This window comes from Pristis pectinata, chromosome 34 (genome assembly GCF_009764475.1).
Source record: "Pristis pectinata isolate sPriPec2 chromosome 34, sPriPec2.1.pri, whole genome shotgun sequence".
In the NCBI taxonomy this organism is placed as follows: domain Eukaryota; kingdom Metazoa; phylum Chordata; class Chondrichthyes; order Rhinopristiformes; family Pristidae; genus Pristis; species Pristis pectinata.
This window is the reverse complement of record NC_067438.1, coordinates 492,523-626,872: the sequence shown is the minus strand read 5'-3', so window position 1 is coordinate 626,872 and position 134,350 is coordinate 492,523. Positions and strand designations below refer to the sequence as shown.

General features: G+C 47.0%; 2 protein-coding genes and 1 long non-coding RNA gene across 4 annotated transcripts; 2 read left to right on the top strand and 1 right to left on the bottom strand.

The window, feature by feature from the left end:
• Positions 1 to 36,296: 36,296 nt before the first annotated feature.
• On the bottom strand, positions 36,297 to 67,398 carry daxx (death-domain associated protein). Of its 2 annotated transcripts, none has more exons than XM_052043438.1 (6): positions 66,995 to 67,398; positions 61,565 to 62,444; positions 59,575 to 59,988; positions 54,661 to 55,561; positions 52,516 to 52,696; positions 36,297 to 43,168 (listed from the first exon to the last, which is right to left on the bottom strand). In XM_052043438.1, the coding sequence occupies exons 1-6, from the start codon at positions 67,268 to 67,270 to the stop codon at positions 43,109 to 43,111; spliced, it is 2,712 nt and encodes a 903-aa protein (XP_051899398.1). In that variant the 5' UTR covers positions 67,271 to 67,398; the 3' UTR covers positions 36,297 to 43,108. The 2 variants fall into 2 exon arrangements, with proteins under 2 accessions (XP_051899398.1, XP_051899399.1); XM_052043439.1 differs by having other exon boundaries at positions 52,531 to 52,696.
• Positions 67,399 to 67,605: 207 nt separating this feature from the next.
• On the top strand, positions 67,606 to 86,697 carry LOC127585790 (60S ribosomal protein L5-like). The gene is given in 10 exon segments (XM_052043489.1): positions 67,606 to 67,610; positions 69,957 to 70,081; positions 72,389 to 72,457; positions 72,903 to 73,018; positions 73,330 to 73,464; positions 74,432 to 74,634; positions 77,039 to 77,155; positions 77,157 to 77,205; positions 77,979 to 78,067; positions 86,529 to 86,697. Coding segments are annotated over 10 exon segments (1,077 nt in total).
• A 4,427-nt stretch (positions 86,698 to 91,124) lies between these two features.
• LOC127585783 (uncharacterized) lies at positions 91,125 to 92,025 on the top strand. The gene is made up of 3 exons (XR_007958598.1): positions 91,125 to 91,222; positions 91,442 to 91,591; positions 91,981 to 92,025. It is a non-coding gene; the product is annotated as an uncharacterized LOC127585783 (long non-coding RNA).
• The last annotated feature ends 42,325 nt before the right edge of the window (positions 92,026 to 134,350 follow it).

The window sequence follows — 134,350 nt, the reverse complement described above, 5'->3', positions numbered from 1 at the left end:
GAGGAAGGGTACCATTACCCTCATCTACAAGCAGAAGGAGGAGAGGGAGGACATCAGGAATTGGAGACCCATCTCACTGTTGAATGTGGATTATAAGATCCTGTCCAAGGCCATCGCCAACAGGGTCAAGTCTGCTCTGGGACAGGTGATCCACCTGGACCAAACCTGTGCTGTACCTGGCAGGAAGATCTTTGACAGCCTCGTGCTGCTCAGAGATACTATCGTCTACGTGCAGGACAGAGGGGTGGACGCCTGCCTGGTCAGCTTGGACCAGGAGAAGGCCTTCAACAGGGTATCACACACGTACATGTTGGACGTGCTCTCCAAAATGGGCTTTGGGGAGGGAATCAGGAATTGGATCCAACTACTCTACACAGACATCCATAGCGCAGTCCAAATCAATGGGTGGGAAACAGACAGCTTCCCCATCAAGTCTGGAGTCAGGCAGGACTGCTCTCTCTCCCCTGTCTTGTTCGTGTGCTGTATAGAACCCTTTGCCGAATCCATCAGGAAGGACGAGAGCATCAGAGGGGTGACGTTGCCAGGCAGTGGGGGCACCCAGGTGAAAACCTCCCTGTACATGGACGATGTCGCCGTCTTCTGCTCAGACCCGAGGTCAGTCGGCAGATTGATCAGCATCTGCGACCGGTTTGAGTTGGCATCAGGGACCAGAGTCAACCGCGCGAAGAGCGAGGCCATGCTCTTCGGCAACTGGCCCGACCGAACCATTGTCCCCGTCACCGTCAGGCCTGACTATCTGAAGGTGCTGGGGATCTGGTTCGGAGGGGCCGGGGTGTGCAACAAAAATTGGCGGGAGCGGATTGGGAAGGTGAAGCAGAAACTGGGACTGTGGGAACAGCGCTCCCTATCGATAACTGGGAAGAACCTGGTCATCAGGTGTGAGGTGCTCTCAGGGCTGCTGTACTTGGTACAGGTGTGGCCTGTTCCTCGCTCATCCGGCTTGGAAATCACCTGGGCCCTTTTCTGGTTCGTCTGGGGATCCAAGATGAAGCGGGTCCGACGGGTCACCATGCACAAGTCCCTGGACAATGGGAGTAAAGGTGTCCCCAATGTCGCCCTCATGCTGATGACCACCTTCGTCTGTGGCTGCATCAGGCTCTGCGTGGAACCCAAGTACGTGGGCAGCAAGTGTCACTACGTACCGAGGTTCTACCTGTCCCGGCTGTTGCTAAGGATGGGCCTGGCCCCGTGGCCACACGGCGTCCCAGTCAGCTGGACGTTGCCGCATTACCTGTCCTTCATGGAAAAGTTCTTCCGGACCAATCCCTTGGACCATAAGTCCATCAGGAAGTGGTCAGCACGGAACATCCTGCAGACACTGCAGGAGAAGGACTCGATGGACACCGTGGGGTGGTTCCCTGAGCAGACTGTCCAGACCATCTGGCAGAATGCCTCATGGCCAGAACTCACCAACAAGCACCAAGACCTCGCTTGGCTGGCGGTGAGAGGGGCCCTCCCAGTCAGATCCTTCCTGCACGGTTGGGGCATCACCCCCAGCGCGCGCTGCCCCCAGGAGGACTGCGCTGGGGACGAGACGGTCGCCCACCTCTTTGCGGGCTGTGGGTTTGCGAGGAGGGTGTGGCGAAAGATGCAAGGATCCTTGTCACGTTTCATCCCCAGCAGCAGCGTAACAGAGGATTCTCTGATCTATGGGCTGTTCCCGGGGACACACACAGAGACGGACATCAACTGCTGCTGGAAGGTCATCAACTCGGTGAAAGACGCCCTTTGGTCTGCCCGAAAATTGTTGGTCTCCCAGCACTGTGAGATGTCCGTAGGGGAATGCTGCCGGCTGGCACATTCCAGGCTGCAGGAGTACGTGCTGAGGGACGCACTGAAGCTGGGTGCAGCCAGCGCGAGGGCTCGGTGGGGAAGGACGACAGTTTTAGGGTTCTTCTGCCACTGAAGAGGGAGGTGCAGGGTCAGGCGAGGAAGCCGCTCAAATGTTGTAAATATGGTATTGGGGTATCCCCTCAGGGAGCCACATGAGTGGCATTGGTGCTGTGTTTTTTATATATAAAAAGGTAACACTAAGAATTAAACTGTACACGAATGTAAAGGTTTGAACAATTTTATTATTGTATATAGTTTCTTTTATTATGAATGAAGTTTATTTTGAATAAAAAAAAGGGAGGGGAGAAGAGAGAATGTCTGTGGTGGGTGGGGTCTTTGATTATGCTTTACTGAGGGAGTGAGAAGTATAGACAGAGTCCATGGAGGGGAGGCTGGTTTCTGTGATGTGCTGAGCTGTGTCCACCACTCTCTGCAGTTTCTTGTGTTCCCAGGCAGAGCAGTTGCCATACCAAGCTTTGATGCATCCAGAAGCTATGGTGCATCAATAAAAATTGGTGAGGGTCAACAAGGACATTCCAAATTTCTTGGAAGTAGAGGCGCTGGTGAGCTTTCTTGGTTGTGGTGTCTAAGTGGTTGGACCAGGACAGGCTATTGGTCTCTGAAGAACTTGAAGCTCTCAACCCTCTCGACCTCAGCACTGTTGATGTAGACAGTCAATTGGACAGATCCAAGTTGGGTAATTAGCTCCAAAATTGGCATATGATAGGAGTAAAGGGTTGTTTTTAATTTCAGAATCAGCTTTATTATCACTGATGTGAAATTTGTTGTTTTGTGGCAGCAGGACAGTGCAAGACATAAAGACATAAAAATTGCTATAAGTTACAAAACAAAATAAATAGTGCAAAAGAGGAATAACGAGGTAGTGTTCATGGGTTCATGGACCATTCAGAAATCTGATGGTGGAGAGGAGGAAGCTGTTCCTGAAATGTTGAGTGTGGGTCTTCAGGCTCCTGTACCTCCTCTCCGATGATAGTAACGTGAAGAGTGCACGTCCTGGATGGTGAGGGTCCTTAGTAATGGATGCCGCCTTCTTGAGGCACTGCCTCTTGAAGATGTTCTCGATGGCGGGGAGGGTTGTGTTCGTAATGGGGCTGGCTGAGCCTACAACCCTCTGCAGCCTCTTTCGATCCTGCACATTGGAGTCTCCATACCAGGCAGTGATGCAACCAGTCAGAATGCTCTCCACCGTACATCTGCAGAAATTTGCAAGAGTCTTTGGTGACATACCAAATCTCCTCAAACTCCTAATGAAGTAGAGCTACTGGTGCGCCTTCTTCATGGTTGCATCAATGTGTTGGGCCCAAGATAGATCCTCTGAGATGTTGGCGCCGAGGAACTTGAAGCTGCTCACCCTTTCCACCACTGAACTCTCAATGAAGACTGATGTGTGTTCTCCCAACATCCCCTTCCTGAAGTCCACAATCAATTCCTTGTTCTTGCTGACATTGAGTGCGAGGTTGTTGTTGAGCTTGTAGGAAGGGCCAGTGCTCATGAGTATAGATTGCATAAGTTTAGAAGGATGTCAGATAACAGGAGCCATCCCTTTTTACACTCTTCACCTCTTAGTATGTATAATATAATATCCATCTGGTGTGAACATGATGTGTGAATTGCTTTGTGTACATTTTTTTGATTTATGGTAGCACAACTCTCACATGCAGTGTTTGAATTTGCATCCAAAGGGATCTGGCAATAAACATGGATTACATAAATATGTAAGGCTCACAGCTCCAGAGATCCAGGTTTGATCCTGACCTTGAGTAGTCATAGAATTGAACAGTGCAGAAGTGGGTCCTTTCAGCCCAATTCATTCATGCTGCCCATGATGCCCATCCACACTACCCATCTGACTGCATTATTCCTGTATCCATTTACCGCTTTCCTATCTGAGTATGTGTCAAAATGCCTTTTAAACATCAGCAAAACCACATTCATCATATCTGCCTCTACCACCTCTGGCAGCTTGTTCCAGATAACCACCACCCTCTATGTGAAGAACATCCCTCAGATCTCCCCTCTCACCTTAAATCTATGCCCTTTAGTTTTAGTCTCACTTACCCTAGGAAAAAAAGTCTGACCATCTACCCTATCTATGCTCCTCATAATTTTATAAACCAGTATAAACTCACCCCTCAGCCTCCTACATTCCAGTGAGTATAAACCCAGTTTATCCAATCTCTCCTTATAACTATAGCCCTCCATTCCGGGCAACATCCTGGTGAACCTCTTCTGCACTTGCTTGCTACCACATCCTCCCTGTACTGTGGCGACCAGATCTGTACACAATACTCCAAGTACAGTCTAACCAATGTCTTGCACAGCTGTAAAATGACATTCCAATTCTTATATTCAGTGCCTCAGTCTGTGAAGGCAAGCATACCAAATGCTTTCTTCACTACCCTATTCACCAGTATCGCCATCTTCAGCGAGCTATGGACTTGCACCCACATCAAGACTCTTAAGGTCCCTGCCATTTAGAATCAGAATCAGGTTTATTATCACCGTCTTATATGATGTGAAATTTGTTGTTTTGCGGCAGCAGTACAGTGCAAGACATAAAATTACTATAAATTACAAAATAAATAGTGCAAAAAAAGGACTAGTGAGGTAGTGTTCTGGTGATGGAGGGGAAGAAGCTGTTCCTGAATTGTTGAGTGTGGGTCTTCAGGCTCCTGCATCTCCTCCCTGATGGTAGTAACGAGAAGAGGGCACGTCCCAGATGGTGAAGGTCCTTAATTATCCTATTCTCTATGTCCAGAATTTGACTCCCTGAAGAGTACATTATCTCACATTTGGATTAAATTGCATTTTCCACCATTCTGCCAAACTTTTCAGCTGATCTATGTAGCACCATATCCTTAGTCAACCTTCTTTCCTATCTATGACTCTAATTTTTGTGTTCTCTACAAATATATATATAAGGTCCCAGCACTGATTCATGCAATATACCAGCTGTTACAGACTTCCAGTCAGAGAAACACCTGTCCACCACTATTCTCTGCCTCCTATCACTAAACCAGTTTTGGATCCAGTCTGCTAACATGCCTTGGATTCCTTGCACCATATCTGGATCAGTGTATCATATGGGATCTTGTCAAAAACCTTACTGAAGTCCATGTAAACCTGTCTCCCTCTCTGCCTTCATCAATTTTAGTTACCTCATCAAAAAAGTTCAATCAGATTTATGAGACAGGATCTCCCCTGCACAAATCCATTCTGACTCCTAATCAGTTCTGCCTTTCCAAGTGAACATAAATCCTGTCTCTCAGAATCTTCTCTAACAACTTCCCTACCAGTAATGTCAGGGTCACCAGCCTGTAGTTTCCAGGTGTATCCCCATTGCCTGTTCTCCCTGCGACTGCATGGGTTTCCTCCGGGTGCCCTGGCTTCTTCCCACATCCTAAGGATGTACTGGTAGGTTAATTGGCTGCTAGAAGTTACCCCTAGCGTAGGTGGGTGGCAGAAGAATCAAACAGGAGTTATGGGTATACATGAGAGAGAATAGGTTGCAGAGGGACAAGAAAATAAGGAGAGGGGTTTGGGACATGGTTCTCCCTGGGAGCCGACATCGTCCAAATGGCCTCCTGTGTCATTATAAGAATGTACAGTACATGTGATCCTGGGATATCATTGATGAGAATTAGAGAGGAATTTCCCAGATTTTTTTTATATTTCATTTTTGATTATAACCTTTGTTATAATGAATATGTAGATGGGGGTGAGATAAGGTGCAAGGTTAGATGGAGAAGTGGTGTGGACAGGGATCACGCTGTACCCCTATCCACACCACTGTATTATGAAGACCATAATCAAGCAGAGTTTGTGGAGAGAGAAGCAGAGTTAATTTTTCCATTGATGACTTTGCATTGGAACTAGGAAAGTTAGAGATAAATGTTTTAATCTGCTGGTAAAGGGAAGAAGATTTCCACTGATGTTTGCTTTTGTGTACATGAACTGAATGAGATTTTGGGAATTAGCCAAATGTTAAAATAGACAGTTTTTAGTGGCAGGAAGACTGGAATTTACAAATTATTGAGAGCCGGGAATTATTCCAAATTATGATTACTTAAAAAGGGTAGAAAAGTAATTCACCAAACAGAGTAAGTGAAAAAAAAGTTATAAATAAATAGACTTTAGAAGACAAGTAACATTTTTGGATTAACATTTACTTTTGCTGTTTTAGCTGTTTTGTCAAAACTTACAATAACACATAATAGCAGCAGCGCTCATGAAACAATCGAACTTAAATGCATTTCTTCAGAGCCTGTCACCAGATTTGAATGGATGAAAGGCAATATCACTGCAGTGGCTATTTATAAACTGTCCAGTGACAATTCCAGCTTATATATTCCTGATGCTGTTTATGATGATTGTGGAGATTTTACCTGCATTGCAAGAAATAATGGCCACGTTGAACAAGCAACATTCAAGTTAGTTGTTGACGGTGAGTTTCATTATCTGTTTATTTAATGACCAGCATTGGTTCCTGTTACATATCCTTCTGTAGTACTTCAAACTACTGGGTGACTAGGCAACCTGATAGAATGCCAGACATTAAGCTCTTATTGTTGTTCAAATCCAGTGCAAATGATTTTAGAAGTTCTTTGCAAAGCACAATGAAAGTGCTTGGCTTGGATTGGGGTAGGATAAGGATCTGGATCTTTATTTATTCGTGCTTATGATGGGAATGTTCCTGAAAATTCTGGCTCTTATTGTCCATGCCTAGTCATAAAATCATCAAAACAAATCAGGCCCCCCCCCCCCCCAACCTTCCTACAAGCGTACAAGCTTCTTTTGTCTGCTTCCCAGTTCTGACAAAAGGTCTTCAGCTTGAAAAGTTAACTCTATTTCTCTTACCACAGTTGTGACCTTACCTGCTGAGTATTTCCAGCATTTCTGATTTTCAAAAAAAAATTACAGCACAGAAAGAGGCCACTATGCTCACCGTGACCATACAGTCAAAATAGAACCATCCAGACTAATCTCATGATCCAACAGTAGATCCTGGCCTTGCAGGCCATGGCTCTAAGTAAATATCCAAATACTATTTACATGTGATGAGGGTTCCCCTAACTCTACTGTCCTATGAAGTAGTGGTTCCAGATCTATAATTACCTGCTGAGTGAAAAATCTTTTTCCTTATCTCCTATCTATAGAAGACTACAGGACTACAGTCCTATAGAACACTACAGCACAGTACAGACCCTTCGGCCCACAATGTTGTGCTGACATTTTATCCTGCTCTAAGATCTAGCTAACCCTTCCCTCCCACATAGCCCCCCCCATTTCTCTATCATTCATTTGTCTATCTAAGAGTCTCTTAAACATCCCTAATGTATCTGCCCCCACAACCTCTGCAGGCAGTGCGTTCCACTCGCCCACCTAATATTTCTACAAATTATTTTAAATTTATGTCCCAGGTTTCTGACCCTTTATGAACGGAAGTAGGTCATTCCTATTTATCTAGGCCCTTTGTAATTTTGTACACGGCAATTATGTCTCCCCTTGGTCTCCTAAACTGTGCAGGCAGTTAAAGGTGAAGTCTGGAGTTGCGAAGCCAGACTGGATAAAGGTGGCAGGCATTTGTGGACTGAAGGAACTAAGAGTACGCTCTACTGATACTACTACCAGATTTATTTAAAACTTTCCTGGAATAGATGCTCTGACGTTATAATTTACATTTTGCTGTCATAGAAACTAATTGTCAATACATTTTTCTTTAATTACCCAGTACATTTGCTTTCCTTGAAATTTTCATCGAATGATAGAATGCCGACAACACAGAAAGAGGCCCATTGTGTCCATGCCAGCTCTCTGGAGCCACTCTAGTTCCACCATCGGCCCCTTCTCTTTAGCTTAGCAAACTTTTCTCCACCATATATTTATCGAGTTTCCCCTTGGTCACAATGTTGATTGGCTACTGTAAATTTCCTCTTGTGTAGGTGGATGGCAGGAGAATTGGGTGTACAGAGAGTTGATAGGGGTGTGAGAGAAAAGTTAGATATAGGCTTGGAGTAGATGATTGTTTGCTGGTGGGTTGAAGGGCCTGTTCCATGGTGTATGACTCTGACAGGATGCCACATTGACTGCATTACTCTCATTAGCTCTATCTGTTGGTTAAATATGATTTGCCCTGGACAGATTCGTGCTGGCTTGCCTTAATTAATCCTGCCTGATCAATGTTTCTAAAAGCTTTCCCAGTTCTGAGGTTAAACTGACCGAACTGTGCTTGCCGGGTTTTTATTATTCCCCCTTTTTTTGAACACAAGCTCCTGTGATTTGTTCCTGACTTCTCTCAAAGTCCCAGGATGCATCCTATTTGGTCCTAATGACTTGTCTCCTTTAAGCTCAGCCAACTTTTCTCATATCTCTATGTTTTTGATTTCTATCACATCCAGTATCTCAACTATCTCCTCCTCCATGATTACTTTGGAAACATCCTCTTCCCTTGTGAAGACAAATGCATAGCACTCATTTAATATCTTAACTGTGTCCTCGGCATCCATGAGCATATTTCCATTTTTATCCTTAAGAGGCTTGGATTCCCATTTATGTTCTCAGTTAATCGTTTTTCATAAACTGTCTTTGCCTCTTAGTTTTCACATTCCTTCTGATTCTTTTGGAATCAGACTGTTCTTGCTGGTATTTACAACCTGACACTTGCCTTAAGCAGCCTTTTTTTCACTTTATCTTCCTCTGTATATCTTTCATCATCCAGGCCCGGAACCCAATTGCTCTGGAGAATTAACCTGTACACATTTTAGAAACTCTTCACCTCTCTTTAACACTGTTACCATCCCAAGTAAGATTGAGATAATTAAAGTCTCTCATTATAACTACCCTATATGTTTAGTGCTTCTCTATTATTTCCCTGCATATTTATTCCTCTATATCTCTCCCACTCGTTGATCTGCACAGTACACCCAGCAATGTAATCTACTCCTTCTGAGCTCCTTTGGCCCCTCTGTGACATCATCTGTCTTCAGCACGTTAATGGGACTATTTTAGACCTCCCAATAGTCAGCGGGATTTAGAGGAACAAATTTGTATAGAGATAGCAGACAGTTGCAAGAAAATTAAGGTTGTGATAGTAGGTGATTTTAACTTTCCACATATTGTCTGGGACTCCTATACTGTAAAGGGATTAGATGGAATAGCGTTTGTCAAATTTGTTCAGGAAAGTTTTCTTAATCAATATGTAGAGGTCCCAACTAGAGAGAGCGCAATACTGTATCTGCTTTTAGGGAATGAGACAGGGCTGAGATCACGTATTATTTTGGCTTTTCAATTCAAGAGGGTAGTAACTGGCAGGCAAGTTACTGCTAATGCTAGTGTAGTATTGATATTTATTTTATTCTTCAATTGTTTTAGGTATCCTTCCATATGAGTACAGGATAATAACAGTGGCCATTGTTGGTCTTGGCTGTATGCTGACATCAGTTAGTGCCTTCATGCTTTCAACGATGTTTCGATACACAGGTATAAGAGTGTTGTTGTGCATGTAATGCTGGGTACTTGCAGATGTTGAGTTTGCAGTGTCTATTCATAAACTAAAAAGCAAAAGCCAAGGTTGTTGTGCAGCTTGGTTTTGGTGTGGTGGAGCACAATTTTCCTCATGCTGACTTTTCCCCAAGGCAACAAATATAGATCAGGGACCTCTGTTTTGGGAATCCTGTACATTAGCTCTTACTAGAATGTAGGTCTATCTTACTAGATAGACCTACATTCATTCCTTTTAACAGGGAAACAGTTTTTTTGCTATTTAATCGCTGTTTACTCGATTCCATTGTCCTGCGTGTCAATGGACATTTCATACATATAGTAATGAAATTTTACACTGGAGAATTTCTTACACTGCTTTGAATTGTAGAATATGTTTCCACCTTAGTAATTTTTTCTCATGCTTTCTAATAAAATACAGAGACCACAGCCGTTTGTTAACTTTTTTTGGAAGAAAAGACATCTAGCCATCAGCCTCCCATTTCCTAGTTCACCCATCAAATCACTGCCAGGCCAGCATTACCATCCTGAACAGGCCACCGTAACTATCAAATCACTGCCAGGCCAGCATTACCAGCTTGAACAGGCCACCGTAACTATCAAATCACTGCCAGGCCAGCATTACCATCCTGAACAGGCCACCGTAACTATCAAATCACTGCCAGGCCAGCATTACCAGCTTGAACAGGCCACCGTAACTATCAAATCACTGCCAGGCCAGCATTACCAGCCTGAACAGGCCACTGTAACTATCAAATCACTGCCAGGCCAGCATTACCAGCTTGAACAGGCCACCGTAACTATCAAATCACTGCCAGGCCAGCATTACCAGCCTGAACAGGCCACTGTAACTATCAAATCATTACCATCCTGAACAGGCCACCATAACTATCAAGATTATATAGCTAATGCAACATTTTGATTGCAATTTTCAGAGAAGTGAACAGGGTGTCAGTCCCACTTCTTCAGCCACTAAGATGTCAAACCAGTAATCTTTAAGTGGACTGCTAGTGTTGTGTGTGGCAGTTAAAATATTCTTGAGCTTACGTAAGAGCTACCAGCCCATTCTTGGTTTCGCAGTGACATTGGTATCCTCCGCCCCGTTCCTTCAAACAAGGCTCCTCTGTAGTAAGGGTCCTATCTGGTGACTCCTGCTTGTTAAAAGTTTGCCTCCAGCCTTTTGCATTGGGTAGATGATACAAGCACATCACTGACTTTCCCCCTGTTCAGCTCCTGCCCAAATAGTGGTAATGACTGGTGGTAACTCAGAGGTGCTCTTGGAGTGGAGATGAATGTGATATGTGGGAAAACAGTGCAGAGGTATAATTATAATATTCTGTTTCGAGATCGACTGTACAAGAGCAAGCTTTATGCAGACCCAGGAGAGAATCTTAATTCACGTATTCAAAGGATCACTCCCTAAAAATTCTAGGAGGAAGGAATGTTCAGTTTTGCATTATCTCATCTTTGCTGTCTTAGATATTGTTCCATGGTTTTTGTTGGATAACCATGCGATACTGTTTGAGGAGCCACAGAGTCTCTTTATGTGAGCATCAATTACATAGGTTGACTTTAATTTGAGGCAGCTTAGTTGTGTGAGCAGTTTGTCAATAGCTTACAATTCAGTGTCCTTCGTACTCTTGCCCCTCTGGACATAATCTATTCTCTGTTTTTGTTTTCTAGATAAGAAAGTACAAAAATTCCTGATCATTCTTTGCCTGATATTCCTGATGGCATCACTACTTATGCTTCTACTCGCTACCATTTTCTGGATTGTAAAGGATGGTAATTGCCCCTGTATATATTTTCACTTATGGTGCTTCACTTTGAAATATGGCCTACAAAAGGAATTAAAATCAATATTAGATCCAAAGGGGGGGCATATAAAGTTGTTAGAAAAAACAGCAGCTGTGAGGGTTGAGAGCAGTTTAGATTTCAGCACAAAAAAGACAAAGTGTTTGATTAAGAGAGGAAAATTGTGAGTAAACCTGCAAGCAACATATAAGTGCACTGTAAAAGTTTCTGCAAGTAAACAAAAAGAAAGATTACGAGGATATATGTAGGTTGCTTACAGTCAGAAGTGGTAGAATTTTAATAGGGAACAAAGAAATGGCAAAGTCATTATAACTTTAGTTCTGTATTCATGGATGAGGATACAAATAACATTTGAAATAGGGTAGGGAACATAAGAAATAGGAGCAGGAGGTGGCCATCTGCCCCGTCGAGCCTGCTTCGCCATTCAATAAGATCATGGCTGATCTGGCTGTGGACTCAGATCCACCTACCTGCCTTTTGCCCACAACCCTTAATTCCCCTACTATGAAAAATCTATCTAACTGTGTCTTAAATATGTTTAATGAGGTAGCCTCTACTGCTTCCCTGGGCAGAGAATTCCACAGATTCACTAATCTCTGGGAAGAGCAGTTTCTCCTCATCTCTGTCCTAAATCTATTCCCCGAAACTTGAGGCCATGTCCCCTAGTTCTAGTCTCACCTACCAGTGGAAACAACCTTCCTGCCTCTATTTTATCTATCCCTTTCATATGTTTCTATAAGATCCCCTCTCATTCTTCTGAATTCCAGCGAGTATAGTCCCAGACAACTCGATCTCTCCTCATAGGCTAACCCCCTCATCTCCAGAATCAACCTGGTGAATCTCCTCTGCACCGCCTCCAAAGCCAGTATATCTTTTCTCAAGTAAGGAGACCAGAACTGCACGCAATACTCCAGGTGCGGCCTCACCAGCACTCCTGTACAGTTGCAGCATAACCTCCCTCCTCTTAAATTCAATTGCTCTAGCAATGAAGGCCAGCATTGCATCAACCTTCTTGATAACCTGGTGCACCTGCAAACCAACCTTTTGCGATTCATGCACAAGCACTCCCAAGTCCCTCTGCACATCAGCATGCTGCAATCTTTCTTCTATTTTTCCTTCCAAAGTGGATGACCTTGATTTACCAACATTGTACTCCATCTGCCAGACCCTTGCCCACTCACTTAGCCTATCTATATCTCTCTGCAGACTCTCTGCATCCTCTGAATAATTTGCTTTTCCACTCAGTGTCATCAGCAAACTTAGATACGCTACACTCGGTCCCCTCTTCCAAGTCGTTAATGTATATTGTGAACAGTTGCAGGCCCAGCACTGACCCCTGCGGCACCCTGCTCACCACTGATTGCCAACCAGAAAAACACCCATTTATCCCAACTCTCTGCCTTCTATTCGTTAACCAATCCTCTATCCGTGCTAATACCTTACCCCCAACTCCATGCATCCTTATCTTATGGATGAGTCTTTTATGCGGCACCTTATCAAACGCCTTCTGGAAATCCAAGTATACAACATCCACCTGTTCCCCTCTATCTACTGCCCTCATTATATCCTCAAAGAACTCCAATAAGTTTGTCAAACAGGATCTGCCCTTCCTGAATTCATGCTGTGTCTGCCTGATGGAACTATTTCTATCCAGATGTCTCGCTATTTCTTCCTTAATGACAGCTTCAGGCATTTTCCTGACTACAGATGTTAAGCTAACTGGCCTACAGTTACCTGTCCTTTGCCTACATCCTTTTTAAACAGTGGTGTGACATTCACTGTCTTCCACTCCGCTGGGACCTGCCCAGAGTCCAGAGAATTTTGGTAAATTATCACAAGCGCCTCTACTATAATTTCTGCCATTTTTTTTCTGTACCCTGGGATGCATCTCATCAGGACCAGGGGACTTGTCTACCTTTAGACCCACTAGTTTGCTCATCACTACCTCTTTAGTGACAGCGATTATATCAAGGTCCTCTCCTCCAATTACATCCATAAAATCTCTCTATGGCATGTTAGACGTGTCTTCCACCGTGAAGACCGACACAAAATAGTCGTTCAAGGCCTCAGCCATTTCCACTTTACCCAATATTAATTCCCGCTTCTCATTTTCCAAGAGTCCTATGTTCACTTTAGCCGCCCTTTTCTGCTCTATATAATTATTAAAACTTGTACTATCTTTTTATATTTTGTGCTAGTTTACTTTCATAATCTATCTTCCCTTTCCTTATTGCTTGCTTAGTGGTTCTTTGTTGCTTTTTAAAGTTTTCCCAATTTTCCAGTTTCCCACTACTCTTGGCGACTTTGTATGCAAGAGCTTTTAGCTTAATGCCTTCTTTTATTTCCTTCGTTATCCAAGGCCAGCTCTCCCCACCCTTACTCTCCTTGCTTTTGACTGGAATATATTTTTGATGAGCACCGTGAAAAATCTCTTTGAAAGTCTTCCACTGTTCCTCAGCTGTCCCACCATATAGCCTGTGTTCCCAGTCTGCGCGAGCCAGCTCCTCCCTCATCTCGTTGTAGTCTTCCTTGTTTAGGCATAATGCACTGGTTTTGGATCGAACTATTGCACCCTGCATTTGTGTCAGAAATTCATTCATATTATGGTCACTCTTTCCAAAAGGATCCCCAACTACAAGATTGTTATTTCCACCTGTCTCATTGCACAGGACCAGATCTAAGATAACATTTTCCCTTGTAGGTTCACTAACATGCTGTTCAAGAAAGCTGTCACGGATGCATTCTGTGAAGTCCTCAAGACTGCCTCGACCAACTAGGTTCACCCAATCTATGTGGAAGTTAAAGTCCCCCATGACAATGCTGCTCCATTCTCACATCAGATATTTCTTGGTTTATTGCCTGTGCCACTGTAATGTTATTATTCGGTGGCCTGTAGACAACTCCCGCCAGTGAATTTTTCCCTTTACTGTTCCTAATCTCTACCCAGATGGACTCAACATTCTGCTCCTTAGATCTTATATCATCTCTCACTATCGCCCTGATCTCATTCTTAATTAAGAGCGCTACCCCACCTCCCTTACCTTCCTGCCTAGCCTTCCGTATTACCTGATACCCTTGATATTTAATTCCCACTCATCTCCACCCTGCAACCACATTTCTGTAATGGGCACTAAATCATACCTCTTTGTACTGATTTGTGCCACAAGTTCACTAACCTTGTTTCGAATACTACAGGCATTCAGATAAAGTTCCCTTACACTCATTATCCTTTGGAATCCAGTAACCTTTGCGTCCTTTGTGTTGGACTTTTCTGTTCTCCACTCTTACTTTTCTCTTTTCTAACTTTTGTTCCGGTCTCTGCTTTGCTTCCCTCTGTCTTTCTGCATGGATTCCCATCCCCCTGCCATATTAGTTTAAACTCTCCCCAACAGCACCAGCAAACAATCCCCCAGGACATTGATCCCAGTCCCGCCCTGGTGTAGACCGTCTGGTTTGTACTGGTCCCATCTCTCCCAGAACCGGTTCCAATGCCCCAGGAATCTGAAACCCTCCCTCCTGCCCCACTGCTCAAGCCACATGTTCATCTGAACTGTGCTGCTGTTCCTACTCTGACCAGCACATGGCACAGGTAGTAATCCTGAGATTATTACCTTTAAGGTCCTACTTTTTAATCTAGCTCCCTAAATTTGGCTTGTAGGACCTCATTCTGCTTTTTTCCTATATTGTTGGTACCTACATGCACCACGACAACTGGCTGTTCACCCTCCCCTTCCAGAATGCCCTGCAGCTGCTCCGAGACATCCCTGACCCTTGCACCTGGGAGGCAACACACCAACCAGGAGTCCCGTTTGCGGCCTCAGAGGTTCCTGTCTATTCCCCTTACCATGGAATCCCCGACCATTATAGCTCTGCCACTCTCTTTCCTGCCCTCCTGTGCAGCAGAGCCACTCACGGTGCCATGATCCTGGCTTCCCCTGACGCCAAAAGCCCAATGAAAAGGAGAAGCTAAAGAGAATTTGCACTCGTGAAAAAATGGTACTGGAGAAGTTAATGGCACTGAAGGCTCATTGTGTGCAATTCTGGTCGCCCCATTACAGGAAGGAAGTGGAGGCTTTGGAAAGGGTGCACAAAAGGTTAGCCAGATTCTTCCTGAATTAGAGGATATGAGCTATAAAGAGAGATTGGACAAACTTGTTTTCTCTGGAGGGGAGACCCGTAGAAGTTTATAAAGTTATGACAAGCATAGATAGGGCAGACAGTAAGAATCTTTTTCCCAGGGTAGAAATGTCAAATAGTAGAGGGCATGCATTTAAGGTGAGAGGGGGAAAGTTTAAAGGAGATGTGCAGGGCAAGTTTTTTACACAGAGAGTGGTGGGTGCCTGGAACTGGCTGCCAGGAGTAGTGGTGAAAGCAGATACGATAGTGGCCTTTAAGAGGCTGTTAGATATGGATCATGTACAGGCAGAAAAGATTTAGTTTAATTCAGCATTGTGGGTCAAAGTACCTGTTCCTGTGCTGTACTGTTATATGTTCCATGTTAAATCCTCAGGGCCTGATTTTAAAAAAGGTAGCCATGGAAATACTGGATGCACTGGTTATCATTTTCCAATCTTCTCTATATTATGGATAAGTTCCTGCAAGTTGGAAAATGACAAATGCATTTGAAAAAGGAGAGAGAAAGAAAACAGTAAGGTACAGATTGGTTAGGCTAGCATCATTAGTAGGGAACATGCTGCAGTGTAAAGAATGTGGTCACAAGGTGCTTAGAAAATATCAATAGGATTAAACAAAGTCAAAATGGATTTATGAAACTAAAACATGTTCATCAAATCTACTGGAGTTTTTTAAGGATGTAACTGGTGGAATAAATAAAGAGGAAAATATGACTCCAGTAATTCCCATCTTCTGCAGGTTGGATTACTGAAGCAGTGTGTCTGCTGGTCTTCTCACTTATTTTCATGATTACACCAGTGGCAACAGTTATTGGAAAATTGACGGGCCGATGTCAGCGTTTTTGGTCGAATAGCTGTAAGTTTCATTTTGTAGGCATGTGTTGTGTCCATAATAGGTAGATTATCCTCTTTCTTATCTGAAGAAATATTTATAAAAGACTTTCCAAGTCTGGTTGTTTTCAATGCAGCCATCTCTCTTTTACATGAGATAATCACAGAATCATAGTAACATACAGCACAGAAGTAGGCCCTTACAGCCCACCGCGTCCATGCTGACCATGCTGATCCCATTTGCCCACGTCTCTCTACTCCGGTCCTATCCAAGTACCTGCCCAAATGCCTTTTATCTGTTGTAATAGTGTCTGCCTCCACTATCTCTGGCAGGTCATCCCACGTATTCATCACTCTCTTTGTGAAAAACTTACCTTCAGATCTGCTTTAAATTTCTCTCCGCTCACCTCAACCTGCGCTCTCTTGTTCAGCCAGACTCCCCTGTCCTGGGATAAAGATTCTGACAGGAACCTAGGAGGCTGAGGGATGACCTCATTAATGTCACCCCGCTGCCTCCTACATTCTAGTCTGAATAGACCCAGCCTATCCAATCTCTCCTTATAACTACAGCCCTCCAACCTCGGCAACATCCCAGCGAATCTCTTCCGCACTCTCTCTATTGCTGTCACCAACTGGTATCATCTATACCAGTTATTTTTTTGTACAAGTGTAAGTGTCAGGGCCTGTATCATTGTGCTAGGGAACTTTGTTTTCCATCTCATTCCTTTCCTCAGTGTGAATGAAAATAATTCTGATGTCACGTGCACCATAAAGTGGTGAAATGTTAGCAGCTGTGCTTGTGTGAAGAGATCAGTTTAACAAGGTAGTGGAATTGTTCTATAAATAAGTGCCAATACCAGACTGACAAGGAAGAATAAAAGCTTGTATTTATGCAGTGTCTTCAACATTCCCTTTCAGGATGTCCCAATGCTCTTTACAGCCATGAAGTGCATGCTGGAGTGTAGCCACTACTATGTTACAGAAAGTTTGCTCTGCAGGCTTTCACGATCAGCAATGTAATAATGATCAGATAATTAGCTTTTAGTGTTTGATGGATAAATGTTGGCACAAGGACAGAGAACGGTCTGTTCTCAACAGAATAATGCCATGGTATCTTTTACATCTAGTTAAGAAAGCAGACTACTTTCATCTAACTTCTCAACTGAAACATGGCACCTCTGACACTGCAATACTGCCTCAGTATAGCATTTAAGTGTCAGTGTCGATATTTGTGCTGAACTCTGAGCAGAGCTTAAAACTGGAACCATCCTTTCCTGAGTACTACTCAGTGATGTGAATGATTACCTGATCCATTTAGCCTCATTTATTCTGTTCGTTGTGTTCTGAAGGGCCAAGCATGCACAGATGGGAACAGATGTGGTATGGGCCACGTTGTGCTTGAACCCTCTCCTGTTATTCTTACAGATTAACCTGTTTCAGTCCAATTACAATATATGCTTGGTCTTTTGTAGGAGTGATTCCAGGTTTCTGCTGACTTATTGTGTGAAAAGTTCCTCATTTCCATCATGAATGACCTAGCTTGAATTTTCAGATTGTGTCCTTGTCCTGTATTCCCCAACCAGAAGAAATAATTTCTTTATATCTTCTTTTATCTTCCACCTGATTGCCCTTCGGGCATCTATACCTAAGGGAATATAAAACATTTATGCAATCTGTCCTTATAAATTTATCCTTCAAGTCCCAGCTTCTTTTTGGTGAGTCTACTGTAAGGCTCTGTCAACTGTGTGTCTCTATGAATCTGGCACACTTGGGACTTTGGCATAGAGTCATAGAGTTGTATAGCACAGAAATGGACCCTTTGGCCCACCATAGCCATGCTGACCTTCTTGCCCATCTACACGAATCCCATTTGCCTACATTCAGACCGCATCCTTCTATGCCTTACCTACTGAAATGTCTCTAAATGCCTTTTAAGCACAGTGATTGTATCTGATTCCACCGTCTCCTCAGGCAGCACGTTCCAGATTTCAACCACTCTGTGTTAAAAACACTTGCCCCTCAGATCCCCTTTAATTCTCTTCCTCCCACCTTAAGCAATGCCCTCTTGTTTCTGATGTTCCTACCTTGGGAAAAAGATTTTGTGCCTTTCATAATCTTATATACTTCTGTCAGGTCACCCCCCAGCCTCCTCCGCTCCAGAGAAAACAAGCCCAACCTATCCAATCTCTCCAACCCCAACAACATCCTGGTGAACCTGTTCTGCACACTATCCAGGACAATCGCATCCTTCCTGCAGTGTGGTGACCAGACTGCACAGAGTACTTCAAGCATGGCCTAAAGTTGCATGGTGACACTAGCCTGACAGGTTTCCAAACTGTCAGATGTTATTCCTATTAGTGCTCCACTACACTGTTAATTCACTTTTTACATTACACAGTAGCATAGTAAGTTTTCCAGTGAACCTGTATTTAAAGGAAAAGCAGGAAATGGGGCCCCAGTGCATTTCGAGGGAACACGGGAAATATCACTCAGTGAACCAGCTGACCCATCGAGAATTCCAAATAATTGGATAGTGGATTATTGGAGTTTTACAATAACATGGTTCCCCCCTTACCACTAATATATGTTTCCTGAAAGGCATTGTGCAGACTGGACCCGGTACTACAGACTGATGTTGTAGCTAGTGTGTAACCTTGCTTTGACTGTTCTGTCTATGGGACTTTGATGTTCCAGTGTCAGCATAAGAATTATGAGTCAGAATAAGGTATTTTGCCCCTTGAAACTGCTGGACCATTCAATAAGATCAGCTCCAGTTTCTTGCCTGTGACCCATGATCCTTCATTCCCCTTTTGAGCAAATATCTGCTGCCTCAGCCTTGAGAACATTCAGTGATTCAGCCTTCATTGCTATCCAGGGTAGAGAACTACAATGATTTACAACTCTCTGAGCGACAAAATTCCTCCTCCCTTATTCTGAACCAATGCCTAATAGTGTTAGATTCTTCCATAAAGGGGAACAGCATCTATCCTGTCAAACTGCATCGGATTCTTATGTTTCATTAAGATCCTTGTTCTAAACACCAGTAAGTATAGGTCCTGCAATTATTTTATTGGACATGTTTCACTGGTGACAGTATGAAGTATTTGGTTGCTGACCTGTGTCCAAATTCATTTGACTAAATAATAATCTGGGTGCACGTGAAGGTCATTTTTTACACAGCAGACAAGTGGTTTGTTGAGTGACTCATAGATTATTTACTGAAGTTTGTTAGCCTGTTCGCATACAATGAACTGACATTAGTATAAAAGTTGAATGTCATTATTATTCACTGACATTAAATACTCTTGTGTTTGACAGGGCTCCCAGTTCTGGTCGCCATGTTTGTGCATGTAACAGTCATCACCACAGTAATTCTGATTATGAAGAAGTATGAGAACAGTGGTGAGTGTACACAGGAGCCTCACTAATCATAGCAGAAAACTTTTTCTAACCTAGCCTTGTGGTCCATGTGCTGCAACAGTGGGAACTTCAGTGAAAAGATTTTCATGTAATCAGAGTTTGTACCCCATGTTGGAGAAGTGTACTTTTGCTAACTGGCTTTGCAGAACTGTTAGTCAGATCTAGTGACCAAACTACATAGTGTCAGTTCACTTTAACCTTAGTGTCTTGGGTTTGTCTCAATGTCATTGGCCAAAGAATTACCAATCTAGGGATCTGATTTGTGGAGGGTAAAACTGCAACAGAGGGAGCTTACTGTCAGGTGAGGTACATCAAGGCTATGAGAAAAGTGCTAACAACCCAGGGTAATGCTTTGGAGCAGTAATGAGAAATCCCGCTTCAGAATGTTTAATATTCTCAGTTTAAGCTTCTTCAGGAGAAATAATGCAGGAAAGCTGCTTAATAGTCCAAATAACTGTCATCCAGCAAGATTCTCAGTACTTTATTTTCACTTTGTGATGTGTGCAATGGCCTCTTTTGACATGGATTTTCCTTTGCTAATAGACATTTCAGAAATGAAGTGACAGTGTGCAGGGACAACTCTGGTTTAAGCTGTTTGTTCCCGCTGAAATTAGGGAATGGCATTGTGCATAAATGAACTGATCAACTTTAAGATCAAATGGCGCCAGACATGCATTGTGTCATGAACATAACTGGGGAGGTTGCCTTGTTATGACACAATATACAGTATATAGATTATTGTTCTAGCCTTGTGACTGCAGTTTCCATGTAGAATGTTCATAGGTGTGGATTTCTGTGTTTAGTGGAACCAAACAACAGCTTTGACATGGCAGGACTTTGCTCCATTTCACTGAGGTTATATGGCTGTATTGGAAGAGGAGCAGAGGAGGCCGCCTAATTTCTTCATTAATATTTATCCCTCAACTAGCAGCAAGAAATGAGCAGCTTATCTAGTTATTTATCTCACTGTAGTGTGTGAAACTTCAGCTGCACTAATAGCAGCCTATTGTGCATATATTCTCTGCATGAACTGACATGGCAAAGAAAGAATAAATAATTTGCATTTATATTTTGTCTTTCACAATCTCAAAATGCCCCAAATGACTATATGACCAATCTGGACTGCAAACTGCAGGGAAATGACAATAGGCTCAACCAAACCTGGGCTGCAATCAAAGTTTTCCTTCTGCTGGAAAGGTTTTCCTGAGGAGACTGAGCAAATGCTTTACGCTCTGGTATGGAATTCGAAATTTCCATCCTTTTCATCCATTTGTTTCACAGCACCTGCTTCAGTATAATTGAAAAGCAAATACTGAAAAGCAAAAATGTGCAGATGTTTTTACCTGCACTATCTCAATGCACTCTGTACTAACTCAATGTAACTGCACTGTGTAATGAATTGACCTGTACGATTGGTATGCAAGACAAGTTTTTCACTGTACCTCGGTACGTGACAATAATAAACCTCTAATAAAGCAATTCAAACTATTTTTGATTAATCCCTCTTTCCAGGTGTAGATTAATCCCCTCAGCAATTTTTCCCATTGAAGTTTGTAATCACATACTAAACAATATGTCTAATCTGTTGTCTTCTTCTTCAAGACTGTCAGTCTTCCTCTGATAGAAGACTTGCTTTTTTTAGTGCTACCTGAGCTCAATATTTCCATCTTGAGTTACAAATTCTAATGGATTTATTTCTGTTCTTTTTAGAGGAAGGATGTGCGTCTGAATGGCCTTTGATACATAGATTACTTGGTGCACTTGCCTCCCCCTTTATATTATGTATGATTGTCTTCATTTACAGTAAGTAATGGAAATGCCTGTGCAAAGCATAGATGATTAAAGGGGAACATTTTTAGATGTGGTACATTCAAACTAGTAAATTAGTGCTCAACATAAGGTAACAAACACAAATTCATTATTTATTTTCTCCTACCTTGTTTACAATGCTCCTCCATAATACGTCTTTTCTCATCAAAGAGCAAGCAGGAGGCTTACTGATAAACCTAAGTTATTAGCATTCAAAGTCACTCATTTCAAAGGCATCAAGGCCAAATGTAGTGTTCCCATTGCCATCCTAGGTGAAGTCAAATATCTCAGCCTATAGAGCAGTGGTTAAATTTGGGATGTAACCTTGGGGCATGGTTAGGTACTAATCAGACAGTAAGTCCACCCATAAACTGAGGAACTACTTGTGTTTATCCTTAATGATGTTTTCCCTAATGCTCCTTTTATCAATGCTGAAGACTTTTGTCTTTCCTTACCTTTATTTGAGCATCTTAGTTAATTTTTTTCCTGCCCTCTTCAATATAATTTATTTATTAATGGCTTACATAGCATTGAAGTGTAGAAGTCTCTAACACGGCAGTGTGCTCTTGTTGAAGGTCCAGAACTAGTCCTGCTTACATAGCCTTTATTTATCTTAAACATTTCTTCACTTTTTCCCTCTTGAAACGATTGCCTGATGTCTCATAATTAAATCAATTCTCCTAACTCCCACTGCCTTGCTCTCTAATGATCATTTTCATTTGAAGAAGTCCCATCATTACTCACAAGTTAGAGGAACTAGATTGTGCTCACATATCATGCTTCCCAGCTGCTGTATCAGGAGGTCTGTTCTTCCATAATGCAGAGCAGAGTGAATGGCTATGAGACCTCAGGCAGTGCAACCTGAGGCTCTGGTCCTGGCCCCACCATTGCTGACAGCCTTTGACACTTGAAATGGATTAGAATAAAAATTGAAGTAAAATATTATAAATGTACTTAAAAACACCTTACACCACTGTTTATTAAGTAAAACCAAACATATACGGTGAAACACAGGATAAACAAAACACGCAGCTAAATTTTCTAACTTTATAAACTTCATTCTAAAGTGCATCCGACCTCTGTCTAGCAGGTTCTGGAACCATTACTGGGCCCGGTTGTGAACCATTACTGGGCCTGGTTGTGAGCCCAGAGGCAGTGTAGGAGGTTAGATGCTCCAGCGGATTCGAAGTTGAAGACATGCTGACTTGGATGGGCAGTGATTTTTTTTTCAAAATCTTTCAAAACTCCCCAAATTCTGGGAGGGTATGAGACGATTGGAAACAGCCAATGTAACTTTTTCAAAAAGGGAGGAAGACAGAAGGCAGGGAAATAAAGGCCAGTCAGTTTAACATCTATTGTTGGAAAGATACCAGAGCCAGTAATCAAATAACTCATCATTTAGGAAAGCTGAGTATAATCAAACCTAGGCCCTGGCTTTATGAATGGTAAATCATATTTGACAAACTTGCTCAAATTCTTCAAAGATGTGACAAGGAGATTTGATGGAGGGGAAGCCATAGATGTGTATTTAGATTTCCAAAAGCCATTTTAGATGGTGCCATAGAGGGGGTTGGTGCATAAATTAAGTGCCCAGGAAGTATGTTAGCATGGAGTGAAAACTGGCCGTCACAAAGAGTTGGAATAATTGGAACCATTTCAGACTGGAGAGATGTAACTAGTGGAGCACCCTGGGGGCTGGTTCTTGGCCCTCAGTTGTTTACAATTTACATTAATAATGCGGAGAAGGGAATGAAATGTAAGGTTTCCAAGTTTGCTGATGATATGAAAATACGTGGAAGGGCATGTTGTTATGAGGATGTTGTGATTCTGTAATGGGATATAGATAGAACATAGAACAGTACAGCCCAGGAACAGGCTCTTTGGCTCACCATGTTGCCAATCCAAACTAATCTTGTACCAGGTGTCCCTGCACCTCAGCTCACCCCGCCTGCCCTCACCTCACCCCGCCTGCGCCTCACCTCACCCCGCCTGCCCCCACCTCACCCCACCTGCCCCCACCTCACCCCGCCTGCCCTCATCTCACCCCGCCTGCCCTCATCTCACCCCGCCTGCCCTCACCTCACCCCGCCCGCCCCCACCTCACCCCGCCTGCACCTCACCTCACCCCGCCTGCCCCCACCTCACCCCGCCTGCACCTCAGCTCACCCCGCCTGCCCTCATCTCACCCCGCCCGCCCTCAGCTCACCCCGCCCGCCCTCACCTCATCCCGCCCGCCCCCAGCTCACCCCGCCTGCACCTCACCTCACCCCGCCTGCCCCCACCTCACCCCGCCTGCACCTCACCTCACCCCGCCTGCCCCCAGCTCACCCCGCCTGCCCCCACTTCACCCCGCCTGCCCTCACCTCACCCCGCCTGCCCCCACCTCACCCCGCCTGCCCTCAGCTCACCCCGCCTGCCCCCACCTCACCCCGCCTGCCCCCACCTCACCCCGCCTGCACCTCACCTCACCCCGCCTGCCCTCACCTTACCCCGCCCGCCCTCAGCTCACCACGCCTGCCCTCACCTCACCCCACCTGCACCTCACCTCACCCCGCCTGCCCTCACCTCACCCCACCTGCACTTCAGCTCACCCCGCCTGCACCTCACCTTACCCCGCCCGCCCTCAGCTCACCCCGCCTGCCCCCACCTCACCCCACCTGCCCCCACCTCACCCCGCCTGCACCTCAGCTCACCCCGCCTGCCCTCACCTCACCCCGCCTGCCCCCACCTCACCCCGCCTGCCCTTTCTGATGTACACTTTTCATTGTTGTTGCTCATGGGCCTGAGCTCTAATCCCAGTGAATCGTGCAAGGACCTGTGTCTGTTTCTGTCTGTCACCACACCTCTGGGCCATGGATGTCAAAAACCACATGAGCCTGCTGGTTCCAGTGCTGTGAAATAAAAACAGAAAATAGTCAGCAGGTCAGGCAGCATCTGTGAGAGAGAAACAATTACTGTTTCAGGCTGATGAAATGGTTATAGGGTACTACATACAGCACTACTAATGAAACGTTGCCAGCCTGAAACTTTAACTCCACACTTCCCTTTCTACAGGTGCTCCTGAACTGCCGAATATTTACTGCATCCCTTGTTTTTATTTCAGGTATACAGCATCTGCAGTTTTTTGCTTGTTGATTTTTAGTTCCAGTGTTGGGAATATCACTTACGGACAGTGATGACTGGAACAGGATGATGTAAACGATAAGGGAAGGGGGAGCAGTAAACCTACCTACCCTTTGGTTGCACTATCATCAGGATATCAAGGCTGGACTTCCTTGTCCCTCAGTCCCCTCATTCTCCCAACACCCCAGAGACTACCAGGGCTCTGTTTAATATGTTCATTATCTGTAGAAGTCTGATTTCTACTTGAGACTTACTCTGTGGTGACTTTCCTTTGGGAGAACCCTTGGCAATGCAAGTGGTACCATGCATGGTGGATGGGAAAAGCTAATGGACTGGGTATATTTCATAATACTGCTGGCTAGCTGCTCAAGTATGACGTCAGAGTTCTCAGCATGTACGGACAGCTAGTCAATGTTATTGTACTTTTAGTATTGTAGTGTGATCATCTGAAGATACAAACACCTAGATTTCTTTGTAATGAGCTATATTTATCTACTGCAGAACATTGTTGGATCTTAAGATACAGGATTCCCAAGTTTTTACGTAGCAAAGCAGAACTGATTGTGGATGAATTCCTGAAATGGAATGTGCGATATGCTGGTTGAAATATGAACTGTCCTGTTTCACCTCTAAGAAATGCAGTCACATAAGCCATAAACCAACGCCTCTGAATGTGTCTGGTTATGGCAAAGAGAAACTGGACCCAGTGCAGGAGAAACACTGGTTCAGGCCGTCAAGTGTGACAGAACATAGAACAGTACAGGCCCTTCGGCCCACCATGTTATGCCGACCTACATATATTCCATGATCAATCTAACCCTTCCCTCCTACACAGCCCAAACCCTCCATTTTACTTACTTCCATGTGCCTATTGTATCAGCCTCTACCGCCATCCCCGGCAGTGCGTTCCAGGCACCCACCTCTCTCTGTGTAAAAAAAACCTACCTCTGACATCTCCCCTGAACATTCCTCCTCTGACCCTAAATGGATGTCCTCTGTCATTGGCCATTGCTGCCCTGGGGAAAAGGTGCTGGCTGTCCACTCTATCTATGCCTCTCATAATCTTATACACCTCTAGTAAGTTGCCTCTCATCCCGTGTCGCTCCAAAGAGAAAAGCCCTAGCTCACTCAACCTTTCCTCACAAGACATGTTCTCTAATCCAAGAGCATCCTGGTAAATCTCCTCTGCACCCTCTCTAAAGCGTCCATATCCTTCCTATAATGAGGCGACCAGAACTGAACACAATACTCCAAGTGTGGTCCAACCAGAGTTCTATAGAGCGTCAATATTACCTCGTGGCTCTTGAACTCAATACCCCGACTAATGAAGGTCAACACACCATACGCCTCCTTAACCACCCTATCAATGTATGGCAACTTTGAGGGATCTATGGATTTGGATCCCAAGATCCTTCTGTTCCTCCACACTGCTAAGAATCCTGCCATTAACCTTGTACTCTGCCTTCAAGTTCATTCTTCCAAAGTGAATCACTTCACACTTTTCCGAATTGAACTAAATAGTCAGGATATCAAGGGATATGGGGATAAGGCCGGTAATTGGGATTAGAATAGTTTTTTTTCTTCCCCCATTCCCCATTTCTCATTTCTATTTCCCCTTCCTTGGAGCAGACTCGATGGGCCGAATGGCCTGCTTCTGCTCCCTTGTCTTGTGATCTTGTGAACTCCATCTGCCACTTCTCCAACCAATTCTGAATCCTGTCTATATCGCATTGTAACCTACGACAACCTTCTACACTATCCACAATACCTCCAACCTTCGTGTCATCTGCAAACTTACTAACCCATCCCTCGACTTCCTCATTTATAAAAATTACAAACAGCAGGGGTCCCAGAACAGATCCCTGTGGAACACCACTGGTCACGGACCTCCAGACAGAATACTCTCCATCTACTACCATCCTTCAGGGGTATGGAAGGTGTGAGGGGACCAGGGGTGTGTGTAATTTGACCACTAGCATCTGTTGTGGGGTTGTTGTTGTAACACTGCAGACTGGAATCGAAAGAGGAGTCAGGAGGAACCATAGAACAGTACAGCACAGAAAACAGGCCATTTGGCCCTTCTAGTCTGTGCTGAAACTTTATTCCGCTAGCCCAATTGACCTGCATCCAGTCCATAATCCAACAATCATCCACTACCACTCTCTGTCTTCTCCCACACAGCCAATTTTGAATCCAGGTTACAACCTCTCCTAGTGTCTGAACCTTCTGAACTAACCTCCCATGTGGGACCTTGTCAAAGGCCTTACTAAAGTCCATGTAGACAACAGCCACAGCCTTTCCTTCATCTACTTTCTTGGTAACCTCCTTGAAAAACTCTACAAGATTTGTTAAACACGATCTACCACGCACAAAGCCATGCTGACTATCCTTAATCAGCCCTTGGCTGTCCAAATACTTGTATATCCGATCTCTCAGAACACCTTCCAATAATTTACCCACTACTGATGTCAGGCTCACTGGCCTGTAATTACCTGGTTTACTTTTAGAGCCTTTTTTAAACAACAGAACAACATGAGCTACCCTCCAGTCCTCCAGCACCACACCCATGGCTAAGGACATTTTAAATATATGTGCCAGGCCCCCTGCAATTTCTACACTAGTCTCTCTCAAAGTCCGAGGAAATACCCTGTCAGGCCTGGGGGATTTATCTACCTTTATTCACTGTAAGGCAGCAAGCACCTCCTCCTCTTTAATCTCTATATGTTCCATGACACTACTGCTTGTTTCCCTTCCTTCCATATACACTATGCCCATTTCCTGAGTAAATACTGATGAAAAAAAACTGTTTAAGACCTCCCCCATCTCCTGAGGAATGGGCTTTGGGACCGTCACAGTTTATGGTGAGTCTTTTTTTAAAAGGTGATGAATTCAATGGATTAGATGCAATGACCCTAATGCCAATCTATACATTTTCCTTCCACACATAAATTCTGCTGGCATCCCTCTATATTGTATTTATAAATAACTTATGTACTTAATTTGAACCATGATTACCTTAGTAGGTAAAGATTGTTTTTAATCTGTATGCAGAAAATCCAGATGTTGTGGGGGAGCCGAAGCCTCCAGGACGAGTGGAGGTTGCTGCTGTCTCCACCACTGCTGTGAATGGCACCTCTGGCAGTCCCATTCATCTCACTTTACCCGTCACACCTTCAGCCGGCACATGGACCACTGCCCCTGCCACAACCGATGACGTATCCGGTATTACCGCCCCGGCCACTGCTGTTGAGACCACTCCTACCACCCTGACCAGTACCAGGACGCACACTTTCACCACCATCACCACCTGTAGAAACACTCACGAGGAGCCAGCGCAGCCATCCACCTCCATACCAGTAGTAATGGCAGAGCAAGAGGAAGAAGCCGTCGCAGGAAGGCCACGGAGACGTTGGCGTGGACCTGGAGAAGGTGCAAGGAAAGCAGCTCAGGATTTTATGGCCCTGATGTCTGGCGATGAATCCTCCAGGACAGAGGAGGCTGAGATGGTGGCATTTGCAGACTTGCTTGCTGACATCCAGGCTGCCATGGCAGACATGCAGGCTTCCTTTCATGGCGACTTACACAACTTGCACAGAAATATGCAGTCAAACTTGGTAGATTTGGAATCCAAAATTCAGACTGGGTTTACAGGACTGCGGTGTGTATTACAGAACGGCATAGCAGAGCATCTGACAGCTCTGCGGGCTGGCTTAGACAAGATTCAGGATGCCCTGTGCGTGGGCTTGTCAGGTATAAGGGTTGCTATTCACATCGGTCTCAACCAGGGAGATTCAAGTATTCAAAAATTACACACAACGGTGCTGGAGGGTTTAGCCCAGATCAGTGAAGAGGCTGACTCTGTAGTCAGCCTCCTCACTGAAGTGGTGGAGAATCAGAGCCCCTCACAGTCCAGTCGGACAGAAGCCTTTGAGAATAAAAGTGGCATTAGAGAAGATGGGGACACAGTAACTAACAGGGCTGCACCTTCCATGCGCACTGGCTTCTCCATGGACGTGCCATCCCATATCTCCTCCTCTAAACAGTGCAAAACACCACTGGTGCCCACACGGAAAAGTTCACGAACAAGAAAAAGAAACATGAGTCGATATAAATGGTAGCCACAATTTATTAATAAAGCTCTATTTTTTCTCAATGTGCTGGCTTGCATTCATTATTTAGCAGCACTGTTATGTGTACTTGAACACCTCGCTGGTGAGTGGGATTGGATACAACTTGAGTTGCTATGCATGGGGCTTGCTTTCTGCACGTTGGCAGACAGTGGTTTGGAATGCCGCGCAGTGCAGCTTGAGGAAATGGTCCTTCTTCTTGGACCATTGCTCATGGAAGATCTGAAGTGGTATTAACCCATGCCCTCTGAAGATGACGGAAACACTGTCACATTTACTAATCATATGTACTTTAACTCTCAGGTTTGTCTGCCCCGTGGTAATTGCCCAGTGATCCTGATCATTAAAGCACAGTCATTTGTATCATTCAGCAGCCAACCCTACTGTAGCACAAACACCCACACTGAAATTTTGTCTCTGCTTCTCAGAAGTTTATCATTGGCAATGTCGAGTTATCAATTTAACAAAATTGAACACTACAATATTGAACGTTGTGAGGTGTATTCCAAAGATAACAGCCATGGATACTCACACTTCCTGCAGCTCAGACCTGTTTTTGTTCTTAAATATCTTCAGAGCTTTTTTCTAAAGGAAAATGTCATGGAATCCCAAACTGTTCCTGCTAAGGCTCTGTTGTAAGAATCCAGTCCTGTCTGGAAGTCATCAACTCCAAGGAAACATCAGCTCTGATTTTCAAGAACTCTCCCTCAAAGTAAGGTCAGCATGCACAGCCATCCGGAATGCTGACCACCACCTTGTATTACTGTGGTACATGTGGTGAAAGTGGGGCTGGGGAGAGAGTTCCAGGATTTACACCTTAATGATGAAGGACACAATAGATTTCCAAGTCAGGGTGCTGAGCAATGTAGGGGAAGTGCAAGAGCTGAGGCCCTGTAGAGGTGGTGGCTTTGAGGTGCTATTGGAGTGGCTGAAGCAGTAGATGCCGTGCATTTATAGATGGTGCTTTGATAGCCAGTTCTCCACTTAACACCCATGCAAATCTCCCTGAATCCTAGTGCAAGACCTTCCTTCCTGTTGTTGTTTCATACTGCTCACAGTGCCCACAATAGCGATGACTTCAAGTGATGTTGTACCAAGAGGGCCAGTTTCAGGCTATGGTTGACTCACAGTAGAGCAGAGCCTGGGTGTTGTCATTCATATCGCATGCTGTACAGGACTTCCTGGTCTGTTGTGGTCATACTGGTGATATAATTCCCATTATTTTAAAAAACATTAAAGGTAAATGTGCCAGTCTATTTCCATGGAAGGGGAGCAACAAACGAGTGTCCTTGTCCACTCTCCCGTCTCAACATTCACCACTAGTTTGACTATATTTTGGAAGTAATATTACATTTAAATCACTTTTGCAAAAGAGAATGGTTAAGTGACACCAAAAACCAAAGTAGAATAAAAAGTCAACTTGTTAAAACTTAAGTTACTTGCTGTCCTGAATGGCTTTTCTTTCCTTTTGTAGAAAAGATAATTGAAATAATAATCGAATGTCAACAGGTAAGTATTACTTTTCAAACTTCTGTTGTTAAGTATTTACTGTATTCCTACATGCCACTTTCCCAGGTTGGAAGCGTTCTGTTTCTGTATTATATAGGACTGATGGTTTTAATGGGCTTATGTTGATTGAAAAATTATATTAATCTCTCATTATTCAAAAGCACCTTTTTAATAACACTACATGTTATTCCCCATGTACCAAGTTCCACAATGGGCCAATTGATGGTAGGAGGCATTCAGCCAGTGTGGATGTTTCTGGGAGAGTCCTGATGCAGGCTCCCGATCCAAAACATCGGCAATTCCTTTCCTCCACAGATGCTGCTCGACTTGCTGAGCTCCAGATTTCAGCAGTCTCGTGTTTACTCAGTGGGCAGATACAATGGCAGAGACAAGGTTTTCAAGTTTGTCTTCCTGTTTTAAATCTCCTTTGTGTATTTCCACCACCCTGCACAGAGTAACTACCAGGAAGATGAGGAGGAAAGTGAGGGCGAAGGAGCTGAGCCAGCCATGGCCTGAATCAGATTTAAACTGACAGGAATGGCTCAAAACACCGGCATAGTCATGCAAGTGGCTTCCTGGCTCAAAACACCGGCATAGTCATGCAAGTGGCTTCCTGGCTCAAAACACCGGCATAGTCATGCAAGTGGCTTCCTGGCTCAAAACACCGGCATAGTCATGCAAGTGGCTTCCTGGCTCAAAACACCGGCATAGTCATGCAAGTGGCTTCCTGGCTTCTTTTACAAGAGGATTCCGTTTGAAAGTGCAACCTTCATCCTAGTGTCTGTTACTGTGGCCAGAATGCATCTAAAATGTGGGGGGAAGAGCTGTTGCTTGTGAAAGGACCAAGGGCACCCATGCTGGTGAGATCATCACCATCTGTCTGGCAGCACTAACGCTGCACTGCTTTAGGAGCCTGTTGTAATGCTGCTTGTGGAATTAACCAGAATATAGCAATCTGCTCCTAGTTCACTAGGATGTCTCTTTGTGTTACATTATCATTTGTTTGATTTCCAACACAATCTGCAAGATGAACAATCTGAATGTTTGTGAATGGAACATTTTGGCAGCTTACCAGTCAGGTTATGATTTACCATCAATCAACAATTCTATTTTAAAATTATTCTTCTTTTGTCCAAACCAGCAGTAATAACCTGCATTTATATAGCAGCTTTGATGCAGTGCACCATCCCAAGGTACTTCAAACTCCTGATATAAAATAAATGGTGACCACGAGAAGGCACTTGGTCAAAGCAGCAGGCTATCGGGTGAGGAGAGAGATGCAAAAAGGTTTCAGAATGGAATTCTGGAGTTTAGAACCTTAGCCAGCGTCAGTGGAGCAGTTAAATTTGGTGTTGAACAAGAGGCCAGCAGTGGAAGAGAGTGGAGGACCAGGGTGGAGCAGGGTAAAGGGACAGGGAAGGTCAGGTGTTAGTGAGCACAGAAGGGTGAACAAGATTGTGGCAAAGTTAAGAAAGGGACAACGGTTTCAGATGAGCTAAGTTTACAGAGAACAGAAGTACATCAGTAGTTGTTACATACATAGAACATGCACAGAACAGTACAGCACCAGACAAGGTGAGCTGAAGTAATGCAGTGCTGGGGACTGCCTCCAGCTCCAGAGGCCCTGAGCTGGGAGTTCCCTCCCATCCTCCTAACTACCATCATCAGTCTCCCTCTATGATGTCTTTCCAGCCAGGCACTGCTAGAGGGACCATCATCTTTCATGGGCAGGAATACATGCTAGTCTTCTGCCAAGGAGTAGAGGAGCAGGGCAGGACAGGACAGCAGGGGTTCCTGGAGTGGAGCCTCTCAGTGCAGAAGTGTGGCACTCCAGGATCCCGTGGATCCCTTTGCCCAGTGTACTGGCTGCCTGACCAAGACGGACTCATTTGTCCAGACAGATGGTACGTTTATTAATGTGCTGCAGCTTCTGGCTGATGTTGAGCTACCACTAGCAACTCTCCAGTGTCCTACAGTTAACCTAAATTAATCCAGGCCTGCACTCTGCATGTGCATCAATGGGTCTGTTACTCCAGAGGTCTGTGCTGGCTGTACACAGGTGTTAATCCAAGCCTGCCTGTATCTATATTTACCCCCTCAGGTCCCATAACCCCTGCCACCGTTGTTCCCAAGTGTTGTCCAGCACAGGTGCAGCAATCCTATCCAATTCTCACCAAAGCACAATGTGACACTGGATGCAATTCTGACCATTTGTGGGTCATCGCCAGGGAGCCAGAAGTGGAACTGGGGCAGTTACCAAAGTCAGAACTCAAGTCAGTCCAAGTGGGTCCATAGTGGTATCACTCCATTTGTTACCAATGCACCTTGTGGTGTCCTGGAGATGTCCACTGACCTTTCTGCTGTTTAATCATTTAATGTCGTGAGCAGCAAGCTAGGGTAAAATACAAGTCCCCATGTACACACCCAGAGCACGTGGGTGTTGTAGGGATAGCTGTCTGCATCAGTGACGGGGGATTAACTGCTGCAGTCCAGTGATTGGCATCACACCATCTGTTTTATCAAGCTTGAAATGAGATTGGTTTATCAGAGAATGAAGAGGTTCCTTCTCAAACAGTGCCCCCAGCTTTGTACACAGGGTACACATGTATATACATCAAATAACTCAATGTAAAAACTGTACTTGTACTCAACTTTGTTCCAGTCTTCTGCAGTTAAACTTCATTTCACTGAATAGATATTTGACAAAGTACTGAACCTGCTAGAAATTTGGAGGTGGAGAGTTGTGAGCTCAGAGACTGTGGGTGGTTTCAGAGGAACACATGGAGAGGTGAGGATTTTAAAGTGCCATTATGGGCCTGAACCACTGAAGGGCACAGAGATGACAGAGTTCCCATGTTGGCCCTTGGGATTAAGGAAGCCTTGCTTCCATTCCGGGTCTGACGTGACTGATGAAGCCAGTGAGAGACCCACAGACCCTTCCACAGGTGGGTTGAGAATGATGTGCTCATACTGATACAGAGCTTCTGTACTTCAGTGCATGGACTAAAGGTTCTCTGTGCCATCCCTCATGTTCCCCCACTTGTTGATGAGCCAGAGGTTGCCTGTAACATTAGAAATTAGACATGAGGTTGTGGCTGACCTGACAGTGACATCAAATCTGTATTCATGTCTACACCCAGTCACCTTTCACCCCTTGTTTATCAAGTAGCTATCTAGAGTCAGATAGCACAGAAACAGGCCCTTTGGCCCACCACATTCATGCTGACCAAATACCTACCCATACTAATCCCATTTACCAGTGCTTGGTCCACTGCCTTCGATGCTTTGGTGTTTCAAGTGTTTGTCTAGATACTTTCAGTGTTGTGAGAGTCTCTGCCTCCACCAGCCCTTGGGCAGTGCACTCTAGATTCCACCAGATTCACAGGTCCCCTCTAGACACATCCCTATACACCCATGTCCTGTACTTTTAGATACAGTGGCATGCAAAAGTTTGGGCACCCCTGGTCAAAATTTCTGTTACTATCAATAGTTGAGTAGAAGATGAACTGATCACCAAAAGTCATAAAGTTAAAGATGAAACATTCTTTTCAACATTTTAAGCAAGATTAGTGTATTATTTTTGTTTTGTACAATTTTAGAGTGAAAAAAGGAAAGGAGCACCAGGCAAAGGTTTGGGTACCCCAAGAGATTTGAGCTCTCAGATAACTTTTACCAAGGTCTCAGACCTTCATCAGCTTGTTAGGGCTATGGCTTGTTCAGTCATCATTAGGAAAGGCCAGGTGATGCAAATTTCAAACCTTTATAAATACTCTGACTCCTCAAACCTTGTCCCAACAATCAGCAGCCATGGGCTCCTCTAAGCAGCTGCCTAACACTCTGAAAATTAAAATAAATGATGCCCACAAAGCAGGAGAAGGCTATAAGAAGATAGCAAAGCGTTTTCAGGTAGTTGTTTCCTCAGTTCGTAATGTAATTAAGAAATGGCAGTTAACAGGAACGGTGGAGGTCAAGTTGAGGTCTGGAAGACCAAGAAAACTTTGAGACAACTGCTCGTAGGATTGCTAGAAAGGCAAATCAGAACCCCCGTTTGACTGCAAAAGACCCTCAGGAAGATTTAGCAGACTCTGGCGTGGCAGTGCACTGTTCTACTGTGCAGCGACACCTGCACAAATATCACCTTCATAGAAGAGTCATTAGAAGAAAACCTTTCCTGTATCCTCACCACAAAATTCAGTGTCAGAAGTTTGCAAAAGAACATCTAAACAAGCCTGATGCATTTTAGAAACAAGTCCTGTGGACTGATGAAGTTAAAATAGAATTTTTTGGCTGCAATGAGCAAAGGTATGTTTGGAGAAAAAAGGGTGCAGAATTTCCTGAAAAGAACACCTCTCCAACTGTTAAGCACGGGGGTGGATCGGTCATGCTTTGGGCTTGTGTTGCAGCCAGTGGCAGGGGGAACATTTCACTGGTAGAGGGAAGAATGAATTCAATTAAATACCAGCAAATTCTGAAAGCAAACATCACACCATCTGTAAAAAAAAAAGCTGAAGATGAAAAGAGGATGGCTTCTACAACAGGATAACGATCCTAAACACACCTCAAAATCCACAATGGACAACCTCAAGAGGCACAAGCTGAAGGTTTTGCCATGGCCCTCACAGTCCCACGACCTAAACATAATTGAAAATCTGTGGATAGACCTCAAAAGAGCAGTGCATGCAAGACAGCCCAAGCATCTCACAGAACTAGAAGCCTTTTTCAAGGAAGAATGGGCAAAAATCCCCCAAACAAGAATTGGAAGACTCTTAGCTGGCTACAGAAAGAGTTTACAAGCTGTGATACTTGCCAAAGGCGGTGTTACTAAGTACTGACCATGCAGGGTGCCCAAACTTTTGCTTTGGGCCCTTTTCCTTTTCTGTTATTTTGAAACTGTAAAAGGTGGAAATAAAAAGTAATCTTGCTTAAAATATTAAAGAAATGTGTCATCTTTAACTTTATGCCTTTTGGAAATCAGGTCATCTTTTACTCGCTTAGCTATTCACATTAACAGAAATTTTGACCAGGGTGCCCAAACTTTTTCATGCCACTGTACCTCTACAAGAGAGGAAAGTTTCCTATATCTAGGACACCCAGATCCCTCTGCAGCTCAGGACTTACTAGCTAGATTATTAATTTGCTTTTTCTATTTTTCCTCTTATACTGGGCAATTTTACATTTTCCCACGTTATCTGCCACTCACTTAACCCATTCAGATCCTTTTGAATTCCTCATAGCTTCAAATAAAAGACATGCCTTCTCTACGTTCATCCAAGTTCTAGAGTGAAACTGTAAAAGTTGAGGCCCAAGAACCAATCTATGTGGTACATCACTCATTACACACAGCCAACCATAAAAATATCTAATGCAATGTTAACCAAATGCCATCTGGAAATCAAAGTGTAACACAATCATTGCTTCCCCTTTCTCTACAGCACAGTACTACAGTCAGGATGTTGCATTTCTTGCTGGTGATTTCAGGAACATCATTGAATATTTTTCTGTCTCTGCCTGGCAAACTCCTACCATGACAGAGCTCAGAATAGTGCTCATTTTTATTAGCCTGGGGTTGGGCATGCAAGTGATGTGGCCTGGCTAACAGAGCCAACTGATGAGGGCCTCAGTGTTGGTGGTGTTGGCCTGGGAGTTGGTTTCCTTACTGGAGGATTTTGCAAAGATGGTGGTGCCTCCCTAAAGCTCTGAGATGCCTGCATTAGGTTCTAGGTCTCAGAAACATGGAGGAAGGCAGGGATCACTGCTGCCCAGTAGTAAACCCTGGGTTTTGTACCAGGCTTGAGGACTTGATCTGCGAATTGTTTTCTTCAGTCAAAAGCTTTGCTGGAAGAAATGGCAAATCTCATCATTGATGTCCAACTTTCAGGGAGGGTCTCAGCGTGGAACTTTACTGTATCTATATCAAATAAAGCACTGCAGTACTCACCCCTCTGCAGTACAACATCTTTTTATCATTGTTTGGGCCAAGGCTCGAACAAGATCTAAGAATTGAAAGAAAGGAATCATGGAAAAAAAAGTTTTGAAGAGTAGGTAGCTCCATAAATACTGTCTGTTGTGAACAAATCTAACCATTCACCAGTTCAAAACAACAGAAGGGGTGAAGAAAACATGGTTTAGAAACACCCATGACATTTAAGACAGATTTGCTTGTTCAAAAAAGTACCTTTAATGACAGTAAATCAACAATTGTCCATAAGACAGCAATCAAAAAGTAATTTTTGAATAAAAACTTGTGTGTTTTACACCTTGAGGTAAACATTTAATTCCCATTTCTTATAGGGTTTCCCAATTCTCAGCGCTGAACTCTGTACTGGGTTCCGTAACCCAAAACATTGCCCTCTATCCAGCTGGGATCATCCTGAGTCGTCAGGTTCTGCTGCTCCTCCACTCAGATATGACATATTGTACACTCTCCACTCCTGCTTTGAGTTCCAACCCCCACTGCAGTACGGCACCATCCCACCAGCAGACTTGAGAAACCTGGGATTTACTTAGAGGTTTCCTTGCAGCTAGACAGGAACAGTTCATGGTAGTGGCTCACCATTTCTCTGAGGGCAGTTGGGGACTACTTCAAGCCACACTTTGTATTTTAAAGTCAGCTCCTCAAGGTGAACTATGTGAACAGGAGAGAGCTCCAAAATTATCTGACCTGTATGTTTCTGCACCATCTATACAGTTGTTCAGTGATCCAAGAGAGACTTGAGCAGCAATGGGAGACAGAGTCGTTAATGAAGTATGCTGTGCGAGAAAGATGCGACCTCTCTTCCTGAAAAAATACAACGCCTAGAAATGCAAAGAACAGGAGCCCAACAACCCGAGTTTAGGCCACGGGCCACTCATGACAATGAAATGGGTCTTGCTTTCAGGTGTTGGGAGGTGGGAATGGGTGGGCAGGCAGATATGGGCAGAGATCAGGGGAAGTAGGAACATCAGGCAGAACTGGCAGCTCCTTGTCACCATTACATCCCTTTTCTCATTAAATGTTTTTAATGATTATAAAAACCAAACACCCAAATGTCACAGGTAAAAGCATGAAGTTCTAGACATCAGTGTATGTTACAGTGGCTCATTGTGAACTATTGCAGCCTCCCCATCACTGGGTCATCAGGGCCCAGGGTCCCTAGACACCGGGGGGTCACCAGAGACCAGGCTGGCCCCACCCCAGGACCCCAGAGAAGAGTTCTCCTAGTGAAAAACTCCGTTTGGCTATGAACCGACATCAAATGACCTGACACATCAGCTCCCATTCGACCTGTGCTCCAGCAGCCATTAACCTAGTCTTCTACCCAGAACTGTTATTTAGCAGATCCAAGCTCAAAGCTGAGAAAATCTTCATTTTCATACAGTGGCACCAACCTCATTTTACAGCTGATGTTGAACTTTGGTTGGACTGTTTCTGTCACAGTGTACAGCACATGGCAACCAGTTTACACACAGCAAGGAAATGGGCCAAGATGGAATTTAATCCAGAGAAAATGTGAGTTGATGCATGGATATTAGGGTCGAAGGCAATACTGAGGAACAGAGGGACCTCGGTGTGTACAAGTCCAAAGATTTTTGAAGGTAGATAATTAGTCGGTTTTGAATACAAGAGCAGGGAGGTTACCTCAGCTGGGGTTGTGGTCACCACACTATAGGAATGATAAATGATAACCCTGGAGAGAGTGCAGAGGAGATTCACCAGGATGTGTTCTAGGATGGAGAGACTAGATCATTTTTCCCTGTGGATTGGAGATGGTAAAGAGGGCACGTGATTGAGATGTGTAAAATTTTGAGGGGCAGACCGTAGGTAACTAAGAGATTTGGGGGGGAGGGAATCTGAGGAGGACCTTTTTCACCCAGGATGATAAGTGCCTGGAATGCACTGCCTGAGGGGTTGGTGGAAGCAGAGTTGCTGAGCACTTGAATCCCTTAGGCAAAGAAGGGTATGAGCCAAGAGCTGGAAGATAGGATTGATATGAATGGGTGCCCACTGGCCGGTGTGGACATGGTGGGCTGAATGGCCTGTTTCCCTGCTGTATGACTATGATTCTGTGATCCCAACATCAATGAGATAATTGATGAGTTATATTTCTGATATTGGTCCCCGTTTAACTATTGGTTGAGGACTGTGGGAAGGATCCCCTGCTCTTTGTATGCTGATGGTATGATTGGTACAAAGAGTGGTTGGGAAGTGTGGCAATCCATGCTGCACTACTCCAACTGCTGCACAATTCAAATGGGGCTGATGTAGAGGGGCAATCTTTATCCTCAAACACTGCCCACCCTTAACCTGCCAATGGGTCTCACTGGGCTTAGAACCAGAAGCAGGCATTGACAGCCTACAGAAAATACTGGGAATACTCAGGTCAGTGAGCTGAGAAAATTAATGGTTTAGGTTGGTTACCACTCATCACCTAAATGCTGCAAAGGGGTGTCCTGAGATTGTGCATGGAGTCTGTGGGGATACAAAGCCATCCATTGGAAAATGGTGAGCAATTATTCTTAGTGCACACAGGGACCCCAGTGGGGGTCAGTGTGTGAGGCAAAGCAGACATGTTAAGTAATAGAGCAAGATGTCATGAAAATAGTGATAAGCATTGTATTTATATTTTAGAATTTTATGAATTGTATATTTTGAAATAAAGTTAGGAAAGCATATGGTTATAAAAAACAGAATACCATGGAAGCTGGAAGAGTGAAATAAAAGTAAGATATTGTAAGGAACTTGGTGGGTCAGGGAGGGTGACAATGTTCCAGGATGATGACCTTCCAGTCTTTGATAGTTTATTGAGTAGTTGGCAATTTTCTCTCATCCCAGATACTGTCTGATCTGCTGAGTTACACCAGCTTGTAGGAAGGACAATACCACATCAGCTCTGACCACAGAGGATCGAGGGCAGCAATTACACAGGGCTCCAGAGAGACCTCAGCTGGCACTGAAACTGTTGAGAGGCTATTACCCAAGGACCAGGATAAAAGGACATAACCATTTCTTCATTGAGTGCTGCAGGTTCTCTACACTGTGACTGTTCAGTGATCAACTCAGAGCTGAATAGATTTTGGGACACAGGGATTTGTGCAAGTGGTCAAACATCAGTCATGATCTGAACCAAGTGACAGAACAGAGTCATGGTCTCTTCCTATTTCTTAAGAGTTTAGACAAACATTAATGTTGTTTGTACCTTGCTGCAGTGATGCTGCCCATCAGTGTTCCCCAGACTGTAATTCGACAGGAGTTGGAGGCTGGTACAGGAGACAATGAGAATGTTGTACACCAGACTGTGCCCAAATGTGTCCAAAAACCTGACTCCAACACAGGCACACCCCAAATGAAATGTTAACCCAATGGCTGATGTCCTTGGTCACTGTACTATTAAAATGCACCTTTGCATGGAAGGATGTGAAAAGGAAGGTTGATATTTTCTGCAGGACAATAAAAGTTTAGGGGTTGTTATTTTTTCCCCAGGGGCTGGGAGGGGGACTAAGGGCTAAGGAGACAATATCATGTTGATGGGTACTGTTAGATCCTAGCCCTACAATCAGACCAGGCTGCCTTCTCTTATTGACCACATGGGCCAGAGGTTTGACAGTGCAGATTGTGTGGATAGGATAGGACAGAGTACAGGAGTTGCATTAAATGGTCTGGTACCTCACATACAGTGAAAAATTCTGGTCTCTGGATTAGAGGGGGAACGGCCACTGGGAATGGAGACAAAGATCTGCCCGAACAATCCAGACCAGAGGAGAATGCGCCCATGAGTGGAAAAAACAAGCAGCTTGAAATCACCAGAAGAGGGGTCTTCAAGATCCCACAGTTTCCCCACAACACCAGCATTAGTAAAATTCAGCAGGGAATTGAAGGCAAAGTACTTTACCCAGAGGGTGCTGGGACTATGGAACTCGTTCATCATCTACTCCCTGTGGGAATGAGAGATGCAGAGCTAGACAGGCTGATGAGATAGAACACACTGACAGAGTTAACCAAAGGGTGGAACTGTCTCATGGGGAAGACATCCCATTAGGGGCCTCAGGATAAACATTCTGAAACAGCTGTCCTTAGAATGCAAGTCAAAAAGATTGGGAAATGCATTAAAACAGGCCAGTGGTTTTGCTAAATCTACAAGGAAAAACACTAGATACTTGTCCTGGAGAGAAGGTTATACTGTAGGTGGCTGATTTAAACGTACAGGTTACGAGTGACTGGCTCAGCCCTGTCACCTGTATACTGTAGGTGGCTGGTTTACATGTACGGGTTACCGAGTGGCTCACTCAGCCCTGTAACCTGCTCTGCCATGCAATGCGGTTACAGCTGCTGACAAGTCCAACTCTGCATTCACACCATCACCTTTCACCCCTTGCTCGAAAATCTCACTCATTGCCTTAAAAATATTCAAAGACTATTCCCACCAAACTGAGTTAAAAACATTCACAACCTCAAAAATTTCGCCTCATCTATCTTAATAGGCAAGCAGTTGAACAGAAAATGCTGACCACCCCCGGGTCAGGCAGCATTGAGGCTGCAGTTCAAAGACCTTTCATCAGTCATCCCCACAAAGGGACCTGAACCTCAACTCCCCACAGATGCTGCCTGACCCAAGTGTTTCCAGCCTATTCTGCTTTATTTCAGGTTTCTAGCATCTGCAGCTTCCACAACTCATCCACATCCACTGACTCCTTGTTTCAGTCAAGACCCTCACTCTTCCAAACGCCAGTGGATACAAGCACCACTCATCTTATCCTGCCCATTCCCAGTGTTAGTTCAGTAAACCTTCTCCAAACTCCTAATATCCTTCCTTAAAGAGACCAGTACTCCATTTGAAGCCCCATCCATGCCCTACAATAGATGATAACATTTACCTAGTAGACTGTGCCTGCAACCATCCCTGGCCTAGTGGACAGAAAGCCTGTGGGGCTGATGCAGGTAGCTTGATGCATGTTGGAAGGGTACACCAGCAGAAAGTTCCACTGAACTGGAAAACCAGAAACAGGCATCCACTCAATACTGAAAACTCAAAAGGGCCCAATGCAAGACCAAAAACCACCTTTAAATTGGACTCAAAGCCACCAGCATCTATAAAAGACTTAAAACTTTATTGTGCACAGTCTAATCTTCAGATAGTCACTTGGGCAATTTTCTCAAATCCAACACACAAAGCACCATTGCCATTAAAGTGAATCTTCAGGGAGGAGACTGCAATACTGGACACATTGCTGGGGAGCAGGACCTGATGCAGAAACCATCACTGAAAACAGATTGCTCTAACAACAAGCTAGTTAACAGCATGGCCCTACTTTAATTGGAGAGACTAATTAGCCAATGAGAAAGACATTGAATGCACCTTCACTGAGAAATAAACAGGCACTCGATTCCCTTGCACGATGGACTTTAATCCTCACTCACAACCAGTGCTTGCCCATAGCTTCAGAGCTGCACCTCCTGTCACCACCCAAATCAGGTAATGGGATGCTATCAATGCCCTGCACTTTGGTGCCTTCAAACCAAATCTCCAGGAAAAGTTCACTTTATTCTGCTGCAGAAACAGAAGCAGGAATGAGAAAGGCAGCCAAGCCCTTTACAAGAACATCTGAACATCACTCACGTGTCCCACCAAGTTCTTACTTTGTCCAGAACACTTGGCGGAACTTGACCATAGTTCATCCAGTGTACGATCTGGATGTACTTCAACTATGAACAGGTGTCTGCTTCTCCTGCTGTTTACTGTGAACAAGCCCCTCCCCAACACTGTTGCCTCTCTGCAGCCAAACATTAGCCAGCAAGTCAGTGACAAATGAGTAAGTTAGTTTTGAGGCAAATAGCAGTGGACTTGGTGGGTGGCAAATCAAGTCTGAAGTCACTGCTTTGTGACCAGGAATTTGTTTTTTTTATTTGAAGTTTAATACAGAACTTTAGTACAGGAACCTCCATTTAAAAAGTGGAAACAGTAGAGGTCCTGGAAAAAGGAAAAGCAACTCCAAATCCAGCCCGAGGCAAGCAATGATACCAACATCTGAACACCCATCAACTGTGCATCTTATCCAGGCCAAGTGGTCAACTGTCTGGCCTTGCCCACTGCTTTAAAAGCACAAACTCTGATGAGCTGTGGGTCAGAGAGCAGCAAAGCTCCATTTGACAACCTGTGGAGAGGTAGGTGGAACCAAGACACTCGGACTGTCACTTGCTCCCAACAGACCCACAGGGTCCTGGGAACTGGAAGGGGACAGCCCTGCATGACAGGTCAGTGACGAGCCAAGACCAGCACGGCTCACACCTGGGCAAAGACCCTGTGGGATTTTCACCTCCCCAGGCAGGGCTTTCTGCAGGTGGCAGTGGGGAAGGAAGGTGACCCAGCAGATCCAAACCAAAATATTAAAAAGTGAAAAAGCTTCAAAATCTGAAGGTGCTTGTTAACACTTTCTTGGAAGTTATGCAGATTACTGTGAAGTTAGCTTTCACATCAGGGGAATCATCTTAAATGCCTTCTTGTTAATTCCACTGCACAGACCACTTCAGGTTTTTGGGAAGTTTGAGATAGTTGACAAGTTTTAGAGATTCCTTTTCTTTTTAAAAAGTTCTGCCACTTCATGATCTGAGAACATTGTTCATTTAAGTGGCATGCACCAAGTGGCAGCTAATTCATTTGTACACATTTTTAAAACAACCTTCTATCATAACACAGGACAGGCTGTCCATTTCTCCATCAACCCACACCCCCATCCCCTACTCCCCAGAGCAGTGGAGTGGGCATTAGGCCAATGGAGAAGAGAAAGGGGGAAAACCAGTCAGTAAAGCCCAGAGCAGTTAATCCAAGAGCCTTTGGCCCCAATCAGGACTCAACCCCAAATAAAAGAATAAAATTGTCAGCAGCATATGTCCTGCAATGCTTCAATTATTTGAGAGACAGGCAGCTACGCAAGCTTTCTCTGCTTCCTTGATGTACAGTGCTCCCTGCGATCCAGGGGAGTCGACCAGTTTCAGTCAGAGTCAGACAAGACAATGATTTCTTCAGGGTCACACTGGGTTGCCACATTCACCTGAAACACAAGGACAACAAGGTCAGAACAAGCTGCATGGCCCCATGAAACCCTGGCCCATTCATGCCTCCCCACTGGGCACAACCTCAGGACCTCAAAAACCACAGTGCTGCCTCAGCTCCAGGGACCTGGGTTTGATCCTGACCTCTGATATGTGTGGAATTTGAAAATTCTCTGTGAATGTGTGGGGTCCCTCCAGGTACCTTCCACACCTTAGAGATGTAGCAGTATGTTAATTAGCTACTGTACATTACCTCCAAGTCCAAGTTAATGACACAACCACACAAGTTGATGGGTGTCTGAGAGAGAACAAGCTGTAGGGCTGCAGGGAAAAGGGAGGGAGAAATGGGATTGCTCTGCTGGACCAGAATGAACTTAATGGGCCAAATTCCTGTTCCTGTCTCACAAGCAATGTCCTGCAACCCATCCTGGCCTCTGAAGTGTGGTCATTGGCAGGAAGTAATGGGTACCTTACCTCAATCTTCAGTGTGGTGGAACAAACAATAGCTTAAATAACTAAGCCACAGAAGGGAAGGAACAATGGTACTGAGTATACCAGTGCTGTGGGCTAACAAATCTCAACTTATTACCTTAAACTCCTGGTGAAATCCACTGTGCAGTCAGTTTTTGGAAAGTATGTGTAAAGAGCTTGTATGATCAAATAGCAAGTTTTAAGCCAGTTTTTTTTAAAATGTTCCACATGATCTGAGATTGGAGCATGGTATAGAGGCTCCAATGCACAGGACTGAAAGAGGCTGCAGAGGGTTGTAGCCTCAGCCAGCTCCATCACAGGCACAACCCTCCCGCCTTCGAGGACATCTTCAAGAGGCAGTGCCTCAAGGCGGGGGCTTCCATCACTAAGAACCCTCACCATCTGGGACATGCCCTCGTTACTACCATCAGGGAGGAGGTACAGGAGCCTGAAGACCCACACTCAACAATTTAGAAATAGCTTCTTCCCCTCAACCATCAGATTTCTGAACGGTCCATGGCCTCATTATTCCTATTTTTTGCACTATTTTTGTAATTTTATGTTTTGCACTGTACTGCTGCCACAAAACAACAAACTCGACAAAGTTAGTGATAATAAATCTGATTCTGAAACTGCTTGTGTGGCGCCAACAACAGCTATTTTGTTTTTAAGAACAATCTATTGTAACATAGGACAGGTGGTCCATCCCTGTAACCCCACCCCACCCGATCAGCTTCAACCCAAGGTCCTCAATGGCTAGAGAGATAAGATTTTAAATTTTCCAAAATTCCCTAAATTTGGAGAGTTTCATTATATTGGAAAATAGCAAATGCTACCCATTATTCAAAAAGGCAGTGAGACAGAACTGGAAACTACAGGCCAGATGGTTTATCCTTTGTCATGGGGAAAATGTTCAAGCTTTTATTAAAGCCATTCCAGCAGGGCAAAGTCAACATGGCTCTGTGAAAGGAAAATCATGTTTGACCAATTTATTGGAATGCTTGAAAGGGCAGTGGGGGGGATGTACTACACAAGATTTCAGTAGGCATTTGACAAGGTTCTGCATCAAAAATTATGGACAAATAAAATTTCAGAGGAGGTAACATTTGGTGTGGACAGCAAATCGAATGCATTCATGGGACTTTGACTAGTTGGAAAGGGTAACAAGTGGTGTGTCAGAGGAATCAGTGCAGAGGCCTCAACTTTCACCATTTGGATCATGGTTTGTTTGAAGGCCCAGTTCACTCACGGCAAATTAGGACGGCAAGTTGTGAAGCTGACACGAGGAGACAGAACAGAGAAGGGTTACAAGTGACCAAAGACATGGCAAATGAAGTATAGAATTGTCCATGTTAGCAAAATAAAAAGTACGTTAACTGAGTGTTGAGAGACTGCAAAGCTCCAAGATTGGAGCATGATGTGCAGAATAAAAACAAAATGCTGGAGATGCTCAACAGCTCAGGCCACGTCTGTGGAAGAGAATCCGAGCTAATGTCTCAGGTCAAAGACCCTTCATCAGAACTAGAACCGACACACTAAAGGCTAGTGTGCAGATACAGCAAGTACAGAGGCAAGTTAACAAAGTTCTCTCTTATAACTCAGGAAATTGAATACAACAATAGATTGTAGCTCAGTTACACAGGGTACTGGAGAGATCACATCTGGAGCAGTGTGTCCAGTACCAGATTCCACAAGGAAGGGCAGGCATTAATAGGTTGGAACAGTTTAAAGATTCTCATCGTTAGTTGACAGCAGCAGATCTCAACACTATTGTAGTGGAATAAAAATTCCCAGCAATGTACCAATGTTGGTCTCTATTGTGGCCACTAGTGTTTGAAGCAGTTTACAGAAGGTTTACAGACTAATACCAGGAATGCACAGAATGAAGAAAGCGTGGACAGGCTGGGCTTGTATCTGCTGCAGTTGTGAAGAGCAAGAGAAGTATTGAATGAAACAAGATTGAAGGGTGTTAACAGGGTGGGGCATGGAGAGGATACACAGGAGGCTGCAGATGTGGAATCCTCTGGCTCCTCCGCTGCTACGGGAGGCTAAGTGCAAACCAGGGAACAGCACCTCGTGCTGCTAACCGGTTGAATTCCTCCAGCATCCTGGGAAGGATGCAGTTTCTTGGAGAATCCAGAACTGGTTAAAAATAAGGAGTTGTCCATTTAAGACAGGCAAGTCAAAAATGAGTCTGAACACTTCCTCAGAGTGGTTGAAACTTTAAATATTTAAGGAATGGTGGACAGATTCCTGATAATCAATGGGGGAAAGTTATAAGGATAAAGAGGAATGAGGTTATAATGACATCAGCAGATCCTATGGCCTGAGTGGTCTCACCATGCTCCTCGTATGTTTTGATTAGTCAGGGCCAGGGGGCGGCATGCCTGAACTGCCCCAAAGTGGAAGTAACTACAACTCCTTAAGTTTTAAGATAGCTATAAATAAAGTATGACTTTATGAAGAGTATTAAATGGGGGCAGGGCAAATTACGAGAGCATTAGGAAGGAACTAGGGAGAGTTAATTGGGAACAGCTGTTTCTGGGCAAGTCCACATCTGATATGTGGAGGGTGTTTAAAGGCTGCACAGAGTGCAGGACAGGGATGTTCCAGTAAGGATGGATGGCAAGGTACGGGAACCTTGGATGACGAGAGAGGTGGTGAATATAGTCAAGAAGGAAAGGTGTAAGTAAGGTTTAGGAAGCTAAAATCAATAGAGCCCTTGAGGATTCTAAAGAAGCTGGCAAAGAACTCGAGGAGGGAATTACGAAAGCCATGGAAAGTCCTTGTCAAGTCAGATTAAACAGAACCCCAAGGCATTCTATACATAGATCAAGAACAAATAGGGAGAGGGTAGGACCACTCAAGGATAAATGAGGGAACATGTGCCTGGAGGTGGAGGATGTGGGTGAGGTCCTAAATGAGTACTTTGTGTCAGTATTTACCAAGGAGAAGGACATGGAGAATAGGGAGATCAGTGTGAATGTACTTATTTGCTAGGGCATTTTGAGATAAAGGAGGTAGTGTTGAGTTTCTTAAAGAACATTAAGGTGGATGTCCCCAGGGCCGGATGGGATATACCCTGTTATTGAGAAACAAGAGATGAGATTGCTGGGGCCTTGACCAAGATCTTTGTGTCCTCTCTAGCCTCAGGCGAGGTCCTGGAGGGCTGGCGAGTAGCTAATGTTGTTCTGTTATTCAGGAGGGGAATTAAGGATAATACTGGAAACTATAGACAGGCGAGTCTCACGGCTTGGGGATAGGATTTGAGCATTTGGAAAATCATGGCCTAATTAAGGACAGTTGGCAAGTCATGCCTTACTAACTTGATTGAGTTTTAGGAGGTGGTGACTAGGGTGATTGATGAAGGTAGAGCTGCAGATGTTGTCTACGTAGATTTTAGTAAGGTGTTGACAAGGTCCCTCATGGGAGGCTCAACCAGAAGACTGAGGTGGCTTTAGAGATTGTGGAAGCACTGCTGATAATTTGCCAGGAATCGATAAGACTCCAGCATGGTTCCGGAGGACTGGAGGGTCGCAAATGTAGTTCCGCTGTATAAGAAAGGTGGGAGGCAGCATAAAGGAAATTACAGACCTATTAGTCTGACATCAATGGTGGGAAAGTTATTAGGATCGATCCTCAAGGATGAGGTTATGGAATACCTAGAGGTGCAAGGCAAGATAGGTCCAAGCCATCATGGTTTCATGAAGGGAAGATCCTGCCTGACCAACCTTTTGGAGTTTTTTTTGAGGAAATCTCAGGTAGGGTGGATAAGAGAGAAGCTGTAAATGTTGTGTATTTAGACTTTCAAAAGGTCTTCGACAAGGTGCCGCACAAGAGGCTGATTAATAAGATGAGAGGTCATGGAATTACAGGTAGGATAGTATGGGTGGAGCATTGGCTGGTAGGCAGAAAGAAAAGGGTGGGAATAAAAGGATCCTGTTCTAGTTGGCTACTGGTTACTAATGGTGTTCCGCAACGGTCGGTGTTGGGGCCGCTTCTTTTTACTTTGTACATTAACTATTTGGATGATGGAGTAAATGGTTTTGTGGCTAAGTTTGCGGATGACACCAAGATAGGTGGAGGAGTAGGGAGCATTGAGGAGACAGGAAGGTTGCAGACAGACCTAGATAGTTTAGGAGAATGGGCAAGGGAATGGCAGAAGAGATTCAATGTTGAGAAGTGTGCCGTTGTACACTTCGGAAACAGAAATAAACGGGCAGATTATTATCTAGAAGGGGAGAAAATTCAAAGTACAGAAGTACAAAGGGACTCGGGGGTACTCGTGCAGGATACCCTAAAGGTTAACCACCAGGTCGGATCGGCAGTAAGGAAAATGAATGCCAACATAGCGTTCACTTCGAGAGGTATAGTGTATAAAAGTAGGGAGGTGTTGATGAGGCTGTACGGGGCACTAGTGAGGCCTCATTTGAAATACTGTGTGCAGTTTTGGGCCCCATATCTTAGGAAGGATGTGCTGATGTTGGAGAGGGTTCAGAGGAGATTTATGAGGATGATTCCCGGAATGAAAGGGCTTACATATGATGAGCATTTGTTGGCTCTTGGACTGTACTCACTGGAGTATAGAAGAATGAGAGGGGACCTCAGAAACATTTAGAATGTTGAAAGGACTGTACAGAGTAGATGTGGCCTTGGTGGGTGAGTACAGGACTAGAGGGCAGAGTGTTAGAATTAGAGGGTACAGGTTTAAAACAGAGTTGAGGAGAAATTTCTTTAGCCAGAGGGTAGTGAATTTACAGAATTCTTTGCCACATACAGCAGTGGAGGCCCAATCATTGGAGGTGTTTAAGGGGGAGATAGATAGTTCTCTAATTAGTCAAGGTATCAAGGGATATGGGGGTAAGACCAGAAACTGGGGCTAGAAAGGAATAGTTTTTTTTTGCTCATGGAGCTTTTTTTTTGCTCATGGACATTCCCCCATTTCTCATTTCTTTTTCTTTGGAGCAGACTCGATGGGCCGAATGGCCTACTTCTGCTCCCTTGTCTTGTGATGCATGGGATCCACAGTGAATCGGCTGTTTGGATTCAGAATTAGTTTGTCCGTAGGAGAAAGAGGGTAGTGGTTGATGGGACTTATTCTGGCTGGAGGTCTGTGACTTGTGGTGTTCCACAGGGTATCTGTACTGGGACCTCTGTTCATTGTGATATATAGCAAACACCTGGATGAAAATGTAGATGGGTGGGTTAGTAATTTCTCAGATGATACAAAGATGAGTGGCATTGTGGATAGTGTAGAAGATTGCCAAAGGATACAGCAGAATATAGATCAATTGCAGATATGGGCAGAAAAATGGCAGATGGAGTTTAATCCAGGCAAGTGTGAGGTGTTGCACTTTGGGAGATCAAATGTAACAGGACAGTATGCTGTTAATAGCAAGACCTTCAATAGTTTTGATTACAGAAGGATCTTCTTTGCTTAAATTTGAGGAAGTTTGGAGTCCATTTATTCAGTATTTCCATATGATATAAGCAGACCTTTGTCGAATCCCTTTCAGTAACCTTTGAATATAGAGGAGCGGAACTGACGACAATGTTTTTGTTTGAAGTTTTTAGCTTGTTTTTATTATTTTTTTTATTTGGAGGTTTTCTTTTCATATAAGTAAATTTCTTTTCAATTTTTTTTTGTATCATGCTCACTTAGCAAGAGAGTGGGAGGTCCAGATTATATACTTGTGAGTATATACAGTGGCATGCAAAAGTTTGGGCACCACTGGTCAAAATTTCTGTTACTGTGAATAGCTAAATGTGTAAAAGATGACCTGATTTCCAAAAGGCATAAAGTTAAAGATCACACATTTCTTTAATATTTTAAGCAAGATTACTTTTTATTTCCATCTTTTACAGTCTCAAAATAACAAAAAAAGAGAAGGGCCTGAAGCAAAAGTTTGGACACCCTGCATGGTCAGCACTTAGTAACACTGCCTTTGGCAAGTATCACAGCTTGTAAATGCTTTCTGTAGCCAGCTAAGAGTCTTTCAATTCTTGTTTGGGGGATTTTTGCCCATTCTTCCTTGCAAAAGGCTTCTAGTTCTGTGAGATGCTTGGGCTGTCTTGCATGCACTGCTCTTTTGAGGTCTATCCACAGATTTTCGATTATGTTTAGGTTGTGGGACTGTGAGGGCCATGGCAAAACCTTCAGCTTGTGCCTCTTGAGGTTGTCCATTGTGGATTTTGAGGTGTGTTTAGGATCGTTATCCTGTTGTAGAAGCTATTCTCTTTTCATCTTCAGCTCGCTTTTTTTTTAAAAACAGACGGTGTGATGTTTGCTTTCAGAATTTGCTGGTATTTAATTGAATTCATTCTTCCCTCTACCAGTGAAATGTTCCCCGTGCCACTGGCTGCAACACAAGCCCAAAGCATGATTGATCCACCCCCGTGCTTAACAGTTGGAGAGGTGTTCTTTTCATGAAATTCCACACCCTTTTTTCTCCAAAATTTCCTGCGTCCTCACCACAAAATTCAGCGTCAGAAGTTTGCAAAGGAACATCTAAACAATCCTGATGCATTTTGGAAATGTGTCCTGTGGACTGAAGTTAAAACAGAACTTTTTGGCTGCAATGAGCAAAGGTATGTTACTAAGTACTGATCATGCAGGGTGCCCAAACTTTTGCTTTGGGTCCTTTTCCTTTTTTCTTATTTTGAAACTGTAAAAGATGAAAATAAAAAGTAATCTTGCTTAAAATATTAAAGAAATGTGTGATCTTTAACTTTATGCCTTTTGGAAATCAGGTCATCTTTTAATCGCTTAGCTATTCACAGTAACAGAAATTTTGACCAGGGTGCCCAAACTTTTCCATGCCACTGTACATATATTAACTGTTATTATTATCCCGATCTCTTTGTACCATGTGTAGAATCATTAATGTTATGTATATTATTTGGAATTAATTTGAAATTCAATAAAAAGATTGAAAAAGGAAGGATCTTGGGGTCCAAGTCCATAGTTTCCTGAAAGTGGCTGCAAAGGTTGATAGGATGGTAAAGGCAGCATATGGCATGCTTGCCTTAATTAGTCAAGGCACCAAGTTCAGAGTCAGGAAGTTGTGTTGCAGCCTTATAAAGTTCTAGTTAGGCTGCATCTGGAGCATTGCATTCAATTCTGGTCGCCCTATTACAGGAAGGAGGCGTAAGATTTGGAGAGGGTGTGGAAGAGGTTTACCAGGATGCTGGCATAACTCTTGGGGTGCCACAGGAATCAGTACTGGGGCCTCAGCCATTTAACCTGCATTAATGATTTGCATGACAGGACTGAATGTACTGCAGCCAATTTTGCTGATGATACAAAGGTAGGTGGGTTTGCAAGTTGTAAGGAGGAACAAAGCCTGAACAGGGATTTAGATAGCTGGGTAAGAAGTTGGCAGCTAGAGTTTAATGTGAAAAAAAATGCAAGGTTGTCTACTTTGGAAGGAAACAGCAGCAAATTAATGGAGATCCTGCAGCCCTACTCTATAAAACAAAGTTAGTATGCAGGTGGACAGTAATTAGGATCAGACAGTAAATCAGTCTGTTCAATGATCAGACTGTCTCTGCTGTCCTACAGTCTAAAATTTAACCCTCACTGTGAACCACAAAGCCAATTTTGGTATCAACTGTAAGCCTCTTTATCAGACCCCTATATGTAAAGGCAAATCATTATTACCTACAATAGCTTAAGAAATTTTTGAAAACATATCGAGTTTCTGTCAAGCCCTTCTCCCAGTGTTACACATTTATCTTGTGACATGCTGTTGCAGAAAGGCCTTTACAGTGTTTTAAAGTTAATTTTTGTTAATAGTGCTCAGTTGTTGGTTTAATGAAATGTTAGTTTGAAGGAAGAGCAAGTACTCAGGTTAATTAAGGGAACGTTGGCCTTTATTGCAAGTGAGGGAGAGTATAAAAGTAGCAAAGTTTTGATGCAATGAGGGCACAGGTAAAACTGAGCCAGGGAGTACCAAGTGCACTTTTGGCCCCATATTTAATGACATTGGAGGTGGTGCAGGGAAGGTAGATTTCTGGGAGAAAGGCTTGACAAATGAAGAGGTTGGGCTTAGAGTGCACAAGAGTAAGAGGTTACCTTATTGAAATGCAAGATTTAAGGAGGAAATGGCAAGATGGTCCAAAATCTTCCCCCTGCTGGAGCTACCTGGAACTATGAGGCACAGTTGAGAATAAGAGGCCCATTTCAGACAATGAATTTCTTGGAATTCTCAACCCCAGAGAGCGAGAAGGCAAAGACTGTCAGACATATAAGCTGCAGGGGAGTCGAGGGCTATGGGGAGAGTGCAGGACAGGAGCTGAGGCCAAGATTCAGAGTGATCTTATTGAATGGAGCAGTAGGCACAAAGGGTTGATTGGCTCATGTCTGGTCCAGTTATTGAATGGAGAAGGAGGCTCGAAGGGTTGATTGGCTCAGGCCTGCTCCCATTACTTATGCTTGGGTGACAGAGCATTCTAAGCACAAGCCCAGAGACAGGCACCGCAGGGAGCAAAGAAACCAAAGCTTGCAACACAAACCCAACCTAACCTGCTCCAATGTAATCCCCACCAAGGATGGAACACAGGCAGCCTGAGAAAGTTCCAGGTATTGCAACAGTTTGCAAAAACGTGCCTGCTGTAGTCATTGCATGTATACATCCTCCAACATACACAGAATATGCTGGAGATACTCAGCAGCTCAGGCAGCAGCCCTGGAGAGAGAGAGAGAGAAAGTTAATGTTTCAGGGTTGATGAAATGCCGTGAAAGGTCTTCAACCCAAAACATTAACTCTCTCTGCAGATGCTGCCTGACCTGCTGAATACTGGCAGCATTGTTTCTCAGGTCTCACAGCATGAGCAAGGAGGAGAAAGGAAAGTGTAGTGAATGAAATTACTTTACCCTTTTGTGCCTTACAGGACTGGGCTGGGAGCTGGTGACCACACTGACGAGGGGAGAATCAGCCTGGGTAGAATCGACAGCAGGAAGTGGGCTCTTGACTCCTACAAGGGATGGTGCACAGTCTGTCAGCAGCTCCTCCGTCCCTTCATCAGACTCCATCAGTTCAATCACCTCCACGTTGCTGGTTTCCAATGTAGACAAAAACAAGATAATTAAATCAAACTTTGACACCACGTAGGAGGATACACTTTCACCAGTCTGACCAGCCTCGATCATATCACTACACCTCTGCTGTGCCATCCTAAACCACACCATCTGCATGCCCATCACCCATGCTCACTGACCCACCCTGGCACCACCCAACAAGCCAGGTTTACAAACACACTTTGCTTCCCACTCTCCTGCAGCCCTCCAACATCTGGAGTCACCTCCATCTGGCCGACTTCTGCTGCCCTCACAGTACAGGGAAGATGTAATCACACTGGAGCAGGAGAGACCAGTGCACTTGATGCCAAGACTGAAAAATGTCATGAGGACAGAATAGATAAGCTGGGGTTGTCCTCTTTGGAAACAGGGAAGCTGACAAGACCTCATCGTGCATAAAACTATTTTGGACCCAGATAGGAAGGATTCATTCCCAGAGGTCTCAAGAAAAAAAGGGTCACAGATTCAAAGTAACTGACAGGGATATTGGAGGGAAATGAAGAAAAAAGGTCACCATGTAAAGGATGGTAGAAGCAGAAGCACTTGTTACGTTCGACAGTAGCTGGAGCTGGTACATACAGGGCAGTGGACCTCAGCTGGGCTGGGCTGCCCTTGGGCAACATGAATGTAAAGGGTGGAATGGGCAAGTCAATGACCACTGCTCACCGTGCCAGTTCAAACCTCAAAATTCCTCCCCAAATTTTTCAGCTTCTTTTAAGTTACTTCTTAAAACCAAAGAGACCAAACCTTTGGCTCCTTCACCCAACCTGCTGGCTGCTTCATGCTGTTAATTTGTCTCTGCTCTACTTTGCTGTGAGCTGCCTTAGGATATTGCCCCATTTAAAGGTTTGACATAAAGCCAAGCGTTGTAGTACCGTTATACCCACTGCACCTGGAGAAAACAATTCAATAGGTGCAGACCATTAACAGATCAGTAACCCTTAGAAATCAATCAAGCATCAGACACCAGCAGTAGGGAAAGAAACTGGCCAGCAACGATTGGCAGACACAGGGTTAAGGGCAAAAGCAGCACAGATAGTCATCTGCCACTGCTTAACTGCAGTTTTCAAGGATCATTAGGCTTTTAGAGGTCATTTCATGTGGACATCCATCTGATCAGACTGGAGCAGAGGGCACACTCACATAGGCATCCCACATCTCAATAACTCACAAACACTGAATCATGTTGCAAGTTCAAATCCACCAGGAGACCACCGGGGAAAGATCCGAGCTAACACACAGCACCACCAGACCACTGGCCACCAGGGAAGCAGATTTTAAGAAGTCGTTAACACTGAGACCACACACAGAATTTGGTGCATGCAGAAGTTTATGAGACCCCTTATGTACAAAGGACATGGATTTTTAGGACTGAGGGAATGGAGTTAAGTGGCCAAATGGAGTGATGATCTTGGCTATCTTTTAGGGGAGTCTGGGGCATGATCTCAGGAAGAGAAGGAATTTCTAAACTATTTTTTACTTTAGAAACTATTTATACAGCATGGTAACAGGACCTTCCGGCCCAACGAGCCCGTGCTGCCCAATTACACCCACGTTAACCTACTAGACCGTACATCTTTGGAATGTGGGAGGAAACTGGAGCACCCGGAAGAAACCCACACAGTCACGGGGAGAACATACAAACTCCTTATAGACAGCGGCAGAATTGCACCCCAATCGCTGATGCTGTAATAGCGTTATGCTAACCACTACACTACTTATGCAGTTCCAAAGGAAGGCCAGCTAGACCTGCCATTTCCCAACCCCTTCCCTTGGGCTCTCGAGAAGCCCTTAGCCACAGAACCAACCATATTCATTTGTGCAAAATATTTTGAAGTGTTAACAGGGTGGTTTTTGGCTGCCTGATTTAGTGACAATAAATTTGCTGCAAATCAAAAGCAAAAGGTGTAAAATACAAACTTTAGCACAGCTTTTACTTACCAGTGTTCCTCATCTCCTCCTCGCTTGATTCTCTTTGCAACTGGTGAACCATCCAGAACAGAATCCCTCTCTTTTCCATTTACTGCAGTTAAACAAATTTCTGGACTCCGTCTATCAGTTTCCAACAAATTCTCTTTATCGATGACAGGCTTTTTGTCCAAGTTTGCATCATCGCTCACAGTCAAAGACTGTACCTCAGAACATGCCAAAGTTCCTATATCACAAGTACGTGCAGACAGACTGTTGACTACTTTTTGCTTATTAACTGAAATATCCTCCCATGCTTTAGAGGGTAGTATTGGCATCTCCAGTTTCTGCCCACTGGAGTCCGCTCGCTTTCTCTTAGCCTGCCTTGTTGGTTGTTCACCTTTCAACTCTTCACGATCAGTTGGTGCAGGGCTTGACCCTGCACTTTCAATCACTTCTCTTGTGGTGCAGATGGTGCTGACCTCTGCCCCCAACTGATCCTTTCCCTCAGCAGCAATGACAGGGCTCTTTGCATTGTCAAGCACAACATCTTGCTCCATAATATTGGCAGGCATGCTCTCACTGCTTGATCTGACTACTTCCTCGCCGCTTGACCCAACTGCTGTCCCCTCATTACTTGATCCAACTCCTTCCTCCACAGCGTCGACAGGCCCAATGACATCGTCACTCCCAGCTGTCTCTGCTGTGGGAGACTTACTTTCCAGGCTGCATGCTGGCTCTTGCAAGCTGGTGCAGGTAGGACTGCTCTCATTAATGGAGGCAGTGTCCCCTTCCAAAGGGCAGACTGTGCCCACCACCTCTCCTGCCTGGGCCTCTGCTGATTCAGATTCTTCTTCACTCTCATCTGACGATTGGGGGGAGTCTTCAGACTGAACCTCAGTCTCATCAACCTCACTGCCTTCTGCTTTCTCATCTGTGAAACAGTTGAGGGCGGCAATTAATTGAGGAACACAACCAGTATGGGTAAATAGGAAGCACTAGACTTTGTACGATACACGAAGCAGGCAACAAACTTAGAGGATTTTCTAACTTACACAATTTAGTCAAATATTTAATAAAACTCCAGAGTTCTGGTTATCCTGCTTTACGAAGGATGTCATTAAACTGGAGAGGGAACAAAAGAGATTTGAGAATGTTACTGGGACTGGAGGGCTTGGGTTGTGAGGAGAGGCTGGACAGGCTGGGGTTTATTCCACCTGGAGCACAGGAGGCAGAAGGGTGATCATAGAGGTTTAATTGGAATTGGTTTATTATTGTCACATGTACAGAGGTATAGTGAAAAGCTTGTCTTGCATACCATTCATACAGATCAATTCATTACAAAGTGCATCAAGGTCGTACAAAGTAAAACAGTACAGAATGCAGAATAAAGTGTAACAGCTACAGAGAAAGTGTAGTGCAGGCAGACAATCAGGTGCAAGGCCATAATGAGGTAGATTGAGAAGTTGAGAGTCCATTTTATCATACTAGGGGACTGTTCGATAGTCTTATAACAGCAGGATAGAAGCTGTCCTTGAGCCTGGTGGTACGTGCTTTCAGGTTTTTGTATCTTCTGCTTAATGGGAGAGAGGAGAAGAGTAAATGTCTAGGGTGGGTGGGATCTTCGATTATGCTGGTTGCTTTACTGAGACAGTGAGAAGTGTACACAGAATCCATGGAGGGGAGGCTGGTTTCCATGATGTTCTAAGCTGTATCCACAACTCTGCAGTTTCTTACAGTCACACACAAAACAAGTGCCATACATAAAATCATGAGGGGCATAGATAAAGTTAATAGCCAAAATGTTTTTCTCAAGGTAGGGAGTCTGAAACTAGAAGGCATGCATTTAAATTGAGTGGGGCAAGATTTGAAGGGGACCCAAGGGGAAACTTCTTCACACAGAAGGTAGAGAGTATATGGAACAAGCTGCAGAGGAAGTGGTAGAGGCAGGTACAATTACAATGTTTGGACAGCTACATGGATAGGAGAGGGATATAGGCTAAATTCAGGCAAATGGGACTAGCTTCCCTAGGCAACTTGGTCGCCAGGGATGAGTCGGGCCCAAGGATCTGCTTCCAAGCTGTATAGTTCCGAGGTGTCGTACTAAGGTTGCAATGATCGAGGGGGATAAAGAGAAAAAAGAAACAAGGAAGAAAAAAGGAAAGACAAGGAGAATTTCTGTGCTGTGTATCCCTCTGCCCAGGGATGAACAGATGATCAGGATGCTTGACATCCAGTACAAGGAAGGAATCTACTTGTACTTAACACAGCACAACAGTCCAAGGATCTACTACGCACAAGCCCCCAGCAGGCAGCAAGCACACACAATAGCTCTTTCAAGTCCTATTGTCTACTGAACTTCCGTGTAACCCAGCTTCCAGTTCATTCTGCTACTCAGAATTATCCATTACAAAGTGATATTTTATTCTGACACAAACTACAGACACCAACTTTATCACCACAGAGCTGAACCTCAGACTGTGGAAAGTCTCAAGAGCAGCACTGAATGATTTGGTGGATTTTCTCACATCCAATAGAGGTGTGCTTCTTGAACCAGTCTATCCTGAAATAGTGAGAATGGTACATGTTAAGTGCCCATTTAGTGTTTTTTTTGAAGAACCGAAACAAATGACAACTTCCCTACTCTATGGACTTAGCTCCAACTCCCAGCAATTAACAACAATTCTAAAAACAAACTTAACAGGGACAAAGTAGCAAATACTTAAGATATCTTTATTAGTCACACGTACACCAAAACACAGTGAAATGCATCGTGTCGAGTGTTCTGGGGACAGCTCACAAGTGTCGCCACGCTTCCGGCACCAACATAGCATGACTACCTAATGTCATGATTCTCATATACACAAGGTAACTCACATACTGACCCGTTAATAGGTGTGTTACAGCTTCTAGCCTGAGAACCAAGTACATCCACTGCTGAGGAAAAGCTGAAGTTACAGCAAGTATTGCTCAGATAACAGAACTTACTACTGAAACATCGATGGACTGAATGCAAGAGACGTCTCTGATTAACCACCATCCTCTATTCTAGTTTCACTCATGCTCTCAACTCGCTGTAGGACAACAAAGAACCTGTACTGTGCTGCAATGTTCTATGTTCTATATAAAAGCAATTAGATGGAAAGTAGAATTTAAAAATACCTCCATAGTAATGAAATTTCTTTAAGTGGTCAGAAACAAACAAAAACTCAAACACCCATCCATAACAGTATCAGGATAAACAAAGGTCTTGCAGAGATAGAAACAAGCAGTGAAGCAGTCAATGCTCGGATGTGCATGAAAACACCACAGCTGCAACATCTCCCTAATATGGAAGGCATGTTAGATCACATGAACATTGCAGAGAATAGGTATAAAACACATTTAATTACAATCCAAAGTCAGCACTGGGCATCTTTTTTGTGGCTTTAAACAGTGAATGTGGTCTTTATGGTTTTCCTTAACCCAAAGCACAGCTGCAGCAAGGAAGTTAAGCTTTGAGAAATCAAGATTTCTGCTTTACTTAACAAGAATCACCTCTTCAATAAACTTGGTCAGAGTGCAAACATTTCATTAATGCTTATTCCCATTCACTACAACTTCAGCAATGAAGCTGTGTCCACATGCAACAAAACCTAGACAATACCCACACCTGGACTAAGCGTAACCAAGCTGAGAGATGACCATTCACAATACTTTCTGGACAAGTCACAAATGCTATGGCCAGAGGTCATTGGGGAAGAGGGTTGTGAAGACTAGCTCATCTCCAAATTCTTTAACCCTTTCCTCTGATGCTTCCAATGAAAGGTTAACATTCACGTAATATTTACCCCCAAGCAATAAATACCATCAACAGCTCCCCCAACATTCCATGTCTTTACTATTACCAAAGCTCCCCACCATCAATGCCCTGGGAGGTTTACCAATGGATACTCAGCTGCACCAACCACATAAATACCATCACTATAATAGGTCAGAGGTGGGCTATCCTACAGCAAGCAACTCACAATTCCCAAAGTCTTTCCACCATCTACAAAGTGGAATTCTTTTCACTTGCCTAGATGCAGCTCCAACAACACAAGCAGCTCCATACCATCTAGAACAAAGCAGGTGTTGGCACACTATCCACTACCCTAAACATTCATTCCCTTTACACTTGGCACACAATGAATACAGTGCTCACCATCCATAAAATACACTGCAGTTACTCTCCAAGGGTACTCTGACAGCATGTTTCTAACCCAGGACATCTAGTTCCTCAAGAGAACAAGGGCAGGAGATGCAGAGGAGCAGCAACCTCCTGCAGGCTGTCCTCCAAGTAACAGACCCTCGACGTGGAAATATATTGTTCCTTCATCGTGGCATCCAAATCCAGGAACTCCCTCCCCAACGTCACCAGAAGGACTGTAGCAGTCCAAGTACAGTTAAGGATGGACAACAAATGCTGACCCTGCCAGCAGCACCCATATAGAACAAGATAAAACCACCTATTCCAGGGCAAGCAATCCAAATGGCCCCTGAAACCTCAAGAGTGAACAGAAAGATGAATTGGCATAATATACTAAGGGTATAGCATTTCATCAACTTTTTAAGAAGTCAATTAGCAGCAGAAGTATGTCTGGAAAAGGTGGTTTTATCAGCATTTATTGCCCATCCTTAATTGGCCTTGGAGATGAGTGGGAGCTGCCACATTTAAACTCAATTTCCAATGTTTTTCAGTTTTAAGGGTTAAATTCAGTTTTGCCCCATCCCATCATCCCTAGTTCACCCCCTCCCCATTTATAAAAACAAGCTACATTATTTCTCAACAAAAGCCCAGCAACAATTCATGCAGAGCAAGGACTACTTTGGCTTTTCACACAAGGCTCTCCCCCTACCCCCATTCACACAGAAGTAAATGGGAGAGAAGGGAATGGGCATTGATCAATGTGGAGGCACTCAGTATACCTTCTTGTGGCTCTTCTTCAGCCTCTACAGCCTCCTCAATTTTGGACAGCTCCTCTTCAATGTCAGGCTCAGAAGACAAGTCTTCATCTTCCTCTTCATCATCATCCTCTTCCTCCTCCTCCTCCGAGGCAGCATCCTCCACCGCTTCCTCCTTTTGTCCTTTCCCTTCAGCCTCCTCCACCTTTTGAACCTGCTCTTGTTCCTCCTTGACATCCTCACTTTCTGCTTTGGAGGTAGGAGTGACAGCAGACTGGTGCAGTTTCTTCTTCTTTCTCTTTTCCTCCTCCTGCATTTCACCGACATCCTGGAGCTCAGCGTACTTCTTTACCACCTCATCCAGGCGCCCAAGTGCCACCGTCCTGTTTTGCCGAAGCCGCTTTTCCAAAGTAATGTCCATCATGGCTGGGTCCTTGCCTGGAAAATATCATTGTGATCAGTGGTTTCCACAATGGACACAAGAAGGGTTAAAATGAAGCATAGGGGACAGCATTATTGTATCAGTAACAATTTAGGACAGGAGCTAACTTGCTTACTGCCTTTCTCCAGGAATCCAGCGGACAACCTGAGTCACCAAAGGGCAACAGAGTGGTGCAGTTGGTGCAGCAGCTGCATCACAGTTTCACATGTTCAATTCTGAACTCCGGTGCTGTCTGTGTGGAACTTGCACATTCTCCCTGTCACCGTTGGGTTTCCATTTTCTCTCATATCCCAAAGACTTGCAGATTGACTGATTAATTGACCACTGTAAATTGGCCCTAGTGTAGGTGAGTGGGGGAGTTGATAGGAATGTGGGGAGAATAAAGTGGGCTCAATATAGGGTTAGTACAAATGGGCATTGACAGTCAGCACAGCCTCAATGGGCCGAAGGGTCCATTTCTACATGACTAAGATATTCATATCAAGACATGCATGCAACCCTAGAGCGCCACTCACCAGCTTCATAACATTCAATAATATTAACAAGGAGTGAAGACAAACTGTTAGAAAAGCTCCTTCAATTGTACTCTAGTCTTAGCCTTCCCAGATACACTGGGATTTTAGGACCTCATCTTTACCCATGTTTAAATTCGGCCTGACCAATGGGATTACAGCCAATTCTCACCAGTTTTCTGTGGAATCATTTTGAATAGATAATTGCACGACAAAATACACAGTTCGTAACAAACTAGTCCATGACACGGTCCAGTTCAGAATCATTCAAACCCACTGAACTGTGCAACAGCCTGGCCAATCCCAAAATAATGCCAAGAATCATAGGATTTGTGATAAATCTCACCATACCAGAGCCACAGGAGAAGAAATATTAAGATCTCACCAGTTCCCCTCCACCAACACTCATCTGCCCAAGTTTCAACTTGTTGATACCCATCTCACTGATACACTTTACCTGCTTCTCAACAACTAGGGAAGAACATGTTGGTCATTTGTGTTTGGATTGAGAAAGATTCATTTTCTCAGCTGGACTAACTCCCAGCAGCATAAATGGGTCCTTGATGGTCAGTCATGACACTGTGGGTCAAGGGCTGGTTTTTGTGCTGTACGCACAAAATCCTGGCCAAAAAAATTTGGTATCATGATAGAGAGAAAAAAAAATCACACTGCCATTCTGTTCAGGACATTCTCAAGGGCTTTATTGCCAAAGTGCTTCTGTGGTGAAGACTTTCATGGCAACTAATTTTAACACACAAAGATAGTAACTAGTTAACTCCCGCACAATCGAAGGATAAATGTGGCCCCTCTGAAGAAAACCCCTCTCTCAAATTTTAAGTCATGGCCACGGATTATTTTTAAAAATTCACCCAACAGCAGAGACAAGGCCATGGACAAAAGGCAACATATGGATCCAACATCCTCAGAAACTACTCACTGGTGAACCATATAAAAAGGAAGATTTTTCTGAGTGTCCACCCAAAAGATGCCAAAGCCTTGCATCACAGGCTCCCTGGTCCTCTAAGAGAGACGCCCCTACCTGATACTGACTGCTACCTACCTGGCTTATAGTCATCAGTGAGATGGCTGCCAAAGTTGTAAACCAGGTCAAGGTGCCGCCTCTCCTGCAGCCGATTGCCAACCTCACGGAACACATCCTGCGCCATGCTCTGAATCTGCCTCTGGCTCAGCCCCAGATTGTGTCGAGTGCTCACTTTGTGCATGATGTTCCTGATGTCCTGGTAGTCAGGGAAGTGGTCAGGCTTGTTAATGAACTTCTCCACTTTGCGGTTGATCTCAGGGTAACGGGTGCCAGTGAAGGGGATGCGCTGCTCGATAACCCGGCCCGTCAGGCTCGAGCAGTTCTTCAGCTCACAAAGCTTTTCAAAGATCTTTACCATCTTCTTCTTCAGCCGGTGCTCCTGAACGTAAGAGGAATCTTCATCTTCCAAATCTTTCAAGTCCAATTCTCTTTCTTGAAGCCGTTTAATTTCATCCGAGTAAACTTTTAAGAGGTTCTCCAGGTAACGGATCTGACGCCGTGAACCAGTGCCAGTTCGCTTCTTTTCAACTGCAGTAGGGTTTGGAACAGACGTGGATGCGTCTTCTGATGGGGCAGAAGTTCTCTCAGGGCAGTCTTCCTTCTCCTTGGTGTCTGTAACAGACTGACCCTCAAACCCCGTCAGCTGATGCCTTGAATTCTCCTTACTGGCCAAGGTGAGTTTTGTTTTTTGGGAGTTGGCTTTGAGTGCCGTACACAGCTCATTGATATAAACAAAGACTTTACTCTTCTTACCCTGAACCCGAGTCAGGCAGCGTCCCAGTACATTGCGGAATTCTGTGGAGGCCAAGTACTCTGGAAAAGCCTTGCTGTATTTCCTCTGCAGGAAGTTTATCACTTCTGGATTTTCTTCTGTTAATGTTCCACAGAATTCCACAAACTAAAGAGGTTGGGAATATGGTGGGAAGGAACAAACAAAAAGTAAAGCATTAGTCAAAAACTAAAACTAATGTTTACAAGTTGTCTTCAATCACAGTCACTTTCATATTAGAATCATCCTAACAATCTTCCACTTAGGAAGGATGAGCAATGTCATTGATCAAACCAAAAAGCTAACCTTTGGGCAAGGGCTTTCCTAGATTTCCACCTTTGGGCTACATGGGAACAGAACCCTATTGAGCCAAGGCATTTCCCCACTCACTTTTCACCAGTTGAAAAATGAGTATACCTGGAGCTTTGATCTGAGATTGAAACATCATCCTAGTTACCAACCCAATGAGTGCAAGATGCACACAGCATCTCTTATACCAACCTGATGTGCACAACTGATGAACAAGTGCACAGCAAGGATTCACAGACATCAAATGTGACCAATGATCAATCTTTTTCACTACTGTTGGTTAAGAAATAAATACAGGCCAAGACACTGGAAGAAAACTTCTATGAAACATGCTGGAGCACAATGCATGCACCCAATAATTGGAGGAGAAAGTAGCAGGGAAGCAGGCAAGGGCCAGAGATGTGCTGGCAAAAGAGTGAGATATGATGGTGATTATCTGCTTCTGGACATTTAAATACATAAAGGTGCATCACTGGATAACCAATTAAAAATAAAATAGTGGCTCTACAGTAATACCTGTAAATGCGTTCCACCCAATGATCCTGAAGAGTTCAAGCCAAATTGTCTGAATGTAAAACTTTATCAGGGCAGTGAATATCCCAGTATAAATTGCATTCTCATGTTGATGAGGCATATACAGTTTAGTAACCACCATTGGCAGGAAAGAGCAAACACATAAGATTCACTTAGTCTGCACAGTTACTCCAGAGTAAAACACAGCATAAAACCCCACACAAGACCAAGAGCAGTTTGGGTTAAGCACCTCCTTTCAAGTTAAAACTTGAACTACGAACTCCAGGCTCAGCTCTCCCTAGCCACTATTCCCTCCCTCGAAGAGATCTGCACTTCTTCAAATCTGGCCTCCAACATTCTCAACTTTTCTAATAACAGCTGTGCCTTTAGCTGCCAAGGTCTCAAAGTTCTAGAATCTCATCCCTAAAGCCGCTCCACCATCTCATTAAATAGCTGTTACAAACTATTATTAAAATACAATGGTTCTGAAAAGCTTCCCATTTTCTCTCTCTCCTTTCTTAGTGGGCTACATTTTACATCAGCAGGACCCTATTCAGAAACTGCAGAATTTTGAAAAATGACCCCAGTGCATCCACAATCTTTCACCAACTCTCTAAAAAAAAAACAAGGGGACCACAAATCAAGTCTCACTAAATCTATTAGTAATTTCTTTCAGTTCCTCATTCTCAGTAGATCTTTAAAACCCTTGTCCAAGTTTTTTTTTGTCTGGCTTCATGGAAGTATTTAATTTCTGTCACTTCTTATTCATCAAAAACTCTCCCATCTGCCTAAACTAAAATGTACAGATTGCAGTACAGTGCTTTAATAACATGGTTTAATGTTTGCTTAATCTGTACAATGAACATTTCTTTCAAGATTTAACTTTTAACCAAAGTTACATATTTATAAAAATAGACATCAGCAAAACTTGAATTGTGAAAGCAAATTGTAGGATCATGGATAATCAGGCAGCAATGATTGAGTAACAGGACAGACAGACATTCTGACCTTAGAGAAGGTGTTCTGTGGTTATTGAATTCATTCTTAAGTATAGTCACTGCAATAGGGCAAGGAAGTGTTTTGCACGATAAGGTCCCATAAACAAATAAGACGGCCAAAGTGCTTTTCAGTGATGCTAGTTGGTGGGGAGGGGGAAGAGGTGATCTGATTAGCCAAGGTACTGGGACTGCTAATATATTCTTTCACATCTCTTGAGGCAGAAGACAACACTTCTGACAGTGCAGGAATCCCTGAACAGAATTTCTGGGTACCACCAGACTGATGCCATTACTAACAGATCACTCATTAGACAAAAAGTGAATAAGAGATTGAGTTAATTTATTTCACTTTGGGAAGTGATATTCTAATTGCTTGGATTGCAATGGCGAGGGAAGACATTTCCACTTTGGGTACCTGATTAGAGCCGAGCGTCCAGATAAGATGCAGGGCAAGAAAACCGCCAACCTGTCCAATCAACAAGGCTTAGCCCCGGGAGCATGTGTCGCATTTCCATTTCCCACAGCAGCCAGACTGGTTACCTCTGAGGCGCCCACTGTGGACAATCTTGTACTGTGGATCTGCACCCACTAGAGAAAAGAGATTCAGTGCATCAGTCTGGGCTTGATCGAAACCCAGCAAGATCAGAACTGACAGGATATATTAATTGTGTCTCAGGGATGGCAGTTTGTTTAAAAAAAACATTTATTCTCATACTTTGTAATTTTAACGTTGGGCAGAACAATTTCTAGTTTACAGGACACATGCTCATCTAAGTACACACATGGTTCTCACATAAACAGCTTTGCTTTACCTCAAATCTGTCACTTCAAGTTCACCATTTTCAACTCACGGCACATGTTTCCACTCTGGAAGTTTGCAAGAGCACTTTGTACCTTCGTTCAGCTCATAGCAAACAGGTGCCATGGACAGATGTTCAAATTAAAGGATGTAACTTGTATTGATCAGGACAGTACTAAACTTTCGATATTATGGCCAACAAAAAAAGTAGAGCTCACTTAACACGCTTGGCACAAGCCATACTTAAGTAACTGAAAAGTCACTACAGTTTGCAAGGATTATGCAATTCCTGCAGTGACAGTAAACATGCAAAGTTGCAAAACTAGTTATTTTGCATCTGTTAATCAAGCTTCCGGTACATATGTTACATCTACCTCAGGCAAACAACTATTTCACACAGTACTGATATTTTACTGGGTTGCCCAATAATGGAAAGCAGTCAATGCAAGTTCAGATCCTGGATCAGCTTGTACAAATATACATATCTGCCCTCTTCACTGCTGCAAAAACCCGTCAAAATACGCAGCTCTATGGAGTGCCACTGCACAACAAGGCAACAGAAAACACTCCAGCTCTTGAAAGAATAGTAATGTCTTAGGGACAGGCTCAGGTTTAAGGAGTTACAAGTTTGAAACATTCCTCAAAGACACTTAAAATGCTCAGATACCTTTTTTAACCATTCATGAAAATCCTACCTTTCTTATTGAAACCCAATTTTTTTTTAAACAAGTCTTTTGGAACAGAATAAGGACAATGGGTAAAATTTTCAAACCATTACTTGAAACCACTACTCCATCACATATCACAGGATACTTAAATTTCACTGTGTAGCCATCCAACTTCAAGTTGGAGCTGTCAGAATGTCCCCTGGTGCTGAACAGAGGCAAGCACAAATCTTTATGGGAGCTGGGAAACTTTCCACAGGCACTGTCCCTTCCAATACAGAATCGTACAGAAATTACTATAGAGGGCATACTCCATCCTGAAAAACCTAGTTTAAGGGGCAGGTAAATATACGTTCCCCTCCCATTGGGCTTCACACAAACAACACCTGAACATTACTCTTGACTCAGTGGTGGAACTTACTCCAGTCAAATGTCACCCACCACTTTGAACAAGACCACTAGATGGGCAGAATTTTAAGGCAAGCATACATCTTATCAGTTGCCCACAATCCCTGGCCACCTATTGATTGCCAGGTTTACTTTATAAAAAAAGCAACTCCAATTCAAGGTCACAGCATTCTCGCGCAAGGACAATATCTTGGATACCATGTAATGGAAAGGGCAGAAGTGCTTGCCCTCCGTGAGCAGTGTTTCCAAATTTCTCCAAATTTCTGTGACAATGGTATGCCACAATTTCACTTTTTCCCTCAAATGTAAGTTCTTGTGACACAGCATCTTGAATATGTAAAGCAGCACAAAAGCTTGTGCAAAGAGGAAAGGGAGACAGAGGATTTCAGGGAGAGTATTAGAATCTGCTGTCCAAAGCAAAGTTACCAATGGCAGAGCAATTAAATCTAGAAGTAATGAAGGAGCCGCATGCACAGATCCTAGAGGGTTGGATGGAGGTTAGAGAGATGGTGAAAGGCAAGAACATGAGGGGAATGGAAACCTAGAGAGATAATATTAAATTCAAGGGGCTCAGCCAGGACCCACTGTAAATCAATCAGCAAGTACAGGGCGATAAACGATCAGGGCTCATTGCCAGTTAGGACGCAGGCAGCAGAATTTTAGATTGTCTCTTGAGACCAGAACGGGTCGGAATGAGCAGGTCCAGGGGTAACAGAGGTGAGACCAACGTGGAGATGGTGCAAACCCGGCGCGGCGGCAGCGGGACTGGGTGTCGGAGGAGCGGCGGGGACGGAGGGAGAGCACACACCGGGGCTCTGACCGAGGCGGTGGGTCGGTAAGGAGCAGAATAAACAGGGTCTCATCTGCCAGCAGCGGCGGTACCGACCCCGGGGTGCGCTCGGCCCCCGGCCCGGGACGCCGGCGGGGCTGCGGCCCCGGGCCGTCCCCCCCCCACCCCGGGCCGCTCACTTCCTCCTCCGGCCTCACCTCACTGAACAGCTTCTGGTTCTCGAAGCGGACGAGGCCGCGGTCGTGCTCCCGCTGCTCCTCCTCGGGCCCGACGTCGCCCAGGCCGGGCAGCACGGCCTCCAGGGCGGGAGGCTGCAGCTTGACGCGGCGCGGCCGGTAGCTGGAGGCCGCCGCCTGGGCCTGGGCCTCGGCCGCCGCGCCGTCCGCCTCCTCCTCATCCGACAGCAGGTTGACCACGTCGCCGGAGGCGGGGCCGGGCTGCAGGCGCTCGCCGCCGCCCCACCGCAGCGCCATGGGCCGGGTCAGCGGGAGGCGGCCGCCCGCCCCCGCGGGGGAACCGCCGGCGCCATCGACACAAAGGCTTCTCCTCAGGCCCGGGCCAACGAACAACCGCCAACACTCGGCTGCAACGAGCCACCCGATTGGCCTGCCCCACGACCCTTAGCCTGCAGTGCCGATTGTTTCCATTGGATAACCTAGGGGCGGGCTAGTCCCGTAGGACATACAGTGCATTCTGATTGGCTTGTTTCTTCAATCCTACATTCCAATTCGCTGTTAACGAGGACCAACATTTTAGCATTTTCTGATTGGCTGGACCAGCCGGCCTTTGCATTGGCTAGCAGCCGAACATGACGTGAGGCTCTCCGCTGAATGGCCAGTTTGGACCTCCACGTATGGCATTCCGGTTGGCTGAGGGCAGGGAGGAAGGAGAGACCCTCCGCTGATTGGTTCTTTGTTTTCGCGCCCCTATTTTTTTTGTCGTTCGCCGCTCCCGGTTGGTCAGAATGAGAAGGCGAACGCGGCTCGTTGGTAAATTCTGATTGGTTCAAAACTGAGGTCATTCGTTCCCACAGCGGCGGGTGGGGAGACCATTCAGCCCATCGAGCCTGTCACAGCAACATGGAAAATGGGGCAGCAGTTTGGCCATTCGAGCTTGTTCATGATCGTGGCTGATCCTGTATTTAATAACATCGTTCCCTGATGCCACTTGTGTCCAAAACTCCATCTATCTACAGCAAGGAAACAGGCCCTTCGACCCAACTGGTCCCTGCTGACCAAGGTCCCCACCTTTGGCCCATATCCCTCGAAACTTTCCTATCCATGTACTTAGCAAAATGTCTTTTAAACGTTGTTATTGTACCAGCCTCAAACACTTCTTCGGGCAGCTCATTCCAATATGGACACCACCCTCCGGCTGAAGAAGTTGCCCTTTCCCCTCTCACATATGCCGCCTAGTTTTTGGTCCCTTTTCCCTGGGAAAGAGACTGTGTGCATTCATTCCATCTCTGCCCCTAATGATTTTATACATCTCTATAAGGTCATCCCTCAGTCTCCTACACGCCAAGGAATAAAGTCCTAGCTTGCCCAACCTCTCCCTATAGCTCAGGCCCTCCAGTCCTAGCAACAGTCTCTTAAATATTCTTTGCACTCTTGGATTGTTTTCTCTGGTGCTTTGGAGGCTGAGGAGTTGCCTGATAAAAGAATATAAAATTATGAGAGGCATAGACATGGCAGATGATCAAAGTCTTTTTCCCAGGTAGAAATGTCAAATACGAGTGTAGCAGTTAGCATAACGCTTTACAGCGCCAGCAACCCAGGTTCAATTCCGTCCACTGTCTGTAAGGAGTTTATACGTTCTCCCCGTGTCTGCGTGGGTTTCCTCCGGGTGCTCCGGTTTCCTCCCACGTTCCAAAGATGTACAGGTTAGGAAGTTGTGGTCATGCTATGTTGGCACCGGAAGCGTGGCGACACTTGTGGGCTGCCCCCAGAACACTCCACGCAAAAGATGCATTTCACTGTGTGTTTCAATGTACATGTGACTAATAAAGAAATCTTATCTTATACTTCAAGATGAGAGGGGGACAACACACACAAAATGCTGGAGAAACTCAGCAGGTCAGGCAGCCTTGATGGAGAGAAATAAACAGGCAACGTTTCAGGTTGAGGCCCTTCCAATGCCCTGTCCTACCGGATTCCTTCTTCAGCCCTTTGCCTCTTCTACCTGTCACCTCTCAGCTTCTTACATCTCCCCCCTTCCCCACCCTCACCCTTCAACCTTTCCGTCACCTGTACTCACCTATCATCTGCCTGCAAGTACACCTCCCCGACCTTCTTATTCCAGCTTCCGCCCTCTTTCCAGTCCTTATGAAGGGTCTTGACCTGAAATGTCTCCACAGATGCTGCCTGACCTGCTGAGCTCCTCCAGCATTTCGTGTTTTTCCAGATTCCAGCATCTGCAGAATCTCTTGTATCTAAGATGAGAGAGGGAATGTTTAAAGGATATGGTGCATGGTAAGTGCCACTGGGGCGGTGGTGAAAGCAGATATGAGAGCAACGTTTAGAGGCAGTTAGACTGACACCTGAACAGGCATGAGATAGAAGAAAGCAGATCACGTGCAGGCAGATGGGATCAGTTAGATTGGCATTCATGGTCAGCACAGACATGGTGGGCCAAAGGGCCTATTCTGTTCTACATTCTAAGAGTGAGGTGGCGTATTTTAGGAGTAGTAATGAGGCTGTGACCTGCACTATGAATGGTAAGGTGTGCGGGTCCAAAGATCCTTGAAGCTGGCAACTCTGGTAGAGTTTGCAACACTTTGCAATGCTGTAAGGAGATCAAAACAGCACAACGCATTGCAGGCAATTATCACCAAGGCCCTGTATAACTGTACAACGACAGCCTTGCTCCTCTCCTCAAATGCTGCATCTCACGTCCCACAAACTTCCTGCGGGATGGGAGCTGGTTTGCACTGGGAGGTGGTTCAACCTTCAGGTGAGGACACTCCAGATCCCAGGTCACCTGAACTTCAGTAGCCAGGCCACAGTGTGCGGGCAACACTTGCTGAATAGATTTCTGAGGATTAAGGGAAGGAAGGAAGTGGAGGTAAGGCCAGCAGACGGCCTGAGGTAGACGTGGGGAGTGTTGCAGCACCTGGGACAGGTCTCCTGCAGCTCCCATGTCCTGACACGGTCCACGCAGCGCGCATGCGGGGTTGCCGGCGCTCGCCTGGCTGGCGGCAACTGCACATGCGCAGTGCTCCGCCCACGCAGCCCCGCGGCTGAAACCCGCTCCTTCCCGATCCCGCGGTCAAAGCGGCCGAAATGGTGAGCGGCTGCCGCTCAAAACCCCCCCACAGCCTGGAGGGGGCTCTTCTTCAGGGATGGAGGCCGGGGATGGAGGCAGCATATGTTGGATGGGAAGGATGATGGACGGATACGGACTGAGGGGTGTCAGGAGCCGCCGCGGCCATGACGGCAGCGGTGGGGGAGGGGAGGGTGATGGCTGCCGGCAGGAGGGTAGGAGGGAGGAGGGGGTCAGGGGGGAGGAGGGGGTTAGGGGGAGGGGGAGGAGGGGGTGAGGGGGTTAGGGAGGGAGGAGGAGGTGGGGTTGGGAGGAGGAGGGGGGTTAGGGGAGGAGGAGGAGGAGGAGGGGGTTGGGGGGTGGTTACAGGGAGGTGGAGGAGGGGTAGGTGAGGGGAGGGGATGTGGGTGGGAGCAGGAGGGAGGGGGTGGGAGGGGTAGGTGAGGGGAGGGGGGTGGGAGCAGGAGGGAGGAGGGGGAGGCAGAGAGCCTTGAGTCCAGCCTGATGGGCAGGGACGTTCCTGGTAGGCTATCTGACCACACGTTTCCTCCCAATCACTGTAATCCCCTCTGGAACTGCCTCACTCTCTCACCCTCTCCAGCCCTTATACCCCATCTTAGCTCTGTATCCTGCCAGTCCCTACACCCTTCAGTGCGTGTGTTTTCTGATTCAATATTTGGGTTTGGGTCCAGTTACACTGCTATATTGTCCTGTCTCAGTAGTCTGCCCAGGTTGGGGTGATTCACTTGTGTGTGTCGTGGCCATGGTCTGGTATGGAAAATAAGCTCAAGGTCCAGGTTGGGTTTGAGTTTGTTGTAGTTGGGATTGGGTCAGGTTTTCTGATGTATCAGTGCAGGTCTCCAAAGAGGGTTGGTCAACAGTGATGAGTGATGAACAGATCATTTTCAGGACAGCGAGCTGTAACTGGTGTGTATCTTATCCAATGGTCTTCGTGGATTTCAAGAAGGTCTTTGGTAGGGTTCCACATGGTAAACTGGTCTAAAATGGTCCCTGGGATCCAGGGCAATTTGTTTCCAATGCTGGCTTGGTAATAGGATAGAGAGGGTAATGGTAGAGGGTTGTTTTTGTGGTTGGATGCCCATGACCACAGGAATTATATTATTCTTTGTTATATACATTAAGGATTTAGATGTCAACGTAGGAGTATGTTTACTGGATTTGCAGATGAACAGTGGAGGTGCTGTTGCTGGTGAGGACGCTACAGGCTGATATAAGATAAGATATTTATTAGTCACATGTACATCGAAACACACAGCGAAATGCATCTTTTTACATTACTGTGAGTGTGCTGGGGGCAGCACGCAAGTGTCGCCATGCTTCCAGCACCAACACAGCATGCCCACAGCTCCTAACCTGTACGTCTTTGGAATGATGTCTTTGGAAACCGGAGCACCCGGAGGAAACCCACACAGACACAGGGAGAACGTACAAGCTCCTTAGACAACAGCACGAATTGAACCCAGGTCGCTGGCGCTGTAATAGCATTACGCTAACTGCCACATTACTGTGCTGTATTATAGATGGTGTGCTATAGATCGGTTGGTTAGAGGGCAGGGCAATGGCAGATAGAAATTAATCCGATAAGAACAAGGTGATGCAGTTTAAGAGGATTAATGAGGTGGGGCACACGCAATGAATGGGAGAGACGGAGGGAGCATGGAGGAAGGTGGGGCACGTCCAAAGATCCCTGAAGATGGCAGTACAGGGAGATGAGGTGGTGGGAAAGCATACGGGATATCTGCCTTCATTTGAAACGACAACAAGATGCTGGAGGGACTCGGCATCCATGGAGAAAAGCAGGCAGTCAATATTTCAGGTCAGGATTCTTCTCCGGAAGAAGAGTCCTGACCCAAGATATTGACTGTCAGCTGTTCTCCGTGGATGCCGAGTCCCTCCAGCATCTTGTTATAGTTTCATACAGATTCCAGCATCTGCATTCCTTTGTTTCTCTATAACCTGCTTCCATTTGCTGGAGCTTACAACATCAGGGCAAGGAGGTTATAAAAGTTTATAAAACAGTGGTTATCTGATATGTGGAGTACAGTCCTGGCGCATGAGGTGGAGTGTTTCATTTATAAGGTGGTACCGGGTTAGCTGGGTCTAGACCGGAGGAGGCTGAGGGGGGACCTGTCAGAGTGGTACCGGATTAGGAAGGAGCGACAAGAGGGACTAGTGGATGCAGATTGGTTGGTGGGGTTAATGTGGGGAAGAAAGGCAGGGTTTGGGTGAAATGCTGCAGCAGTGAAAGTCTCCTCCTCGCAGTGAAAGTCTCCTCCTCACAGTGAGCGTCTGTGCCTCTTCATTGCAAGGGTTTGTAAAAGTCATCAAGAGCAAGTCTTACTTCAAGAGATACCAAGTCAAGTACAGGAGGAGGAGAGGTGAGTGAGCAGTTGTGTGAATGAGCTGTGCTCCAACTTCTCTCCATGTTTCACATCTCCGTGCTGTGCTCAGGGAGATTGCTTTGTGCGCTGTGATCTTTTCTCACTGTACCTCAGTGTGCATGTGTAGCTGTTTGTGTGTGTCCACCCACTGTACCTGTGTGTGTGTGTGGGTGGGTCCGCCCGCGGTACCTCGGTCTGTGTGTGTGGGTGGGTCCGCCCGCGGTACCTCGGTCTGTGTGTGTGGGTGGGTCCGCCCGCGGTACCTCGGTCTGTGTGTGTGGGTGGGTCCGCCCGCGGTACCTCGGTCTGTGTGTGTGGGTGGGTCTGCCCGCGGTACCTCGGTCTGTGTGTGTGGGTGGGTCCGCCTGCGGTACCTTGGTGTGTGTGTCCTATCCATCGTGTGGTGTAGTAGCTGACAGCTTTGTCCACTGTTATTTTTCAGAGGGGAAGACAGATTACTTTGCACGCAAGCGCCTTGTGGTTCAAGACAGGAGCAAGTATAACACCCCGAAGTACCGCCTGACGGTCCGCCTGTCTAACAGGGATATTGTGTGCCAGGTGAGGGGAAGGCGGGATGTCCCTGCTCATAGTCCTGCTGAGGAGATCCAGGCTGCCCGTCACCTTGGACCACACACCCCAAGGTACGGTGGTGTCTCCCACAGACATGCAGGTGGTGGGGGATTGGTCCCTGTTCTCCAGGGTTGACATGTGCCTTGATGTTCTGTGGGTAATGTGGTGCCTGGTGGATCTTGCTGTGCGCTGGGAATGGGTGAGATGTCTCGGTTCATGCCCTGCCTCTCCCGCTCCATCCCGGGCTGGTTTTTGCTGTTTGCTGGAAAGGTGACCCACTTCCTTTTTCTCACGGACAGATCGCGTTCGCCAGGATTGAGGGAGACACGATTGTGTGCGCCGCCTACTCCCACGAGCTCCCCAGATACGGCGTGAAAGTTGGGCTGACAAACTATGCGGCTGCGTACTGCACAGGTTTCCTGCTGGCTCGGCGGGTGAGGGCAGGACTCTCAGAGGGAAGGAGGCGGTTCTCACCTGGCCAGTCAGCTCTTGGAGCGGCTGAACAGGCAGGGTGACAGCGACAGTGTCCACAGTGAGAGGGGGGCAGGTAGGGTCAACTGCCAGGTCAGGCACAGAGTGGAGGAGCGGTGGAGGGACAGAGGAGTGGAGGGAGGGGGGAGGTAGAGGGGGAGGAGAGGAGCAGTGGGTGAGGTGGAGGGAGGGGAGGAGGAGGAGTGGACACGTTGAGAAAGGAGTACTTCCATCTCTGGGGCCTGTAGCACTGAGGCAGGGCCTGTCCTCTGAAGAAGTCGCTGTGGTCTGCTCGCGGCAGGTGGGTTTCCAGCACCACCGGTGGAGGGGCTGCAGTCGAGCTGTTCTCTCGGTGGTGCCGGGGGCTTCCCTGATCTGTGTGTGTGTGATTGGCTGGGTAGTTCCAGGGGTTTGACCAGGCAGTGGTAACGGAAGCACCCTGATGTATGTAAGCCAAGCCCCGGGGCCGACTGTGGCCCCTGTGGTATCCCCGGTGCTGACTGCGGTGACTCCCAGTCTGCGGCAACCCCCGGTCTGCGGTGACCCCGGGTGTGTGGCATCCCTGGGGCCGACTGTGGCCCCTGCGGCGACCCCCGGTCTGCGGTATCCTGGGGCCAACTGTGGCCCCTGCGGTACTTCTGGGTCTGTGGTGACCCCTGGTCTGCTGTATCCTGGGGCCTACTGTGGCCCTGTGGTACCCCCGGGTCTGTGGTGACCCTCAGTCTGCAGCAACCCCTGGTCTGTGGTATTCCTGGGGCTGACTGTGGCCCCTGCAGTAATCCCGGGTCTCCCACCACCCCGCCGGCCCCCCACCCCCTGGACTGACTGCCGTCAGCCTAAGCCCGACTGTCAGTTGCTCCACCTGTGCTGTACAAGCGGTGACGGGGTAAGGGCTGTGGTTCTAAGCTGTGTCTTGCTCTTGGTCGACAGCTTCTGCAGAAGTTCGGACTGGATCAGATCTACGCCGGGGAGCTGGAGGTGTCCGGTGATGAGTACAATGTGGAGAGGGTGTCAGGCAAGCCCTCTGCATTCGGCTGTTTCCTGGATGCTGGTCTTACCCGCACCACCACCGGCAACAAGGTGTTTGGAGCCATGAAGGGTGCAGTGGACGGTGGACTCTCCATCCCACACAGGTAGAGCACAGCACACTCTGGCAGCTGGCTATCCAATGATGGACAGTCCGAACCAGACACCAAGACCGCCGTGAACACTCTGCAGGTCGGGCAGCGTCTGTGGAGAGAGAAACACTTCATGTTTCAGGTTGAGAGTCTCCACAGACACTGCCTGGCCTGCTGTCCCTTTCCAGGATTTCCAGTTCTTAGTTTCACCTTCCCGGTTAGCTGCTCTCTGGCTCCTGACCTGCAGATGGAAGTTTCCTGTTTGGGCAGTCCCACATCTCCCCGCGTAAACATGCACCCTGGACCCTGCATGAACACGCGTCCCGGACCCCGCGCGAACGCAGGCGCCCCGGACCCCGTGTCCCACATCTCCCCGCGTAAACATGCACCCTGGACCCTGCATGAACACGCGTCCCGGACCCCGCGCGAACGCAGGCGCCCCGGACCCCGTGTCCCACATCTCCCTGTGTAAACGCTACCCCCTGGACCCTGCGTGAACACGCGTCCCGGACCCTGTGTGAACGCAGGCGCCCCGGACCCCGTGTCCCACATCTCCCTGTGTAAATGCTACCCACTGGACCCTGCGTGAACGCAGGCGCCCCTGGACCCCGTGTCCCACATCTCCCTGTGTAAACGCTACCCCCTGGACACTGTATCCCAGATCTCCGCATGAACACATTTCTGCTCCTCTTCCCCTGCTTGTTTAGCTGCTCTTCCTTTACCTGTGTCCTCTGGTCTCTACCCTGCTGGGCGCAGTTCCTCCCTGTACATTCACGCAGGCCCTCATGGGTTCCAGCCTTTCTGTTGGGCCTCCTCTGAGCCTATGCACTGTGGTTTCCCTTCCTCACACGCCCCGTCAGAATACCAGACTCTGTCTTTGAGGTGGTACATCCGGGCACGGACAGGGAAGTTGTAGGCAGGGATAACTTGCATATGGTCATGGGAGAGGGTACAGAGGTTCACACGATGTTGCCTGGATTGGGCGACTAATTTTGGGAAGAGATTGGATGGGGTGGGACTGTTTTCCCAGGGACACAAGAGGCTGAGGGGTGACCTGACAGAAGTTCATAAGATAATGAGAGACATAGAGAAGGCAGATAGTCAAATGGAGACATGAGACTGCAGATACTGGATAGTGAAAATCTCCTTCCCACGGCTGGAGTATCAAAAACAAGAGGGTGTAGGTTTAAGGTGTGGGAAGGAGATGCTAAGGGGATATGAGGGGGAAGTTATTTTTATGACAGAGGGTGGTTGATATCTGGAACTTGCTGCCAGAGGAGGCGGAGGACTTGGATACAATCTCTATGTTTAAGAGGCATTTAGGCACACTTAAATAGAGAAGGTATAGATGGATTCGGTCCTGATTTGGGCAAATGGGATTGGTGTAGATGGGCTGAAAGGTCAGTGTGCACGTGATGGGCCTGAAGGTCAAGTCATCCCTGGGAAGGTTCCCTGTCCCCACTGGTGGTCACAGGGCTAAAGTCACCCCTGGGAAGGTGCCCTGTCCCCACCAGTGGTCACAGGGCTAAGACATTCTTCACAGTAACATCCAAGGCCACTTCCTGTGGGGACACCACATGGGTCCAGTACAGGGACATGTGGGGAGCGCAGACACTGAGGTGTTCAGAGCTGAGTCTATGCCGTGGATTCTCAGCGCATGCGGGCCCTGAGGTAGCTCAGGAAGATAGAAGCAGGCATGGTCCACTGAGGAAGGTGATCAGAAACACCAGCCTCTGGTGATGATGGCCCCAGCGGCAGGAGAGAGGGCCTGTTCCCTGGCCCCAGTGGCAAGAGAGAGGGCTTGTTCCCTGGGCAGTGAATCCCTGCAGAAACGAGGGGGAGGTGAGCGCAGGAGGAACAACGGGCTTGCTGGGCACCTGTGGCTTCTGGGAATGGAAGCTGAGGGCTCTGGATGTGACTGCAGGTGGGGGCTTTGTGTGATCCTTGGGGAGACTGACGTCACAAGTGGCTGGTCCTGCACATTCCTACCTCGGACTGGTGAACGTATGTTGCTGGAACTGTTGTGTGTAGAGTGCTGTGCTTCGTACAGAGAGTGTCCCGACGGATCTTTCACAACAGAACGTCCTTCCCTGTGTGAGCAGTGGCAGCGACACTTGTGCTCCATAAAGGTCTGGACCAACTGAGGTTCCACAGACCCCGTGGGTCAAGAATTCAAAAGGTTTGTGTCATTGGAGCAAGACACTTCTAAAATCCATAAATGTTGGGAATCGTCATTTTCCAAATGCCAAAAGTCAGACACATTTTGTGGGAAGTAACAACAGTTGAGTGTTTGCTGCTTCCTTGTGTGGCTGATGCTGACAAACTCTACACTTCCCCCACCCTCCCCTCCCTCTCCTGGTCCTCCCCCCTCCACACCCCCCCCCCACCCCCCTCCCTCCCACTCTGGTTCCTCCCCCAGCACCAAGCGTTTCCCGGGTTATGATGCCGAGAGCGAGCAATTCCGTGCCGAGGTTCACCGCCGACACATCCTGGGGCTGAATGTTGCCGACTACATGCAGCAGCTGAAGGGGCAGGACCAGGAGGCAGTTCTCCCAGTACATCCAGCAGGGCGTCACCCCTGACATGGTGAGGGCGCCTCCCTGGCACACTGGTAGGGTGGGGGGAGAGGAGCTAGGGGGAAGAGGGGCCAGGGGTTGGTTGGGGGGAGGGGGAGAAGAGTGGGGGGAGGGGTGGGGGAAGAGGTCAGCAGGGGGTACCTGATCACCTTATTTTGTACCTTTCTGTTTTGAGAAGTGCGTGAGGGTCACGGTGTCAGCGAGAGTTGCACACTTGGGTTGCAGGGGTCATGAGATCTGCATGATCGTGGGGTCACAAGGTTGTGGGCAGGGGTCGTGGGGATGCTAGAGTCACAGGGTCGGTGGGGGTCACAGGCCAGGTGGGGGTCACAGGCCAGGCAGGGGTTGCAGGGAGACTGGGGTCACGGGGTTGTTGGGAGTCGCAGGCCGGGTGGGGGTCACGGAGACTGGGGTCGGTGGGGGTAATGGGGTCGGTGGGGGTCGCGGGGACCCAGTGAACCCTCTTGCTGACAGCCCCTGTGTCCTGGTACCTCATGTGGAGGGGATTTACAGGGAGGCTCACGGAAGGATCCGGGCTGACCCCAGTCACCGGCAACGGGAGCTGAAGGAACCCCGTAACTGTCCTCGGAGGTAGGAGGGGGTGCTGGGGGAGGGGGGTGGGGAAGGGAGAGGGAGAGCTGAAGGGGAGGGGGGAGCTGGGGGACCTGAGGGACACAGTGTCCCCGGACCGGTCCCACCGCGGGAGGGGGGCCCCGGACCGGTCCCACGGTCCCACTGTGCAAGGGGTGTTCCCAGACCAATCTCCATCCCTTTGCTCCATAGATGGAACCGGAGCAGCCTGTCCCTGGCCCAGCGCAGGGACTGTGTGGCACAGCGAAAAGCCAGATTCCTCCGAGCCCAGGCTGCCGCCAGTGAGTGAGGTTGCACACAGTCGACCAGCCTCTGCCATACTGGCAATAAAGGATCTCTGTCCCCGTCTTCATGTTTCCGCTGCTTTTATCGGGCATCTGCTGGAGTTTGGTTGGAACGAGCCCGTCAGTGGGAAGGGGCGTCCGTGGGACCGGGAGGGGATTAGTTTGATTATGGGTGAGGTTAGGCAGTGTCGCTGAAAGCCGCGATGTTCACCTGTCTCAGACCTTGTGTCCCGGGTCAGGCATCCTTCCCCTGTCAGTACCTGGCCCAGGGAAGAGGACAACTTTACTGCTGAGCTCAAGCGCGTCACCTTGTCCACTTGGGAATCCATCCAGTCGTACGGATGCAGGGTTCGGGGGGGGCCTGATAAATGAGAAGGGGATTTAAAGTGCCTGGCCATCGGAAGTGTGGGATCACCCCGGAACTGAGCGGTTGTGCAGCCATTAGCCCATTTGCATCCGGATTCTCTGATGCGGAGATGGTGGCGAGTGCAGAATGCAGTGGAGTGAATTACAGGGGCAGCTGGTGACTGGGGCAGAGGGACAGGCATCGCATCTCCTGCAGTTCGGTGGTTAAATCGGTTTATTCTCATCACACGTACCGAGGTACAGTGGAAAATGCCCATACAGTTCATTTCATTACACAGTACAGCAAGGTAGTACAATGGAAAACAACAGAATGCAGAATAAAGTATTACAGTTACAGAGAGAGTGCAGTGCAGGTAGACAATAAGGTGCAAGGTCATAACGAGGTAGATTGTGAGGTCGAGAGTTCATCTCATCATACTAGGGGACCATTCAATAGTCATATAGCAGCGGGATAGAAGCTGTTCTTGAGCCTGGTGGTACGTGCTTTCAGGCTTTTGTATCTTCTGCCCGATAGGAGGGGGGAGAAGAGAGAATGTCCGGGGTGGGTGGGGTCTTTGATTATGTCGGCTGCTTTACCGAGGCATTGAGAAGTGTAGACAGAGTCCATCGAGAGGAGGCTGGTTTCTGTGATGCGCTGGGCTGTGTCCACAACACTCTGCAGTTTCTTGAGGTCCTGGGCAGACCAGTTGCCGTACCAAGCCGTGATGCATCCAGATAGGATGCTTTCTATGGTGCATCGATTTAAAAATTGGTGTCAAGGGAGACGTGCCAAATTTTTTTAGACTCCTAAGGAAGTAGAGGCGCTGGTGAGCTTTTTTGGCTGTAGTGTCTATGTGGTTGGACCAGGACTACACCATTGATGTAGACAAGGGCATGTACCTCGCCCCCCCCTTCCTGAAGTCAATGACCAGCTCTTTTTGTTTTGCTGACACTGAGGGAAAGGTTGTTGCTATGACACCATGTTACTAAAAGCTCTCTACCTCCTTCCTGTGCTCCGACTCATGGTTATTTGAGATTCTGCAGTTTAACTCTGCAGACGCAAGATCAGTTTTCTGCAACGGTGACTGGGTTCATCTGCATTGGAGGCCGTGCAGGTGGTATTGGGAATGCTGGGAGGGGAGGGGAAGGTGCGGCCGGCGTTGGGAACGCTGGGAGGGGAGGGGGAAGGTGCGGCCGGCGTTGGGAACGCTGGGAGGGGGAAGGTGCGGCCGGCATTGGGAACGCTGGGAGGGGAGGGGGAAGGTGCGGCCGGCGTTGGGAACGCTGGGAGGGGAGGGGGAAGGTGCGGCCGGTGTTGGGAACGCTGGGGGGGGGGGGGGGGAAGGTGCGGCCGATGGTGGCAGAAGTTAAACGGAAGATGCATTGAATGTGGATCTTCGTGGGTGAAAAGTGAGGAGAAGGGGTGGGATCAAGAGTGCAGACCTGGAACAGATGTGCTGGGAGACGTCACGTACGGCGCAGGGAACCTGCAGTCAGGAAAAAATGTCTCGGAACCTCTGGTGTAGAATGTCTCATTGAACAGATGACGGGTCCAGGGAAACCAAAGGAATATTGACCATGCTGGAGGAACGTTGGGAGTTGTGGGAATCGGGCTAGAACTGTTGACTTGGAGATGGAGAAATCGGGGAAGGGAAGATGCAGAGATGGGAGATGAGAAGTTGACAGGAGAGGTGATGCTTGAGAATTTCTGGGTGCTCCCCAGGGGCAGAAAAACACCAGAGGACCCCACAAAGTCTGCTGCCATCCTGGGCAGCAATTGCAAACTAATCAGATAGCCCTGTGTCAGTTCCCACACTGATCCCACTGCCCCGCTCTCTCCCCACAGCCCTGTGTCAGTTCCCACACTGATCCCACAGCCCTGTGTCAGTCCCCATACTGATCCCACTGCCCCGCTCTTCCCCCACAGCCCTGTGTCAGTCCCCACACTGATCCCACTGCCCCGGTCTACCCCCACAGCCCTGTGTTAGTCCCCAAACTAATCCACTGACACAGGCTCTCCCCACTTCAGAATTGACAACGGCGATCTTCCTCTGGACAGTTGATCTCAGAGCATCCAGAGGCAGAGTGAATGGGAACACACGAGACTGGAGGTGCTGGAATCTGGAGCAACAAACTAGTCCCGGAGGACTGGCGGGTAGCTAATGTTGTTCCACTGGTCAAGAAGGGAAATGGGGATAATCCTGGAATCTATAGACTGGTGAGTCTCACGTCAGTGGTAGGGAAGCTATTGGAGAGCATTCTTCAGGATAGGATCTAATGAGCATTTGGAAAACTCTGGGCCAGTTAGGCACAGTCAGCATGGCTTTGTGCAGGGCAAGTCACGTCTTACTAACAATTGAATTTTGTGAGGTGATGAAGGTGATTGATGAAGGTAGAGCTGTGGTTGTTGGATTTTGACAAGGTCCCTCATGGGAGGCTCATCCAGAACATTAAGATGCATGGGATCCACGGTGACTTGGCTATTTGGAATTGGCTTGCCCGTAGTAGACAGAGGGTAGTGGTCAGTGGGTCTTATTCTGTATGGAGGTCTGTAACTAGTGGTGTTCCTCTGGGATCCGTACTGGGAACTCTGTGGTTTGTGATGTATGTAAATGACTTGGATGAAAACGTGGGTTAGTAGTTCACAGATGACACAGAGGGTGCAGGAGAGGTTCACCAGGACGCTGCCTGGATTAGAGAGAATGTGCCATAACGAGAGGTTGGGCAAACTTGGGTTGTTTTTTCTGGAGCAGTGGAGGCTGAGGGGAGACCTGATAGAAGTTTATAAGATTATGAAAAGCCAGTATCTTTTTCTCAGGTTCAAAATATCCAGTACCAGAGGACATGCATTTAGGCGACAGGTGGTAAGTTCAAAGGAGAGGTACAAGTTAGGTTTTTGTACACCAGAGTGGTGGGTGCCTGGAATGTGCTGCCGGGGTGGTGGAGCAGGCAGATAGAGAGGTGTTCAAGAGGGGCTTAGAGAGGCAGACGAATGTGCGGAGAATGGAGGGAGATGAACATTTTGCAGGCAGAAGGGATAAGTTCAGTTGGGCGTTTAATTACTCGTTTAATTAGTTCAGCACAACATGGTGGGTGGAAGATCCTGTTCCTGTGCTGTACTGTTGGATGTTCAATCTGCTGGAGGAAAGTGGGTCGAGCAGCATCTGTAGGGGGAAAGGAATTGTTGATGTTATAGTTTGAAACCCAGTATCAGAACATAGAGGTGAGATGGCCGGTATATTGAGGGGAGGGGGGGGGATGGCCGGGCTTAGGCAGTAACGGGCGAGGCAGGATCCACTTACCTATAATTCTCTTCAGCATCAAGAGGCGGAGGCCATCTGCAACAACGCTGGTGAGTAGCTGGTAAGTAAGGGGAAGGTTTCCTGTTATTTTTATAAATTTTTAAGTAGACTATAGCTAGGTAGGGAGAAAAATAGTTCAGATGGAGGCAAGGTGATGTGCCGCAGCTGCATGATGTGGGAGCTCGTGGATCCTGCTGTGGTGCACGGTGACCACATCTGCAGTAAGTGCTTGAGGCTGGAGGAACTTCAGCTCAGAATTGATGAGCTGGAGTCACAGCTTCAAACACTGTGAAGCATCAGGGAGGGAGAGGGTTATGTAGATGCTGTGCATCGGGAGGCAGTCACCCCCCCCCCCCCCCCTTAGAGCAGGCACTTCTAGGGTGCAGGAGGCAGAGGGATGGGTGACTGTCAGAGAAGGAGAAAGGGAACAGGCAGACATTGCAGAGGACCCTGGAGGCTGTTCCCCTCAATAACAGGTATTCCGCTTTGGATGCTGTTGAGGGGGATGACCTACAGGGATCAAGCAGCAGAAGCCAGGTCTCTGGCACTGGGACTGGTCCTGCTGCTCAGAAGGGAAGGGAGGAGAAGAGGAGGGCATTAGAGATAGGGGACTCAATAGTTAGGGGAACAGACAGGAGGTTCTGTGGACGTGAGCGAGAATCCTGGATGGTATGTTGCCTCCCAGGTGCCAGGGTCCAGGATGTCTCTGATCGGGTCCACAGCATTCTTGAGCGGGAGGGAAAGCAGCCAGAAGTCGTGGTACATGTTGGTTCCAACGACATAGGTAGAAAGAGGGATGAGGTCCTGCAGAGCAAGTTTAGGGAGCTTGGTAGAAGGCTGAAGAACAGGACTCAAGGGTAGCAATCTCAGGATTGCTGCCAGTGCCATGTGATAGTGAAGGTAGGAATAGGAGGAGATGGCAGATAAATGCGTGGCTGTGGAATTGGTGCAGGAGGGAGGGTTTTAGATTTTTGGATCATTGGGATCTCTTGTGGGGAAGGTGGGACCTGTACAGAGAGGGCGGGTTACTCCTGAACTCTCAAGGGGGACCAATATCCTTGCAGGCAGGTTTGCTAGTGTGGTTTGGGAGGGTTTAAACTAGTTTGCGAGGGGGATGGGAACCAGAGGGGTAGGTCAGAGGAAGAAGTAGAGTCAGCTCTAACATATAGAGAGGCTTTGAGGAAGGAGAAGCAGAATATAGGGTATAAAAGTAGTAAGGTGGATGGGCTTAAAGTGCATTTACTTAAATGCAAGAAGCATCAGGAATAAGGGTGATGAACTGAGAGCTTGGATAAATATGTGGAACTACGATATTGTGGCTCTTGCAGAGACACAGCTGTCACCAGGGCGGGAATGGATATTGAATATTCCTGGATTTCAGTGTTTTAAAGGGGATAGGGAGGGTGGGAGAAGAGGAGGAGGAGATGACGATACTGGTCAGGGACACTATTACAGCTGCAGAAAGGGTGGATAATGTAGCAGGATCCTCTCTAGAGTCAGGATGGGTGGAAGTTAGGAACAAGAAAGGAGCAGTTACTCTGCTGGGATTCTATAGGCCCCCTGGTAGCGGCAGGGATACTGAGGAGCAGATTGGGAGGCAGATTTTGGAAAGGTGCAAGAATAACAGGGTTGTTATCATGGGAGACTTCAACTTCCCAAATATTGATTGGCACCTGCTTAGTGCCAAAGGTTTAGATGGGGCGGAGTTTGTTAAGTGTGTCCAGGACAGATTCCTGTCACAGTATGTTGACAGGCCGACTAGAGGGAATGCCATATTAGATCTAGTATTAGGTAATGAACTGGGTCAGGTGACAGATCTATTGGTGGGTGAGCATCTGGGGGACAGTGACCATTGCTCCCTAACCTTCAGCATTGTCATGGACAGGGGCAGGAACAAAGAGGACAGGAAGATATTTAATTGGGGAAGGGCAAATTATGAAGCTATAAGGTGAGAACTTGCGAGTGTAAATTGGGATGATGTTTTTGAAGGGAAATGCACTATGGAGATGTGGTCATTGTTCAGGGATGTGTTGCAGGATGTTAGGGATAAATTTGTCCCGGTGAGGCAGAGAAGGAATGGCAGGGTGAAGGAACCGTGGGTGACGAGAGGTGGAACATCTAGTTAGGAGGAAGAAGGCAGCATACATAAGGTTTAGGAAGCAAGGATCAGATAGGTCTCTTGAGGAATATAAGGTAGCAAGGAAGGAACTTAAGAAGGGGCTGAGGAGAGCAAGAAGGGGACATGAAAAAGCCTTGGCGAGTAGGGTTAAGGAAAATCCCAAGGCTTTTTTCACTTATGTGAAGACCAGAAGGATGATGAGAGTAAAGGTAGGACCGATTAGAGACAAAGGTGGGAGGATGTGCCTGGAAGCTGTGGAAGTGGGTGAGGTCCTCAATGAATACTTCTCTTCAGTATTCACCAAGGAGAGGGGCCTTAATGATTCTGAGGACAGTGTTGGTAAGGTTAATGTTCTAGAGCATGTAGATACCAAGAGAGAGGATGTGTTGGAGCTGTTAGAAAATATTAGGACAGGTAAGTCCCCAGGGCCTGACGGAATATTCCCCAGGCTGCTCTGCGAGGCCAGGGAGGAGATTGCTGAACCGTTGGCTAGGATCTTTGAGTCCTCATTGTCCACGGGAATGGTACCGGAGGATTGGACAGTGGCAAATCTGTCCCCTTATTCAAGTAGGGATAGTCCAGCAAATTATAGATCAGTGAGCCTTACGTCTGTGGTGGGCAAGCTGTTGGAAAAGATTCTTAGAGATAGGATCTATGGGCATTTAGAGAATCATGGTCCGATCAGGGACAGCCAGCATGGCTTTGTGAAGGGCAGATCTTGTCTCACAAACCTGATAGGGTTCTTTGAGGACGTGACCAGGGAGATTGATGAGGGTAGTGCAGTAGATGTGGTCTACATGGATTTTAGTAAGGCATTTGACAAGGTTCCACATGGTAGGCTTCTTCAGAAGGTCAGAGGGCATGGGATCCAGGGAGGCTTGGCCATGTGGATTCAGAACTGGCTTGCCTGTAGAAAGAGAGGGTTGTGATGGAGGGAGTGAATTCAGATTGGAGGGCTGTGACTAGCAGTGTCCCACAAGGACCGGTTCTGCGACCTCTGCTTTTTGTGATTTTTATTAATGACTTGAATGAGGGAGTAGAAGGGTGGGTTGGCAAGTTTGCAGACGACACAAAGGTTGGTGGTGTTGTGGACAGTGTGGAGGACTGTCGAAGATTGCAGAGGGATATTGATAGGATGCAGAGCTGGGCTGACAAGTGGCAGATGGAGTTCAGTCCAGAGAAGTGAAAGGTGGTACACTTTGGAAGGACAAACTCCAAGGTGGAGTACAAGGTTAATGGCAGGATTCTGGGTAGTGTGGAGGAGCAGAAGGATCTGGGGGTTCATATCCACATATCACTGAAAGTTGCCTCACAGGTGGATAGGGTAGTTAAGAAAGCTTATGGGAGGTTAGCATTCATAAATTGTGGGATTGAGTTTAAGAACCGCATGGTAATGATGCAGCTCTACAAAACCCTGGTTAGACCACACTTGGAGTATTGTGTCCAGTTCTGGTTGCCTCATTATAGGAAGGATGTGGAAGCGTTGGAAAGGGTGCAGAGATTTACCAGGATGGTAAAGGTCAATTCATTACACAGTGCAGTTACATTGAGTTAGTACAGAGTTCATAGATGTAGTACAGGTAAAAACAATTAGAGTACAGAGTAAAGTGTCACAGCTACAGAAAAAGAGATCTCCAGCTACTCTTTGGAGAGGAGGAGGATGAGAGGAGACATGATACAGGTATACAAAATATTGAGGAATAGATAGAATGGACAGCCAGCACCTCTTTCCTAGGGCACCAATGCTCAATACAAGAGGGCATGGCATTCAAGTAATGGGTGGGAAGTTCAAGGGAGATATCAGAGGGAGGTTTTTCACCCAGAGGGTGGTTGGTGCATGGAATGCGCTGCCTGGGGTGGTGGTGGAGGCAGGTACACTGGTCAAATTCGAGAGATTGCTAGATAAGCATATGGAGGAATTTAAAATGGGGGATATGTGGGAGGAAGGGGTCAGATAGTCTTAGGCGAGATTTAAAGGTCGGCACAGCATTGTGGGCTGAAGGGCCTTATTGTACTGTACTTTCTATGATATTCAGGGGAGGTGAGGTGGCCGGTACGGTGGTGGGGGGGGGGGGGTGCGCTGGTGAGGTGGCCGGTGTGTCGGGGGGTGGGGGGTTGTGCCAGGAGCCCAAGGTAATTGGTGGACTGTGGATGACTGGCGGGGAGGGTGAGGGGGTGGAGGCGGGAGACAGTGGCAGGTGGAGGAGGCAGACGGAGAGATATAGAGGGGCAGGAGAAGGAGGGTTGGGAGACAGATGCTGGAGGCCGATGAGCACAAAGGGCTCCCAGTCCTGGACTCTGATCAGGAGCTGACAATGGGAGCCATTAGGGAGACGGCAGATGGGACCGGATCGGGCGGGGGGGGGGGGGGGGGGGGGTCCCGTGGGAATGGAACCAGGAGTGGGGAGGAGGTGCCAGAGGGAATAAGGATGGGGTAGGAGACAAGAGAGCGGAGAGGGATGGGGGAAGGAACCCACCGGGGGTGACTGGAAACATCTCCTGCAGTTCCCCACCCACCGACCTGACCCAGAATGTGTGTCTGGCCCTTAATGTCGGTCGCTCTCCCACGGCACCAGGAGATCCCTATCTCTCTCTCTCTCTCTCTCTCTCACACCACTGTGCCTGCCGCCAGCTGTTCTCCCCAGGACTCCGGCCAATTGCGGTGAGAGTGACCACACTTTGCAATAATTAGGCCAACAGACGAGGACTTCACCGCTGGCAAACAGCTGGCCGGAGAGCTGTCCACAACACGCAGCTGCATTGGAAGAGACGGAGGGGGCATCAGGGAATGGATGTTGGGTCCTGGTGGCTGGAGCCTGCTGGCCATTGGGTGTTGGGTCCTGGTGGGCGGAGCCTGCTGACCATTGGGTGTTGGGTCCTAGTGGGCGGAGCCTGCTGACCATTGGGTGTTGGGTGCTGGTCCTCAGACAATGGCCAATCACAATGGAGACTGAAGTTTGCCCCCCCCCCCATCCTTGTTACGTTAGCCTCATGTCAATGACCACACAAGAGGGGCAGCGATCATTGGATTGGTCGGCCGGCCGCTGTCTGATGTCTGTTCCGATTGGCTACCGGTGAAGCCAATGTGAAGTCGCCGTGGCTTTGGGCAGGCGAGCGGTTGGTTCCAATTGGCGAATGAACGGAGCGCAGATCGGGCGGAGCTGACGGACGGCGACCAAAGTTGGCAGGTCCTGAGGGTTTGGGGTCCCCCCACCTCCGGCCCCTGATGAATGGGGGTCCGATCTGAACTCAGGTCCCCGCTCTCGGTTGGAGGGTGGTGGGATCCCGATGGAGAAGGGGGTGGGGGGAGTGGGGGAAGGAAGACAGAGAGGATGATAAAGACGGATCGGAGGGGGAGGGGGCCACCCCTTCTGCTAGTTTTTCAATCACCCCCCTCCCCTGTGGTTGGGCTGCCCAGGGTGAAAGATGGTCTCCCAGCTGGTGGTCACTCCGTGCAGTTTCCATCGCTATAGGAGGCCATTCTGCCCGTTGAGTTGATGTTGGACCCACACGTTCCTCCTGTAACTGGCACGCACAACCTCATCTTCACCATGGCCGTCCAGTCCCCATCATGATGGCCTCACTGCCCTCCACTTCTTTCTTGACCAGAGACAGAACCACTGACACTCTCCTCCGCCTGGCTGAACTTGTCCTCAGCCAAAACAACTTCACTTTCAATTCCTCTCACTTTCTACCGACCAAGGGTGTAGCTACGGGCACTCGTGTGGGTCCCAGCTATGCCTGCCTCTTCATTGGCTACGCTGAACAGTCTCTGTTCCAAGCCTACTCTGGCCCCAATCCTCAGCTCTTTCTCCGCTATATCAATGACTGCATTGGCGTCACCTCTTGTACCCGTGTGGAACTCGACAGCTTCATAAATTTCACCACTAATTTTCACCCTGCTCTCCAATCCAATTCACTTGGACTATCTCTGACACCTCTCTTTCCTTCCTCAATCTCTCCATCTCAGGGGATTCCTTCTCCACCGACATCTTCTACAAACCCACTGACACCCACAGCTACCTCGATTACAGCTCCTCCCACCCTGTCTCTTGCAAGGACACGATCCCTTTTTCTCAATTTCTCCGCCTCCGCCGCCTCTGCTCCCATGATGAGGCTTTCCACTCCGGGACATCCGAGATGTCCAGCTTTTTTTTCTAACCGGGCTTCCCCCAACTGTGGTCGAGAGAGCTCACACCCGTATCTCTGCCATTTCCTGCACCTCCGCTCTCACCCCCACCCCTCCCAGACCCAACAGGGATAGGGTCCCCCTCGTCATCACATTTCATCCCACCAGCCTACGTATCCAACACATCATTCTCCGCCACTTCCGCCATCTCCAAACGGGACCCCACTACCAGGCAGATCTTCCCCTCCCCACCCCTTTCTGCCTTTCGCAGGGACTGGTCCCTCCACAACTCCCTAGTTCACTCCTCCTCTCCCACCCCGCCCCCCCCCCCATCCTGTTCCCACCCCGGGAACTTTCCACTGACCTTGCCATAGGTGCAACACACTGCTCCTACACCACCTCCATCCAGGGACCCAAACAGTCCTTTCAGGTGAGACAGAGATTCACCTGCACTTCCCTTAATATCATCTACTGCACTTGGTGCTCCAAGTGTGGCCTCCTCTACATTGGTGAGACCAAACGCAGACTAGGTGACCGTTTCACAGAACGCCTGCATTCTGTCTGTAACCGCGATCTGCATCTCCCCGTTGCCGGTCACTTCAACTCCCCCTCCCACACTGTCACTGATATGTCAGTACTCAGCCTCCTCCTCCACTGCCAGGAGAATTCCAAGCGCAAACTGGAGGAACAGCTCCTCACTTTCCACCTTGGAACCTTGCAGCCTAACAGCATGAACATTGAATTCCCCCACTTTAAGTAACCCCCCCCCCCCACCACCACCAGGCTTCTTCTCTTTCCTATCCTGTTTCCCTTTCTTCAACCTTTTTTTCCCTTTCTCTCCTTACCTGTGACCCATCCCCCGGTGGATCAGCTCTCCCCTCCTCCCCCACACCTGCCTATCACTATCTCTGACTGGCATCTACCTATCACCACCCTGTGCCCGCCCCGCCTCCCCTCTTTTGTCCACCTATCACTGCTCTGCTTCTCCCTCCTATATATTAGACTTCCCCTTTACCTATCTTCAGTCCTGAAGAAGGGTCCTGACCCGAAACGTTGACCACCTGCTTTTCTCCACGGACGCTGCCCGGCCTGCTGAGTTCCTCCAGCATCAGAGTGTCTTTCATCTAGATTTCAGCACCTGCAGCCCTTTGTTCCTCCTGTAACCTCTCTCCGCCACATTCCCATCAAATCTCCCAGTGGGGGCAATTTACAGCAGCCGATTAACCCACCGACCGCGCGTCTCTGGGACGTGGGAGGGAACCGGAGCATTCGGGGGAAACACACACGGTCACAGGGGGAGCGTGCAAACTCCACACAGACAGCGCCTGGGGTCGGGTCGGGACTGTGGCTCTGCCGTTATTGCTGGTTTCTTCTCCCAATGTTTACACGGCCAATAAATCCTGACCTTGGTCTGCAGTGTCCCTGGCAATCCCTGCCCCCCCCCCCCCCCCCCACACCGTCCCCCCCCACCCCAGGCTCAAGTGCTGGGCGCCACTGTGGATGGCAACTCGATCCAGGGAAGCGGTGGCAAAGAGGGAGCCACCCACACAGCTGAAGGTGAGGCATGTGGTTCCCCTGACCCGGGACCCACAGGGCATCTACAGCCTGGCTCTGTCTCCCGACGGCCAGCAGCTCATCGTGGGGTTCGGCAATGGAGCCATTCAGGTACCTTGGGAATGGGGGGGTGGGGGGAGTAGAGGGAGGGAGGGGTGAGAGGAAGGGAGAGGGTGGAGAGGGACAGGGTGGTGGTGGGAAGGGTAGGGAGGGAGGAGAGGGAAGAGGAGATGGAGGGATGGAGGGGAGGGGGTGAGAGGGATGGAGGGGAATGGGGAGGGAGGGGTGGGAAGGGGTGGGAAGGGGGGAGGGAGGAAAAGGAGGGAGGGGGAGAGGGAGGAGGAGGGGGAAGGAAGGAAGGGGGAGGGGGAGGGGAGGGAGAGCTGTAGAAGGAGGAGTGAAGGGGGGAGGGAGGGAAGGAGTGCGTGTTTGGTAGTGGGACCGGACTCGCCCCCTCCCACTGACCCTTCCCTTCCTTCCCACTGACCCCTCCACTCCCCCACTCCCTCTTCCTGCCCCTCCTACTGCACCCTCCTCCCCTCTCCCACCCCTTTTCTCCTACTCCTCCTGCCCATCCTGATGCTCTCTCCCTTCCCCCTACTCCTCCTCTCCTGCTCCCATCTCCCCCTCCCTCCCCCTCCCTGCACTCCCTCATCCCTCCCTCCCCCTCCCTCCCCTCCCCTCCCTCATCCCTCCCTCCCCTCCCCCTCCCTGCACTCCCTCATCCCTCCCTCCCCCTCCCCCTCCCTGCACTCCCCCCTCCCCCCCTCCCCGCCACCCGCTGCAGGCGGTGGACCCGATGAGTGGGAAGCCCGTCCGGGACCTGTTCAGCGGGGGGGTGTCGCGCCAGGCGACCACCGGCCTCTGCTTTCACCCTGCTGACAGCAGCCGCCTGATCGCCGTGGGTGCCGAGGGCATCGTGGGCGTCTACAACACCCAGACCGGGGTGTGTGTGGCCACCTTCACAGGTAGGAAGCCTCCCCCCACCCCAACCCCGGGTACTACCCCACGCCCCCACCCCCCGTCACAAGTAGGGAGCCTCCCCCCACCCCTGCCCCCGGGGTCCCCACCCCTCACCGCCTGACCATCCCCCTCCACCCATCACTGGAGGGCGGGGGCTCCGATAGGGGTGGGGGGGCAGGAGGTTCCAGCCTCTGGGGAGATCCCTGACCCAGGGGAGGGGCGGTGGGGAGATCCCTCACTAAGGTTTAGTGGTTGTGGGGGGGAGTCCGCAATTCAGGGGTGTTCTGGGAGATCCCTCACTGTGTAGGGGCTGTGGGGATCCCTCACTAAGGGGGAGGGGCATCTTCCCCCGCAGCCCCGCGAGGGATCTTCCCCATGAGGCATCTCCCCTGCAGACCCGCGAGGGATCTCCCCGCAGACCCATAAGGGATCTTCCCTGCAGCCCTCAGTTCTGGGGCAGTTAATGGGCAGTAATGCCCCCCACCCAGACCCGTGAGTCGGGAGACCCAGCCAATGGGCAGTTGAGGGCAGAGGTCAGAGGTGGTTGCAGTGAGGGGGTGGGCTGTGGAGACAGCTTCTACTCTCTCCCACCACCCCCACACCGACTGGGATCGCACTGTGCTCTCCCACCAGAGGAGGACAATCAGCTATACACGGTGGACATCTCGGCGGATGGAGGAACCTTTGCCACCGCGGGCAGGAACAGGGGCATCAAGATCTATGACGTCCGGAATAACCAGGTGAGGGGTCAGCGGGTGGGGGTCAGGGTTCAGTGTTGGGGTTCAGGGTTCGGGGGTTAGGGTGTGGTTTAGTGTTGGGGTTTGGGGTTAAAGTTTTGGTTTGGGGTTCAGGGTTGGGGTCAGGGTTTGGAGTTCACTGTTGGGTTTGGGGTTGGGGGTCAGGTTTTGGTGTTGGGGTCAGGGTTCAAGGTTCAGTGTTGGGATTGACTCTCCCCACAGTTGATCAACATTCTGGAGCCAGCGGACTATGTCACCAGTGGGAAGGAGCTGAGACCGATCGACGGGCACACCCGGCGGATATACGCCCTCCGCTTCCACCCCCAGGAGCGGCACATCTTTGTCTCGGGGGGCTGGGACGATTCTATCAAGGTGAGGGGGAAGGGGAACCACAGGTACGGGAATGTCCGTGATCCCAGGTGGAACTCCAGACCGTCGGGACGTTCCCAGCAGCATCTCTGTGGATCTCAATCTGGCCCCTGGGAAGTCCCCCATCACCACTGCCTGGGACAGGGTGGTGGTCAGTCCTGCCCAGGAATGTCTGGCTCGATCAGACCCCTCCACCTCTGATCATCACTGGACACCTGTCCTGGTAGACCTGCCCCGGGACAGTAATCTGCCCAGTGCGTGACATGTCCCGGGACGGTGACCTGTGCGTGATCTGTCCCGGGACAGTGACCTGTGACCTGTCCTGGGATGGTGACCTGTGCCCCGTCTGGTGCGTGACCTGTCCCGGGACTGACCAGAGTGTCTCGCGGCAGGTCTGGGACAAGCGGATGGCGACTGAAGCTCGAAAGGTGATCAACGGCCCCCACATCTGTGGGCCTGGCATCGACATCAAGGTAGCAAGGAGGCTGCACGGCATTGGCATGGGGGGTGGGGAGGCATCGGGGGGTTGGTGGGGGTCAGATGGGCAGTGGGGTGGTTGGTGGGGGGAGCTGGGGTCGAGGGGGTTGGTTGGGGGTCAGGCAGGGGGTAGAGGGTGGGTGGCAGTGGGAGGGGTGGGGGGAGTGGTTGGTTGGGGGGAGTTGGGTTGGGGGTCGGGATTGAGGACCCGCTGCTTTCTACACCCACCTGGATAGAACTGAAGGGAACTGAAGGCATGTTGGTGAGGAGGAGGAAAGTTGTGGGGGGTGGTGGGGGGGGCACAGGAGGCGACGGAGGGGATGCCGAAATGTTGGGTGAGAGGTCAAAGGGAATGGCACAATTGTCAACTTTGGCAAAACAAAATATTTAGGAAACACCTCATCCTGGTGGTGAGAGGTTGTAGAGCGACATACCGAGGTCGGTGTGGTCGTGGAGGGGGTGGGGTGGGGGGTCGGTGGGACCGGTGGGGCCGTGGGTTTGCAGGACCGTTGTCTGTCTCAGTTGGAAGCGTTTTGCTCCTTTGCCAGAATAACAAGATCCTGACGGGCTCCTGGGTCGCTCGGAATGCTCTGCAGTTATGGGATTTCCGGAAATCATCCGTAGAGAAGAACATTCCTTTCCCTTCGGACCTTGATCACGGCGAGTTCATCTACGCTGCCCGATACTGCACTGGCGACACCGTCATTGCCGGGGGCAGTGGAACGAACAGTGCACAGGTCATCAACATCAGGAGTGATGCGGTGAGTAGTTGGTGTCCGTGGGCAGCTCGAGGCTTGGCCCAGTGGACAGGCACAACACAGAGCCTGGTTACTTGGTAACCCATTCAGATACTGAGTCACCCACTAACCACTTCAAGTGCTAGTTAATCCGCTAACCCTTTCAGGTGCTGGCTCACCCACTAGGCAGTTCAGATGTTAGTTAATCTCATAACGCGTTCCGATAATAGTTTACCCTGTTTGAACAGTGAACCTGTTCATTCCTGGGTCATCCAGTAACCTGTTTTGCTGCTACTCAGCAGGTTGAGTGAACCTTGTCACTGGCTACATTGGGATCGCGTTTTGCCAGTTGCTGTCATCAACAATAGTTTGATTGCCTGCTCCTTGGGTGGGGGGTTGGGGGTGGTTCTCGGGCCAGGGGTTGGAGGTCAGAGGCTGGGTCTCACGGGGGTGGGATATAGTGGTCTGTCTTCCAGCGTTGACAACAGTGTCTCGTCTTGCCACCAGGTCCTGGGGGAGATCAAACTGCAGCAACACCCTGTCCACACGGTGGCCAGCGTCCAGGATGGTCAGCAGATCGCAGTGGCGGGAGGCCGTGGAAACCTTCATATCAGCTACCTGGTGTAGGGGCCGTGAGGCAGAACAGGAAAGCATGTCGACGGCAGGCTGCTTACTTGGTGATGTTCTCAGTGTCTCCTTACATCTGGCGGAAAGATCACTCTGTTCACTTTACCCGGTGCCGTTACCAGTCTGGGCCCCTGTTGCAGAGCAGAAAGGTGCCTTCCCCGCGTGGTGGCACCTGAACTTCACTTGGCGATGAAAGGTTGAAGGGTCCAACTGAACGTCCCTTTTCACCCATTCACTCACGTCACTGATGACCAAGTCCGGAATAAAACTGTGTCACCAAAGGCCAAACCCAGCCTCTCCATGTGGTCAGCCTGTGGGTCCATCTCACCGTCTACCCATGGGGACACCTGTCTGTGGGTCCATCTCACCGTCAACCCAGGGGGACACCTGTCTGTGGGTTCCATCTCACCGTCTACCCAGGGGGACACCTGTCTGTGGGTCCATCTCACCGTCAACCCATGGGGACACCTGTCTGTGGGTCCATCTCACCGTCTACCCAGGGGGACACCTGTCTGTGGGTCCATCTCACCGTCAACCCAGGGGGACACCTGTCTGTGGGTCCATCTCACCGTCTACCCAGGGGGACACCTGTCTGTGGGTCCATCTCACCATCAACCCATGGGGACACCTGTCTGTGGGTCCATCTCACCGTCTACCCAGGGGGACACCTGTCTGTGGGTCCATCTCACCGTCTACCCAGGGGTCACCTGTCTATGGGTCCAACTCACTGTCAACCCAGGGGGACACCTGTCTGTGGGTCCATCTCACTGTCTACCCAGGTGGACACCTGTCTGTGGGTCCATCTCACTGTCAACCCACGGGGACACCTGTCTGTGGGTCCAACTCACCGTCAACCCACAGGGACACCTGTCTGTGTGTCCATCTCACCGTCAACCCACGGGGACACCTGTCTGTGGGTCCATCTCATCGTCAACCCATGGGGACACCTGTCTGTGGGTCCATCTCACCGTCAACCCAGGGGGACACCTGTCTGTGGGTCCATCTCACCGTCTACCCAGGGGGACACCTGTCTGCGGGTCCATCTCACCGTCAACCCATGGGGACACCTGTCTGTGGGTCCATCTCACCATCTACCCAGGGGGACGCCTGTCTGTGGGTCCATCTCACTGTCAACCCATGGGGACTCCTGTCTCATTGGAGAACATTGGAGGGAGCTTTTGGGTTAGGTTTACAGTTACCAGGCAGTGGGTGGGAACCCGACAGAAGATGGAAACACATCGGTGAGGGGAGACCGGAAAACTGGGTGGTGAAATGAAGAGATGTAACAACAAAGCCAAACATCAAAAAGGGTCAATGTAGAGAAGTCGTTCACGATAATGTAAAGGCACAAAACATACGCGCAGCTGCTGCAGGATGGATGAAGTGAAGCTCAAGTGGTTATTGCCATCTGCCCAAGTACCTGTCTGCACTGGTGCAATGTCACAGCATCACAGGCACAAATAATTGTCAATGGATGTGGACTGATCACCGTTATGGACTCGTGGGTGCAGGGTGACCAAAGCTGGGAACTGAATATTCCAGGGAATGAACATTTAGGAAGGATAGGCAACAAGGGAAAATAGTTGGTTGTCCTGTTACTTCTTCAGGCTTGCTAGATCGTGGTGTAGAATTAGAATCGGTTTGAGTTGTGTTAAGACCCTTAGAGTAGAATTAGGCCATTCGTCCTGGCTGATTTATTTTTCCCTCTCAACCCCATTCTCCTGCCTTCTCCCCGTAACCTTTGACCCCCTCATTAATCAAGAACTTATCAACCTCCACTTTAAATACACCAAATGGCTTGGCCTCCACAGCCGTCTGTGGCAATGAATTCCACAGATTCACCACCCTCTGGCGAAATAAATTCCTCCTCATCTCTGTTCTAAAGAGATGTCCTTCTGTGCCCTCTGGTCCGAGACTCTCCCACTACTGGAAACATCCTCACACATCCACTCTATCCAGGCCTTTCAATATTTGTAAGTTTCAATGAGATCCCCCCTCATCCTTCTAAACTCCAGTGAGAATAGGCCCAGAGGCATCAAACACTCCTCATACATTAACCCTTTTACCCCAGGATCATTCTTGTAAACCTCCTCTGGACCCTCTCCAACGCCAGCACATCTTTCCTTAGATATGGGACCCAAAACTGCTCACAATATTCCAAATGTGGTCTGACCAACGCCTTATAAAGCCTCAGCATTATATCCTTGCATTTGCCTTCCTTACTACTGACTCAACCTGCAAGTTAACCTTTAGGGAATCCTGCACCAGGACTCCCAAGTCCCTTTGCACCTCTGATTTCCGAATTTTCTTTCTATTTAGAAAATAAGTCTCCGCCTTTATTCCTTCTACCAAAGTGCATGACCGTACACTTTCCTATGCTGTATTCAATCTGCCACTTCTTTACCCATTCTCCCAACCTGTCCAAGTCCTTCTGCAGACTCCCTGCTTCCTCAACACTACCTGTCCCTCCACCTGTCTTTGTATCATCCGCAAACTTGGCCACAAAGCCATCAATTCTGCCATCCAGATCATTAACATATAACGTGAAAAGTAGCGGACCCAACACTGACCCCTGCGGAACACCACTAGTCACCGGCAGCCAACCAGGAGATACCCCCTTTATTCCCACCCTTTGCCTTCTGCCAGTCAGCCAATCTTCTATCCATGCTAGTACCTTTCCTGTAATACCAAAAGCTCCTATCTTATTTAGCAGCCTCATGTGCGGCACCTTGTCAAAGGCCTTCTGAAAATCCAAGTGAACAACATCCACTGACTCTCCTTTGTCTGTCCTGCCTGTTAATTCCTCAAAGAATTCCAACAGATTTGTCAGGCAAGATTTCCCCTTAAGGAAACCATGCTGACTTCAGCCTATTTTATCATGTGCTTCCAAGTGCCCTGAAACCTCATCCTTAATAATAACATCTTCCCAACCACTGAAGTCAGGCTAACAGGCCTATAATTTCCTGCCTTTTGCCTCCCTCCCTTCTTAAAGAGCAGAGTGACATCTGCAATTTTCCATTCGTCTCGAACCATTCCTGAAACATCGCTACAGATGCCTCCACAATCTCTTCAGCTACCTCAGCTAACCCTGGGGTGTAGTCCATCCGGTCCAGGTGACTTATCCACCTTCAGACCTTTCAGTTTCCCAAGCACCTTCTCTTTAGTGATAGTGACTACACTCACATCTGCCTCCTGACTCTCTCGAATTTCTGGCATGTTGCTGGTGTTTCCACAGTGAAGACTGACGCAAAATACTTATTCAAATTGTCTGCCATTTCTTTGTTCCCCATTACCACCTCTCCAGCATCATTTTCCAGCAGTCCCATGTCCACTCTTACCTCTCTTTTACTCTTTATATATCTGAAAAAACTTTTGGTATCCTCTGTTATATTATTGGCTAGCTTACCTTCATGTTTCATCTTCTCTCCCCTTACTGCTTTTTTAGTTGCCTTCTGTTGGTTTTTAAAAGCTTCACAATCCTCCAGCTTCCCAGTAGTTTTTGCAATTTTGTATGCCCTCTCTTTTACTTTTATGCTGTCTTTGACTTCCCATGTCAGCCACAGTTGCCTCATCATCCCTTTAGAATGCTGCTGCTTCTTTGGGATGAACTGATCCTGTGTCTCCCTCATTACTCTCAGAAACCCCTGCCATTGCTGCTCCACCGTCATCCCTGCTGGGATCCCCTTCCAGTCAACTCTGGCCAGCTCCTCTCTCATGCCTCTGTAGTTACCTTTACTCAACTGTAACACCGATACATCTGATTTTAGCTTCTCCCTCTCAAACTGCAGGGTGAATTCTATCATATTATGATCACTGCCTCCTCTAAGGGTTCCTTTACCTTAAGCTCCCTAATCAAATCTGGTTCATTGTACAACTAGAAAAGGATTTGATTTCATTTTTTACCAACAGAGCTACCCCACCCCCTCTGCCCAGCTGCCTGTCTTTTCGATAGGATGTGTATCCTTGGATGTTTAGCTGCCAGCTGTGATCTTCTTTCAGCCATGACTCTGTGATGCCCACAACGTCATACCTGCCAATTTCTAACTGCACTCTAAGCTCATCTACCTTATTTTGTATACTGCATGCATTCAAATCTAACACCTTCTGTCCTGTATTCACCACCCTTCTTCTCAAATTTGTCTCCATGTTGCCTGAAGTTAAATTCTTATCCCTTTCTAAACTTTCTGTCTTATTCTTTATTCTGGAGACTTCAGTAACCTCTCCTGAACTCTCCTTCCCTTTTACTTTATCCATACTTTTCCAATCTGTTGAACCCACCCCCTACTATTTAGTTTAAAGCCCAATCCACGGATGTAGCTATGCAATTTCCCCAGTACCCTGAGCCCACCGTGGCTCAGGTGGAACCCACCCCATCGGAACAGCTCCCTTCTTCCCCAATACTGGTGCCAATGTCCCTCGAATTCAAACCCACACCAATCTTTGAGTCACGCATTTAACTCTCTGATGTTACTGACCCTGTGTCAATTTGCACGTGACTCAGGTAGCAATCCAGAGATTATTACCCTTTTTGATTCTGCTTTTTAGTTTAGTCCCGAGCTGCTCAAATCCCCTCAGCAGAAACCCTTTCCTTGTTCTTCCTACATCATTGATACCCACATGGGCCACTCCTACAATGGCCACTCACTTGAACTTACCTTCATTTTATTGGCAGCTGCTGCTGAAAAGAAGCAGCAAGGAGCAGGAAACATTGGTGAGAGCTGTTTATAGGCCTCTGAGTATTAGTGGTAGCATGGTATAAATGAGGAAATTAGAGCGCAATGCAGTAACCATGGCACACTGTAGGCATGGAATCAGTACCAACAACATGGGGGTGGATTTCAATATGTTGAGCAACTGACCAATCTGTTGTAGATCTTGAAGTCAGATATTAATAATCTACTTGTAAAGGCGCCCCCCCCCCCCCCCGGAAAACAGTGACCATCATATGTAGAATTTTATATTAAGTTCAGAAGTGAGGCATTGCAGGCACTGACAGAACTTTCACCTGAGATGCAAAAAGGTCCATTCTCTTGAGGCACAGACACAACAGGAAAAGTGACCCTGCTACATTGCAGGAGAAATTAAAGGTGCCACTAAGTGCAAGGAAAAGGCTTAAGTTGCCACAAAGTGCAGTAGACCTGAGGATAAACAGGACAGGCAAAGTCTTTTTCCCAGGGTGGAAATGTCAAATACTAGAGGTGAGGGGAGAAAGTTTAAAGGAGATGTGCAGGGCAAGTTTTTTTTTACACACAGAGAGTGGTGGGTGCCTGGAACGTGCTGCCAGGGGTGTAGTGGTGGAGGCAGATACAACAGCAAGGTTTAAGAGGCATTGAGACAGACACATGAACAGGTCGGGGATGGAGAGATACGGACCATGTGCAGGCAGTTGGGATTAGTTCAGATTGGCATCACGGTTGGTGCAGACATGGTGGGCCTGTGTTCTGTGAGGATAGAACACAGCAAAGAATGACCTAGAAACTGATAAAGAAAGACACCAATTATTGTGTGTGCCCTACCCTTATTTGTCCTCCCAAAGAACATCACATTGCATTTTTTAGGATTAATATCAGGTGAGAATTTCTTGTGTTCTGGGGGCCCCTTGAGCCCATTCTGCCATTCACTGAGAGAATGCCAGAGACAAGAGGAATATGGATTGTGTGCAGGCAGATGGGATTAATTCAGATTGGCAAGAGACAAGGGACTTCAGATGCTGGAATCTGGAGCCAAAAATCTGCAGAGAATTCCAGAGATTTGCAACTTTCCTCATGAGGAATTTCTTCTCCATTTCCTCCTAAATGTCTGACCCTTCGTCCTGAGACTGTGCCTGTTTCATCTCTAAGTGACCACCCTGTCTGTTCCCCTCCATTGTCCCCTCTCCTTCCAGGCTCCCACCACCCCCCTCCCCCCACCTTCCCCAAGCTGCTTCTCAGAAATGTAACTTGGATCTGAAATGGCCACTGCATGGTTCCCCTGGAACTGCAAAGCACCAGCGGAGAGATTCCTCAGGACAACCCCATCTAGGCATTTCATGAAACAGCTGACAGTGTAATTGGATTGTTCATGCCATCTGTCAGCTGCAGCAGAGGGGGTTCAGAGGTTGGTTATGGAGAATGGGGATAGATCCCACCCCCAGCCGCTGACCCCAGACAGGCCTTTGGTTTCAATTGCCATCTCACAACTTTCCCCTCCTTATCTCAGCCTGGCATCCCAACCCCGCTCACCTCCTTACTTTCCCTCTCCTCCCGTCTCCCTGCACTCCCCTTCTTCCCCATTCTCACCCCTGCTTCCTCGACTGTTCCTTCCCCCTCCCTCCTCACATTCCTCCCCTCCCCCTCTTCAAATTATTAATATCAGAGAGGGGGACGGAACAGAGATCGACATCAGCGTGCCCACATTTGGCCATAATGTGAATGCCAGATGCAGCAAAGTGACCTGTGTTTTCTGGTTTATTATATTCAATGAAGCAAAGTTCGCTTCTGCCAATGATTAAATTCTTGAAGCAAATGTAAGTCTGGATAGTAGTAAAATCTTGTGCTGAGAATGTACAACCAGTACAGAGCCAGGAGTGCATACAGAATGCAGCCGGGCACGGGAGCAGACGAGCAGCTTGAGCATGGGAGCAGACAGACACGAGGACAGACAGGCAGTGTGGGAGCGGGAAGGAGAGTTAAAATGACACACAACCAGAAGCTCAAGATGGCTGTTGTGGACAGAGCACACACGTTCTGCAAAATGGTCACCCAGTCTTTGCTTGGTTTTACCAATGTAGAGACCACATCACAAGCTCCGAATTTGAAGAAGTGCAGCTGAACCTCTGCCTCACCTGGAAAGGCTGTTTTGTTCCCTGGATGGTGGTGAGGGGGGGAGGAAAAGCAAGAGGTGTTACACCTGTTACAGTTGCAGGGGACAGTGTCAGAGGATGGGGAGGGATAAACAGATCAGGGATTCCTGAAGAGAGTGGCCCCTGCAGAAGATGAAAGGGGCAGGGGAATGTGACTGGTGGTGGGATCACATTGGAGCTGATGGGAATGGCAGAGAGTGATGTGTTGGAGGCTAGTGGGGTGAAAGGTGAGGACCAATGGAATCTATCCCTGTTCCCTCTGGGCAGGGGGGTGACCGCAGACGTGTGGGTAATTGAGCAAATGTGTGCGGGGGGGTCCATCAACCACGGCAGAGGAGGACGCTTCAGAACCTCCGGAGCAGATGACCTCATCCTAAGAACAGATGTGGCAGCTATACAATTGAGAAAAAGGGATGTCATCTTTCCAGGAGGCAGGATGGGAGGAGATACAGTCCAGGAAGCTTTGGGAGTTGGTGTGTTTGTAGAATGTCAGTGGCAACTCTGTCTCCTGAGCTGAAGACAGAGAGATCCAGAAAAGGAACAGAAGTGTCTGAGGTAGTCCAGGTGAATTTGAGGGCAGGGTGGAAGTTGGTAGCAAATACAGAGCAGCCTTGCCACTTGCCAAACAAGGATTTCCGGGGTTAATTGGACAAGGACTGTGTTTCCGATGAAGGGGCAGCTAGATGTCAGATGGGAAGGCACAGAAAGTACTAGATCCTCAAGCTGGTGGAATGTTTTCCTGATGGATGGAAATGCAGTGGAATATTCACACCTGACAAGGCCACTGAGTTCACGTTGTGTCTGCCAGGCAGTACAGCCACAAATAGATGAGTCTTTTCAATAATGGACACAGTCTGGAAGGTCACCTCTCAGCGTTTCTACCATGAAGGCATTTTGTTTGTGCAGGTAAATTTTGACCTTGGGGCAGCTTTCAATGATAAGCCATTGAAGACAAACAGACCTTACAAAAGATTGTTTTAAAAAAACCCACAGGAAGCATTGCATTGTAGGTATTGCAAGCACAGAAATGTGGTTAAGTGAAGGGTAGGTCTGGCAGGTACTGTATAGAACTTTTGGGGTTGACACAGGGCGATACAAGAGGGGGAGTCACAGCTGATTAGGGAGGACATCGCAGCCGTGTGTAGAGAGGATATCCTGGACAGATCATCCAACGAGGCCATATGAGTAGAATTTTGGGGAAAAGAGAGGGATTACTTTGCTGGGGTTATACTATAGGCCTCCCTATGGCCAATGGAAATGGAGGAACAGATATATAAGCAGATCACAGATAGGTGTAAAAGCAACAGGGTCACTGTAAGGGGGGGATTTTAACTTTCCCAAAATTGACTGGGATTGCCTTCATGCAAGAGGATTAGATGTACAGAATTTATTAAGAGTATCCAAGATACTTAAAGAAGAACATGTAAATAGTCCTACCAGATCAGGGGCTGTACATGACATTATCTTAGAAACTGAAACCGAGCAGGTGGTATCAGTTGGGGAACGCTTTGGAAACAGTGACCATAATTCTGTAAGTTTCAAGGTAAATATGGAAAGGGCTAAGACTGGTCGTCAAGTTAACATCCTAAATTGGGGGAAGGCTGATTTCGATGTCACAAGACCTGACAATAGTAGATCAGGAGTAGGTGCAACAACATCAGATGAGTGGGAGTCTTTTAAAAGAGAGTTAGCAAGAGTTTAGGGCCAACATGTTCCAGTAAGGGTGAAAGGTAAAGATGGCAAGATTAGAGAACCTTGGCTGACAAAGGTTAGTTGAAGATTTGATCAGAAAAGAGGAAACATAAGACAGGTATAGACAACTACAATAAGACAAGATATCTTTATTAGTCACATGTACGTCGAAACACAATGAAATGCATCTTAAGGGTGTAGGAGAGAACTTAAAGAAATTAGGACAGAAAGAGGCCATGAAGTATCTTCGGCAAGTAAGGTTAAGGAGAATCCAATCCATTCCATATCAGGAGCAAGAGGTTTGCCAGGGAAAGGGCGGGTGCCCTGAGAGACCAATGGAGTAATCTATGTGTGGAGCCAGGGGACATGGGTGAAGTCCTAAATGAATCATCTGTAGTCACCAAGGAGAAGGATGTATTAGATAGTGAGTTCAGGGACAGATACATTGATAGTATGCAGTAGAGGTGTTAGAGTTCATGGAACACATAGAGGTGGATCAATCCCCAGGGCTGGATGAGAACTATCCTAGAATCCTATGGGAAACAAGGGAGGAAATTGTTGGGTCCCTGACAAGGATTTTTGCACCTTTGTTAGCCACAGGTTAGGTACGAAAAAGCTAATGTTGTTCCATTATTTAAGAAGTGCAACGGAGAAAAGCCAGGTAACTACAGGCTGGTGAGCCTTACATAAGTGGCAGGGAAATTACTGGAGAAAACTCTTAAGGGACAGGATTTATGCACATTTGGAAAGGCAGGGGCTAATTAGGGATAGTCAGCATAGCTTTGTGTAGGGGAAATCCTGTCTCACTAATTTGTTCTGTGAGGAGACAACAAATGAGGTTTGATGAAGGAAGGGCAGAGATGTTGCCTTTATGGACTTTCAGGTCCTGTATGGTAGGCTGGCCCAAGGTTAGGGCACATATAGTGTAAGGCAAGCTGGCTAATTGGATCTAAAATTGGCAGTGGTGGAAGGGTGTACTGATTGGAAGTCTGTGACCAGTGGTGTAGTTCAGCGATCGGTGCTGGGAACTGCGCTGTTTGCGATATGAATGTGATTAGTCAGTGTGCAGATGACATGACAGTTGGTGGTGTTGTGGACAGGGAGGAAGGTTGTCCAAGGCTACAGCAGGATATAAATCTGATGGAAAGTTGGGTGGAGAATTGGAAGATGGAATTTAATCCCAAGTGCAAGGTGATGCATTTTGAGCAGTCAAATAGGATAGGATATACTGTATAAAAGTAAATGATTGTTTACTGTTGATGAATAAGGAGACCTGGGAATCCAAGTCCAGGCAAGTTGATAGGGTGGTGAAGAAGGCGTACAGCATGTCGGCCTTCATAGCTTGGGGCAGAGAATATGAGAGCTAGGATGTAATGTTGCAACTTTACAAAACACTGGTTAGGCCACACTTGGTGTGTTGTGTGCAGTCCTGGTCATCACACTATAGGAAGGATGTGATTGTGCTGGAGAGGGTGTAGAGGATGTTGCCTGGATTGGAGGACTTTAGTTATGGGGAGAGATTGCAGAGGCTGGGCTTGTTCTCCCCGGAGCAATGGAGGCTGAGGGGTGACCTGATAGAAGTTTATAAGATTATGAGAAACATAGACTGGGGAGATGATTAAAATCTTTTTCCCATGGTAGAGGTATCAAAAACAAGAGGACATAGGTTTAAGGTGAGAGGGAGGAATTTAAAGGGGATCTGAGGGTTTTGTTTTACACAGAGAGTGGGTAATATCTGCAACTCACTGCCAGAGGAGATGGTGGAATCAGCGAGATGGTTGGATCTTCTAAACATCAATGGCTGCTTAATTGCGAGCCTGGTGCAAACTACTATCCCCATGGCTTTCATTTTCTAAGCTGCCTGTTACCTGGGATATTTAGGCTCGATGTAGACCACACCCGTCAGGCTGTCAGAACACAAAGAGTTAAGATATAAAATGTAAGAGTTCTTTTGCTTGTGTTCAAATGTTATCTGGAAAGAAAAAATGATAAGGAAGTCCATGACGATATAGAACATGAATGAGCCAAACTGAAGCAGATCAGTAATGTCAGAATAGACAACAGTTTGAGACAGCAACAGATGAAAGAGCTGGGGGTTTCAATCAACCTTTGCCAACTGCAGGACATCCCGAGTCATCCCACAGACAGGGCCATGCAATTTCTGTGGACAACCAATCTGTAGGCAGCTACTTCATACATAGAGCAAAGTAACGGCTAAATAATCTGCTATTGTTGTTGACTGAGGAAAGCACCTGACCATCTGTGAAATACTGGCTGCAGCCATTTCACATTTGTCCAAGGGGACAGATTGGCACCAGTTAAAAGCCTCAAGGTCAGCATGCAGCTCCAAGAGTGTGGTGTTCTCTTGTTCCTTTGACAGTGCAGCACTCCTTCAGCACAAACCCTCAGCAGTGAGGCCTTCCCTCAGCATCATCCTCCCAGCAGTGAGTGCTCCCCAAGCAATGTAAATCCAGTAGAGCAGTGCACAGACAGTCCCCACGTGCAGCGCTCCCTCCCCCTCACCCCCCCCACACGCAGCACCCCTTCCCCCTCCCCACGCGTGGCTCTCCCTCTCCCTCCCCTCCCCCTCCCTTCCCCACGTGGCACCCCCTCCCCACGTGCAGCGCTCCCTCCCCCTCCCCCTCACTACGCGCGGCGCTCCCTCCCCCTCCCCCTCCCCCTCCCCCTCACTACGTGCGGCGCCCCTCCCCCTCCCCCTCACTACGTGCGGCGCCCCCTCCCCCTCACTATGTGCAGCGCCCCCCTCCCCCTCCCCCACGCACGGCTCCCCCTCCCCCTCACTACGTGCGGCGCCCCTCCCCCTCCCCCTCACTACGTGCGGCGCCCCCTCCCCCTCCCCCTCACTACGTGCGGCGCCCCCTCCCCCTCACTATGTGCGGCGCCCCCTCCCCCACGCACGGCTCCCCCTCCCCCTCCCCATATCCTTCCACCTCCACTGCCTCTCACATATCCAGATTCTCCCTTTCATCTTTCTGTTCCCCTGAGCCTCCCCCTCTTGGGCAAATTCCATATTTATTTCTCTGAATAAAGAATTTGCTCCCAAATTCCAACAGGATTTATTAGTGACTGACCAATAATTTTATCCCTGGATTTGAACTTTCCAGACCTGGAAACGCACAAAAAAATGTATCAGCCACTACCTCCGAATGTGTTGCTTTGAAGTCGAGAGGTTTTCTAAATGAAATGGCTGTTGTTTCCAAGATCACTGCACTTGGACTGGATGCCTGACTTTCCACGTGGTGACTGGGAATCCGCCCAGTTTGCCTTTAAATAGGGTTGTGGGGGTCAGAAATTGAACAGCAGGAGGAGGATGGGCTCCAGCGCAGAGAGCCAGCCAGCTGCCCTTCTCCGGGGCTGTGTGCGCATTAAATCCCTGACAGACAGACAGCGAGCCGATAAGTTTCTGACCTACCTGCAGGCAATGGGAGACCTGGAGTTACACTACAACCAGACCTACTTCAGTCGCTGCCGGCAATGTGGATGGACCATCAGCTGGTGTGTCCTGTACCTGTGTGGAGCCCTGTGCAACCGCCTACAATCCTACAGTCACCAGTGGATTGTTGGGGACAGCGGGCTGTCAAACACTGCTCTGCTGAGACGCTGCTTCACGGATGCTGGCCTGTTTCTCCTGAGTGCGCTGCCCTGGCTCTGCTGCCTCTGGTGTCTGGTTTGCTTGTTCTCAGCAGGGTCACCATCCTGCCCCATGTGCCCACACTGTCTGTGGTGCCTGCCATGCCTCTGGCTCTTGCCCTGCATCTACTACCTGTGGTGCCTGTGCATTAGGAAGCCTGCCACCTTGTACGTCCTTTACCACAGCTGTACCATGGAGGGAGTGAGGCTGACTGACGGGCCAAGCCCTCTCTATCACCTTTACCTCAAACACTTGACTTTGAAAGTTGGTACGTGTGACTTGTTCTAAATCAGAATGGAAAGATAAATAGTGCAAACTGGCTTTGATTGCAGTGGTGTTTTAACCCATAGCTGACTGGTAGGAACAGAAAACTTAGGCTGTGAGTCTCATTGGGTTAATGGGCAAAGTGGTTAAGGACTTGTCCACTGGAGCCTCTGACCATTCCCAGGGGAGGCCCCCAACTATTTATTGTGTTAGCTCGATTGCAGATATGTCTCTGAACATTTGCTTCTATTCACAGGCAGATCAAACCTCCTGGCCATTATTGATGGTGTAACTGATGCCGAGGCTGTTAAAGGATCCATTGAAAAGGAAGAACCCACATTATGGCAGTGCTGTGCTGAAATCTTTGTCTTCCAGCAGGCAGAGCAGGACAGGGAAGAAGATCAAACAGTAGCAGAGGCACAACGCTTGAAAGACTACGTGGCTCGGTATTTTAACGCATCTCAATGCGCAGGGTGTTGGTTTAACACCTGACTACAGGTTCTTGCTGTTCACCGACACAATAAGCAGTGGGGACTAGCTCGCTCTGACAGGGTGCAAATATCATAAGCTGATCACTATGCTGTTTCCACAGAGGCACCAGCGGACAGCCAGAGTGGAGATGGCTGGCTGTTCCCTGTTCAATCAAACCTGGTGGCCCATCTGCTGAATGAGATCCTGAATTTTCTTGTGTAATTTCTGTGTTGCTATTCGCCACACCCTTTTACTGAGAGAAGCTGCTGCAGTTTTGTTTCCTCTGCTATTTAAATAGACTATTTTCTGAGTAAACTAACTGTTTGCTGTCAGTCCCATCTCCATCTCAATGTCAATAAATACTATCTTCACTGGAAAGCATTGCTTACGGCTCTTCATGGTGCGTTCCTGATTTGGGATTTCAGTGTTTGAAATACCTCCATTGATTTGGGTGCAATCTTTGAAAATCATGCTACATTTGAACACCCTGTATTTGGGAGAGTATTCAGGGCCATGAAGTTTTGAGGCGTCCTGAAATGCCATTAAGATTGCAGCATGCTCACCAGAGAAAGGATGTGAATGCAGGAGAAACACACCATGGTGTTGTTTGGATTGGAGCATTCCAGTTACAAGGAGACACTGGATAGATTGGGTTTACCTTCCCTGGCGTGGAGGAGGCTGAGGGTAACGACAGAGAGATATAAAATTATAGGGTAGAAAGTAAAAATCTTTTTTCCATGATAAAGATGTCTAAGACAAAAAGGAATAGGTTTAAGATGGGAGTTAGAAGGCTTAGAGGGGATTTGAGGGGGAATTTTTCACACAGAGGCTGGTGTCCTGCCTAATGGAGCAGATACCCACACAACATTTAATAAGCATCTGGACAGGTACTTGAATTACCAGGGCATATAAGGCTATGGAGCTAATGTGGGTAAAATGGGATGAGCCTAGATAAGTACAACAGGTGGCATGGACGTGGTGTTTCTGTGCTGTACAACTCTATCCTTACTAAGGGGAGACCTCTTTCCATTTCACAAGCCTGCTGCCTCCTCACCTGCTTCATTCCAAAGTGACTTAAGGTCCTAGATGGAAAACAATATTGAATGAGCTGAGCTAACTCAACATAATACCAGTCGTCAACTTGAGACTTTAGCAAAGCTGCAAGAGAACAGTGGTGACATTCGGGTTAAATGTAATGCATTATCCTGGGCTAACAGAGACACATTCAAACCCCACCACAGCAGCTGTGGAATTTAGACTTTACATTAATTTTACATTTCTGATAGTTATGTAGCGAAACCTCATCTGGGTCAGTAATGCCCTGTAGGGGAGGGTCTGTTGTTCATCCCCCGTCTGCTATATGTGTGAATCCAGAACATTCACTGCCCTCTCAGGTAGCCCAGCAAAGACCTTCAGTTGTATCTTTGGACATGAAGTTAAAGCAGAAACGATGAAACCAGGCAGACCAGCTGGCATTCACCTTGGCAACGAATTCTGATATGGCAAAAATCACAGAAAAGCAAAAATGTCAGTCGCTGGAAACCTGAAATATCAGAAACTGCTGGAAATATTCAGGACGTCAGGCAGCATGGAGAGAGAAACAGAATTTCAGATCAATAATCTTTCATTAAAATGTTATTAGGCAGAGTTGTTCCTCTGTTGACCTTGGAGAGTTCTCCTTACAAATGTCTAGGTGCCAGGCTGTCTACGTTGGGAAAGCTAACCCACAGACTAGTTGCACTTAGAGAATCATAACCCACAGACAAGGTGACAGGCTCCTCCCTCATGCGCTTTCAGTCTGTCCTGTTCCACTGGCAGAACAGACCCACCAGAGAGACTGCTCCAGACTACGTGAAGTCTCATGGCATTGTCACACATGGGTAAGGTAACCTCCTCCTGATTACCACCTACCCTCCTCCTTCAGATGATTAATCAGTCCTCTTCCATGTTGAACAACACTTGGAAGAAGCACTGAAAGTAACACAGACACAAAGTGACTCGATAGCACTGCCACTGACCAAGCTGGCCTGGTCATAGAGTTATACAGCATGGAAACAGGCCCTTCAGCCCAACAGGTCCATGCTGACCAGGGTGCCCCATCCAAGCTAGTCCCATTTGCTACTGTTTGGCCCATAACCTTCTAAACCTTTCCTATCCATGTACCTGTCCAACTGTCCTTTAAAAGTTGTTATTGTACCTGCCCCAACCGCTTCCTCTGCAGCGCGTTCCACACGGATACAACCCTTTGTGTAAAAAAGCTGCCCCTCAGGTTCAAGTCGTAGCCTGTCCAACCTCCCCTATAACTCCATTCCCCGAGTCCTGGCAACCTTGTAAATATTTTCTGCACTCTTTCCATTTCAATAACATCTTTCCTATAGGATGATGATCAAAACTGAACACAATACTTCAAGCGCGGCCTCACCAGCGTCCTGTACAACTGCACCATAGCTTCCCAACTTTTATACTCAATGCCCTGACTTATGAAGGTCAGTGTGCCAAAAGCATTCTTCACCACTCTGACAACCTGTGACTCCACTTTCAGCGAACCATGTATGTGTACTCCAGGGCACTGCCGTTCACAGTGAAAATTCTACCTGGATTTGACTTTCCAAAGTGCAACACTTTGCATTTATCAGAATTAAACTCTCATTTGCCATTCCTCAGCCCACTTACCCAGCTGATCAAGATCCCCCTGTAATTTTTGATAACTTTCTTCATTGTCCACTATACCACCGATTTTAGTGTCATCTGCAAACCTACTAACCATGCCTTGTACATTCTTATCCAAATCGTTGATATAGATGACAAGCCACAATGGGCTCAGCGCCGACCCCTGAGGCACACAAGTAGTCATGGGCCTCCAGTCTGAGAAACAACCTTCTACTGTCACTCTTTGCCTTCTTTCCTTTTTCAATCTTTTTATTAAATTTCAAATTAATACACATAGCAATAGTGATTATACACACGGTGCGAACAGACAGGGATTACAATAATAACAGTTGACATATACACTCACAGGGAGTAAAATATATAATCTGAGTCTCCCAATCTCTTACTAAGTGAATATGATACAAAAGAACTTGAACAGAAATTTGATTATATGAAAAGGGAACCCCAAATTAAAAAATGATATTAAACAAAAGCAAACCATAAACTTCAAAAAAAAAGCTGGACTGTTAATTCTTCGGTTAAAAGACATTATTATGTCATTAGCTCAGCTCCTCTATATTCAAAGGTTATTGAAAGGGATTTGAGAAAGGTCTGCTTATATCATATGGAAATACTGAATAAATGGACTCCAAACTTCCTCAAATTTAAGCGAAGGATCAACAGTGCCACTCCTAATTTTTTCTAAATTTAAACATGTTATAGTTTGAGAAAACCATTGAAATGTGGTAGGGGGTACAGGGTCCTCCTATTTAAATAGAATGGATCTCTTGGCCATTAATGTTACAAATGCAATCATACGACAAGCTGAAGTGGGTAAGTGGCCGGAATCCATCACTGGTAACCCAAAAATTGCAGTAATAGGATGGGGTTGTAAACCAACTCCTTGCCTTCTACCATCAAGCCAATAGTGTATTCAATTAGCCAGCTCTCCCTGGATTCCATGTGATCTAACCTTCCAGAGTAGCCTACCACGTGGAATCTTGCCCTCCTAACTTCCTTCTTGAATACACTTCTGCATCCCTTATACTCCTCCATATAAAACACATCTACCACCCTGCCCTCATCAAATTTCTTGGGTCATCTCATCTAAAAACTCAGTTGTTTGTAAGACATGATCTCCTATGGACAAAGCCGTGCCGACTACCCCTAATCAATCTGTCTTTCCAGATGTACGAATATCTTATCCCTCAGAATCCTCTCCAGTAACTTACCTACCACGGATGTTAGACTTACTGGTCTATAGTTCCCAGGTTGTTCTTTGCCGCCCTTCTTAAATAAAGGCACAACATTCACAACCCTCCAGTCTACCAGCACCTCACCCATGACTAACGATGATGTAAATATCTCAGCCAGGACTCCCACAATTTCTTCTCTAGCCTCCTGCAGTGTTCTTGGATAAACCTGGTCAGGTCCTGGAGATTTGTCTCCCTTCATACCTTTTAAGACATCCACACCTCCTCTACTGTAACGTGAACTGTTCCCAAGACCTCCCCATTTACTTTTCCTGGTTCTGAAGGCTTCATGCCTTTGTCCGTGGAAAAGACAGAGCAGAAATATATCATTTACTTTTATATATCCTATCCCATTTGACTTCTCAAAATGCATCACCTTGCACTTGGGATTAAATTCCATCTTCCAATTCTCCACCCAACTTTCCATCAGATTTATATCCTGCTGTAGCCTTGGACAACCTTCCTCCCTGTCCACAACACCACCAACTGTCATGTCATCTGCACACTGACTAATCACATTCATATCGCAAACAGCGCAGTTCCCAGCGCCGATCTCTGAACTACACCACTGGTCACAGACTTCCAATCAGTACACCCTTCCACCACTGCCAATTTTAGATCCAATTAGCCAGCTTGCCTTACACTATATGTGCCCTAACCTTGGGCCAGCCTACCATACAGGACCTGAAAGTCCATAAAGGCAACATCTCTGCCCTTCCTTCATCAACGTCATTTGTTGTCTCCTCACAGAACAAATTAGAGAGTCTGATATCAGGGACCCCTGGTAAAACTGAGGTCAATGGTATCAAGGAGTCAAAAGCTCCAGTGGTTCGTGTTGTTACTTCCACAAAGGAAAGCAGCTGCATCCAAGGCCCATTGATCTACAGCTGCTTCATCACTGACCTTTCTTCATCATAAGGTCAGAGGTGGGACATTTGTACAATGGTTGATGCTATTCACAACTCCTCAGCAAACGAAGCAGCCCATGCCTGCAGCCAGCAAGACTTGGACAATACTCAGGAATGAGCTGATGTGGGAAATAACATAGGCATCACAAAAATGCCAGGAAATGACCATCTCCAGCAACAGACCGTCTAGCCACCTAGCTCCCCACTGTCAACATCCTGGGGGAACCACTGACCAGCAGCTCAACTGGACGGTCACATAAATACTGTGACTATAGGAGCAGGTCAGAGGCTGGGTATCCTGGCATGACTCATTTCCTGACACCCAGAGCCTTTCCACCATACAGAAGGCCCACATCAGGAGTGTGGTGGAAAACCCTCCACTGGCCTAGATGCAGCACCAAGCACCAACATTACTCAAGCAGCTCAGAGCTATCTAGGATAGAGTAGCTCAGTTAATAGGCATCCCATCCACCAGCCTGAAGTCTCTGCACTACAATGTGAACCTTTCCTAGGCACCTCCTAAAGCTATACCACTGAGGACAACAAGGGCAGAGGTGTAGAGAAATATCTTCACTGCAAGTTCTCCAAGATTCACGCCTTCCTGAATTGAAATACATTGCTATTCCTTCATCATTGCTGGATCTAAATCCAAGAACTTCCTATCCGAATAGCACTATTGGAGTACCTTCAGCACACAGACTGTGGTGGTTTAAGAAGATGGCTCACCCCCATATCCCCAAGAGTAAATCGGGGTGGGCAAACAATGGTGTTGCCAGTGATACCTGCAAGCTGAAAACTTAATTAAAAAATGTGAAGCAGATCAAGTGTCAGAGTGTAAAGCTGATGCCACGACCTGAGCCCCAGCACTGCATGGATAAAGAGGTGCTGGTCATCTAATCAGTGCACCACTCATAAAGAATCAGAATCAGGTTTATTATCACTGACTTATATGACGTGAGTTTGTTGTTTTGCAGTAGCAAGGACATAAAATTACTATAAACTACAAAATAAATAAATAGTGCACAAAAAAAAAAAGGAATAGAGGTAGTATTCGTGGATCATTCAGAAATCTGGTGGTGGAGGGGAAGAAGCTGCTCCTAAATCATTGAGTGTGGAAAGATGGGGAAAAGGGGGAGATGCTGACATTCAAGAAGTATAACCCATTACACATTAAGTTGCCTTGTAAGGGGATGGCACCGTGCTCGTGATGCTGCTGCAAGGTTTTCATTGCACCCGTACCTCACTGTACTTGTGCACATGACAGTAAACTCAACTTGACATGTTACAGCAGCAATGATCCACAGACCCTGTTCAATTTCTCCAATAACATAAGTGGAATTTAATCTCTGCATTGGTGATCACAAAATTGCTAAATTGTCTTAAAATCCATCTGATTCACTGACTTCCTACAGGGGAAGGAAATCTGCCACCCTTACCCATTCCGACCACATGTGGCTCTGGACCCCAGCAATGCCCAGACATCTCCCAAACCTTTGGTGGCTGTCTTCGAGATTCATTTGATTGCTTCTTCTTGCACTTGTCTGTCTCATGGTAAATACAGACTATTTGTTATATGGAAGATAAACATTGGCAGATCGGCCAAATTTTTTTGATTTCTAAGTCTCAATACCTGTGACCACATTCAGGCAAATGACAAGGCCCACTTTGAAAGTGTTTCATTGTATGTATTTTTGTTGATTTGATATTGAAGGGTTAGTTTACAGTGGGAAGCAGATTTTCTGGTGGGCTGAGCCTGGCAGGAAATAGAGAGTAGGCACAAATGGGTCTTTTTCTACTTGGCAAGATGTAGAGTGGTGTGCCACAGAGTTGGAAACTGTGGCCTCAACATTTTACAATTTATATAAACCATGGATGGAAGAACTGAAAGTATGGTTGCTAAATTTGTTGATGACATAGAAATAGATAGGGAAGTAAGTTGTGGCTTCAGAGGGATATAGATAAAGTGATTGGGCAAGAATCTGGCAAATGAAATATAATGTCAGAAAACATTAAATTGTCTATTTTGGCAGGAAAATTAGAAAACCTGTATGTAGTGAGAAGTCACAGAGTACTGAGAGGCAGAGGGATCTGGTTACCCTCGTGCGTGATTTGCAAAAGTGTGCGGGTACAGCAAATAACTAGGAGAGTTGTTTATCACAAGGGGACACAGTAGTGTAGCGGTTAGCATAACGCTATTACAGCGCCAGTGACCCGGGTTCAATTCCGGCCACTGTCTGTGAGGAGTTTGTACGTTCTCCCCGTGTCTGTGTGGGTTTCCTCCGGGTGCTCCTGTTTCCCCCCACATTCCAAAGACGTACGGGTTAGGAAGTTGTGGGGGTGCTATGTTGGTGCTGGAAGCGCGGCGACACTTGCGGGCTGCCCCCAGAACACTCTACACAAAAGATGAATTTCACTGTGTGCTTCAACGTACATGTGACTAATAAAGATTTCTTACCTTATCTTACAAAAGCAGTGATTCATTTATACAGGGTATTGGTAAGATCTGATCAGCAGTAGTGGGTACTGTATCAGGTTACTTATTTAAGGAAGGATGATAAAATTGTGGAAAGAATTTGACGTTCAGTTGACTAATACCTTAAAGGTTGGGCTGGCATCCACTGGAGTTTAGAAGAGTGAGAGTGGACTTGACAGGGTGGATGTGGAGACGAGGTTTCCTCGTGAGAGAATTTAGAACAAGGGATCAATGTTTTAAAATAAGGAATCAGCCATTAAAACAGAGTTTCACCATGCAGAGTCGGCAGTTGGAGCAAGACCTTTGAAAAGAGGTGAGTCTCTGTGCCTGAGCTTGTGAGTTTCCACCTTGCAAGAGTCTAAACGAGGCACATTTGCAATTGTTACCAGTGGATTGTCTTATTAACAGCAGCAAATAAAGGTAAGGCAGGTATAAGCAGAGTGGCCATTGTTAGAGTGGGGAACTGAGGCTTTGGTTCAAGAGGCGATGATAAGTCTCCGTTAAGTTTCTTTCTTTGATTTGGTGTTCCCTTTAGTGCAGAGTAGTGAGAATGGCTCCAGGGTCAGTGGTGTGTTCAGCTTGTGAGATGTGGGGGTTCTGGGAGGGACATGTTTGGCACAACTTTGTGGGCTGAAGGGCCTGTATGTGCTGTAGGTTTCCTATGTTCTACATTCAGTCTCCCTGATAGCTACATCTGTATGAGGTGCATCCAGCTGCAGCTCCTTACAGACCGTGTTAGGGTACTGGAGGTGCAGCTGGATGACCTTTGGCTCCTATGGGATATTGAGGAATACATAAACAAGAGCTACAGGGAGGCAGTCACTCTGAAGCTGCAGGAGGCAGGTAGCTGGGTGACTGTCAGGTGGAGGACTGAGAATAGGCAGGTAGTGCAGAGTACCCCTATGGCTGTTCCCCTCAATAACAGGTATACTGCTTTGGATACTGTTAGAGGGGATGACCTACTGGGGAAAGCTGCAGTGACCAGGTCTCTGGCACTGAGCCTGGTCGTGTGGTGCAGAAGGGAAGGGGGGAGAAGAGGAGGGTGGTAGTGATAGGGGATTCCATAGTAAAGGGGGCAGACAGGAGATTCTGTGGATGTGAAAGAGACTCCTGGATGGTATGTTGCCTACCTGGTGCCAGGGTCAGGGACATCTCTGATCAGGTCCACAGCATTCTGGAGGGTGAACAGCCAAAGGTCGTGGTACATATTGGTACCAATGACATGGGTAGAAAAAAAGATGAGGTCCTGAAGTGGGAATATAGTGAGTTAGGTAGGAAGCCAAAAAACAGGACCTCAAGGGTAGTCTCTGGATTGCTGCCTGTGCCACGTGTCAGTGAGGGTAAGAATAGGGTGATTTGGCAGATGAATACATGGCTGAGAAATTGGTGCAGGGGGCAGGGTTTCAGATTTGTTGATAATTGGGATCTCTTCTGGGGAAGGTACGACCCGTACAAAAGGGATGGGTTACATCTGAACTGGAGGGGGACCAATATTCTTGTGGGTACTGTTGGGGAGGGTTTAAACTAGTTTGGTAGGGGGTGGGAACCAGAGTGGGTCAGAGCTTGGTTCATTTAGTGTACAAGTACATGCAGAATGTAGAAAGACTGTGAGGAAGGATAGGTAGATAAAAGGGCAAAATTGCAGTCAGTTGGATGGGTTGAAGTGTGTCTGCTTTAATGTGAGAAGTATCAGGAACAAGGCTGATGAACTTAGACCATAGGTAAGTACGTGGAACTATGACATGGTGGCCATAACAGAGACTTGGCTGTCGCAAGGGCAGGAATGGCTGCTGGATATTCTGGGGTTTAGATGTTTCAAAAGGGACAGGGATGGAGGTAAGAGGTGGGGGAGTAGCTTTGCTGATCAGGGATAGTGTCACTGCTGTAGAAAGGGAGGATGTCCTGGAGGAATCATCCATTGAGTCAGTGTGGGTGGAAGTCACTCTTTTGGGAGTATTCTACAGACCCCCTCCCCAATAGCAGCAGAGATACTGAGGAGCAGATCGGGAAGCAGATTTTGGAGAGGTGCAAAAATGACAGGGTTGTCGACATGGGTGATTTCACCTTTCCTAATATTGATTGGCACCTCCTTTGTGTAAAGGGGACGGATGGGACGGAGTTTGTTCAGTGTGTACAGGAAGGATTCCTGACACAGTATGCGGACATGCCGACTAGAGGAGAGGCCATACTGGACCTGGTACTAAGCAATGAGCCTGATCAGGTTTCAGATCTCTCAGTGGGAGAGCAGTTTGGAGACAGTGACCATAACTCTTTGACCTTTACCATAGCCTTGGAGAAGGATAGGAGCAGGCAATATGGGAAAGTATTTAGCTGGGGGAGGGGAAATTATGATGCTATTAGGTAGGAACTTGGGAACGTAAATTGGCAACAGATGTTCTTGGGGAAGTGCACAGTGGAAATGTGGACATTGTTTATGGAATACTTGCATGGGGCTCTGGATAGGTTTGTCCCATTGAGGCAGGGTAAGGATGGTAGAGTGAAGGAACCATGGTTGACACAAGATGTAGAATATCTTGTCAAGAGGAAGAAAGAAGCTTACCTGAAGTTTAAAGTATGGATCAGACAGGGCTGTGGAGAGTTACAAGGTAGCCAGGAGGGAGCTTAAGAATGGACTTAGGAGTGCTACAAGGGGGCATGAGAAGTCCCTGGCGAGTAGGATCAAGGAAAACCCCAAGGTGTTCTACACATATGTGAATGAGAGGATGACTAGAGTGAGGGTAGGACCGATCAGGGATAAAAGAGGAAATGTGCCTGGAGTTGGAGGAGGTAGGGGAGGTCCTTAATGAATACTTCAGTATTCACCAGAGACTTTGACGTTTGTGAGGGTGGTGTACGACAGACTGGTATGCTAGGGTATGTCAATGTGAGGAAAGATGATGTGCTGGAACTATTGAAAGACATTAGGATAGATGTCACTGGTGCCGGCTGGGATATGTCCAAGGTTATTACGGGAAGCTATGGGAAGAGATTGCTGTGCCTTTGGTGACGATCTTTGTGTCCTCACTGGCCACAGGAGTAGTGCCAGATGATTGGAGTGTGGCAAATGTTGTTCCTTTGTTTAAGAAAGGGAGTAGGGATAACCCTGGGAATTACAGACCAGTAAGTCTTACTTCAGTGGTGGGCAAATTACTGGAGAAGATTAGAGACAGGAATTATGGGCATTTAGAGAAGCATAGGCTGATTAGGGACAGTCAGCATGGCTTTGTGAGGGGCAAGTTGTGCCTCATGAGACTGATTGAATTCTTTGAGGATGTGAAAAAGCACATTGAAGGTAGAGCAGTAGATGTGGTGTACATGGATTTCAGTAAGGCATTTGATAAGGTTCCTCATGGAAGGCTTATTCATAGTCAGGAGGCATGGGATCCAGGGAAACTTGGCTGTATGGATTCTGAATTGGCTCGCTCATAGACAGGGTGGTGGTAGATGGAGCATATTCTGCCTGGAGGTCAGTGACCAGTGGTGCTCTGCAGGGATCTGTTCTGGGACCCCTGCTCTTTGTGATTTTTATAAATGACTTGGATGAGCATGTGGAAGGGTGGGTTAGTAAGTTTGCAAATGACAAGAAGGATGGTGGTGTTCTGGATAGTGTAGAAGGTTGCTGTAGGTTACAACAGGACATTGATAGGATGCAGAGCTGGGTTGAGAAGTGGCAGATGGAGTTCAATCCAGATTAAGTGTGAAGTGACACACGTTGCGAGATTGAGTTAAGGCAGAATACAAGGTTAATGGCTGGACTCTTAGTGTGGAGGAACAGGGATCTTGGGGTGCACGTCCATAGATCCCTCAAGGTTGCCATGCTGGTTGATAGGGTTGTTAAGAAGGTGTAGGGAGTGTTGGCCTTCATTAGTCGGGGTATTGAGTTCAAGAGCCGCAAGGTGATGTTGCAGCTCTATAGAACTCTGGTTAGACCACACCTGGAGTATTGTTCAGTTCTGGTCGCCTCATTATAGGAAGGATGTGGAAGCTTTAGAGGATGCAGAGGAGATTTACCAGGATGTTGCATGGATTGGAGAGCATGTCTCATGATGATAGGTTGAGTGAGCTAGGGCTTTTCTCTTTGGAGAGGAGGAGGATGAGAGGTGACTTGAGAAGTGTATTGAGTGGACAGTCAGACACTTTCCCAGTGGCTAACATGAGGGGATATAATTTTAAGGTGATTGGAAGAAGGTATAAGGGGGATGTCAGGGGTAAGTTTTTTTTCAGTGGTGGGTGCATGGAACGCACTGTCTGCAGAGGTTGTGGGGGCAGATACATTAGGGACATTTAAGAGACTCTTAAATAGACACTTAAGATAGAAAAATAGGGGGCTATGTGGGAGGGAAGGGTTAGATCTTGGAGCAGGATAAGATGTTGGCACAACATTGTGGGCATAAGGGTCTGTACTGTACTGTAGTGTTCAATATTCTAAGTGAAGTGAATTTTATTCTTAAAGTTGAGAAACTTTGGATCTCTTTCTGAGAGGGCAGAGGAAACAGAATTTGAGTATTTTTAAGGCAGGGTAGGTAGATGGATAGGTAAGGAGGTGAAAACTTACTGGGGATAGAAGGTAATGCTGAGTTAGTTACAACTGATCATTTGTGACATTAAATGGGTCTTGAGGGACGGACTGACCTGCTCCTAAGTTGTACATTTGTATGATCAGCTCTCCTTTAAATCATTCCACTCCTCTTTCCCATTTCCAAGCACCACACTTTCCTGTCCAGTGTGAGGCTGATCAGCCCCATTATCTGGGCTCCCCCATGATTAAGGGCACTGCCCTTTGTGTGACAATCAAAGTCTGTCAAGGACCATTCTAAATTCACAAACACTTTATTATCTCAACCAAGCTCTTGAATCCCTGTACCTATGGATGGTGACTTGGAGGTCCACGATGGCTGAAGCACAACACAAACGAGGTGGACATGCACACAAACCGGTAGGGCAGTCTGCCCTGGGACAACACTTCTGTGGAAGCAAGATGATGGAATTCATCGTGATTTTAAAAGTTTAGTGGTGCTAATGCTTCACTGACAGCTGGAAACATTGCTAATACAACTTGTCAATACTCAGCTCCATATGTTCATCACTATTGCCACAGCTTTTATCAAATCTTCTGTCTCTCACCACTTTCCCCTTGTCACTCACAAGCTCTGACCAAACACCCACTTTATCCAAATGTTAGCTTCCAAGTTTCCATGATTTGATGCTGACTTAATTGGAACATAGAGAATCTTCAGACGACTTAGCAGATTCAGTTGCAGTTTGAGCATCAAGGATCCCAATGGCCAGTATTGTGGTTCTGATCTTATCTGGACTTGGTTTAGCAAGTCCAAACACACATTATTGGTTGTGCTCCTTCACCCTTTCCATTATTTCATCAAAGAACTCATTTAACCTAGTACAACACAAGTCCTTTAACAGGCTGTGCTGACTAGTTACCAGCCCAAACTTTCCCTCATGCCATCTGGTTTTGGCATGTACTATTGTCTCCAGAAGCTTCTGCATCACAGATATTACAATGACTGGCCTGTAGTTGCTGGGTTTCTCTCACTCACTCTCCCCTTTTCAAATGTAGGTGTGCCATTTTCAATCTTCCATTCCTTAAAGACTCTGGCACAACACCATTGGGCTGTTTTCTGCATCAAGGAAGAACACAAGGTCCATTTTGTGTGCTCACTTGCCTCAGAACAACACAGAGCTTTGACCGTAAGAAGTCATCGTGCTGATACTCTGCTGAGTCTGCGAACTTTAGTCCATGACTTCACTTTGAATAAAACACAAAAGGTAATATGTAAATATGGGTTCACCGGCACTTCTATCTAAGTTGCAAGCATGAGGGAGTTGCTGCTATGCTCTGAGGCTGGTTTGCACCTCCCATTAGCAGCAGATTGTACAGAGTTGGGGTTGGCAGAGACTTGGCTGCCGGACCCATTACCACCTCCTGGAAATTTGCCAATATTATAGTCAATCCCTGAGCATGTTCAGTGCCCAGATTACCAGTAATTGTTGTAGTCAGAGGTCTGTCACTGAACAGGAGAATGCACAGTGTGTACATTTGGAAGATGCCATATACAAGGATGGTTAATGGTCTGTGAAATTCTGAGAATATTAAGAAAATACATGTTCCCTGAAAGTGGCATCACAGGTAGACAGGGTGATGATGGAGGCTTTTGGCACACTGGCCTTCACCAGTCAGGGCACTGAGTATAGAAGTTGGGATGTGAGGTTGCAGTTGTACAAGACGTTGGTGAGGTTTCACTTGGAATACTGTGTTCAGTTTTGGTCACCCTGCTATAGAAAAGATGCCACTAAGCTGGAAAGACTGCAGAGGAGAATTACGAGAATGTTGCCAGGACTCGAGCAACTGAGTAATGGAGAGAAGTTGAGCAGTCTGGGACTTTCTTTTTTGGAGCGTAGGAGAATGAGGATATAAAATCATGAGGGGCATACATAGGGTGAATTCACACAGTCTTTTACTCCAGAGTTGGGGAATCAAGAACTAGAGGACATAGGTTTAAGGTGAGAGGGGAGAGATTTAATCGGAACCTGAGGGGCAACCTTTTCATCCAGAGGGTTGTCAGTGTATGGAATGATCTGCCAGAGGAAGTGGTTGAGGCAGGTATATTAACAACATTTAAAAGACACTTGGACAGGTACATGGATAGGAAAGGTTTAGAGGGATGTGGGCCAAATGTGGGCAAATGGGACTGGCTTAGTCAGCATGGACCAGTTGGGCTGAAGGGTCTGTTTCCGTGCTGTATGATTCTGTGACTCTATTGACCTAAGCTCCTTGCTTATATTTAATGACTTAAATGAAGGAGTGAATCTCCAGGATTGACAGATGAAGGGTCAAACAAACTGATGTAAGATATGAGACAATGCCCCCAGTGTAACATTCTCTCAGATTCACTAATCAGCAGTCATAAATTAGGGACCCAGCTTGCTTTACTAAGACCCAAAGTTGGAGGCACTAAGACAGTGGCTATCTGGTTGCAGTGAGATAAGAAATAAAAGATCCATTCTAATACATCTCAATGGCATCTCAGGCTTCATTGGAAGAAACTGTTGTTACTATGGGAATTATAAATAACTAGAGGTCTAGGTTAAGGCAGAGAAATACACGACGCTTGGCCATCAAACTCACTTGGAGAGAGGGGTCCTCATAATGAGCTCTCAGGAGCAATCAATTCCGTGCTCCTCCACACCTGATTGGCTCAGTACCAATAACTAATATGCTACACGATTGGTGGTGGAAAATAGAAGTGATGCTACAGCAACCAATAGTCTATCTGAGATGGGACAAAGATGGCGGAAAACTTTGGCACCATGGAGAATGGAGGGAATGAGAGGGAGATAGAACCAGGATTTAACTCCTTACCGAATGCTGGAACAGCACAAGAACCTGGGATCGCAGAGAAACCTTACAACCACTGGTTGCAAGGAGAGGCCCTGAGTTGGGGATGCAGAGAATGAAGGGAAGCCACATGTCTGACCAAGACTGAACAGCCCATATCCTGACAAGCAGTGCACCATGCAAGGTGTGTTGTCTTTGCAATTAAGAATTGGAATAATGCTAGGTATACCCTTCACCAGTTCTGAGCAGCTGGAGTTTAATGTGTGCAAGTCTGGCACAACAACAATGATCTGTTCAGCTGGCAGTGTGTGTTGTGATGCAAGGAGCCAGGAGAACGAGGCAGTTTACAACCGGGGATAACCAAGATTCGAGAAGGTGGAACTTGCAAATAAGTGGTTGAGGATTAATGGTGGCAAGGCAGAGGGAGAATGAGCCACACCTGACTCACCCAGGGGAGAGGGAGATGCCACAGCTGGGGATGGAGAGAAATTGTGGGCAGGAGTCACAAAGAATGGAGTCACGAGTAGGGGGAAGAGAGAAATTGGGGTAGGAGCAGGGGAGTCATGGCCATGGATGGTTCATCAAACGTGCCTCAGGAACACAGTTTTATTAGGTCGGGTTCAACTAAAGATGCTTTGATAGTTGGAGACTGATGGATTGAGATTTGAGAGACAAAGAATTAATCTTCAGATGTTGAATGGGGCAGGTATACTGTTGGAAATATCTATGGACAGAGAAGTTACAATGCCAATTTACAAATGTATCAGTTTTGCCAAATTTCATACAATGCATAATGAGAGTGTGCAGAGTGTACAGAATGAACAACCATTTGAACAAAGTAATGTATTTAAGTTCAGTACAATTTCTGCCCAATAATAATGAATGATACCATCAGTACTTACTGTACTTCACAAAGAACATGAACAGCAGCCCTGTAATAAACAAATAAACCAGCACTGCAGAGATGACCGTCCCCAGGAAGAGCTTCACCGGCTGCCCGCAATCCTTAACTGTGGGTACAAGACAAAATAGCTTGTGAAATTATTGAAGACTTCATTCTTCTGAAAATTGTTTTTGATTAAATTATTATAAAAGGATCTATTTAGGTAAATTTAAAATTAATTTGTCCATTTAAACATCAGCAGGTGCTGGCAGATGACTGGCAGTGTGATGGCACGAAGGATGGGATTTCAGTTTATGGTATTATCAATGACAGGCCTCGCTAAACAAACTTAATTCACCTCCAACTGAAACGGGTAATACCCTCTTCACCCAACCAACTTCACCAAGGAGAAGGACAAGGAGGATAGCGAGATCAAGGAGGGGTATGCTGATATTCTAGGAAATGTTGATATCAAGGAGGTGGTGTTGGGGCTTTTGAAGAACATTAAAGTGAGTAAGTCACCAGGATCTGTCCCAGGTCATTGAGGGAGGCATGAGAAGAGATTGCTAAGTCTTTGACAGAGATCTTTGTATCCTCTGTAGTCACAGGCAAGGGACCAGAGGACTGGAGAAGAGCCATTGTTGTCCCTCTTGTTTAAGAAGGGCAGTAGAGACAAACCAGGAAATTATAGGGTGGTGAGCAGTACGTCAGTGGGAGGGAAATTACTGAAGATTCTAAGCGATAGGATTTACTAGCATCTGGAAAAGCATCAACTTTTCAGGGAGAGTCAGCATGGCTTTGTGCAGGGAGGTCATGTCTTGCAAATTGATTGAGTTTTCTGAGGAGGTAACGAGGACGATTTTTGAAGGTAGGGAGGTGGATGTTGTATACCTGGACTTTAGTACAGATTTCATATACATGGACTTCAGTAAAGGTCCCTCATGGTAGGCTGATCCAGGAGATTAAGGCACACGGGATCCATGGAGAGCTGGTAGTCTGGATTCAGAATTGGCTTGGCCATAGAAGACAGTAGTGGCGGAGGGGAGTTATTCTGACTGGAGCTTTATGACCAGTGGCGTTCCGCGAGGATCAGTGCTGGGACCTCTGTTTATGATGTGTGAGTTGGATGAAAACGTAAGTGGACTGATTAATAATTTTGCAGACAACACAGAAACTGGCAGAGTTGTGGATAATGAGGAAGATTGTCAAAGGATTCAGCAGGATAGAGACCAGTTGGAAATGTGTAGAGCAAAATGGCAGATGGAGCTTAATCCGGACAAATGTATGGTTTTGCACTTTGGGAGGTCAAATGTAAGAGGAAAGTATACAATAGATGGCAGGACCCTTTGGAGCACTGATATACTGAGGGATCTTGGGCTAAAATTCCATAGCTCCCTGAAAATGACAACACAAATAGTCAGGGTGAGAAAGAAGATATACGGCATACTTGACTTCATCAGCCGGGGTGTTGAGTACAAAAGTCAGGAAGTCAAGTTGCCAGCTCTTGCTCCACCCCTTCCCTTCAAATTTTTATTCTATCTCCCCTCTATCTTTCAGTCCAGATGAAGGGTCTTGACTAGAAATATCGACTGTCCATTTCCCTCCACAGATGTTGCTTGACCTGCTGAGTTCCTCCAGCATCTTGTTTGTTATCCCCTCTCTCAACTCTCCGTCAGAACCTCAAAGAATTTGAGCAAATTTGTCAAACCTAATTTACCTTTCATAAAACCATGTTGACTAGATTTGGTTATATTAAACTTTCCTAAGTGATTAGTTATTTCTTCTTTTATTGTTGGTAAAATGCTTGAGACAGTAATCAATGTTAAAACTAACTGGCCTATAGTTCCAGCCTTTGAACAAGGACGTCACATTGGCTGTTTCCCAATCTTCTGGTACATTCATGGAATTTACCGAGTTGTGAAAATTTCAATCAATGGGTCTGCTATCCCTGCAGCCACTTCCTTTACAACCCTTGGGTGTAGGAGATTGTTTCCCAACAATTAGCCTGCTGTCAGCACAGTGAGTTTCTCTAAAACATTATCCCTTGTGATTAGGATTTATACAAGTTCCTCCCTGTTATTTTAAATTAGACCATCTGTTATCTTAAGAATATTTGCAGAATCCGTCATGGTGAAGACTGATGTAAAAAATTGATTTAACATCTCTGTCATTTCCTGTTATTAATTCACCAGCCTCATTTTCTGGCAGTCCCACACCAACCTTCCTACTTACGTATCCATAGAAACTACACTGTTTGTTTTGATATTATGTGCAAGTTTTCCCTTGCCTGGGTTGGTGACTATTCAACTGTATAGTCACCTACACAGGGTCATGTTAACCTGTTTGTCACAGGATTTACAGCCCAGTGGGCTTCTCTTTCCAGGGATCACTGGACAGGTGGGTGGGGGGACGTGGCAGAATGTAAATCCACCCCCACTATGATTCCTTACATGTGAGCACCCTAATTGAGGCTTGTCACCTGACATTCCTCCATGATTTGAACCAAGGTGAATAAGTGATGTCTATCAGTAGCTGAGATTTTCCTTCCAAGCTGTTGAAACATTGAGACGGTAATGCATTGTCTGAAAGGCTGGTGGAAACAGGCAAGGAAGGGAAGTGGATAAATACTCAAGGGGAAGAAACCTTCAAGGCCATGGGGAAGGTGAGGGCCATGAGGCCAAAGAGGTAATGCAGGCAGGACAGCTGAATGGCAGCCTCCTGTGTTATACCATTTGATGAATGTGGAAAGTAAGGTGACGAACGCCCTGGGAAGGGAACTTGAAGTGAAGTGAGAACGAGGTGTTGGTTGTGAGTGCATTTGGAATTATGTGATGCAGAACCTGCATGGTGTGCTGTAGATGGTACACGCTGCAACCATGTTGTACTGGTGAAGGACAGAATGAATGCTTAGGCTGCTGATAGGTGCCATTCAAGCAGACAGCAATGTTCTTGATGGGATTGAGCCTGAGTGTTTTTCAAACTGCACTCATCCAGCCCTGTGGGAAAGGTAGCATCTGACTGTGGGATGTTGATGGTGTCACTGAGTTTATCAGCCACTTGCCTACATCTGCATTACACTGGCCTTAAGGATGCTCTGTATCTTGTGGGGTGGATCTGCTTGAGAGATATCTGAAAAGAGGGGGCAGCAGCAAACAGGGTTGGTCAGGCAACCTTCAGGCAATGGATGCAACCTTGCTTTAAGGTGTGTGTCCCCATTTCAGTGGATGAATTTATTGCAGTTTGTGGGGGCAGTTTGTTCAATTCACAATGATTGGCAAGGAGTCAGTCAATGGAACAGAAGTGTGGCGGTTAAAACGATCTGGTATTCTCTCCTTCCCCAGTCATTTTACCATCCTGATTTAGAACAGGGACACGGGTCAATTGGGTGTGAGATGTGAGCTGTTCATTCAAGGGCATAATGATGCACAAATCACTGGTTTCTATTTTTCTAAATTTCCTTTGTTATCATTCTTATTGTTCCACAGACCCCTCAAATGTGTGTTCACTGAACTTGTCCAACACAGCACATGGTGGTGTGGATTATTGGTTGGACCAGAAAACAGAGTACAATTAAGTTTACTGTTTACGTGGATTACAATAGTCTGAACTTCTTAAGCACTGACTTACATTAATGCACAGATATCTATGGCCATATTATCTTTGGTACTCACGCGTGCGTTGTCCCCTATAAATTGGTATAATTGAAATGAAAATTGCAAGGACTCCATACACCAGAAAAATGTTCCGCTGATCTGTCAGTGATTAAAATTAAAAGGCACAGTTATACCACAGGCGGCATGGTAGTGTGGTGGTTAGCGTAACGCTATTACAGCACCAGTGACCCAGGTTCAATTCCGCAGCTGTCTGTAAGGAGTTTGTAAGTTCTCCCCATGTCTGCATGGGTTTCCTCCGGGTGGTCTGGTTTCCTCCCACATTCCAAAGACATACAGGTTAGGCATGCTATGTTGGTGCCAGAAGTATGGCAACATCTGCGGGCTGTCCCCAGCACATTCTCAGTAACGCAAAAAGACGCATTTCATTGTGTGTTTCGATGTACATGTGACTAATAACTTATCTAAAATGAGCTATGATATCTATCTTAACCTGGGACAATTTACCTATTTAATCCAAAGACGCAGGCTACTGAGGATTGCATCCAGAAATAGTCATTGGCAGGTCATTAGAGAGGATGAGACCTGCCAAGAAGCTCACTAACAATTGAGGGAGGCCTGGAGTTGTTATCCCACTGGTGAAGAGTAAAGTGGGCTGGCAATAGCAAGGTTACTGATCATTGCAAGAAACCTAAATGGTTCACTAAGGGCCTTCAGGGCTTGAAGTCTGGATATGACGTGGAGGCTTTGGAGAGAGTGCAGAAGAGGTTCACTGGGATGTTGCCTGGATTGGAGTGTATCGGCTGTAGGGAGAGGTTGGACAAACTTCATTATCTCCAAGAGGCTAAGGGGGTGAGCTGATAGATTACGGAGGCAATAGATAGGGTAGCTAGTCAGTCTTTTTTCACAGGGTGAAAATATCAAATACTAGAGGGCATAGCTTTAAAGTGAGAGGGGGAAAGTTTAAAGGACATTTACCTGCCAATATTCCCACTACCCAGCTCCCCGCCCCCACACACACACACACACAGAGCGGTAGGTGCCTGGAATGTGCTGCCAGGGGAAGTGGCAGAAGCAGATATGAGAGTAATGTTTAAGAGGCATTTGGACAGACACAAGAATAATCAGGCAATGGAGGGATATGGATAATGCAGGGAGACAGTGAATTGGCATCATGTTTAGCACGTTGGGCAACAGGTGACTTTAGCCTTTCCTTGGATGTATTGTATCAGTAAAGGAACTGATAAACGTCAGACTACATTCTTAGTTACTGTAAAGAGATGGAAGGAGCCAGCTTTGGGTCACCCCACAAACCTGCTCACGAATGCTGGGATTGGGTTTTGTCGAGATCTCTTGACCCTGGTATAGCGTTGATGCAGGAATGGAGGAAATGACTGAATACCAAAGGAAATTATGCTTAAGAAGCCCTGTTAAAACCCATGGTGATCTATCCCTGAGCCAAAAGAGGAGGATTGTGGTTCATCACAGGCTTAACATATTGTTGCAGGAGTTCTTCAGAAAGAGATACTCAGCCACTTCAACTCTCTTGTGGTCCCACAAGACAAAGACCAGGACTGTTCACTCACCATTCACAGTAGCTCCAATAATGAAGCTAACAAACTAAAACACAGCAAGACCTGGGTACCTCCAGGTATGCACTTACATTAAATGCCAAGCAATGACAACTTCAAGCAAGAGGAAGTGTCCCAACAGGGCAGCGATCATTCCAGTGCCCAAGAAGAGCAGGGTGAGTTGCCTCGACAACAGTTACCCGGTAGTACTCACATCTACTGTGAAGAAGTGCTTTGAGAGGTTGGTCACGGCTAGAATTAACTCCTGCTTGAGCAAGGACCTGAACCTGCTGCAATTTGCCTACCACCACAACAGGTCTAAGCAGACACAATCTCACTGGCTCTCCACTCTGCTTTGAAGCATCTACACAACACCAAAACATACGTCAGGCTACTGTTTATCAATTACAGCTTGGTATTCAACACCATCATTCCTTCAGTACTAATGACCAAGCTTCAAGACCTGGGCCTCTGTACCTCCCTTTGCAACTGGATCATCGACGTCCTTATAGGGAGACCACAGTCAGTGTGGATCGGTAGTAACATCTCCTCCTCGCTGACAATCAACACGGGCATACCTCAAGGGTGCATGCTTAGCCCACTGCTCTACTCTCGCTACACTCATGACTGTGTGGCTGGGCACAGCTCAAACACCATCTATAAATTCGCCCATGACACCATTGTTGTTGGTAGAATCTCAGATGGCAATGGGGTGGTGTACAGGAGTGAGATAGCTCGGCTGATTGAGTGGTGTTGCAACAACAACTTTGCACAATGTCAGCAAGACCAAGGAACTGATTGTGGACTTCAGGAAAGGGAAGTCGGGAGAACACACACCAGTTCTCAATGGAAAGGGTGAGCAGCTTCAAGTTCCTGGGCATCAACATCAGGATCTATCCTGGGCCCAACACATTGATGCAATCACGAAGAAGGCACGCCAGCAGCTCTACTTTGTTAGAATGTCACCAAAGACTTGCAAATTTCTACAGATGTGCAGTGGAGAGCAATCTGACTGGTTGCATCACTGCCTGGTATGAAGCCTCCAATCACAAGAGGCTGCAGAGGGTTGTAGACTCAGTCAGTTCCATCACGGGCAAGAGGCAGAGCCCCAAGAAGGCGGCATCCATAAGGGCCATCATCATCGAGACATGCCCTCTTCTCATTACTACCATCAGGGAGGAGGTACAGCAGCCTGAAGAACCAAACTCAACGATTCAGGAACAGCTTCTTCCCCTCTGCCATCAGATTTCTGAACGTTCCATGAACCCTCGAACACTACCTCATTTTTTTTTGCACTATTTAATTTTGCAATTTATAGACTTTTTTTTGTCTTTGCACTGCTGCTGCAAAACAACATATTTCATGTCATATGTCAGTGATAATAAGCTTGATTCTGATTGCTGATATCCTCCAGGTGCCACTAAAGCTTAACTGGGCCATCCACATGAACACCATAACAACACCAGAAGACGGGCTGGGTTCTCTGTGGCACGTGTCTCACCTGATGACCAGCAAAGCCCATGAGGAACATGAGAGAACTCAGCATCATAGAGAGACATAGAACACTACAGCACAGTACAGGCCCTTCGGCCCACAATGTTGTGCCGACATTTTATCCTGCTCTAAGATCTGTCTAACCCTTCCCTCCCACATAGCCCCCTATTTTTCTATCATTCATGTGTCTATCTAAGAGTCTCTTAAATGTCCCTAATGTATCTGCCCCACAACCTCTGCCGGCAGTGTGTTCCACACACTGTTGCCCACCCCTAGTTGCCCTTGAGAAGGTGTTGGTGAGCTGCCTTCTCGAACCCCTGCAGTCCTTGAGGTGTGGGTACACCCACAGTGCTGTTAGGGAGGGAGTCCCAGGACTTTGACCGAGCGACGGTGAAGGAACGGTGATATATTTCCAACTCAGGACAGTGTGTGGTTGGAGGGTAACTTCCAGTGGGGGTGTTCCCCGGGCTTTTGCTGCCCTGTCCTTCTCGCTGGTAGAGGTGGTGGGTTTGGAAGGTGCTGTCTGAGGAGTCTCAGTGAGTTGCTGCAGTGCGTCCTGTAGATGGTCCACACTGCTGGTACTGTGTGTGTGTGGGGGAGTGAGGGACTGGTGATGGATGGGCTGCCTATCAAGCGGGCTGCTATGTCCTGTATGTTGTCGAGCTTCTTGAGTGTTGTTGAAGGTGCACTCACCCAGGCAAGTGCAGAGTGTGCCATCACACTCCTGACTTGAGCCTTGTAGATGGTGGACAGGCTTTGGGGAGTTAGGTAATTTACTCTCCGCAAGGTTCCCAGCCTCTGACCTGCTCTTGTAGCTGCATTGTGTGTATGGTTACTCCAGTTCCGTTTCTTTGGCTTGAGTCTGCTCCAACCATTAAGCACCCATTCACTAATCCTATCCCTTCTCCTCCCCACATTCCCATCAGCTCTGCCCCAGATCCTACCACTCATCTGCATACTTCGGGAAATTAACCTATCAATGCCCACATTTTTGGGGTGTAAAAGGAAAGTGGAGCACCTGGCAGGGAGCCCACATGGCCAGAGAGGGAGGTGGAAACTCTACACAACACTGGAGGTCAGGATTGAACCTCAATTACTGAAGCTGTGAGGCAGCACACCACCAGCTGCACCAATGCCGCTCACAAAACCCCTCCACTCTGAGGCAATGGGCACCTGAGAAGCAGTCCTGAATAAAATGTACCAAAGCAAGGAGTCGGCAGAAAGGATGCAAAAGGATGGTGGTGTCTGTTCATCAGAGCCAAAACACCACAAGATCCAAACAACTTTTCTTCACTGGGGCTGATGGTGGGACATGTGGTGTCATCCAATTCTAAGCCCACCATTTGAACAACTGAACCTTTTAGAGAACAACATGTTTCAAACCTGTCTCAAGATGAACATTTCTCTGGAGTGCCATACCCCAAATTCTGGTTTCCAGGTGGATTCCACCCACCTCCTCCCCGCACCCATCCCCCCCCCCCCCCCCCCCGAGAATATCAGGACCAGAATGGTCAGATATGAGCCAAGGGCTGGAGAGAATTTACAAAATAAAACTGTTTAAACTTACATTTCTTTAACAAAAATGACCTTTTGAGTTGATTTTCAGGTTGCAGGTAAATCAGCAGAAGAAAAGCAATCATTGCCAGCACCAAGAAAAATACAAAGCCTTCAATAATTTTGTATGCTAAGGAAAAGTCTGGAAAAAGACAAGGATAACGTGTGAGATGAAGATTTTATTGAACAAGCCTGGATGAAAATTTGATCTTCCGGATTAATATGACACTCCCTAAATACTGTACTGAATTTTGGGCGAGATGTTAAATTGAATACATAAGAAATGTGAGTTGACCATAGGCCTATGCAAGCATGCTCCACTTTTCTGCCTACTCTTCTAACCCTCCACTTCCTTGTAGTCAAAAAATCTGCTTTTCTCAGCATTAAATACAAACAGTGCATCAGCCCCCATAGCTCCCAGGAATTGAGAATTCCAGAGATCAACAACCCTCAGAAAAAATCCTTCATCTTAAATGGCAGGCATTTCATATTAGAGGATCCGTATCCAGAGATCAAACTCCCCATGAGCTCTCAGCATCCACTCTGCCAAATTCCTTCAGAATCTAATGTTTCAAAAAGATCAATTTTCATTCTTCTAACCTCCACTGAGTTTTGGCCCATTCAGGTCAAACTTTCCTCAGTTCACAATCATTTCATCCAAGGAAATAACATAGTGTTACTTCCCTCAACTGTCCCACCACCACCACCCCCCCACCCCCACCCCCACCCCCCAACCTCCCCCACCCCCAACCCCACACCCCCCCAACCCCCCCCTCAACCACCCCCCCAACCCCACCAAACCCCTCCAACCCCCCCACCCCCCAAACCTCCCCCACCCCCACCCACCGCCAGAACATCCTCCATTAAATAAAGAGATCAAAGCCACGTGCAATCCAATGTGGGCTCACTAAAGCCCTGTACATTTGAAGGCTACTGTTGCACTCACCACCTGGTACTTCCAGTTCAGGCGAACATTCAACATTCTATTCTTATTTCTTGCTATTTACTTGCTAATTACTCTGTATTTGGAACATAGAACAGTACAGTACAGGACAAGCCCTTTAGCCCACAAGGTTGTGCCAAACTAATTAAACCAATGACTCCTAATTAATCTAATCCCTATTCCCTGCACATTTGACCATATCCCTCCCTATTCATGTGCCTACCTAAGAGTCTCTTAGTTTCTATCTGCCTTCTCCACCACCCCTGGTATCACCAGGGCCCCATCACTCTGTGTAAAAAAAAACTTGCCTCGCACATCTCATTAGTACTTTCCCCCTCTTACCTTACCCTCCAGTACTAGACATTTCAATCCTGGGAAAAAGATACTGGTTACTCAATCCATGCCTTGCATAAATTTATAAACTTCTATCAAGACTCCCCTCAGCCTCCGCCGCTCTAGAGAAAACAGTCCCAGCTTGTCCAACTGCTCATCATAGCACATCCTTCAAACCAGGCAGCATCCTGGTAAACCTCCTCTGCACCCTCTCCAAAGCCTCCACATCTTTTCTATAATGAGGCGAACAGAATTGAACGCAATACTCTAAATGTGGCCTAACCAGAGTTTTATAAAGCTGCAACATAACTTCCTGAGTCTTGAACTCAATGCCTCGACTAATGAAGGCAAGCATGCCGTACACCTTCTTCACTGCCCTACCAACCTGGATGGCCACTTTTAGGGAGCGGTGTATCTGGACCCCAAGATCCCGCTGTTCATCGTCATATTTCTAATATGTGAACAGCCAGATCTCTCGAATCACCGATCATTTAATGGTCCTGCACTCCTCACCGTCTATTTTCCCACCTTTGCATTTGTTAGAAATCTATACACCCAAATAGGTCTTTAATGTAAATTGCAGGTAGCTGAGGCCCAGCACTGATTCCTGAGGCACATTACCGGTTATGTCCTACAAACTTGAAAATGAACTGTTTCTTCACCAACTCTTGTTTTTAATCCATTAATCAATAATCTATCCTTGCTAATGTTACCCTTAAACCCATGGTTCCTTATCCAAAAGAGTGACTTTTTAATGTAGCCCCTTATCAAAGATTTAATGAAACTCCATATTATGCCTGTCCTTTTTCTGCCCTGGCAGTAACATCCTCAAATAATAAATGTGGTAAGTATAAGATAACATAAGATTCATAAAAGTAAAGCTCAACTCTTGCATTGATGTACGTAGAGGATCCACAGAACAGAAACAGATACGAGGTTCATCACCTTTCTGCGTGTAAGTTGGAGTTCTGTCCCACTCCATCAAAACACGACGATACTGCAAAGCCCTTCAGATGAGTTCCATATCTGGGCAGGTATCCTAAGCTATACTGAGGGACTGTTTCTATCCAGTGGAAGGCAGAGAAATGAGGCTGGTGTGAGAATTTAAATACAAACATACTGGACACTTACTTGGATCAATCAGACAGAAGAGGGCTGCAGTCAGTAGTGAGATAAAGGAGAGCAGCTGGAAGAACACAAAAACAGCAGTGAGCTGTACGTGGCGCTTGTGGACTGGAAATACAAACAGATGGAGATTAATTTCACAGTCTAGGATAGAGTGAGGTGCACAAACTGATACAGTGGGTTTCATGGAAGGTGCACTAGTTACCTCTGTAAGTACCCAGAGCAAAAAAGATGATGAAGACTGATGCAGCAAAGGATGTTGAGGTGCTCACCAGAGCAAGGACGGATGTCAAGAGCGAGTACTGGTGGAGCAGCAGCAATCCTGGAACAAGAAGCTGCAATCAGTCTCTCAACACAGATTACAACTCAATGTAACATGAAACTAGTGGACACTGGAGATTCTGCCTGCCAGGTCACTGATTAAAATCTTTTCCGTGAGAATGAGATCAGCCCTGGGGCAGGAGCAGGGAGGTTAACTGATTCTGTGGGGAGGGGGTTTACTGTGACAAGGGAGACCACCAGAATGAAGCATTGGGAGCAGAAAGTAGGTTTATGGGGTAAAACACACAGCATTAAAGAGTAACTTTGAGGAAGCAGATTGGGAAGCACAAGACAAATTTAAATGGCTAAGAGTATACGTATATCAGTGCATACGTCAGGCTGGTGATGCAGGCATGTAGCCATGTATCGTTGGAGCAATAACTGAGACCTGGCACTAACAACCAGAGAAATGGGCAGTTATTAATCCTGGATACAACATATTCAGTCAAAATAGGGAAGGAGAAGACCAGGGCTGTTGTATTGGCCAGAGAATGGTCACTGTACTGCGCAAGGATAATGTACCAGAGGTTTGAAAGCTGGGATCTTTCCAGCATGAGTAAATGAATATGGGAGCTGATAAGGTTTTGGTAAACAGTGATACGCCAAACTGTGCAGAGATGGAGGGAAAATAATGACAGGCAAACTAAGAAAGATTCAAAAACAACAGAGTAATGACGATGAAGGACGTCACAAGTAACAGCTGGCAGCATAACGGTAAAGGGTAGAAGTGTGGATTGAATCTGGGGAATGGGTGAGGAGGGGGTGATAGGGTGACGGCAGAGGAGCTCATCGTCATTGTGCAGGTGCAGGGGTACAAGGGTGAGGCCTCTGCTGAGGACTATTACTTTCCTCATCTGGATCCACCTATCATTTGCCAGCTCTTGCTCCACCCTGTCCCCTCACCTTTTTACACTGACTATCAGCAGGTCTCAACCTGAAACATCGACTGTCCATTTCCAACCATAGATACTGCCTGTCCCACAGCGTTCCTCCAGCACCTTGTTTTATGCTCTACATCCTTCCTATAGTGTGGCAACCAGAAATACATACAATACTCCATGTGGCCTAACGGGCAACATAATGTCCCAACTCTTATATTCTCTTCCACGACCTATGAAGACAAGCATGCCGTATGCCTCCTACCACTCTCTCGACCCTCATTGCCTCTTTCAGGGAATTATGAACTTGGACCCTTGCGTCTCACTGTTCATCAACATTCCTTAGTGCCCTACCATTTACTGTACATATCCTTCCCCTAATTGACTTCTCAAAATGCATCACCTTGCACTTGGTGAGACTAAACTCCATCTGCCAATGCTCTAACTTTCCAATTGATCTATATCTTGCTGTGGCCTTACACTACCTTCCTCACTATCCACACCACCAGTAATTTACTAATCATTCCTCTTACAATACAACACAAAACCCTTCCTTGGAGAGACGATTTAGGCGCAGAGTAGTCACATTGCGATGAGGAAGTAAGGACTGGTATTGAAAAGTAGATTTTCCTCAGGTTAGAATGAATCAGA

Coding starts and splice junctions, on each gene's coding strand:
- daxx (XM_052043438.1), bottom strand. CDS start 67,270: ATGGCGCTGCGGTGGGGCGGCGGCGAGCGCCTGCAGCCCGGCCCCGCC. Junction 62,445..66,994: donor ACCAGAAGCTGTTCAGTGAG/GTGAGGCCGGAG, acceptor CAACCTCTTTAG/TTTGTGGAATTCTGTGGAAC. Junction 55,562..59,574: donor TGAAGAAGAGCCACAAGAAG/GTATACTGAGTG, acceptor ACTGTTTCACAG/ATGAGAAAGCAGAAGGCAGT.